The sequence below is a fragment of the Lonchura striata genome, chromosome 1 (genome assembly GCF_046129695.1).
Source record: "Lonchura striata isolate bLonStr1 chromosome 1, bLonStr1.mat, whole genome shotgun sequence".
NCBI lineage: Eukaryota > Metazoa > Chordata > Aves > Passeriformes > Estrildidae > Lonchura > Lonchura striata.
The window spans coordinates 29909957-30054135 of NC_134603.1; the positions used below are offsets into that span (position 1 = coordinate 29909957).

General features: G+C 37.9%; 3 protein-coding genes across 4 annotated transcripts; 1 reads left to right on the forward strand and 2 right to left on the reverse strand.

The window, feature by feature from the left end:
* Window positions 1-16960: 16960 nt before the first annotated feature.
* Window positions 16961-27376, forward strand: IL7 (interleukin 7). The gene is made up of 6 exons (XM_077781597.1): window positions 16961-17051; window positions 20689-20831; window positions 24138-24224; window positions 25002-25174; window positions 25855-25885; window positions 26394-27376. The coding sequence occupies exons 1-6, from the start codon at window positions 17042-17044 to the stop codon at window positions 26538-26540; spliced, it is 591 nt and encodes a 196-aa protein (XP_077637723.1). The 5' UTR covers window positions 16961-17041; the 3' UTR covers window positions 26541-27376.
* A 2594-nt stretch (window positions 27377-29970) lies between these two features.
* ZC2HC1A (zinc finger C2HC-type containing 1A) lies at window positions 29971-64557 on the reverse strand. Its single transcript, XM_021550534.2, has 9 exons — window positions 64373-64557; window positions 52998-53071; window positions 52150-52266; window positions 51806-51941; window positions 48636-48784; window positions 47668-47767; window positions 46890-46998; window positions 35984-36091; window positions 29971-35320 (listed from the first exon to the last, which is right to left on the reverse strand). Exons 1-9 carry the CDS (start codon window positions 64386-64388, stop codon window positions 35134-35136), a joined length of 996 nt encoding a protein of 331 aa, XP_021406209.1. The 5' UTR covers window positions 64389-64557; the 3' UTR covers window positions 29971-35133.
* A 26228-nt stretch (window positions 64558-90785) lies between these two features.
* PKIA (cAMP-dependent protein kinase inhibitor alpha) lies at window positions 90786-134479 on the reverse strand. 2 transcript variants are annotated; one of them, XM_021550569.2, is made up of 3 exons: window positions 134233-134479; window positions 98218-98395; window positions 90786-93333 (listed from the first exon to the last, which is right to left on the reverse strand). In XM_021550569.2, the coding sequence occupies exons 2-3, from the start codon at window positions 98366-98368 to the stop codon at window positions 93254-93256; spliced, it is 231 nt and encodes a 76-aa protein (XP_021406244.1). In that variant the 5' UTR covers window positions 98369-98395; window positions 134233-134479; the 3' UTR covers window positions 90786-93253. The 2 variants fall into 2 exon arrangements, with proteins under 2 accessions (XP_021406244.1, XP_021406245.1); XM_021550570.3 differs by lacking the exon at window positions 134233-134479 and adding an exon at window positions 109875-110167.
* Window positions 134480-144179: the final 9700 nt, after the last annotated feature.

The window sequence follows — 144179 nt, forward strand, 5'->3', positions numbered from 1 at the left end:
ACACAAAACACACCCTTCCAAAATATATTTTCTACTTCTTTGACAGTGTTCTTAGTGAGACGTTTGTTTGAAATCTTAATTCTAGGTCACTCACACAGCTATTTATATCTTATCTTGGCCCTATTTCCCTTACTGTACAAGCCTGTCATAAATAACAGTATCAAAAGCCCTAATAATGCCAAGGCAGATTAAATTTACACTTCCTCTCTGTTCAAATGACATTGTCCTAACAAAGAAAGAAATAGTATTGGCTCAACACAACTTGCTGATTATAATTAATCTCATTTTGATCTTTCAAGTACTTATATGTATTTAGAATCCTTATTCCAGATTTTATCTGGAAATTGGTGATAGTTGACTGGTCTACAATCACCCACCTATCCCTACTTTTTCTCTTTCCCTTCTTCCTCTTCCCTACCACATCTGTTTTCTCAGCACTTTTCCTGTCTTTCAAGTCTTCAGAGAGGGCATGCAGCTCTAATTTTCAAACTATTTCAAACAATTTTAATTTAAGGTTGGCTGACACAACGTCCTGCCTCTTAATTGCTACTCTAAATTCCCTTATTTGAGAAGGGCTACTACTGAGTCGCTCTCAGTAGTAAAAGTTACAGACATGACTCCCTACAAAGATTATTTATAAAAATTTACACTTCACATAAAGAAAAAAAAAAAAGAAAAAAGAAAAAAGAATAGGAATGTGTTAATATGTTCAAGTAACCAGTAAAAATTCTGTTAATTTTTTACATCAGGATGCATTAGATAACCTATTTAAAGAAAGGAAAAAAAATAGAAGAAGACTGGAAACAAAGAGTGAAAATTATAAATATAGTATAGTATTATGTTTACACTAATAAGCATAATAATTTATTTAATGGCATATTTTTGTTTTCTCTCCTCATTTCTGAATCAATGTCTTTGAATAGTCAAATATTTCTAATCACTACATTCCCAAAAGAAGAACACAAAGTAGCCTGAGAAAGGAGAGTATTGGTGGAAATGGAAGACAAGAAAACAATATCTCATAACAGATGTCTGATTTTTGGCCTCTTAGCTATTCTTCCTTCATGTTTGCTGATTCATCTCTTGACTCTCTCTTTCCTGGAAGTCTCAACTACTTAGTCACACCCTTCACTTATGTATCCTTTGAAAAAAACCCATAATTTTTACCTAGTGCTGACAGTTTGTCATCTTTCTCCCAAGAATTCATACTGAGGGATGCTATTCTTGAGGTGTATCCAACAATGAAAGAATTTGCTTTTGGTTTTCACTTAATTAGCTAAATTACAGCTCAGGGTCAGAAGGACATAGACCCATTTTCCCCCAGAGCAAGCATCCCTACCTGGAACCCTGTTTTACGAAACTGGTGCAAAACACTTCTAGTTCCTTGTAACAGCAGTGTTCGACCTCCTCTCAGGACTAGGCCTCCTGGAGTAATTTTGTTGTTCCCAGTTTCTTGTTCTTTCTGCAGAAAAGGATTCAGAAATGAAGGGCTAGCCTACAGAAATTCTTGGGTTATACTGTCACCAATTTTCAAGCCTGAAAAGTTATTTTTAAAGTCCATATCATTCAGATGTGAATTTACCCAAAGTCACAACATTAAAGATAAATTAAATTGTTATTATATCATCAAATCCTCAATAATTAGGCTAGGGAAATATCTATTAAAATACATCTCATGTATTAGACCACCACAATGCCATCTCATACAACTGAAGAAGATGAAACCTAACAAACACACAAAACACCCTGAAAATCCTGAGAGTAGAGTGGATATGCAAAGGAGCAAATAAAACCATATAAAAGTAGTGGTTTGTTTATTCACTTTTTTTTTTTTTTTAATTGAGAGAGAAGGCCTGGGTGGTTATAATTTCATTACAGGGAGCATTAGCCATGTTTAATAATAGAATGGAAGTTCTCAAGTGCTTTTATAATATGGTTGTATCACAGTGAATATACAAAACTCCCTACCTCCATTTGCAGCCACACATTGTGTCTACTCTGCAGAACTGGATGAGATACCATCCTGTAAGCACAAAGTGTCCGGAGCAGTGCCTGCTCAACATGATCAGCCAGCTGTCTGAAGGCCACCAACAAATGTTCTGCAGATCAGAAATTCCAAAACTCTTCAAGAAACAAATATTTAGAGCATCCATGTCTACAAAAATGTTTTCTTGATACATTTTTCAAACCCAGAGAATAATGTTCAGAGACATAAAGGCAGTGAAATGTTGCCAGAAAACACCATTCCAACATCTGTGCTTCTTTTAAACTGCAAAACTCAGACATGATGACTCATACAAAATCACACATGATCATAAATGCAATATAATTTGTCATGGCAATAAAAATCATAATTTTTCAGGGTAATACAAATCTGAGGATAAAAATATAAGTGTCACACTATAGTGTCACTTACTTTTGACCTTTGCTATTTAGAAAAGGGCAAGCAATTTTTGGTTCTGCTGTGTTAGGAAAAGCCATCATGAAGAATGAAGGGCTGTGTTAGGACATTTCAGACACAACCCTAAGCCCTGCTCTTGCACAGAGTGATGGTAGTTCTGCGCCAGACACTGAAAAAAACCAACAAAATAAACAGGAAGTGAACCTAGCTTTGCCTATCAGGTTGGCTGTGAACTGCAAGGATTCATAATTCCCTCTCTCATATTGATTATCTGATTTACAACAAAGCCCAGGTTCATATTAAAACCACTCCTCCTGTCGAGGCATTGAGTGTCTTTTGCCCAACTAGGAGGAGCTGTGTATCTTCATGTGAGTCAGCTTGTTGTTCATATCAACCAATGAAACCAGCATTATGAGATAACAAGATACAAATCCTTTGGCAGCAATGCTTAAAAGATAGCATTAGGCTGAGAGCAGGAGGCTGCAGTGATGATGCAGTGTTAGCTGGCTCTAAATAAATTCTCTTCAGTAAAGTACTGACAGCAATTAAACATTTCCAAAACTGATTTAAGTTGATTCTACTTCTAAGGTTTGGAAGCCTTGGTTTTAACAATCTTATTTATTCTCTTGAGCCTTTAAAATTTTTTCCTCTTGACCACAAAAATCTTTTCTTTTTTGCACAAAAAAGGGTTGAAATGAGAGTTGTCTAATTCCTATATAATCCTTTCACTAGAAAGGAATAAGATCTAATGGAAAAAAAAGAGATTATAAATGTTTTAAAGTCTGCAACTACATACAAAGTGTTACCAGTACTATGACAATGTGTTTTGCACGCTGATAATTGGTTAAAAATCAACTATATAATAACTTGGAATATATTACACATAAAAGTATTCTATCAAATGAGAAAGTAAAATCTCTGCTTTTTCAAAAACACTGCTTTTGCAATATTCAGACAGTAAGCATTGGTTATGGTTTAACTATGAAAAAAGCTCTACAGGTCTATGTCCAGCAGCTGCCTTGTGTGCAACCACTGCATTATAGTGTGACTTAGTGCTACAATGAAGTAAATTATTTAATAAGTGAATCGCTGAAGTTTATAAAAGAAGAATTTATTTCTTTCACTGTCAGCAGTTTACACCCTCACATATCAAATCATTATGCCACCCTTTCTCAGAGTAGTAGCTGGTATAGATTTATAGTCCAAAACATTTAGATTAATTAGGAAGACAATAGGAATTCCAGAAACCAATCCACTTCTGCACAGGTTTGTTTTTTTGGGTTTTTTTTAATGTTTTCCAACTCTGTCTTACCAAGAATAAAGAGTATGGATCCAGAAAGAGACATCTGTACAAAGATGGCACATTAGGAAAGTTTGGTGCTTTTGGAAGGAATTACTAGAAGTTAAACTACTATGAAAAGTCACCTAATCCATTTTTGAAGCACATACAATTTAAGATAAATACATACAATAGGGTGTATGTATTAGTGTACCAGAGTGTTATAAACTCAAATTAACCAGCAGCTATAGGAATGCTTACTAAAACTTCTAGAAGTACACAACATATCTGACCTTATTAAACTGGTATCTATTGACAGTTTAATTTACTGTCTCTTGGGAGTTTTATTGACGTGGCCTAGGCCAGAGATGAGCAACAGGGAAAGCTTCATACCCACTTCAGTTTTGTACTGCGGTACAAATTTGATGTGTAAACCATCAGCCATTTAAGTTTCCAAATTGGCAAGGCTACAGATCCAGTTATCAGAGCACAGTACTTGGCATAACCCTTCAAATGTGTTTTGTAGCTAACAAAAAGGTAAACATGTCTATGCAGAATTAAACTTTGCAGGGTACCTAGACTGCCAAGTTTCAGCTGCATGTGTTGGCCCAAATGTGTCATGCTAAACAAGGATTGCAGAGCATGTCTCTCCCAACCTCTGAGCTGTGCTCCAGTCACCTAAATCAGGAGGCAGAAAACAGGAACTCAAAATGACTGCTGGGCCTTTGTGGTTTTGGAGATGAGACTGAATATATATTCTCATTTTTTGCAAGTTGCTGAATTTAGGCAACTTTCTTTGTATAAGACCTACTCAGAATTCTCCAATATGATTTCAGATAAGATTAAAAAAATGGCATTTTTATTCAATAAATCTTCCTTATTCTGAGCTCAGTTGTTTTTTGTTCTACAAATGCATCTGAAATAATAAAGCATCTTGAAGTGTACAATTATTCACTTTAATGAAAAAATATTGGGTGCTTAATGACCATGAGTTTTACTCATTGCCTAAGTGGCAGAATCCAGAAGTTTTTGAATTTCTGAACTGTTTGACTTGAAGTTCCACCAGAGATAATAAACATGTAACAGAAATAATTCTTCTGGTTTCTAACTAGCTTTCCATATACCATATGGAAGTATATTAGTATCCCATAATTATCTTCTAATTTGTGAAAATATAGAGCACTATTGGTACCTAATGGGTCATTTTCTTCAGAGCAAGAGGCAAATGACCTATTAGATAAAAGACAATTTTATCTGTATGATTCTTTTTCCATGTCAGGGAAGCAATCAGGAGGACACTTAGCAGTGGCAGTTCTGAGTGTGTCGCCACCATGTTAATTTTAATGATGGTACTGACTGACTGCAGCACTTGGATGAAGCAGTAAACTGCATAATAATCACTGTGGCTAATGCCACTGGATTCAGTTAGCAATACACCTACCAGTTGATCAATTTATAAATCAAAAATACATCTTTCAGCCTTGGCCCTTCTACTGATATTACATTTTTTGCATATCTTATTGAGAAACATGTATGTCTGAAATCAATCTGTATTCATGGGCAAATCTATTGATGGGCAATCTATATTCAATGGCAAAAAAGCGGATTGTCTCATAAGTGGCACAGAAAGGGAAAAGCAAACAAAATCTTCATTGGTTATTGAAAAGGAAGATAGGGATTCAAATGACTTGTTGATAAAGGACAAAACAAATAATAAATTGCATAAGAAACAGCATGCAAATTTTTCCACTATATGCAACACCTTTTATTTTGGTCCTAACTCTCTTGAACAATGAAACACTTACCATAAAGCTTTTGCCACTTATTTCCATGCTGCTCCAAAGCAGGTTCTTCTTTCCTACCCTACTGTAAGCACCCTGAAACAGCAAGGGAAGGCCATCCTTTAACACTGGCACACAGGCAGACTCAGCCAGCACTGACAGATACCTGCAAAAGCCAGAACAAATATTTGCTACCGCTGACAGATCATTTCAAGTTTTAACTGGAACATTAAAAATATTTTGTGTGAGCTATGCCAATTTTCTCCCTCTTGTAGGCAGCTAGAGTGAACAAGTTCCATCCTAGCAATTATTTTTGTTCACAGCTTCTCCTTCTTTTGGAAGTCAACCAGCCTGTTTTTACTTAAATTTTCTTAAAATAATCTATCAATAGTATTAGCAGACAGGGAATAGACATTTTTATTCAGCTTAAAGGTAAAGGGACATAAGAAGAAAGCAGAAACCAAGAAGATCTTGGATCAGCAATTTTACATATAACTAATGCTAAAAATAGCAGGGGGAAGGGGGTGTGGGGGGTGTTGCAGCTTTAATACTCTGTTCTAGTCCAATTCCTCCCCTCAAAGTAGCCTTGGAAAAAAAAAAAGATGTTCAACCTTTTTTGGTGAAGATACTGATAAAGGATGACACTTGAGATATCCTGATAATAATAGAAGATAAAGACATAGGACTTAGAGAAACATGCTTTATTCACTTTATTGCACTTGTGCAAATTTTTTAAACTCCTAATTCTTCAGAATTTATTACAGAGATATTGAAAACTAAAACCTATATGTCAATCTCAATTGTCACTTCTAAAAGTATTTTCAAATTGTAAGAAATGGACAGTTTGATTTTTAAAAGCACAAGCACTGCAGAGAGCACCAACAGGCAGATCTCTCCTCGGAAGTGAGGCAACATATTAGCAACTTAATTCTCCTGGGGCTAAAGCATCCTGCATTCTTGATTGCACCTTAAGCTTTTTCAGACTGTTTAGCTTACAGCCTTGCTCCAGAAATCACTGCGAGGCATGGAAACCTGTGCAGCAGCAACTGCGCCTTCATTCACGCTGCCAAACCCTTTCAGCCTGCCCTGTTTCGGGCACATTTCTCACCTGACTCACTGGTTTTTTAGCTGCTGGCTGTCTGATTGCCACACGGCACGTGGCAGTGTTTCACATGTGGCACAGTCACAGCCTGTCCCACACCCAGAGCAACATGCAGAGAGCTGCCTGGCTGAGAGATGAAAGCCAGTTCCAGACTACCCACTTCTTCCCCTTCTCCTCCCATTTATTTGGCGCCCCAAATGTTCAGACAGAAACAGCCAATTGTGGAGATGTAATTTAACAAGGAAAAACCTAGGTGGGAGCTGTTTGTGGCTGCACACTTATTCATGGCTTTGTCATTTTATTCTTAAACAACTTCTTTCTTTGTTTTCCTTGAGTGCAGTGATGCCAACGCACTGTAAGAGGTCAGCTGCTGAGCAGTGCCTCAGTCCCTGACAGGCACACATGGCCCAGGCCAGCAGAGCTTCATCCCTTACCCCTGAGGCAGTCAGCACATGAAAGTCATGAACCAACCAACTCCATCCCACCCAGGCATCAGCCCATCTCCTGCCGTGATAACCAGACTCACATCTGTGTTTCAGGCTACCTCTGGAGGAGTTTATCACCAGACTGATTTCATTCTGGCAGGCAGTGAGTGAGGAGTGAGGAGAACTGCTAAGGGAAAGAAACAGGCAAGCCCTTAAGCTTCTCCAAAGAGGATCTCCAATATTTTAATATTTAGTGTTGCACCAGAAAACTCATGTACACTTTACCTTCTTGCTATTCTTTTAAACATTATTTTAAAATAAATATGAATCTGCCTTATTTATAATCTTCAATTCATGTCTTGGGTGAGGCAAGCTAACCAAAAAGTATTCTCACAAAGTGTTTTTGGAACAAAAAGCAAAATGCTCCAGCCTTCTGCCTCCTTGTGCCCACAAATTGTGCAGGAGATCTGGGAAGGGGGGCATTGTCACACCCCAGATCCCTGTGAACATCATCATTCCCATGGAGTCAGTTCCCTTTCAGCCCTGGCACATTAGGCCAGCCATCCCTGGTCCACACCCTGGGCACAGGAATCAAAAGGGAGGGAAGGAATCCCTGAGCATTTGATAACTTTCTTACCAGCTGCCCTGGCACTGCCTTGCCTTTGGATAATCCTCCTGGTTCTACCTCAGCCACTAACCCAAGTTGTGCTCCAGGGCTTAGTAGTGGTAACTCCAGTCTCAATAATCCTGAGCTCTTCTTAAATTTCTAGACCTCGCATCTCTTTAAAATACTTCTAGAAAAGGGCAAAGAATAGACTTAATTGTCACCAGAAAGATCTGGGAGGCAGGTATCCCACTAAATCAAGACATCCAAGGGAGAGAAGCTGGCATCCCACTGAATTTTCTATAGATGTGCCTTGTGGAAAATGTCTTGATCACTTTCTGAAGGTTATGTTGGAAACACCTCCCTAGACAAGGAGCAGAAGGATGTCCTCTGGTTCCCTCTCCCTAATGGGGCTGTCCTGTCTTGTCCTGATCACAGCAATTTCTGGTCAATGCCTGGGTAGATCTCCATCTGGGATATAGACAAGTTTGAAAGGTCACTATAGGATGTAAGTTTTCTTGACAGGCTCGTAGGTAATTTGCCAAGACAAAAGTTATTGACAATGGAGGGCTTCTTTACAGGTCAATGACCAAAAAGATTTTTTGTCAGAGTCAGGGAGACACAGTCTTCCAGGAGCTTAAGCTTCTGGTTAACTTTTAACCTGGTTAAAAGTTATTCTAGAATCCTTCCTCAGGTGGCTTCTAGATGACCAGGAGACACTTGTGACTTGATTCGTTACAGCCTTGTGCCACACATTGACTCCAAACAGTGTGAATAGGAAAGATAGACTAGGAAGAGACTGATAATCTTTGAAGGAGATAAATGGAAAAACTGGTAATCCCTAGCATTTCCCGTGCACTAAGCAACTCTTGGTAAGCTGTATACACGCTAATAGCCACATGCCAAAGTGCACTGAGAACCCAGCCCAAGAGAAGTCAGTCCTTGGGATATGGAGCCTTACTGGGGGTGATGAGAGTGGTGCCCATGCACCATTATGTCCTCATGTTGTTCTTCATGCAATCCAGCACCAAAGGAACATACTTCCAGTCCAAACTCTTGTATAATGTTGTCTTCACAGTTTCATATGTTCCACTGTATAAACTAAAACACTTATTGTGAGACAAACTTGGCTTTTAAACAATTTTGTAACCCATTTGGATAGCACTGGTTTGTTTCTGCTATTTTACTCAGCTATGGTGAGGCAGCTGAACAGGGCTTCAAGGTCGTTGGCTGCTGGGGGACCAACAGAGTTCATGCAATACTTTGGGTTGGGAAGGCACCTTAAATAGCCTCTTTTATCAACCTCCCTGCTGTGGGCAGAGACACCTTCCACTAGAGGAAGTTGGTCAATGCCTCAGATGACCTCACCTTGCTATCTCCATACTGAGACCCTGTGTGCAATTTCTTGTGGGTCCATTCTCTATTTAGCATCTCCAAGTTTTATACAAGATGCCAAGGTTTATACAGCGATAAAGATTTATTTTATTCCTTTACAAGAGTCAGAAAATTTGGTACTTTATTTGCATCTGCCTCCTAGACTCACATAGAAACTCTTTTCCTAAAAAGACAAACCAAGGAAGTTTGCATTCTTCTACCTGCCAAACAGTAACAGTGAGCTCTGATTCCCACTGAGGAGAGGCTTACATGCCAGGGAAATGGAGGGGATAGCAATTTGAGCTTGTGTCCCAGGATCTGCAGCTAGTGGAAGCAGTCCTTACATCTCCTGAACCCTTCAGTCCAAACCCATGGAAACAAAAGTGCTAGTATATTCACCAATTAGCACTGGGGAGGACTCTTGTCCAGGTTCACAAGCTATGTTACGACCACCACTGGGTAAAGTATTTGCATTCAAAAAAATCCCTTATAATCAGAGCATGACACAAGAATATTAAGTTGGGGCAGGATAAGTGCAAGAAGAATGTCCCATGGCTTTGAGACTGGTATTTTTCCCAGGAGTGCCCCAAGTGAGACTGCATTTGCTGTACCAGAAGTCCCTTAAGGGATCACAACACAAATGTGCAAACACTGTGGCACAGGGATCTCTTGCAGGGTGTTCTTCAGAAGCAGCTCAAGGCAGTGTGTATGATGCAACAATATCTGCAAGGCTCTGCCTCTGTGGAAGATATGACAATTCCACCACAAACACTCCTGATCTAGGGGCTCAGGTCACCAATGGTGGACTAGCATTTCCAAAGAGATCCATAACTCCTTGCTGAAACCCCCATTCACCTCCTTAGATGTCCCAGTCACACAGTCTTACATAAACACATCTTCAGCTGCCTTGCTCACATCCTCGCTCATAGCCCTTTCCTAATCTTAGCCATACACAGACAAAAGGCACTAAATTGTATCATCTGGGTCAGGAAAGATAACAGATAACACTGGGTGTGACACACAGAGAAAAGGCCACAGCTTCTCAGTGCCCCTATAAAAATACATCAAATAAAACATGTGGCAAAATGTGAAATAACTTGTGAATTACTGACCAGTTATTTTTCATTCCAAAACTGTATGGCCCAGAATTCTAACAAATAAACCAGGGCTAAGAACTGAGATGTAGTATATTTCTTTAATACTTGTAGTATATTTCTTCTTCTATATAGTATATACTTGTAGCATTTGTCTTTAATACTTGTGGAGAGGAAGGGGTTAAGAACTGCAGAGTCAGGAAGCCTTTACTATTAATATAACAACCTTTATTAGCTGCATCTCCTATTACTGTTGTTTCTTGATAATTGCATGCCTTTTTAATACCTTGAAAGAGACCCAAATCTTCAATGCAAGGTGGGACATTCGAGAATATGTTTCTGAAATCACAACAGCCTGTTAAAGACTGATTGATTAGACAGTAGTACTTGTGGATGCAAGGCATGGAGGGTCTCAGCTTTCATGTTTAGCTTGAGTCTTCGTCATCATTCTGAAAAATGTCATTGTTGAATATTTTGGGAACAATTTGGGAATGTAATTTAAAAGAATAAAAAACTATATACTACAGGCATTCACTCCTTTCTTCCCTTTTGTTTCATAGCTCACATTTCATCCATTTTCTGTAGGTTAGAATAATTTCAGGTCATTTTTTTAGTAGTGGTGTTATCTCTGCTGAGGGAAACAACAAAAGCCAAGGCAATAAAAGGCCCAAATATCTCAGAACAAGCACACGCATACCCATTCACTGTTTCAAATTCAGCCCTTTAAAATGGATACATAAAACAAAAAACACAGTACCTGCACTGTGTTACTGTCTTACGAAATACTGTGGCTAGGTCTTCATAAGCATACATTGTTAAAAAAAGAAATTCAAGTCTCAGCGTGCGCTGACTGTTTGGATTTGCCAGGTGATGCTTATTGGGCAAACCGCAGTTATAGATCATATTTTAATTGTAGTTTTTCTCTTTCTTAACAACCCCCCTCCCTTCCCCCCCCCACTCTAACCACACACAGATCACACAGACGAGGAAGAAAGGTACATTTGTAATAGTTTCCACTACTATTACAACATAATTTGTAATCTTCAAAGATAGAGATGTATTTGGAATTATTTCAGGGCAACTCCAGACAGTAGCAAAAGAAATGTAAGAAGTAATTAAAATCTTCAAAGGGGAAATTTCAAAGTTCAAGTTTCAAATCTGCAAATTAATATTTTGCTTACAAATAAGCAATTAAGCTAGGTATGTTAAATTTGGGAAAAACAGGCACAGGTTGCAGGATTAGGCTCACAAAATCCACACTTACAATAAGAGTTCTCTATTTAAAAACATTACATTTTATTCAAAGCATTTGTATAGATTTTTTTAATATATTAAATTAGTTTTAAGAATAGGGTTCCTCTTCAGGCTAGTTTGCCATCATGCAATAAGTGCAGCTTCTTGATAGTAAAGATACATCTCATAAGGTTTTTTAATTGGCTGGATTTAAAGAAAGTAAAAGTTGAGCAAGTAAAACCATACCATGGCTGGAAAGGATTGATTAGCAAAATAAAAAAGTCCTGAAGTCCACAGAATTCATCATGCTTAAGTAAGTTTTCACACTGTGAGAAAGGAGTCAGCTTTATGTTTTGTATGAAGGACACAGAACATCTTTTACTAAAATAAACATTTTATCAGAAAAGGGACTTTACAAGAAAAACCAAAGAAAAACTAACAATGCCCCCCCACATACCTGTTTCAGGTGGAGAAAAATTGTCTTTTATTTAATTTAAGAACTGACCTAAATTCTTCATCAGAACTGTAATCGAACACAGACATTTATTAATCCATTAAACCTTTAGTGCCTGTATTACGTTTCCAAGATTTAAGACCGTGAGAGACGGTCTGAAGATTCCTGCACTTGCCTCAGGGCCGTCGCAGGGGCCCTGCAGACCCTGAGCTGCAGGCTCTGCAGGGAGCTGTGGCCTGGCTGAGGTGGAGCCGACACTTGCCAAGTGACTGTGAGCAGGTCACTGCGCTTCTGCAGACGCTGCATTCCAACAGGCTGTGACAGGCGGTGGCTTGTCCCTGTCCCTGCGTGCCCGCACCTGCCTCACAGAGCAACGGGCTCTACACAGTGGCCCATCACTCTTGCCCACCTTCTGGCCAGATGCCATCGCTTTGGCTAAGGACTGTATAAACTGCATCCTTTGGGAAGACTTCGGTGCACTCCCACGGGTGATGAGAAATCTACGTGGCTGGACCATCGAGGATCACATCTCGGACGGTGGTAGCTATATTCGCTTTTCCCTCCTTTCTCTCTATTCTTTATTTCCTTTTTCTGTCCCCTCTATCGCATTTGCTGTTGGCACCTCTCCTCCCTAAAAAGGTACTTGTCAATGTAGGAAAAGTAAAAGAATATGCATTGTCAGAAACCAACACCCAACCCCTTCTTCTGTGCCTCACTAAAGCAGGAACAGGATGTTCATACTTTTTGGATGTGGGAGAAATGACTATTTCAGCCTCATCTGCGGCTATGAAACAAACAAGAATGAGCCCAAAACCTCGGGTGGTGAGGAGCTGACGCCAGCCGATGGTGTGACCCGGGGCACAGCCCCAGCTGGCATTTGGGCACACCCCAGGCACCAGCAGACACCGTGCTGGGGGAGCTGGGGCAGAGCCTGGCTCAGGCACCGGGCCCTGGGGCAGTGGCCCAGCGGGCAGGAGTGAGGAGCCTGACTGCCACCATCTCCTCACACTGCTAGTGCTGCTCCTGGGACACCTCCCCTTCCTAGGGGTGGTTGTTCCAAAATATGCTTATTTGCCATATTGCTCTTGATACATTTTTATTGGCATTTTCCTGCACAGCAACACAGGAAGAGAAAGTAATTACCACTTCTATTCTGCAGCTTGATAACAAAATATTCCTGTGAGCTTCCCACATGTCCACAAATCTTATCCTAATGGTTTTCCAGAAATGTATTTTTTCTTTAATTCTCACCAAAGAAAAGAGATTCATACACTACATTTGAATGAATGTAATATATAATACCACACTAAAACCTGTTTATCAGTCAGTTCATGTGTTTGTTTCAATGCTCACCTCAGTGACAGGACAAGTGATTTGTATACAAAAAGTAGCAACAATAATTAATAAAAATGGTGTTCTAGTGCAATGGTAATAATTAGGTCCCTTGGTCTTGCCTAAATACAGCAGAAGATTAGAATTTTCCAGACTTAAGTATCAATGAGAGCTTTGGGTGCACAACAAACATAACTCTGAATCTCAGCTAATTAGGGATTCTCTTATGGGTTCAAATTTATTTAGTGGAAGGAGTAGGGGCAAATATGTCTCTTTTTCTCCCCTCCACATACCACCCCCCCCCCCCCCCCCCAAAAATAATTGCAAAAAATTTAACTATCAGACATATTTATTCTTAAAAATAAGAGCATAACAATGGTCACACTTTCCTGAGTTCCACCAGCTTGTGACAATTGGAGCATATACTCTTTATTCCAAAATGACATAAAAAATATTTATCACTTTTTAACTAGTTATTCAATAATAAAATAATTCACTAATGGTACTGTAAATTTGCAAGCAGCCTAAAGTCAAATCTACAGTCATGATCGAAAGAGCTTCTCAAGCTGACGAGCAACATCTGGAGAAAGACAGCAACAATCCCAGAAGTACTTAGTCTTTGGAGAACTGATTTGTACCAAGAAATCATGTGCTTTGCAATCATGTAGCTCTCATGTAGCAATATTAGTATTCTGGTGGAGGTTAATATGTAATGCCTTCATTTCTAAGAATAAATTTGACCATGTCAGGAGACTGTTGGATCTCTAAATTTAAACTTGCTTAGAGAAACTGTCCTCGGGAAATGCATTGAACATGACATATGTTCATACACGAACAGCTAAAATTACTGGTGCCTTTCAGTTGTTAGATACACAATTTACAGTACCTTCTTTTATGGTTTAAAAAGTTATTTCCGAAAATACTGCTAAGGAGAAAACAACACACATATGCAGTAATGCCCTGCATTGGATGGCATCTTTCCAGAGACTGCTTATTTGGAATCTTACTTAGTCAAATTATCTACATAACAAAAGTAATATTTCTCCTATTAAAACAGTCAACTCTGTAAATTCTCAAGGAATGAAAGTGAAGTGGGATACCTAATTGCTCGGAAATTCTACAGAAATATTTTAATTTTATTCTACCACCAAAGGTTTTACCCACAGCCCCAGACAAGCTGCAGCTTAATTCCACTCCAGGGGAGAAGCCTCTATTACAGCTCAGCATCAACTGTGTTATGCAAAACAGGTAAACTGATACCAGTCATTTAAACAAGGTAGGACTCAGCTAGGATAAACTTTTATACGTTCAGGACCCTTTTCATGATTTCTTGATTAAAACGTGTCGTTAAGCCAATATTCACATAATCGATCTTAAAATCCTCCTTTTAATTTTTCAACTGATTGGTGTTTTTTTTTCCTTAAAAAAAAATACAGAATTCTTCAGAACACTTGAATTTGATCTTTTGGCAGGTAATCTTTTCAGAAAATAGAAACCCAAATATTGCTAAATCAGTAAAAGAAACACTTTGAAAACAAAATGCATATAGTGATTAAAGATATTTTTAAAAACACATAAAAATTACAGACAAAGTTTGAATATTTAACATGCAAATACATCAAATAACATCTTTATCACAAGTTTATGCCATGGTCCAGTGTTAGGTCATATAAGAGGGATTGTCTGGGATCTAAACACATGACATGGGGCAAAGTAACAGATCACATCATCTATTTGTCACTTTGACTGAATAAAAAGTTTCCCATACATTTACCAGACTTCATCTTAAAAAAAAAAAAAAATAAATCCTACTGAAGAAAGGAGCAAAACTCCTGTAAAAGATTCCAGCATCACCTTTCCGTCATGTTTCCATAAATGCATTAAGCTGCTATACTGACTTCTTCTATCAATTACATTATTTAAAGAAAAAAATTAAATCGAAGCAATAATCAGTTTTCTTGATGTTTCAGCCAGAAAACTAACATAAATAAAGAAGGTAAATAAGTTTCTCCTTTATATTTTGCACCATGACACTCTGCATAAACTATCTCATTTTGTGAACACACATGTACTATTGTAAGAAATTGGAAGATCCACTTGCCTAGAAGGAAAGTTGATTTTGGTGACAGTTTTGCATGACTGAAGCTTCACAGTGCAGCTTTTGCAAAACATTTAATTATTGAAAGTGCAAGTCTCTAAGTGCCAGATCATAGAACAGATAGTCACAAATATGCTTGTATTACAACAGGTACTAATCTCCTCCCAAAAGCACATGCCGGCAAATTGAAAAGCACAGAGTTGTTTTCAGACAATATTTGACAGAAGAGAAAAAAGAAAACAGTAAATGAAAACAAGCAAAAAAGTGACAACCTAAGACACTATAAGAACTAGACAATTTAGTCATGAAAGAGGCAAAATCCTTGTTCAAATTCAACAACTGAGTAATAAATCACATCCAACCTGGCCCTCATTTAAGGAGTACAGGTGGTCCTTGTGTGGAACTGTGTTGATACTGATCCCTGTTCTTTGCCCAAATCACAGTCATGGGTAATCATTTGTACAATCAAGCAGCTCAAAGCTGAAGGGGTGGAAAATTTCCTCTCTCTTGAATCTTGACAGAATACTTCTGAAGAAGAATTAACTAAATTATTTTTCTGAGAAAAAGAAATGAGAAATGTATAGCCAATCTAAAGCAGAGTCTAATTCACGGACAATAAAGAGGACTAAGGACCTCCTCACACAGGAAGGAAGCAGCACAATTTCATTTCAAGAGAATGGGAGGAAACTATCCTGAACATTCCACATATTTGCCTCTTAATATTCACACCTCAATATCTATTGCCCCTTAAAAAAAATCACTCTTGTGAGAAGAAAGAGAGGTTACAGAATCAGCTCTCTCTGCCCATGCAGAGCAGGAAGAGTGATGTAGAACTCAAAATTCAGGAAGTTTCGGTGCAGGAGATGTGGAGGGGACCCTACTAAGACATTTCATACCCTGTTTTATTCCAAGCCTTTTGAACTGCACATGAAAATGTTTGCATTTTGAATTTACCAAGAAAAATACACCTTTCTACAGGCTTGTCTTTTAGAATTTGGGTGTCTTCCAGGCTGAAACACCTTCCTGAGCCATCCACCATTCTTTTTTAATCCTTTCAAATTCCACAAAATCATTTGGTGGGGGAAAGAGAGCAAGGAGGTGGTGGGGGGAAAGGGTGTAGACAATGAACTCCGCAGAAACCATCCACCTTTTGCTTCTGAGCCCATGCCAACCGCCTGGGATAACCCTTGACCGGAGACAGAGCCTTCTTGGCAGTCCCGCCTTCCGCAACCCATCCAAGGGCAGCTGAGGGAGCGAAAGGGCAGCGCATAAGCGTTCAAGCTAAACAGCTCTCCTCTGAAAAAGCGACTCCACAACACGCAGTGACTTTTTTTTTTTTTTTTTTCTTTTAAAGGATATCCTCCCCGCGGATGAGCGGCTCTTTCCACGCGTAGTGCCAAGACCCATCCTTCCCTCCCTGGCCGCACAGACGGCACTGGGCGTGTAGCCGGGGCTCTATGTAATCCCCGCCGGCACAGCCCGGCCCCGCCACTGCCGCTCCCGAGGCGCTCCCGACCCCGCCGCGGCGGAGCGGGGATGCCGCCGGTCCCGGGGGCCGCGCAGCCGCCCGCGCCCGCCGCCGGCCCGCGGGCAGCACCGCCGCGGCGGAGCAGAAAGTGAAAGTACCGCGGCCGGCGGAGCCCCATGGGAAAGGCAAAGCCCGGCCGGCCCGCCGCCGCTTCGGACCGCGCCGCGGCCCCCCCGGGCGGGCGGGCGCCGGGGGGCTGCTGAGCCCGGCCCGGCCCCCGGCCCCTCTCGGCCCCTGCGCGGCGCTCCGCGGGCTGCGGGCGTCATGGCCGAGGCGGCGCCACCACCATGACCGCGGACCCGTCGGCGCAGCTCCCCGACAGCCTCCGCACGGACCATGTTCCATGGTAAGGAGCGCGCCCCGCACCGCACCGCTCCGCGGAACGGAAGGCGCCCGCCTCACCTGCCCCCGGCTCCGCCGCGCTGCTCCGCACCCGCGGCCGCGCTGGCTCCTCACCTGCTCCGCTGTCTCCCAGCCGTCGGCCCCGCCGTCCCGCCTGCTCTGCCGGCGCGGTGCTTCCCGGTGCCTTTTAAATGCTTGGTGACGGCCAGGGAAATTCCCAGTTTTGCTTTTCTTTTTTCTCTTTTTCCCGTAGAATGAAAGTAAAAGAGTCCGGTTCCCATCACGCCTGCTGCCGGGAAGGGCAGCTCGGGCAGGGCAGCGGGACAGCGCGGGGCGGGGGAGCTGCGGGAGGCATTGCTCCGCGCCGGTCCGCGCTGCTCCCACCGCCCGTGGCGCCTAGCTTCCCGTGGGTACCTGCCTCCCGTGGGCACCTGCCTCCCGTGGGCACCTGCCTTCCGTGGGCACCTGCCTCCCGTGGGCACCTGCCTCCCGTGGGTGTCTGCCTCCCGTGGGCACCTGCCTTCCCGTGGGTACCTCCCTTCCGTGGGCACCTGCCTTCCGTGGGCACCTGCCTTCCCGTGGGTGTCTGCCTCCCGTGGGTGTCTGCCTCCCGTGGGCACCTGCCTCCCGTGGGCACCTGCCTCCCGTGGGTGTCTGCCTCCCGTGGGCACCTGCCTCCCGTGGGCACCTGCCTCCCGTGGGTGTCTGCCTCCCGTGGGTGTCTGCCTCCCGTGGGCACCTGCCTCCCGTGGGCACCTGCCTCCCGTGGGTATCTGCCTCCCGTGGGTATCTGCTTCCCGTGGGTCCCCCCTGCTGCCCCGTACCCGGAGCAGGTGCGGTGCAGCGGCGGGGGTGCCTCGCCCCCGGGCGGGAGCGCTCGCCCGCCCGCCCCTCCGCACGGGTCCAGCGGGACGGAGGGAAAAGAATGGCAGCGACCCGTTCCCCGCTGGAATTGCGGGATGCGGAGAGGGGAAGGGGGCAAAGGAACCGGCCCGCCGAGATTGGAGTGGGTTGTGCGGCACCCACTCCAATTTTGGTTGTGCTGCAAGGATCCCGCTGGGTGCCGCCGAGGACATACTGTATGCACAGGAGAATATCTTAATGTTAAAAAGCCAAGAGGTATGGGTTGGTGGGGGTTTTTTGGGTGGTTGTTTTTTTTTTGTTTTGTTTTGTTTTTGTTTTTTTTTTTTTTTAATATGGTGAAATACTGGAATACTAGCTCTTCCTGACTTTTCTAGGAGAATCTTTGGGGCTTTCCGGATATGACTTAGGAGTTTCTGGGAGTTTACTGGAAAGATGAGTTATTACCAGAAATGCTCTTTTTCTTTTGAATTGCTGGCCATAGGAAGTGCCCCAAACTCCCATTCTTTCAAAGTTACCTAACTTAAAGAAAATTCCTTTCAATTTTCAGTCTACATCTCCTCAAACTTTTTACGACACTTGTCTAATATTTTTTCCAGAGAACTCGTTTAGGAATATCTGAAAAAAATTGATAACCTTCCTTCAGTGGCTCAAGGGACTTCATGAGTGTGTATCACATGACCTACTTTTAATCTGTAATTTCCTCATTTAAAAAAGACTGGCAATCTGTACAATATCTTATCTCTACTTGTAGCTAGACAAGCCAAGTTTAAAGTGATGGAGACAGATTGTTTTAATGTATAGGATTGCTATTTTCCTCCCTTCAAGTATTTGTGAAGCAGCATATCCAAGTTGTTGGTATTACCCTATTTGTGAACAAGCATTGCAGTTCATCTTTGGCACTGGAATCAAGAGCTGCAATGGGAGATTGGAAAAATGTTGCCCTATAATTGCGTTCTTGAATGTTTTTTGTAAGTGTCTTTCAAAATACTAAATCTTTGTCCTTCAAACTGATAAATTATTCTACAGAGATATAGTTAGCATAGAGATTTACATAAATAAAGCTCTGTGGATGTCAGGTGTGTCCACTTGGAGCTTGAAAATCATAATAGAGTCACCTTACAGAGTTTTTAAATTTACTACATGTAGGATCCATTTAGATTCACTTAGCTCATCAGGCTAGATTTCTCGAGACATTAATAGACCTCAATTGATCAGTATATGAAAAGGCCAGAAAATCTGGTTTTCAACCCATGAAATTTCCAATTAGAGTTTGTCAGGCAGCTTTCTCCATAATTCTGTGATTTAGCTTGTACAGGTAAAATTTTTCCAGTCCTGTTTCCAGGACAGAGGTGTACATAACCACATGTTCACATGCAATCTATCAGAAAGAGAATGCTTCCCTAGTCAGGAAAAGCATGCATTCTTCTTTGAGGATTCAGTCTGCTGTGTGTGGTGGGAGTTGGCTGTGATGGGCTGTAAGGGACTGTGCTTCTTTTAATGGCAGTGAGCATGTGGTGTGCCTTAGTTCTTGCATTGCAGAAGAAAGTGGGTCAAGTTATGGTCAAATTATGGTCCAATTATGGTCAAGTTTTATTGCAGTTTTCTTAGTTGTTCAAAATTCCTCTCTGAGGCTGTGATTTACTAGTGATGCCCAAGAGGTGCCCATCTCTTGGGTGCTGGACTGGCTGTACCCAACACCTCATCCTTGCCAGAGAGGAAGGAAAGTAGCAGCTGGGGCCAGGGCATCCCCTCTTCCTTTCCTGGCTGCTATCCCTCAGCTGCTCCATATGCAGTTGTTCTTACTCAGTGATGAAGATGGGCAGAAACACTACGTACTCCTCCAGGAACTTGCTGTGATCTTTGCTAGTCCTCCATCATAAATTTATACCTTTGTTTTTGTGGGATTTTTTTTTCCCAAAATCTTCAATTTAAGCATTATCTTAGCCAGACTAGCAATATGCCAGAGTCCAATTATTCCTAATCACATATTATCATGTGTTTGGACTCCTTCATTCCCAGTACCACGTGAGTCACCTGCAGGCTCCTGTCACTCTCTTCAGGCTCTTTTGATGTTTTGGTGTTTTCTCTCTTCCCATCCTCACAGAACTCATGTTTTCCTGGATGTCATGACAAAAGACCAGGGGTCAGAGCAAAGGAAGGCAGTCCACTAAAGGGATAAACAAAGTGATGGGCAGTGAAGTTTGCTCACAAATATTGCAAAAACCTTGTGGAGAAGGTTGTGTTGCATCTCATGTTACGGCCAGTGGCATGGATTTGTACATTTGGTCAGCCTGAAAATATGTTTAAACACACTTCTGTTGTAGAGGTGTGTTCAGGGGTATTTGTAGAAGTTATCAAAGGAAAAATGGGCAGCTGGGATGAGATTCAGCTGCAGGTTAAAACACTTGAATGTCTAAATATATATGATTAAAACACTCCTCTACATGTGTCTGATGTGGTTATGGTCCAATAAAACTCAATGCTTGCAGTGAACCCTGAGGATGAATTCAGCCCAAGCACTCACCAAGTAGCTGGTCAGCTCAAGAGTTGTAGGCTCTTATCCACACTGGCCAAATCATCTTGGGGTATGAGTGAGTTTAGACACCTAAAGAGTGTCATAATCTGGAGGTGAATCCTTCCCTCTAGCAAGGCACAAGTCATTTAGCTGTATGAAGATCCCTTTTAAACTATTTTAACAGATTACAGAATGTATTTGTTAATACAGCACACAATCTGTGACGTTAACTAACATGTACCTAACTGTTCTTGCAATCCAGCCTTTTTCAGATCTACCTTACCAGTTCTGCCACTGCTCCTTGTTCTGTCTCCAGTGAAAGCATCTAGCTGTGCAATGGGAAATAAAACAACTGAAATCCGTGTGAAGTATGAAAATATACTAAGTCACGACATCAATGAGCTGGTAGGTAGCAGCTCTTGGGCTTCCAAAACATGTTGATTATTTTTAGATGCTAACAATTAATAATAAAAGCTCTAATGTTAAAACATGATAAAAGACCTATTTAAAGTCACATATTATGCTGGAATTGTGGTTTTATTTGAGGAGGTGCAACAATTCACACTCTTTACAATTTCTGAAATCCGTGGATAGTGCCTATTTGCATGTACAAATACTGTGATACAGTTTTTTGTGCCTGTGCATTATGTTGTTAGACACATGTACTATTTGGCCATACATCATATATTTGATTAGAAAGTACTTTTTTCTAAACTGTTTCTACTTCTGTTTGTATGCTTTCATCAAGAGAAGAAAGCATCACACCTGTAATTTGTTCTACTAATTAGAGTTCTTGACTGAAGTTTTATGTTGTCCATTGAGTACAAATACACAGAGGCACAACATTCATATGACAATAAAAGTTTGTATCTTAATAGGTTTCTTTGTACCTATTAATATATCCTATTTAGCCAACAAAAATTATCTTTTCTAGATGGCAGCAGAGAAGAATTTAATATTCTCATGTGTAAATCTCCTCCTTTATGTCTTTATCAGCCACATTTATTCTAGGTTTGCAAAGTAGTTTCTTAACAGTTTACCAATCCATGCCCAAAATTTACCTTCCAGTTCTTCCTCATGAATTATTAGCAATTAAATTCATCTGTCAAGAATACTTCCATGGGGAAACACTTAAAACAGTTGTATTAGTAGAGGCATTCCCACAAAAAAATGTGATTTTCCTGACAGATTGTCACTAAATGAGAATTCACCATACTGTTGCAGTCTTAAATCAAGATCTATTTGCATGAAATACAAATAATACACAGCCTTTTTCCACGGGAAAAATCAGGAGTCATTTGATTTCTTGACACTTGTGAAACTATCACCATCCTTCAAAACATTATGGCAGTGGTCTCCAACCCAAGACACATCAACCCTCATCTGGAAGCAAAATACCTTTATGGTCAGGGAATGATCTTTTAACATTTTGATCATGTTATGTTGGTTGAGATTCTGAAGAGAGAAAGGTATTTCTCTGCAGATAAATGACTTTATCCTGAATGAGGCATCAAATCTGGGGAGAATATTAATGGCCATATTAGAATACATACGTACTCCCTTTAGTTTGCTGTCTCATTTCTGACAAAGACAAGTATTCCCTAGAGAACAAAAACAAACTCTCTTGGTGAGCAGTTAGAAGACAGCTGACCCACAGGAGAAAATGATACAAAGGAATAACACCCTCTGGGAAGCAGATCCTGCTGCCTTCTGCTGGTGGAGATCCATGAGTTACCTCCCAGCCCTGCTCAGGATGCAGGGTCAGGGAGGCTGGGGGACTGGCCCGGCCTGGGTAGGGCAATGCCTTGCCACTGTCCTGTTGTAGGATGGAGCTTGATGTAGTCAGTGCCCCATGGTGCCATCAAGGATTGGAATGGAGCAATGCCATTATTCCAGATAGATTTTAAAAGTTTTTTTTCTTTTTTAGTTACAATAAATATTATTGCAATATTTTAAGACATGGGGGTTTTATAAAAGACTGTATGAAAACTAAAAGAGTTATCAAAATAAATACATAAATAAAACCTTCATGAATTAATGTTTGTGAAAACTAATGGGAATATACTGAGCTCTGAAGCTTCTACTTCCTAGAAGACATGCACAAGCAACTACTGTACAAGTTTCTTCATTTTTTCTGTCTTGTCTTTTCCTCATTTAAGAGAAATTTGTCTTCTATTTATAATCAGTGTACTGTCACAATAAGTTAACAGCAAATATTATGTGTGCTGTGTGATAGCAACCACCCAGTAGGCACTTTCCTGCAACTGCAGAGCCAAAGTCAATAGCTTTCAGCTCCTCAGCCAGATGTTTGGAGCAGCTAGGGGTTTGCTGCGCAGCAGGATAGTGAGTCATATACTAGGTCTCTGCAAGGTAAATAAATTTTCACTAATGCTTTTTCTGAGGTCATGATTTCCCTTAGGTTGGTTTAGATACAGCCAATAAACTGCCTTCAGATGTTGTTACTGACCATTATACTAAAGGTGATCTGAGCAAACTAGAGAGGATGGGAATATTTCGTGGCAGTTTACAAATGAAGTGACAGATACATCATTTTTAGGGTGATTATATAAATATATATATATATATATATATATATATATATATATATATATACACACATATATAATTATAAATTTTGGTGCTGTGTGACTGCACCAATATCTGTTGTGGTGCAAGAAAAGATGTGCATTTGCATTAGCTTCCTGATGTTGGTGGTTTGTGTTTTTTAATTTGGTTTTGTTGTTTTGTGCTTGTTTTTCCTTTGTCAGTGCATATTTGACAGACTAAACTCTTGGTTTTGAAAACACTTTCTGGAAAAAGTTCTGTTTATCTTGGGTGAACTTCTGAAATACAGGCAATTTCTGCAGAAAACCTTTAGGAATTAACTGTCTGATGTGTTCATACACACGGCTAATTGCAGAGAGCTAAAACAATACTTTCATGAGCTGACTTTTTTAAAGCCCTTTGGCTTAACTGGAATGTCTGGATACAGGCTGAAGAACACAGAACTTCTGTTGATTTGGCTTCCATTGTCATCTTGATGACAAGTGTGAAAGTGGAAGAAAAAACTACAAGAGAGGATAAAGTATTGATAAAATATAATCAGGCAAAAGACCATGTGATGTTGCTTAGACCATCTTCTGTTATTACATATGCAAAGTGAGTGTTACCATCTGTTTAGAGCTGAGACATTTATTTATTGTGACAAACATTGACAAACATTGTATTCAATGTATTCAATGCTACAATTCAGATGTAAGATTTAAACATTGCTTTATGTCTCAGAATTTCCAAAGAACAAAGCAATTCGATAGAATACGAAGATTTAAATTGAACAGATTTGTGTCCATTTCTGGGCTCCCCAGTATGAGAGAAATATGGAGCTACTGAAAAGAGTCCAGCAAAGGGCCTCTAAGATGCTGAAGGGACTGGAGCATCTCTTTGATGAGGAAAGGCTGGGAGAGCTGGGGCTGTTCAGCCTGGAGAAGGCTCAAAGGGATTTCATCAATGTGTAGAAATACCTCAAGTGAGTGGGCAAAGAGTGCAGAGCCAGGCTTTTATCAACAGTGCCCAGTGATGGGACCAGGGGCAGTGGGCACACAGCAACACACAGGAGGTTCCTTCTGAACATCAGGAAAGAGCTTTTTACTGTGAGGGTGACTGAGCACTGACACAGTACTGCCATGTCTAAACATCTATGATATTTTACAGGTAAATATGTCTGCAGAGAATCGTGACAGGTGCTGCACGAATAAAAGACGTGAAAATATCAAAGTGTTTTTCTGCAATGATACTGAGGTAAAATTTAACTTTTCAGAATGTAGAGAATGCAAAGCCAAATGAATTCTCTGTACAGTCCAGGATAAAATAGCATGATAGGGTAGTATTTTGTTTTAAAAGTAAAATCACAGTATTTAGGATGGTTTGTTTTTTGAATCTGGAATTATATGATGTGTGAGTAAATTGATATTTTAAACATTTAAATATTAAGCAATTCCATGTCCACAAAATGTGTGGTTTGTTTCCCTCCTATGAAGCTTCTTCATTTTTCATTTTTTAAACAAAACAGAAACTTTTATTTTTGCCAATGGAAGTAAACATTACAATTTCCCAATCTCTTTTTTTTAATTTTAATATATAAAGTTGTATTAGCTAAGCTTTTTACTTCAGACCTGGAAGCTTTAAAATAGTAGTTTGGGCAGATCTCAAATGCCAGAAAGTACAATTGTCAGCTGTTGCCACAGATTTTATCATGACTTGATAAAAGGACTGGTAGCATAAATCATTAAATAATTTGTTTTCCTAACTGCATCGATTGATTTGATTACAGCTGTTATTTCTCCCTAACATACTTATGCTACTATTACTACTAAAAATGGTTGCTTTTAATATCTCAAAAAGATGGCAAGTCAGTCAGATTAGTTATGTGTTTTATTGAAAAAGATTTGCACTATGAAAGCAAGAGAAACCAATAGTAATTAAAGGAGGGTTTGTAGTTTTTAAAATATAAACTAACATTACAAATAATTAATGGTGCACAAACTTTTCAGGACATTTTCCTTGCTCTCTTGACAGGAAATAGAATCACTACAGAGCATGGCGTGCAACATGCTCAGATTCTTTAATAAGCAGAAAATCAGCAAAGCCTTTAGACAGAAAGCAGCATTCGTCTCATGTGGGACATTACAAGTTCTACAGTGTAAATGTGAAAGACCAAAAAAAGAAAAGGTGAGTTGTACTCAACTTTAGTGTGTAAGTTTAAATATTTGCCTTATTTTCTAGAGCTCTTCAACACAGATTATCACATCTGCCTCTAAATGATACAAATATCTTGCACATGACATATGTTCTATGCCAGAGGAAGTTTCCTCTGTATAGCATTTGTCTTGTAATAGACATTAAGCCCAGTGCAAAGACTAAGAAAATCATCTGGAAGTCTATGGTGAAGATACCTGCTCTGGTTCAGTAGTGAATTGAATTTCACTTAATTAATTCTCCAGTGAGAAACAAGTATCAGGCTTGTGCAAAGAAGGCATTTAAACTTCTCTGGAGTATAGTCAGAGTCGTAACTCTCACTAACCCTAAGAGTAATGTTTAATTTGGTTTGTCTCCATAATTAGGGTGAGATTCTCTCTGGTGTTTATTTTAACCACAATCTCTCAAATTCAACAAGAACAATTAGGTATGATAATATTTGTTTTTTTAGTATTTGGCAGAATCTTCTTTTTGAGGCGCCACTTAAATGCAGCACAGTGATCTACTGACTACTGTAGCAAAAGAAGAGTGTTCTTTTAAGTGTGGCTCAGCATTACCTATTGAACACAAAAATATTAACCAATGTCAAAAAGTCTCCACATAGGCACCAAAAATAAAATGCTTAAAAAGATGGATTGAAGACTTCATTATCTCTTTATTTTTCTCCTTGAAGTGGAGAGACAGTCTGGGATGAGATCTTTAAAGTAAGTTAGTGTCTATATTTTGCTTTGTCACCTCTGGTGAATCCAACATTTACCTTACTTTAAAGGTATCCCAGTGAAGACACAGAAGTCAGTGTCACCCTTGCAACTCCTGCCTAGCCTTATGGATTCCTGCTTTTATTTAAAGCCCAATTAAATTAATTTAGCAAAAAATTATGAGCAGTCATTGAAAATGAACAAGAACCACAGGAGCTTTGTCTGGCTGAGATCTTGAACACTAGGGCACAGCACCAGCCCCTGGAACTGGTCTGTCTTGTTCCACTAGTCTTAACACATATGGTCAAAGTTTGGCTCACAAATTAATTGGCTTTATTTTCTCAGTCCTTCAGACAATGGATGATAAATTTTAATCTGTGATGGAGAAAGGACATGTTCTTAGTTGGACACACTGGTTTCAGGTGTCCTTATTTGCTCTGAGTTAAAGCCACATTCTCACAGTCCCATGGGCAGGGTCTCTTTTCAGATAACAATACAATCTGTTCTGTTTCAGGTTTGCCCACATGTATTTAGAATAGAAGATACAGAGACAAGTGAACAGTCCAAAAAGAAATGTAACCAAGAAGTTTGTGAACTGAAAGAAAATATATCTAGCCTTCGATCCTGCTGGAATAAATTTGAAAAATTAATTTCCAGGTGATTCCAGGTGAATCCTGCTCTTTTCTTTCAAAGTGGCATTACTTGGTATCTTTGCATTTTACATGCATTCTTCAAGTAACCTTGCTCGCTTATATGAACACTTTATGCCAGAATTCTGATGGAAGGCTACTGTAACTGTACCTTGTTCCTGGAGATGACAGAAGCAGAAATGGCTGAACCAAGCTGCTGAAGTCCAAGAAGTGGAACTAGAAGACCAGCATGTGAAACAAAGAACTCTGCAAATGTCTGTGTCCAACCTTTGTGCTCTGGAAACTACTCTGAATTTTATGATTTTTCAAGTAACTTTATAATATTGTTATATGAAAGCATCCACTTGCATGTCTACTGGAATTTCTAAAAAACATCTTGGAATCTGCAGGTGAAGCAAAAGAGTATGAAAAAGTAGCTGGTTTCTTTATGTCTATGCAAAACACACCAAGGACTAAAAGTAACAATTTACCAAAGCAGCAGCTTATTTTGGATATGTTCTCCTGACACAGAAGTGTTTTTGGTGTAGGTCTGATGGATCTGCTAACTGATTTGGGTTTGGAAAAACAGGGAAAAACTTAGCTTTTTGAAAAACTTAGGAAGGGTACTGATTTTTGAGAGATGCAGCATGCTTCTGCTGGCTGAAGCACAGGCAAGACTGAATCCTGTGGAAGAAGAAAAAGGTGCCTGAATGTAAGTTGTTCAGTTGACTGGAAAATATCAGATGCCCTGGATTCCCACAGGAAACAGCACTACACTCATTCATTTGATCAACTCAGAGTTAGCTGCAGGAGGAGCTAGAATTCCTTAGCTTCAGATTGTGATTTCTCATATGCAATTTTTTATGTAACATGTTTTAAGATGTTAGGCAAACATGACTTAAAATATGTGAATATTGTCAGAGAATAATATATTGGCATTTAACTAATAAAGTGCTCATATTTTATTTTGAATAAATATAAGTATTTTTATAGTTATTACTCTTTTGCAGTTTCTTACTTTGATATAACTCCTTTGGTAATAAAATATTTGTCTTCTATGAAATTGGGCTGTTCACTGTTTGACTACTGTGACTCCTTTTTTAGTTTGAAATTTTTTCAGAGATAATCAGTCATTCAAACCCCAGCTGGGGAATTCCTGTCTTAAAATACCCATTTCTTAGCTGCTTGTAACCTGCCCAATTTAGGTAAACATTTCCATACCAGCCATCTGCCTTGGACTAAATACTTCAGGAAAGCTTTAGTTAAGTCAGCCAGTTGTTTCCTGATTCAAAGTAAACTAACAAATTGTTTTATCTGTGTGAATTTTTCTGTAAAACTACTCTGTAAAAATCTTGGTATTCAGAACAAACACCTGAAAAAGCAGCAGGATGTGCTTCAAAGCGCTGTTTGCTCAGTTGATAGTAAACAGCACTAATTTTATGTATTTGACTGGAATAAGATTGCTGTACTGATTCTAAGAGGGAAGAGGTGAAGAGCAAAGCATGTCATGCTTTCCTGAAATACACACTCTCCAATCCCCTGTGCATTTATGGCGATGATGAGGCAGGAGTGGTAACTTTGTAAACTGTGACTGAGACTTCCACATATTCTCTTTAGCTCTTCATGTAGGAGATTACAGCTTTAACTCTAAAAACTTCAAAAAACTGAAACCAACCCCAACCCATAAATTCTTCATGGAACAGGGAAAGGAAACATTTCCCAGTATCATACTGCAGATGAAGAGAATGTAACCACAATTGTAAGGACTTCACTGGAATTTCTTTTTTCTGAAAGATGACCCAGGAGACTGCAAATTCAGTTGGTCTCCGAGACTGAAGAACAGTTGTTTTGATATTCTTTGGAATTTCAAGAACAGTTAAAAGCCAACACTTATTTCCTAATAACCACTTGGCAAACAAAGGGCAGTGTGAATTAAAGCAAAAATACACAGATGTAGTTATTAGCTACTACAAAATCGAAAGGTCAGTCAGTTTAAGTTACTTAAGCAACAGTCCACAACTTAAGTCCTGAGAGAAATGAAGCAATTCCAGGACTACCCTGGGCGAAAGACCAAGGGTAGATCCAGAGCAGAAATTTAAATGAAGTGATTATGAAATTGTGATTTCTTCTGATTACTTCTTTTAATAAATAACCTGCCTATCTGATTCTTGTTGCCAAATTTCCTGAGTCACTGCTTACATGCAAGCACTAACTGCTAAATGCAGTGACATGTGCTCTTTGATTTGTTTCTTCCATTTGAGAACTTCCTCAGGTTTCCTGAACTTACAAATGTGGCACTCAAGTGCTTTTCAGGAATTGGCAAAGGGATGAAAACTGTGCATGGTATTATCACCATCATGCCTACCTCCCTGTCACTTTCACTTTTGCATTTATTTATTTATCTGGCCACAGAAAAGAAATACTATGAGTAGGTCAAAACCATGATTTAGAAGTACATGGAATTTATGGGAAGGTGTCAAGGATAAAAAAATAGGTATTTAAAATAAAAGGATTTTCACAATGTTGTTGCAAAAGGCTCAGGTTTGAGACCATCTAAAAAACCTGAAGGTGCACAAGTCCCTGGACCTGATGCAATACATCTGCAGATTGTGAGGGAACTGGCAGAGGAAGTGTCTCATGATAGTTGAGAAGTCATGGCAGTCCAGTCCCTGTCCTTCAACTTGCCCAGGGTGCACTCGAGCTGACTGTGTCATTGATGAAGATACTAAAACAACACCAAAACAAGAGTCACAAAACAGGAGTCCTGATGGGCAGCACTTGATACCAGCCTCCACCTGGACATAGATACACTGTCCACAACATTCCAGCTGCATCCATCCAGTCAATTCCATTTCCACTCAACAGTCTATCTCTGAAATCTATATCTCTCCAAGTAAACTAAAGAGTTCAGTAGAAGGAAGTTTTCCCTATAAAAAGAAATTAAAAGATTTATTGATCTCTATTAATCTATATTTAGCAAAAAAAAAAAATCAGCAATCCAAACCCTCATTATAATTTCTGCTCACTTAAATGAACTTCTGAAGAAAAACATAGACAACTTTTTTTTCTTCGTAATTTCATCAACAAAACAGTCCTCTAATGTCATGAAGGATAACAAACCCAGATCAAGCTTAAGTTTACTATCCTTTACAGTTTTATTATTAAGAAAAAAAAAATACTACAGATGCCACAGTGATGGGCTCTACATAAACTAAATTCTCAGTTATAGTTGGGGAAATAGAGGAGATACAGGGTTAACTTTATATAAGCAGATCACACTGATTTAACTATCTGCTATGTTTTTCAAGGTGACTTAGGAATTCAAGTATCATCTCACACAACTTAAAAACCCTATTCTTTGTGTACCTGAGATCAGATATCACAATATTAATAAGACTGAAATTATATTACCTACCTGTATGCTATGTTATAGAAGATAATTTTACACTTGACTACAAAAAATTGCACATCACAAGAAGTTTTATTGGCATATTTGCTTTGTTAACAAGTGGCAAATTAGCATTAGGTGGTGATTTACATTTATTAATTAAAACTGAATTGACACTTTAAAATAAACATAAGAAATAAGAGGCAAACAAACAAAGGAATTCTGGCCAAAGAAACCCTCACTGGATGGTCACAAACAAATATTCCATGTACTGAGGGGCAAGACAAACATAATAAATGCAATGCTGAAAAAATTAACCACCTCCAACACATGAATGAACACACCATTTAAAAACACAGAACATTAATAAATCAACTTACAAAGAGAAACATATTAAGTGTCATATGAAGGATGAACACCAAGAGTTAGAGCAATCACATAAAGTAGATTTTGTAACAGTTGTACTGTACTCAGCACTTCACATATCCCACCCAAATTCATGGTTCTGCCAGAAAGCCAAACTGAAATATAAAACTATGGTAAACCATGCACTTCTGTTTAGAACATGGGTTCAATATTCAGCTGTATTAAACTGAGTATTTGATTTGCTGACCCAAATGTTCCAATTGGGAAAATATAATTTCCCTATCGATTACTTTTGTAAAGAATGAACACTTATTACGAGAAGCTGTTTTCTGGCAAGATGAAGTAGAATGGGGCTAAATAGGATCCTCCAGAAATGTATATTATTCTGGACTGACATAACACCAAAAAAACTCACCCAAAACAAACCAAAAAATGAACTAGTATGCAAGAGTAATTAATGTCTTATACTGTGACTACTGGAACAAAAATATCAACCAAGTGACTACTGAACTCAGCTAATGAAGTCTTTTACCTAACACTTCTTCAAACAACACAATTAGGTCACTCAAATCTTACTTAGCAAGATGGGAAAAAACCAACCAAACCAACCAGCAACAAAACAATCAGAAGTTGGAATAAGCTGTACTTGAAAGGCAATCAAACTATTTTCACCAGATTCACTAGAACAAATTTTACCAAAGATGAAAATTCTACCTTCTCATACAACCCATATAACTATTCATAGCTTAGTCAAACTGGATAGAAAAAAAAAAGTTTAAAAAGTGCTCTTACTAAGCACAATTTTTTCAGCCAAAATTGAAAACACTCATTACAGGTTTGTTCTTTGCAGATATACAAAGCCTATGTGATGGAAATTAGCAGTTCTTGTGACCTTTGTAATACATAGACAATACCATTCAATTTCATATGCAGACTATTTACATAGTCTACATCAGTGTGCACCTATCTTGTTTATTTAAAGTACTGCAGTCATATCTCCTTCCACTGACTCAGTTAAGCAAACATCTCAAAAACGCTCTCCCTGCATTTCAGGCCCCAGCTCTCCGCTGCGATGGTGAATTAGAAGCTAGTCCCTTGCAGATGACAGAGCACTTCCATGATGCATAAAGACTGGGTCAGGTGTTACAATACAATCTGGAGTTCCCATCCTGTGGAGGCACAGGATGTGTGGCTGCACTGGAGCAGCTGCTGCCCCAGCACTGCGGGAGAGGCTCAGCGCCAGAGCACGTGGAAAGCTCCCCCTGCCTGATGCCCTTCCAGCCAGGGAACTCTCAGGTGGAGCTTTTTCCCTCCTTCCAGGGAGTTTAAGGTCTCTTCGAGTCTCTTTGGCAAATCTGAAAAATTCTACCTAGATGCTCATTTCATAGTTACAACCTGAAATGGGGGTGAAGCATCTCCCTGTGCCCACCTCCTTGCAGTGGTGTGTAAGACTAATTATTCATATAAACACATATTTTAATTGCTGTATATTTGGAGATTCCACTTCTGAAACTACCTAGAGTGTGGACACCATGCATAAATATAAACCTGTGTAAGGTACATTATATAGAGATTAAGCTTTATGCTATGCTGTTTTTACTATTGAAGCTAGCATTTTCATAACTCCATTGCACTTCTATCAGCATAGTTCCAATGATCTTGCACTACTTCCTGGCACAGAGAGGTCCTTTGTATAAGAGAAAATCACAAAAGTAGAATGGGAATGCAAACTCCCTCAGGCCAAACATCAAAACCAGCCTCTTCCTGTTTCTTTAAATGGAATTTTGCCGTTGACTTTTCAGCGTTGCCCCCCCACTCCTCACTTCTTTAATGAATGGAAGAACCTTAGTAAGAACATTAGGAAGATAAAATGGCTGACAGTAAATCTGTCATAGGGTTAGACATTGGTATAGGAATCATCACAACGATTGCATCACTAAAGTTCAGTATAAACAGACAGTGCATAGTTAATGTTTTTTCCTCACATGAAATCCAAGGCATAAGGGTGCAGAGAAGACTAGGGCAAGAGGGTTTGGATGTAAATGACCAATAAATTAACTCTGCAAACTTCTTGACACATGTAATACACTAAAGATTGAAAATTCAGTCCAACTCTCTCAAAGTTTTTTTTTCTTTAAATATAACAAATTTGTTTGCCACATTCAGTTCTTTGAGGGCATTATGAAAACCAATCCATTGTTTTGTACAGTCAACCACTGAGATGGAATTGCAGTGATCTGTGTCGATACCTTCAGTAATTCTGGCTAGGGTCTGTAACATCACAGCATTCAGAAACAAAACCAGTTGACAAACACAAAACATACTGGGCCTCGTAAGTCTTACCATACAGCACCAAACTACACAGTCAAAAAGAATTTAATTGTCTGCTTATATTTACTGTGGATTACAACACATACATATTATCCAGTGTTACTATAAATAGTCAATTACGTTTCATAGACCTTCTTTATAGGGCCAAATTAAAAGATCAGTTTTAAAAACCTTTTTTATTACATTCAGGTTAATTCCCTATCTAACCCTCATGAAAAATCACGTTTAAGAGAATCAAATTATGTGCTACTCAAGTAATTTACTAAATGCTGCATTGAAAGCAAAGAATCTCACAAACATCTCACAAAGCAGAAAATACATTAACTGTATGAGTATTGATTTGAAATCAATATGTTTTTTCCTACAGTTACAATAATCCTGGAAAATCTGAAAGGTATTGAGTACCATACTAAACATTCCCTTTGTAGAAAGCATTTTTAATAAATGGAAAAAATGCATTTTCCAGCAGAAACAACTGCAAATTTATTAGGTAGGAGTAGATTCACTATCTAATCAAATCTGTTCTGGACTGGTATCTTTGCTGTTGGACTCTCAGCTCACAAAACATGTCTACAGATCTCCACGGCCTAAGTCCAGGGAAAGTTTTCCAAAGCAGGCTATGGAAAGAATGCACAATTCCAGTTTTTCTAAATACAGACATGAATGTGTCATAATATGGATCCTAGAATCTAAACTCCTAGAAAATAAACTGGCTAGGATTTATCAGCTCTAAGTATCATTACCAGTCATCCGTTCTATAATACTCAATAGCCAGTTTACACCAATTGTGAAAAGACTACACTGAATGAAGGATAAATTCACTGAACTAATTTTAAAACATCAATAGCCTGTGGCCTGCAACATAACTATATCAAGTCTCTGAAATCACTCACCCTTAGACTGGTATCTGCTTGGAAGATGGTTTTCTTCAATCATGCTTTCTTCTAAATTGGCCCCATTGATAATCACAATTTTTGAGATTGTAAGCAGCAAACATAATAGTACCATGGAACACTACATTATATTTTAGTTGTAAAGAAATTAAATGAATTGAGACTAATGCTGTTTGTGAGCTGAAAGTACCAGTTTCTGACAAAAAATTATTTACTGTGGGAAAGGCACAGTTAAGTTATTTCAGATCGTTCTGTCACACATAATGAAGATGGTGCAAGGACTTCAAAGCAAAAATTCACAAAATAAATTACAATATTAAGATACAAGTTAAGTGATTTGGCTTGTGAATGGTTTTATTAGTAAATGTGTAATTTACTAATTTACTGTGTAATTAGTAAAAAACCCAACAACTTTGAGTCTCTCCCTTCTTCCCAATGGATTAATGTGAAGTCAATTACTAACTTGAAAAAACTTCTGTTTTTAACATCAGAAATACACAAAACTGAAAAAAAAAAAATTTGGGTATTGACACATATAGCAGTGAAGCAGTTACTCCCCTATGCATTCATATATGAAAGCTGTGCTATATTCACAGGAATAAGAATAAAAAATACTCGCTACTTATATCAAGATCTACTGCTCTACTAGCATTCGTTTTTATAGAACTATTTTTTTTTTTTGGTATTGGATACATCAAGAAGGCTGTTTTCAAAATAAGAGTTCAACATTTAGGTAGGATAAGCATAGACTTCAACTTTGCTTGAGGAAATGAGTGAAAAGAAAAAAATGAGCAGGACCTTTGGAAACAGGACAAAGCACAACACCTTTACATATGCTAGTCATGGTGGAACACAGGAGGAGCAAGACAATATTTTGAAACAAAAGGAACTTAAAATTAATAATAATAAAATTAATACCATATTTTTGCTTATAAATACATAAAATATTAACATGTTTTTACTGAAAAACAGAACATGGAAAGCCACAAAAAGAAAATCTTGCCTTTCTTATTAGATACAAAGAGAATTCTCAGGTAGTCTTTCCACTTTGATTCTTTAAAAAATCCTAGAAAGCAACTGGAAAGTCCAATTAGCATATTACGGTTAAAGAGTTTAAAGATCTAAGCTTTTTACACTTTTGTCTAGGAATTTATAAGGCATTCCTCATGTTGTTTTCACTTAGAATGAAACATCTAAGTTACTGCCATAGATGAAAGAAATGTCTCCATAGAGAAACTTCTGAAGCCCAAGTTGTTCATGGCTAGTTCCCTATAGGTAAGTATTACCCTACATAAGAGATTTTAAAAATCCTTTGCTTCGTAGGATTTGCAAAGAAAAATAACATTGAACCTTTCTGCTACCTAGGTTACTTAATACATTTTAACCTTAATTTTAAATATTTTCAATAAAGAGTAAAGAGAATTTCCTTGAATGGCACAGTTTTAGGTAGCTGCTATTTTTATATACAGTATACATCATTGTTTATAAATAACTATGTAACTGGAAGATTGCACTCAGAAAATTACAAAGTGATGTTTTGACTTTTGCAGCATGAAGTCTAACTGGATAGAGCACTCAAGCTTTCCATGCAACAGTACATAGCAGATGATCCAGTTTCTTGTTTTCTTTCTGCTTTAAAGAATGTGTTCACACAACCATTCTTCGAATTCCACACTCACAGCAGAACTTTGCCCATTCTACTGGATACTTTGTTCCACATTCATGGCAGAACTTGGATAACTGTACAGGTGAAATTCCTTCACTGCTTTTTGCACTTCCTCCATTCACTGAGGATGAGCAGTCTCCATTGTCATATCCAGTTTTCCCATTAGACCTGAAAATTCCCAGATGAAGAACATCCTCTGTAAGTCAGTTCAGTATAACTTAATGTAAAATTAAGTCTAATTCATACAATGAATATAGTTATTGTTACTGTCATTTTCATTCCTTCACTTCCCATTTACAGTGGCATATTTTATAAACAACACTACCAAGGCTCCCATACATATCTCCAGATACCCACCTTCCCTGCAAGAAAACAAAAAACATCGGAGTTTGAAGAGCAGGATCAAATATTTCACTGACTGCTTACATTAACTGGAGTGTTTGAAAAGTTAAAAACTAGCTTGTCAAAAAAGAAGGCTAAACTAGCAATACAATTTTCATCCTACCCTTTAAAAGGACAAGTCAATTTATGTGCTTAGCATGCAGATTTAATTAGGTTTCTACTGAAAGAATATTTGGTTATCTTTTTCCGCTCCCAAGCAGTTTTTGACATTTCCAACAGGATCTTCTGTGCACATCTGAGACAGCTGATGACAAAAGTGTGCTGTCAGATGATAAACATGCAAAATATATTGAGCACCTTATACAAGCCAAATAATATTGATTATATATTAAATGCAGAGAACAACACATTCCCCAACTTCTCTTGTAGTAAGCAATCCCCTTTAATAAAGGCTGTATTAATGACAAAATCCACAAAGTTAAAAGCTACCTTAAGGAAATGTCTGAATTGCTAGTTTTTCTTCTGTTTGTCAAAGCACCCGTGCTCATGGTTCTTGCCACACTAGGAGGGGTTGATGTCCGGGTTTTTGTTGCACCTCTAAAACAGAAGAAATATCTGATGATTTAAACACACAGAGAGAAATAAATACAAGAATATGCATTTTCAAATATATATGTAGATATACACATACATATAAAAGTGCATCAATCTACACATTAGTTACCTGTATGAAAAATAACTCATTTCCTACCAACAGCAGACAGGAGCTTTAGCATGAACTTGCATGGTTTGAACTGTTATGACTTGAATCTTACAATGACAAGTTAATATTAAATAGCCAGTCCTTTCCTCTTTATGTGTCTCACTTCCTAACAGGTAAGTCCTGCATTACTGATTGCTTAGTCCATTCTAATGTCTACCTTGACAAATTATATGACACTTTTTAGGACTGGTAGGTCTTTTAGGAAAATAGAGAGCAGATGACTGCAGGTTTTAATAGTTTAAGATACGTAGAAAGGATACCATATTTAGTTTAAGATCTGTAGAAAGGATACCATATTTTCAATACTTTGTGACCAATATGAAGTGTGAACAAGAATTTAGATAATGCTGTAAATACTTTTTCTTCAAAGCACAATTATATTTACAAATATAAATTGAAGAAAGAAAGTGCATCCAGGTGGGCATTACAGACTCAATTTTTTCTAAACTGTCACTGTGTTCCTGAAGTTGGGGTCAATAGTGTGTGATGACACAGATATGGAAACTGCTCCCCTCAGGACTCATGAGTATTATGAGAAGTCAGTATACAATGATTAGCACATCCCAAACATTAAGAACATCTTGCTGCTGGCTTTGATGAGTAGAGAAACATCAGAATACCCTGAAAAAAATCTGAGGAGACCTAAGACAATAAATTGGAAGAGGTCATTAGGGATCAAGGACAGAAGTTTTCATCATTGCTCAAAAAAATTACCATAACTGGGATTTCTTCTTCTTTAGCAGATTTTCAGACTATAATATCTTGTGCATGACCAAGTTTTTCTGTTCACATTCTTGAACACACATGAACAAACATTCATATGTGGTTTTCAAACCACATATAAGGAAATGCCTTCAACTCCAGTAACTTCAAATGCAACACTGACACAACTGAGGAACATGTAATAACTCCTGAATTATAGACATGCTGCATATAAAACATTTCTCCCTTCATGTCATGCACATGGAATAAAGATGGCTTTTCAGCTCCTTCTATTACTTCAACCAGTGGAGAAGTGATAAAATAATTAGCACAAAGGTGGAAATCAACAACTAAATGCAAGATTATTTTAACTGAAATTATATCTAATTAAAGCATTCAAGTTTAACAAGAATGGCTTCTAGTTGCAACAGGTAGAGTGGAATGATCAAAGATTATGGATCACTCTGCAGAACACTAACCTTCTCCATTAGTTTTCCTTTCTGCCCCCTTATTTTTCAAGGAGATTCTAAAGATGGATTTAATTGAAAAAAAAAATACTGTGCAGACTGAAAAGCACTACATCAGTTATATCAGAACTAAAACTTATTAGAAGTTATGTCAGCCTTTCAGAAGTCACAGAATTCTAGAAGTTACAGAATTTAACATCTACAGATGCTAAATACTCATTTTGTGCTATTTTCCCCATCTCATTATACAATGAAGAGAGCCCTTTGCTTATAATTTAGTAAAACTCATTTGAGCTCTATAGTAGAAAGAACATAACTGTTACTTTATCTGTTATAGAAGACAGAAAAGCATATAAACAAAAAATCAGCTGCACACAGAGAAACATTATGGGATCATCATGGATCAGGGACGATCAGACAATGAAGCTAAGAACAGAATTGTCTCAATTCCTGTTTAGATAGCTCCAAGTAATTAAAAAACAAAAATTCAAAATTATTACTGACTAAGTTTTCTCTGCATTTTCACCTTGGGACCAACATACTACTTTTTCAAAACTACCAGCATTAATTTCTTAAATTGAAGTCTCTTCAGAGTGTACTTTAAATCAGTTTTAAACATCATGTTAGGAGTCCTGGATGTTTGAAATAAACTGATGTGAAGTCCACCATTCTTCCCAGTATTTCAATTGTATCATACACCCTTATCTCATTAAGTACTCTGAAAATTCATGTGCTGCTTTTGTACTAGGCACATACTAAAGAAATTTCAGAGAAATTGGTGTCTTAATAAAGCATTCAGGCCATTGACTGAGCTGGGGAGGGGAGGAAATCTAAATACTGAAAAGCCACATTCAAAGTGCACAGTCCACCCTGTATAAAGGAGGCAAAGTCTCACAAACAGAAGAAACATGACTCATTAAAGGTTGAACAGGACATCTTCAGTCCAAGATGTTTAAAAACAGCTTTCTGCACATTTCCCCAGTCTTTTTCCACAACTAGCTTTCTACAATATAGAAGAAACCTCAAATATGTTTTCAGACCAGAAACCTTCCCTTCCAACTCTTCTGTGATCTCTAACATTTTTGATGAGTAAATGAAGACAAGGAATAGGCTGCCACTGTCTGCAACTTTATTCAGCCTAAATCTAGATACACAATTAGCATCAGGTTTCATGTATGTTTGGTGACAAATCTTGAAATTGCATCCTTAAGTAGTAATCTGATCTCTAGAGATAGATGCCTTCCAAAAACGTCAGATATTTTTGGTTATTTCAACTTGTCCCACCACAGCTTGTTTTTTTCTGATCCGCCCCATCTCTGCCTTCTCTATATACTTTCCACTTTTGTTGTTTTTCCTGTTTGGTTGTATTTTGTGTTTCATTTTTGAAAAGCTATATAAGTCCCTGCTCTACATTGTATCACAGGAAATGTGAATAGAGCCTGACAGCAGATGAGGCTGTGTACCAACACCAGCTGGAACTCTTAAAATCTAGACATACTCTAAAGACATTTATTATCTACTCTCTACTTTAAAAGAAGTAAGATTAAAATTACTTCCCTTCCTAAAGTAGCTCATGTTGTACATCTAGTAGAATTACCACTGCTAGCAAAATAAAAATCAAAGTAATTTGATTTTTTTTTTTTAAAGCTTGTCTTTTTCAATGCATGCATGATTTGGCTGAATTATATCATAAAACACTGATATATAAATCTTGCTTCTTAGACAGAGGGTTTTCAGATATCCTTGACAGCTGTCACTGTTACCCACAACAGCTCATAGTTCCGAGCAAAGTAATAAATATCTTTCTGCTGACTAATGGTATGCGTCCCAAAGTCCAGAAACTTTTGCCATAAACTGCAACAATCCATGCTGCTATGCTGAATTTAAAAATGGTTGGGAACTATTCACACTTGCTGAATGCTGTTGGCATGCAATATACTGAATAACCTACAGCAAGTAAGGCACATTTAATTCTTGAACTCAGCATATATTTGACTAAGAACAACAGTGATCGTATAAAGAGCAGAAGTGCCCATAACTTTTAAAGAATTTTTCTCAAGAAGAAAAATCAAATTACTGCTCTCTGGATAGGCCTATGTTAAGCAACTCACCAAGTTGCTTAAATTTTTGAGTTGAAGTAACTTAACAAGCTAAATTTTCAACATCTTAGTAAGATATTACAAAATGAAAAACTGAGCCAATTTCTGATGATTCACAGGATAACCGAACATGCAAAGGATCAAATAAAAATGAAGAAATTCTGTTTGTCTAAAAAGAGTTTGTGTTCCTTTAATTGCTTTTGGTTCTTCAAAAGCAAAGTCAAATATTCTGTCCCTATCTCAAAGATACCACAGATTTGGTTGCAGCATTAAGAGATTCCGACACATTTCTACTATGTAAAGCAATATATTCCATGTGTGTACCACATAATTCATTAGTTATTTCTCTTTTATAATGTGAAAAAGCAGCCTATTTTAATTTGACATCTTCCAAAATATAACAAAGGCTTAACTACAATCTAGTATCTATTTCCTCTTTAAAAAATTAGAATAATTGGAATAACTTTCCTTCCAAACTTAGATCTTATAAAGACTTCTGAATATCCAGAAATCTTTATATGAGGTCAGTTAGACTGACCAAAGACTTTACCTTTCAATACAAAGTCTGCCTTCCTCATTTTTGGACCATCACAGCTACCTTACAGATGTAGGAGTTAGAGAAATATTTGACCTTAAGATAATAAAATTACAATTTTACGTTGTAAAAAACCTGTACATTTATCAGGCTTAAATGCTTACTTCAGCTTTGCATCATGCAAATCAGTTTTATCTTGGATTTAGAAAGACACCAGTTCATTACTTTTAATCTGTAATCAAGATGCAAATTCGTTACTTTTAATCTGTAATCAAGAACTGACAGAAGAAATCAAATCTGAGGAAAACCTTTATCTTCCCTGTCCTATGAAGCTGTTTTACTCAGTCTGATACTAATTATATAATCTACTCTTCTCCCACAGCACTGATATGGAAGGCATACTGGGCAGCTGATATTTGTCAAGGACACACTTTTCAGCTTAGGAGAAACAGTTTTGCAAAATAGATAAACCACACTGATTTGTAATAGTTACTTCTTTACAGCCAACAGCTCATCTGGCCTTTTGATGGTACTGTCTGTTTTTGTATCAGTGTCACAAAACCTTTCACATCTCTTCCAGTTCGCAGTGGTGGACCTAACTTGTCCATCTTACTATTAAAATATATAAAGGGGTGCTCATAAGGACAGTGACATTTGTTATTCAAGTTATGCAAAAAAAAAAAAAAAATACACACAATTCAATACTTATATTACCAAAGAAATCCCATTGACTTAAAAATAAAAAAAAGTACAAATCAGACTTTAATTATCCAGCAAACAAAAGGGTTTCTTCTTGCTTTGATGAGGAGTGGATTTCCATAGACATTGGATTAGGTTTCCAGTATGTTTTTTAAAATTCTTTTTCAAACAAAACACTAATGTCAGTTATCCTCAAACTCTGCACAATATATTCACATTTGGTCTCTTTTAAGAATAGCCTTCATACAACACATCTAGAAAAGGGGGCTCATAATTAAGAGTCATAATAAATTCAAACATTAGAAATGTTTAACAGGTATATATGTGCAACTCTGGAATTAGAAAGATGAAAAAAATTTCCTTTTTCTTTTTTTTTTAATTTGTGAAAGCAGAACAGAGGACAGCCTGAAAGAAACCCAGCTTTGTTTTAACAACAAAAACCCTGTTCAAAATAGATAGTACTATATACACAGCCAATACTTTAAAAGTTTTTTTTTAGTATTATGGATAACATTTCCAAACCAAAAAGATAAATGAAAAATCAAATTTTAAAAACATTTTTAAAAAGACAAGCAACAAAATATTAAAAAAAAAAATCCCACACATCATCATAAGGAAAAATGTAGCTTTTCAGAAATCACAACTTAGATTAGAAAATCAGATCTTCAAGTTATGTTCTGCATTTTTATCATCTTATAATCATAAAGTAAAACCTACAAATGGCCTCCCAAACAGATGTTCTAGCTCAAACTAATTAACTCCTTTTTGACCCAATATATACTCTTTACATACTCCCAAGAAACGGAGAAGCAAGACTGAGGTCTTTGACACTGTAAGACACATACTCCAACCTAACAGGATTTTCTTAGCTATTTTTCAATTTCAACAAATTATCAGCATAATCTATGAACTCCAGGCACAAACCAAGTAGAACACCAAAGAAATATCCTAGAAGCTGTCGTAATACTGTCCAAACAAAGCACTACAGTATTCTTTCATAACTTAACAAAAAAACCAAAGCTGACAGCCCTTCCATGTTCTGATGAAAAAAAAACATGATCCCAAGAATCTTTTGAAATTCAACAATCTTTAAGACAACTGCTTACATATCTTGATTTCACAAAGCCCTGTAAGTTACAGTCTTCATAAAAGGAACAAACTGCTTTAAAAAGATAATGTTTTAAAGGTTACAAATGCTTTATGGCAAAAATATAAGTGGAATTTAAAATTTACTGTTATTGATTTGATATACTGTTCATATTGCATTTCAGCTGTAAGACAGCAGTGGATGTGTCACTAGCAGACATGATTCCCAGAAGGGAAACATTAACATTAAAGTGTATGTTTTATCCTCAAAATAAAGCATAAATTAAAAATTACTTTCTAAGAGTTCATTTGCAATATTAAAAAATATAATTTCCAAATCCCATTAAAAAAAACAAAACAAACATAACTGCTCACAAATGAAACATGTACAGACAATCTGTATACTCAAAAGATCCCTTTCTGGCCACAAACACTGGTGTCAGGTTCTGATGGGCAAAACAGTTTGCATGTGGGTGTGGAGTTCACCTGTTTGCTTACCCTTAGATTAGGAAGAATCTACCCAATTTTTTTTTCTGCTGAACATCTAATTACTGACAGCTTACTACAACTGCCATACACCTCAAGAAATATAAGACACCTCTAGCCCATATACTGTATTAAAATACATGTCAAACTTGGGTTTATAACATGATATCAAATTATAAGTCTAATGACAGATAACTTATATAGAATTAATTTTCCTTTTCTCAGTTCTTCAATATCAGAAAGATAAAAAACCTGTTTTCACCCAAATGAATGAATATTTTTTTACTGACTACAACAGTCACATGCTACTCCTCACTTGCTTCTGTATGACCCAGAAATTATGCCCTTATGAAACACTTTCATTCATACTGGAAGGACTGTCTGTGTCTTTAATCTGTCCAGGCAGAAAAAGAAAACTCACAGCAGAACTCAGCAGACACATCCTGATCTACACGTAGAAAGTAAGCCTCGCTGGCACTAACACAGCTTATGTTGATGATACTGTGCTGTGTTTTCTCAGTAGCCCTTTACTTGGGGAGCAGAACAGGAGAATTAAAATTTTAATAAAAGACATTGCACAATAAAAGTAACTTGCGATAATTGAGGCCATAAAATGGGGTTCCACTTCTGCGCGCACAAAGCCAAAGTGCGCGCTGCTGCGGACGAGTTTGACCGGCGATGGTTTCCGAGCTCCTCCTGTACGGACTGCCCCGGCGCGGCCCGGCCCGCGCTGCGCCAGCGCCACCTGCCGGGCGCGGGCGGCACTGCGCGCCAGCACAGCGCCCCCTCCCGTCCCTGCGCGCACCGCGACCCCGGCTCCACGGAAGGAAGGCAGCGGTGTCCCAGCACTTGGAACGCAGATTTCATCCTTGATACTGTACAATAATACTGTAATTCTACTAATAAGTCCTTCTTCTACTACGTCTCTGGAAAATCCAGAATTAGAACAATCTAGGCAAAGATGGAAGGTCACACACTGAAGTAATACCTAAAAAAACCACCGAAGTTACAGCTTCCCTTAGTGCAAACTGCAGCAACTTGTTTCTTACAGCAAAACCTGGAATTTAACCTAGTAAAAATAATTTTTCCAGGCTCTTTGATATTTGTCGAGAAGAAAAGAAAACGTGATTGCTTAACATTCAATTTAAAAGATTGCCTTTAAAATACCCCCACACAACCCTGCTCACCAAATTGTTTCACTAACAATTCAGAAGAGCATAACATCTTATCTTCCAGTACAAGCTCTGCCTAACTTCATTGTGACAGAATCCCAGATCTCACACTAAGGCTTCATTCTACTGGTTAAATCATAAATGTAGTAAAAAAAAGTAAATCTTGTTTAATCCTACTGAGCAGTAATGTTCATAAGTTCTTCTGTTTTAGAAAGTAATTCTAGTTGCATATATCTATACCCTAAATGATAAGATGTTTAATGCTTAAAATCTGTTACTGCAGTATTAATTATTTTCACTCTCATGTAGGACATTGACTGTTAGTGTCTCAGTCCCTGCTTTGGTATAATTTTGTAGGTATTTCAACAGAACCCAATATATTTCCCCCTCATGCCCCAATACTAAGGCAGAAGTTGAGATGATTAAGGCCAAAATTGTCACCAGTGACCAATCTGACAAACCTAACTTTTCTATGATATAACTGGCTCCTGCACCTCTTTGCTTCAATAGAACTTCTGACAAATTTGTCCCCAGAAGTGAATACAATGAAGCTAAAAAAATAAATGCCAGGTCACAGATACTATGAAGAATGAGACACATGTAACAGACACCTGTGAAGATCAGTTAGTATGAGCAGCAAATACCATAAGGGCAAATTGGAAAACAGAAGACAAGATTTTTAGAGCAATAAGGACTGCAGGCAGAAACACACTCATCACACCCATACTCTTAAAATCTGGAAATTGTGTAGGCAATTGAGGTTACAAGCCAAGCTAACATCTACTGTCTTTCAGCAGGGACCATTATTTGAGTGCTGTGCCAGCCAGAAGCCATCTATTTGTGCTTAGCAGAATGCATGAACAGAGAGCACCTGGGCAAACATCTACCCAGCTGCTATTTGGTTTCATCATGTCACAGTTCTTTCTCCAAGCAACAGAGGAGAAAATGGGAGACTACTGAAAACAAAGTCCAGTAAGCAACTGTGGGAAATTGCCAGACTTATTATGTCAAGATACAGAGATGCTGTGAGTTTGTGGAGAATTCATGAGGCTGTTTGAGGAAAAAATGTGAGCTAAGCCACTTGCTTATCTTGCAGTAGGCTGGAGCAAGGCTTAACAACTGAATGATGCCTGGGGTGAGGCAGAGGTCTCACAGCTCAATGGTGTCTCAGTGAAGCAGAGGAGTGCACCCAGACCTCAGTATCAGCCTCACTCCCCCTTATCCATGCACAACTAGCCTCTGTTACAAATCTGGTCCTTTGGGACGGTAATGTGAGGTGGTAACATGCTGACAGGAGTAATGTCAGGTAGCCTTCACTGCTCCCTCACCTGGGTGGAGGATGATACTGAATTATTAGTGATCTATGCTGCCTTTGTTACAACCAATTCAGCCAAAGGCATCCAAAGATAATTAATATATTGAAAAATGCACCTAACAAAATGAAAATGAGAAAAAACCTGCTTCGCCACCAACTAGGACCACAGCAAGTGGTAACCAATTTTATTTGGCAATAGTCATACCCCCACTTTTCAAAAAAATCTAAAATTGGTATTTGAAATCCTTCATTTTCAGAGTATGAGAACATGACCTTACTTCATAGACAACAGCCTTGCTCCTATCTCCCCTCCCCAAAGCAGGGATGACTTTCTGGTAAGATTTGTGCCTCTGGCTGCATCAAGAGTATAGCTGGAAACAGTTATACAACATTTTGTAGATCTACTGCATTTATCACCAGCAATCTAATGAGTCAATGATCTGCTGCTTCAGTAAACCACATTTGTGAATATAGAATTGTAAAAGTTCTTATTGAACATAACCAGCCATAGTGCCTAACTGGTTATAATCAGAAATTAAGCCAAGCTGCACTCAGCCCCTCTGATCTCTGAGGAATAGCTGGAACACAAGGGTGTTTATCTTCTACCAAATTTCATATGCTTATTGCAACAACAACTGACTGGTAAAGTTACATAGAACTTCGTTGTTAATAAGTGAAGACCAAAATTGCTGCAGCCTCACTGACAAATAGAGACTTCAATTAGGAACTTTCAATGGGAAAAAACCTTTCCCAGACAGCTAGGTTACACTACTGGACTCAGAAATATGCCTTCAATTATCTCAGCTGACTTTTTCCTGTGCTTTGCAGACCTGCTTGTTTGCCACTCATCAGTAGGTGTTAATTGAACTTCTAAAACTGAAGAAGTAAAGAAAGTTAGTGAATAAGGGGCTGGGATTTTCTGACAGTCACAGACAGCGTAGATGCCTACAAAGGGTAGTGAATCTGACCAAAGACTGATGAGACTCCAGGAAAGGGGGGGAAATAATAAAACAAAAAAGACATCTGTCAACCTCATGGACTCTGCATGTGACCTGTGTCTGAAACAGTTATCATGAGTAGACAGCAAGGAAGGACAAAACTGAATCCTGATGCTACAGGACATTAGAAGGGAAGCATGACAGAGATGTAATTCATATTCATGCATAAACTGTAAAATTTAAGAGTGATAAACTAAAAAACTCTAGTTCTGTGTAATTGCTGTCCAACCACATGAGTTTTCAGATTGTTTTTCTTCCTCATGAACTTAAGCCATTGGCTTTTTTTCACATTATACAGTCTTCATCAATTGGATACTCATTTTTATAGAAATAAATCTTTTTCAATCACCAATGATATAACTGTAATCACTTCCTTTTATGTTTTGTGTTCTCAGTGCTCCTTGGTCCTCCTCAAACTTCTGTAGAATTGCACTATTTTTCTTCAATCTCCTCCACAGATTTCTCTATGAGATTCTGTGAAATGTCTTCCCCTCCAGCAAAGCATGAGTCACAGCCTTGTCCACACCAGCACTTACACTGAACTCTAACAGTCTTCATGTAGCACTCCTTGCTGTTGTAAGTGCACTTTCATCTTATTTGTGCTCATTCATTTGTTGCCTCTTAGGGAAGGGAAGAGAGAAAGCCTCCATCCTTTTGCACTAAAAGAGAAGATCCTGTCACAATTGCCTTGTAGTCTAACGCAGAAGCATCTTTCTTCTATTTCCACACAGTGTAGGAAATTATGCCTAATGCTTTCTGCTTTTTTAAGACCCTTCTTTTATCCAAAAAAGATTCAATACTCTAATCACTTCTACCTATTCTGTAATTTTTAATATATTTTATTTTTATCTCTTGATCTCCTTTGTTGTTAAATCAAATTGATAAAACCTTTGCCTTCTCCAATGTTCTTTAAACATTAGCTATATTTATAGATAAAGGATGAATGTGAAACACTGTACTTCTGAAGCTCATAGGAAAAAATAAAAAGCGAGTGAAACAAACCAGAGACTTCTAGAACAAGAACAACAAAAATATGAAATAAAGCACAAATGACAACATAAGATGCAACTTACCCTGCTTGTGTGTTCACCGCTCCAAGTGAGTTTTTATGAGCTGGTGATAAAGTCTGAATTTTGCTCCCACTGGATCCAGACGAAGACAGTGCTTTATTTGAAGAGACACCTTGCAGTTGAAAAGCAAGCATTAAAATACAAGAAAATTTAAGATTTTGCTGCTGAAATGATACAACTTATTAAAAACATTTTAATTGCAGAATTCAAAACAAGAGTTTTAGAAACACAGAGATATGAGTCAGTATCAAGATAACACAAAAAGAAAATGTCTCAAAAATATATAATTGAGACATAGGATTTTATTCTAAGAAAACCTACTGTATCTCAATTACTTTTCTCAGAAAAAGAGGAAAAGTCAAAGGTATGTACAAACAGAACATATTTGATATTTGATGACATCTGAAACCCAAATTAGACGGCTGTTTGCATAATTCCTATTTACATGCCTTGACTATGTATTTTCACCAATTTATGATCACATTCAGCAGACAAATTAGTTACAGAACTAAGCATGAGAGATCAGTATTTGATCAATCATGCATTACTACACTGAATGATTTTTCATATTCAATTCAGAAAAAAATAAATTTGACCTGATATATATAAACCAGAATCCTAAGTGCTCAAGAGTCTTTTTAGATAGACAGCAGTGTCCCTTCCAAATTTATTTTAAGTGAGATTTTACAAATCACTATATCAAATCAACAATTTTTCCTGCACAGTTTGAGAACTATTATTTAGAAAGGACATGGAGCAATTCATAACATTCATTTCATACCTACAACAGTTTTGCTAACACCACTTGGCTGTGGTAAGCGTGATGATGGTGATGGTGTTGATCCTACAGAAGGCATCTTCTTAACTGGAGCAGGTTTGTACTGTAACAAAATACAACCTAGAAATTTAAGCAATTAAATCAAACTATCTATATAACACAACAGGTATTTTCAGGTACTGTGGGAGAACAGATGATGATTTCCTACTAGGTAATCTGTTTCTGGTATGGGAACATGCAAATAGTTTCTGATAGTCTGTTTTCTAATACTTAGAGATTATACTAGCAGGAAACATTCTCTAACTCAGTGGCTTTGTTGTTCAACTGTAAGTCGTTCTGCATTTTTTTTATTTTCTACAGCTTTTATTAACTTTCTCCATAGCTGGAATTAAGCTAAACATAAGATTAAAAGTATCATCTCATTACCAATTAATTTAAAAGAGAATACTCACAGGTAGAATTACTTTTGTCTTTCAAATCCAAACCTTACTTTCATCCATGTGGTCTGGAACAGTCCCTGCACTGATTCAAAATACTGTGTAATACACCTGAATCCCTCTAAAGCCTCTAATTAGCCACAACACTGCTGTCAGTTGTTCTGTAGTCAGGTGCCTTTGTTTGCCCCTTAAGCAAGTCTTCAATTGGATTTAGAAACTAACACAACAGAAACTCAACTTCCTTTACAAAAAATGCATCTCTATTTCCTCCTGCTATCTTTACCTGTCATTTGCACATTTCTCAATTACATTTATGACTGGTTTTCATTTTGCAACTGCTGCCATCTGACTTACAGATCTCTGCAGTTTAAGAAAGCAAAAGCCCCATCCATGCTTAGTGTCTAATTTCAGTGAGTAAAAATAATAAAATAACAGAATAAAATAGTTAATTATTTTTAAAAGCAACACACTATTTAACAAGCTTGATTTGATGTTGAATGCAAGTTACAAGTTAAGAAAAGTGTTACAGCTCACCTGTGTTCGAGTAGGAAGCTTCCCTTTGGTATCAGCTGCCAATTTCCCTTTATTGGTAATACGTGCAGCTTGCTCCTTACAGAAATTGATGTGCCTGTCAGCTGCATTTTCATTAAATCTCCTCTGACAGTATGGACACTGAATATAATCTTAAAAACATAAAAAATTAACATTAATAATCTTTTTAAAAATGGGAGTGTTTTCAAGTCTTTTACAGACCAGCTTCTCCTCCAGGGGAAATTATGGCTTTTTGAATCTGAAAATGAAATACAGATTGCTAGCTAAAAGCATATTCTCATTTGATGGATAAGAGTAGCTGAGGATTAGAAATAACCTAAGCAAAATCAGAAATACTTTAAGAGATGCTATTCTGCAGAGAAGGTAGCCAAAGAGGTACAAGGACATGGTAAAGAGCTCAGCTGGAAGGACGTAGAGAAGCAGCTACACAAACAAAATAATTTTTTTTTTTTAAATCACAAACAGTTCAGTTTGTTCAAAATATGGGAATACATTAAAACCTCTCACACACAAGCAGCAAAAGACAGCAAATATGTTTTCTCTGACAAATTTTGAAGAACTGAGAAATACTAACTGCAATACTGGAAGTGATCATTATAAAAAAATAATAAACTTAACAAATAAAGAGAATGAGAAGAAAATCAGCCAAAATTAGGAGCTATCTCTAGAGACCTACAGAAGAAAGTAACATGTTACTTTTGTAAGATTAATTTAGTTACATTGCAAACAGTATTACATACAGGAAATATTACTCTCATTGGGGAAAAAACAGAAAGGGCTACATAAATGCTTAAAATATTAAAAGATACATCATCTGTATGCTGAAAATACATACCTTAAAATACAGTGCCATTGGAAGATGATACGTTTGGACTACAATTTCAAACAACTGGATATTTCAGTGTCCAGAGATATTAATGCTGTATGCTCTAGATTAGAGCATTCAAAATCATGTAAGCATCAACTTAAAAAAAGCTTGACATCATCAAAGCAGGTTAAATTAGTGTGTTTCTAGGTCATTTCACAAATGTATTGAAGAAAATGAGATGAAATTCAACAGTCACTGCTACCAAAATTACAATTAAATATTATAAAATCTAAAATAAATTTTGGATTACATGTTACTAGTCTAAATGCAGTAGATCTGGCTTAAATACTTGTCCCTTTAAATATTTATAAACATTTTTGAGTAAGTTAAATTATGTAATGACCACCAAACCATGAACTGTGACCCAAGAAGTGTGAGCTAAGGACAGAGGAAGAACACAGAGAAGTGACAGCATGGGAATCTCATGGGGTGATAACATTCTTTATTTATTTATTTTACATAGGGCCTACTACTCTCAGAACACTCGAACATAAACTACACCTTAAGAGACAAAAAATCAGAAATAGAACTGTAATAGTTATGCAGTCAAACCAAAATTATTCCAAAGAAACTAAAAAAAAAAAAAAAAAAAAAAAAAAAGGCAGCTGTGAAACCGCCCAGATAATATGCCATTTCTGGCTAGTGCAGAGCTCAGTTCCCACAGAAAAGTTTCAAAGCCCACAAATGCATCAGACTAGAGAGGATAAAAGTATACTCTTAAGAATCAGCAACTGTATCTTCATCCTTTTGTAAAACACACAGTGCCAGTCAGATACTTGGCTATCTGAAAGTACTGCTCATAATGTCTAGAAGAACCCCTAGGATTCAATGTAAACTCTATAAAACAAGAATTAATCAAAATAAGAGGGCAGTACACATACACAGTCAAGTTCAGAGTGACTTGAGGTCCTTCTTAACCTGAGGCTATTCTGCACTTCCTCAGAAAAAGTGGAAGAGGAGATAAAGGAAGCAGCAATATTGGTTATTTGCCAGCTCAGAGCAGTTAAATAGAAAATATGAATATGAGACTCTTCCCATTAAAAGGAAAAATACTCTCTGCTTGTTAGAAACAAGCATGCCCAAGACAGAGCTGAGTAGGAGAGGATGGATACACTCATGGTATGCTCACAGTCTTCTTACTCTCCTACATACCAAGTGGAAAAGGAGCATCAGTAGCTACTCCTCCTGTATTTGTAAGAAGAATATGCACTGATCATTTTGTGCATGGTCTCTTTATTCCTGGTTTCCTCTTCCTAAATCTTACCCACTGCGATAAGATGAAGCCAGGGGACTAAAACCAACTACAACTAGATATAGATACGCTATATAGATTATTAATGAGCCTTTCTATGATCAAGCCTTGTGATTTTTATCCACAGCATTTGCTATTGGCTTTAAGATGGTTTTACGTTTTAAAATTAGCTTTTATAATATGGCTTTTCAAGATCATGAATACAGAATGCTGAATAATACAGCCTCTTAGAGTGAATGCATCATTACAATCCTGATACTGGGACTAACAACACATCTCCTGCAAAGAAACAGCATAGGGAACACTTCACATCCTCACCTGAGCACAGACAGGCAGAAGCAAACACATGTTTTTAACCAGTCTTTCTGAAAATAGCCATTCAGCCAATCAAATGGTTTAGCTCTTAGGACAAGAGGAAGAAATATATTCTTCAAGCTATTATCATATCCCATAAGTTAAATGAAAAGTGTATTTCCTTTTCATTCACATCAGACTGCTTGAACACTTTACCCAGTCTCAGTTCGAAGATACTCAAGGACTGTCCTGCCCTTGCTAATACGAACTCCACACATGTCAGATACCCAAAACACATGAGGCATTAAGGCATACACTGCATACATGAAACCAAATGTGAATTCAGCAAGAAATGGGAGAGATTACATTTGAAGAACAGAAAAGTGCATTCCCACAACACAAATATGTTGTGGGTGTCAGCTAATCAAAAAGGCAGGCAGCTACTGTTGTGAGCATAGTATTGAAACAATTTGTCTAGCCTATGGTTTATAGGACAGTAGCAAGCTGCAAATTTGCCCCAGCTATCTTTCCACACATTAAGAACAAAGTAATGGGCTTTGAAATCTACACAGGATGTGAGCCAGCCAGACCCAAAGTTGCAATCCAGCATCTGCAGTGGGATAGTAAGTCATCTTCAAGGACTTGTGAACGGTGTATTCCAACAAATTCCTTTTCAATTCAAATTTCTTCACATTAACTTAAAGAAAACTATCTAAGGAAATTGACTGTTTTACATACCAGGGTCATATGATGGTGGAGGTGGTGGAGGGAGTTTTCCACCGTCTTTAAGATTAAGTCCTTTGGCTGCTCGTATAGTTGCTATAAATTCCTCATGCTTTCGTCTCCAGTTAGAAGGTTTTTTGGGTGGTTCTGGCTAAGAGGCAAAAAAAGAAAGCTCTGTATATTTGAAGTTTTTACTTGAAGCTAAGTATGCACCTTATTTAATATGTAACATCATAGTTAAGATTTCTTCCAAATCTTAGTTGATCTAATTAACACAAGCTGCCAACAGAAACAAACCTAATTAAAATGCATATACAGTATGCCTAAAATGCTCATATTCAGAGTGAATTATAACATACCCGTGGCTTAAGAGGTTTTACTGTGGGAATGTCAGTTCCTTCTGCTCTCTGTCGGCTTGAATCGAATGTCTTCCTTTTCTTGGCAGAAGTTTTTTGGCAAATGGGTCCATGCTTTTTCTGTAAGCAGAAGCAAAATAAAAGGAGAAATACAGAACTTAGTTTTGAAAACAGAACTCACTAACACATTATTTCCCCTCTTTCTCGATAAAAAAATTAGCACAAACCCCCCAATTCTGATGAATAAGCTCAGACTGCTTTCACTCAAACACTTATGCCAGCTGCTACCTTTAAAAGAGAACTACAGGAATTCACGGATGTATCTACAGAGTCACAAAAACACAGATGATAATGGAGAAAAAAGTAGAAGGCATCTACATTTGCTCCTTGCATGTAAAAAAACTGAGGATAGGTAGGCAGCTTTTACTCTGAGGGGCAAAACAAATCATAGGTGTCTGAAATTCATATTTACATTTAAGGACAGACCGATTTCTATTAACAACAGAGAAGAGAATTTTGGAAATGGCAAACAAAACACTTCATTTACTAGCTGAGACTTAAAACTGCAGAAGACAAGGATTGATTCTGTAACCCTAGAAAAGATGCTTGTAGAGGCTTGTATTTCAGAAAATGATGGGAACTTAAAATTAAACTCCTTCTAAGGAACTTCAAACTTGAGACAACCGGAATCAGTAATTACTGGGGGGGGGCAGGGGGGGAGAGGGGAAATAAAACCAAAACCCCTACCAAAACAAAGCACCTAGATCTATTTTATTTAGCTATAGTGAGCACTGCTTAACTTTCGTATCAACTTATCAAATCTAAAAGCCAACATGGCTCACACCACTTACCAGTGCTGCTGGAAAGAAAGTTCTTCCACAAATCTTACATGGCAACAGATCTCCAGTTTGCACTGTAACCTCACCTTAAAAAAACCAACATACTTATTTAAGAAAATTTGATTAAATTAATGACAAAACATTATTTCAAAAATGCTAACCTCATATACGCATAGACATAATAACAGGTGGTACTGTAAAAATATACATCCTTTGACTTGTGCAGAGGCTATGCAGATGAGAAAGGCAAAAGATATACCAAATCCTCAGGTACTTTTGGAATCTGTCAGGCCCAGCAACATGGCACCAAGCAATTCTGTTCATTTATAATATATAACTCCACTCCCTTAAAAAGATGCATATCAATATGGAAATAAAAAATCTCTTTTAAGTCCCAATGAGAGCTCAAATACACACCAAGAATAAAACTATTTAGTGGGTATTTTCTGTGTCTTTGGAAAACATCAGATTTAATATCAAATAAAGAAAATACATGTTCGATCATTTATTTTGCTCTACTAAGTTAAACTATTCCACTTTCTCTTGTAAAGAAAACATCTTGATGCTATTTTTGCTGTATATTTTATTGAAATTTTTTACTGATGGGTTATAGAATTATTTCTGATGTCCTAATCAAGCATTGGTAACAAAAATGTAAATAGCATATTTGACATACAGCAGATCCACAGAATCAAGACAAATGACCAGCAAGTCAAAGTATCAAGGCCTATGCAAGCAAATATATTTATATAGCATGCATTATGCAACAGAGTCTTGGCAGAGACAAAAACCTGCAAGGTTCTCAATAAAAGGCATCTATTATATCTAGTACTATATCAGAGGAATACAGGGATATTTTCATATACATATACATCAAGAAAGAAGCAGTAAATTTGGATTACGTTTGAGATGTACTAGTAGCTTTCTCTGTACTCAGTATGACTATTGCAGACAATACAACTGCCTCTATTTACATCATATTAAAATAAAAACCACTTTGAATTGACTTGTATTTTAGATGAAGCAGCATCTTAAACTAACAAAGATATCAATATAGCAATGTTCAATAATTTTATCAGCTTTTGTTCTCAGCTTCCCAGCGGAACATCTTTTCCATCTAAGCATACACACTTGCTGACTAAGTGTATGACCAGTCCTAAAAAAATGAATAATTTAATTAAATATTTCACAGCAAACAAACAGATTCAAGCAGCCACAGTTCCCACTGGAAACCTTTTTTGCCCAAATGCAAAGATTAAAGCTGAGTGAAATCTGTATTACCAATAAGCAATTATTGTCTATTTCTGATCTTTTCAACTACTTAAAGCAAGTTCACCCCCAGTAACTAACTGCATTGCAATGTATTAGTTGTATGAATATATTATGGAGCACAATGCATTTTAAGAATTATAACTCACATGCAAAGTGCAGCTTAAAACATTTAGTTCATACTTTCAATTAATTTATATACCTTTTCCATGTAGATATGAATACGCTTCTCCTTACCACAGCAGGACTGCACTGACAGTAACCAAGTTTTACAAATGGAAAAGTCATAATCAAGTTTCCTTATGTGCTATCTAAATATCTGTGCATTTAGATGCACACAAGTATAGCAAGTAGGAAAAATGCAAATGAATCTTGATTCATGTAGATGAATTTTGGTTATCTTCTATTCTTGCATTTGAATTATACTTGAATAAAGATTTACTAGGAACATGTTGTTTAACTGTATTTTTTCAAACTTTTTAAATAAAATCATGTCCAAATTCTTTTCTATAGATCTGTTTTCTTAAATCTACAAGCCTGAGCACATGCATGCTGGTACAAAGCTTAGATGGCTGGGAACTTGCCCCACCACTGATCTGAAGAGTAAGCAGCAATGGTTTTAACCTTTTCTCAATTAGTCCACTCAAAAATACAAAATATGCACAGATTTATTTAATTACTTCCTTCTTCAGAGTCCCTAGCACTCTTAATAATATAACTTATATCACTGCAAACTCACTTCTGCTTAAGAGATCAACTTCTTTTTATGACATCATTCTGATACAATCCTCAGCTTTGCAGAAACAAGTGAGAGAGGCATTTCCAAAAAGTATCAAGTAACACTGTTCATGTCTTCAATGAATTAGTTGAAATAAATCAGAATTAGTGATCTTGACATAAGGTATACAGTATATCATTAAGAATTTGGCTGAGAAGAGAATTCTTTCAAATACCTTTCTTAGTATAAGAAACTACATGTCCCACAGTTTTCTTCTGTGTTCTAGAATTTGGGCTGGTGTTTAAATTCCACATGAAAAGAAGCGGACTCAAGCTGTATTTACATATGACATACCAAAGCACAAGGAATGCCAATTACCACTTAAAGCAGCTGCAGTTACAGACCTGGATTTCCTTACAGCATTCCCACCCTCCCCTGTTGCTGGTAGGTAATCACATCTGCCTAGAGCTATTTCTACTGCCAACACCTCCTGTGTAACACGAATTACTGACCCAAAGCACATAAGGAAGTTATTTTTAAAAAATGGAAGTTCCTAAAGTTTTGTTGAAAATGGGAAGCCAAGAGTCCTTTATAAAGGGGCACACTCGCCCCTTTAGCTTCTTAATTTCTTTGTGATTTTCCTCGCTTTTAAAATAAAAAAAAACAACCCAAAACCAAACAAACCAAAACCACAAAACCCTAACATTTCTTTCTAGGAGTCCCTTACAGAAAAAATAACTTAAAAGTAAGACATGGGAATAAAACTGTGGAAGTTGCAACTGAGTTAATTTTGGCTTTGTTTTGTATATTTTTTAAAAAGACATTAATGTGTGATATCTACTTTTTTCCTGAAAAAAGTTAACCAAGGTGGTTTTTAATCTGGGATGGACTGCAGGTCAAAGAATAAAAAAGAGGAACACTCAAATCAAGAAACAGGAGGATATGCTTAAGAAATTGATCTGAGAAAAGAAATTGGTAGTAAGATAGTGTCATAGCAATTTTCTTCAGTCTGTAAAATTAGCAGTAATGCAGAACTTTTAAAAATAATTTTGGTTATACAGCAGCTACACTTCTTTACCTTTTTACCAACTTTAACACTGCTAATCACCAGCAGTTTAGATGTCTGTATTAAACATGAATGGATATGGTTAACTTGGAGAAGGACTGAAATAATTCTTACTGCTTATCTAATCAAAACATATCCAGAGAAAATATGAATATGATCAAAATTGTTATGTGAACACCACAGAATATTGAGATAAACTCAGAAGATACTGAGCTTTACATGGTATTCTACCACTTCCCTGAGACCAGGTCTCAGACAAAAACACAGTGTACAACCTATCATGATTCTGGGTATCTGACTTAACCAGACTGGAAGCTTATTAGCAGGATTACAATAATTTTATAGTTCATGTTTGTAAACTGCCCCTGTCAGGGCTCCTCCTCCTCCAGCTGTACTTCCAAATCTCTGGGTTTTTACCTACACAAGTTACTGCACACATCCCTTCTGAGTATGGTTACAGTCTAGTTGCCTATTCTTTCTGATCTGGAAGAGTTTAGCTGTAAAGTCTGCATGGATCACTAAGTCTGACAGTACAGCTATACAGTCTCCAGATGTATCATGGCTCTTTCAGTATTGTAGATAAGTTTAGACTTTCTTGAAACCTAGATTTCAAGAGAACAACTTCTTTCTTTCTCTTCTCTCATATTCAAATAGCACAATTGATTTACAGCAGAAAGGGCCAGCTATCAGTTCTATTTATCTTTCTCAGTACAATGTGTGGACCCATCAATACATACAAGTTTGACAGTCACAGCCATAGCTGTCACAGCCACTTGTTCTTGCTGTCATGTTTACAGATAAAGCAGTTGTGTAAATAGACTTCACATCTGGGAGCAGAAGCCTCCAGTGTTGCTGAATAACTGAAGTTTTGTTACACTTTTCTCTTTTGGAGACATCTATATACCCAAGTATATGTGTGCACTTAGATACAAATTGCAGAAACAAGACTGCATTTTGTTAACAGTATTTCGTCAGGTTGCAAAATCTGACTGCCCTTCAAAACCTTTTATTTATCGACAGCAGTGACAGTACTAAACTATTTAGGCCACAGAACTATGATAATCAGAATCACTAAATCTCTCTGAATTCAAACATGCAGAAACAGCCTGGTACAATTCCCTGCCTTGGGACTAGGTGCCTATTTGAAGCCAGCAAGTAATCTGCAAGTGTTGAAAGTCATCACTTGAAGAATACTTGCCAAATTCTTCTACAAAATTGCATTTATTGCTTTTAGCATAACTCCATTCTCATCTCCAAAAGCAAGGTATTTGTCACTTAAGAGTTCCATGTATTTATGGTACAATAAAAAAATGCTGTTCATTCCCCACTTTAGTTAGAATCTGTATCATCAAGCCACAGCATCTGGTTCTTTGAGGACTGCCCAGTCTCTAACATATGTCCAATAATCAATAACGACTGGGTTATATTTTTTTAAGCACCACACTAACTAACCATAGCCTAACCAATGGCAAATACTAGAAACAAGAGCCACCTAAAAATTATACCAATATAGTGATGTAGGTAGGGAACTTCACAGATTCACAAATGGTTTGGGTTGGAAGGGGACCTTGAAGATCATCTAGTTCCAACCTCCCTCCTGTGGGTAGGAACACCTTCAACTAGACCAGGTCTTGCACAGAGCCTTGAACGTTCCTTTAAATTAGAGCATTAATTTTTTCTATTTAGAGCATTCATTTTTAAAAGCAAGTTTGAAGAGAATTAAATAACATAATGAAAATATGAATGTACCAAAGTAGGAAAAAAGCATTCTAACAAAGATTGAAGTTTTGCAAATTTGCATTATTTTTCCAAAAGGAATTTTGAAATGAAAATGCAAGTAAGGCAAATACACTGACTGTAATTTTCAACAACAGGCAGTACTTGCCATACTTCAGTCAAGTCTGCTTGATAAATGATATTGTGCATGTTTTACCCCACCTTCTCACCTGTGCTATTCTGCAGTTTGCAGGAAAGAGACAAAGGATGAGAAAATCATAGTAAGCCCTGCCTCTTAGTATTCAACCATTCATGTACTTTGACATGTTTAAGCAGCTAAGTTTTGACAATTGCCTAACAAATAGCAAATCTATTTACTTTTATCTATCTATTCCAAATTTTATAGGAAAGCCTCATGAATTCTCCTGTACTCCTGTATTGACAATCTTGTATAAACCTGTAATTTCTGTTTCCAAAAGATAACATTTTAGCACTGTAGCATCCATTCCTTCAAACTGAAAAGACTTTCATAGTACCTCTGCACATTTTTGTATCAGCTTTTCATTCTGACAATGAAAATGCATTCTATTTCAAAAACCCTGTTAATTGCACTGAACATGAATGAGTCTGATGATGGTGAATTTTGTTTGCATTTCTTGAAAATAACATATCAAGGTGAGACCCATTGCCTCAAAGTGACAGTCTGGAGAAGAATTCTGTACAGGTTTTTTTGGTGACTGAGAAATGAATTCCATGCAGTCAAGAATGATTGTAACAGCAGCACACACAACTCACATCATGGTGTCCTCCCTTTTACTATAACTGTCCGTTCTTCTTTGCTTCCTTCCTTGTATGAAGTGTAACTTTTAATGTGAAAACATGCCAGTCACATTACACATCCTTAAAAATAACCAGCTCTCCCTGTGGCCATTTCTCATGGGACTCTTGCAAGCAGATCCCTAAAGTCACAGACTGCATTCCCGAACTCTTGGCAAAGATCTATTTACCCAGCTCCCTCCTTTCAGGATCCTGAATTTAACTATCCCACACTCACTGGAGGAAAGGCTGCCCCTGACCTTTACATCTCACACTTCTGTACATATGAAGTGCTGCAGGACTGCCTCCCCTTGCCAGCTCCTTGATCATCTGGGTCAGGAGTTTGTTATCAATGCACTCCCTTTACTGCTTTGTCCCTCCAGCAGATTAAAGTATCTTCAAAAGTTAAAGTCTCTCATGAGGAGCAAGGCCTGTGAATACATTGACCCTTCCAGTTATGAGGGAGACCTCATATTTTTCCTGATCAAGTGGCTTTTAGCAGACAGCCACAACAGCTGTTCCCACACTGGTCTGCCTAACCCTGATTCATACTCCCCCAGGTGGTTCTACAGCAAAGCTCCACTGCATTCTCACTGCTCTCCCACATAAAGGGCAACTTCCCCCCTTGCTGTCCAGCTGGTTCTTCCTGAAAAGCCTGTACTCCTCCACCACAGCAGTCCTGTGAGCTGTCCTACCACCTACACATGATCATCCCAACTAGATCCTAGCCCTGCAACAGAGAGCAGACCTCCAATGCCTCCCATTTGTTCCCATACTGAGTGTTAATGGGCCAGCATTCTGTAGAGTCACTCAGCCATGCCGGTCATCCAGAAAAATCTATGAAACCTTCCCCTGCAAAGCCTACAGAAATGCAACTAAAACAAAGGTAAACAAGCAGCACTATTTGACAGATCTGAATTCCAGATACATCATCTGGCTTTCTATTAACAAGCTTTAAGATCAACTAGAAGCACTAGAAAGCATGTGATCTGCAAAACCTATGCAAATGTTACACAGTTCTGCTTTGGCTTCATAAACACGCTGCTCTCCTGTATTAGGCTACAGGCACTGTGATCACTGTGAGGGCAGTCAGGCAGAGACTTGCCTTCTCACACCAGCCTTAAACCAAGACTGTTTTGCCATAGTGATCCCCAAAGCAAATCTGGGCTTATGCACTCTACGGACAGAGCAATCCCTACCTAAGTCTGCATATCAGAATCTTAATTGGAAAAAATGATGTATTAAAAAAACTGATAATAAACTTAATTTATAATATATTGATTCCTAGTTTGCCCCTGCTTCAGGATTTCTTTAGAAAGTAAGTCCACTCCTCAGCTGCTCCAGTCAAGTGCTTACCATACTCCTGAAAACGGGTTTCACTGAAATGCAACATCTGCTTTTGATAACAACCACACTGTTGTTGTGTGCAGGTAAAACATGTTCATCTTTCCACTGTATTCAACCAAATGAAGTCAATTATTAGATCAATATAGCTTCTTTAATTTAAGCTAAAAATGCAAGAAATCTAAAAAAAAACTATAGAAAAGGGCATAAAATGAATTGCTTATAAGATACCAAAGAAACTAACTGAAACATTCAAATTCTTGTCTACACACATTCCTGTCTACTTCCTCTCCTTTACAGGTGAAACATATTCTGGTAGTGCACTCCTCCAAATCGTATCAGCCAAATCTAGCTTTTGGGATTTTTCCTTAAGTAAAATAACCATTAATTAATAAAAAAGAAACATGATTGCTTTAAAAAGAGTATTTACATTGACTAGTTATAGAGTGCTAAATGTCAAATTCAGATCACTTAACAGAGGTTCAAGTATGCTCAGTGAAGCATCATTTAAGTGCAAAGACACATTTATTTTTGTTTTTAATGGCTACCAGAGAAAAATAACTTATTAAAAATTATTTACATTAATATTAGTTTTGCATTTGAATCTTTACTAGTTTCCAAGTTGCTGATTTAAGAACAGTGTACAATAAAACAAATTCTTTCTTCTGTTGGACAAAAGATACACCTATTAAAAAAATGAAAGCTGAAGTCTGAAGTCAAATGGAGCTAAAGAAAAAGGCCACCAAAGTAAGGAAGCTGCTGCATGGATCCATTGAGGCAGGACAAAGATCAACTCTAAAAGGAAAAGAACACTCACATTAATATCATTTTTGTTTTAAAATCCAATAATTTTCTACACTATTAAGGAAAAAATAAGATTGGGCATTCTGCAATTCTGACAAAGCAAGAATGACACTTGCTCTCAAGAGTCACATTACTAACATAAAACCCCAAAGGAGAGGTCTTGCATCCTCCACTGTTGAGGTGGAGCAGGACATCTCAGACATGACACACGCCAGGGAAGGCTCCAGGGACAACTGCTGTCACAGCGCAGACCTCAGCTCTCAGCAGAAGATGCTGTACAGAGAGACTCGAGGACACACCCAGACTGCTCAGAGAGCAGCAAGGGAAAGCTCTGGGTTTGACACCGCAGGCTATTTCCTGAGCCAGCAGCCAGCCAGCCCCTTCCAACCACAACCAGCCTTCCCTGGCTGCTCCAGCGTGGGGCCGGGCAAGCACTGCCATTAGCTGCCACAGAGAGGTGGACTTCTGCCCTCGGCCACAGCGGCCCCTCTGCCCCTTAGGCTGGGATGGGCTGTGAACAAGTGTGGGAAGCGGCACTTAGTTGGCTCAAGCAGCTGTTCCTGATCGCCTTCCTCCCAGAAAAAACAACAGACTGGAGAGAAGCCGATCAAACACCACCATTGGACTGGACTGCTCAGGAAGTCAGGAATTCAGTGCTTGGTTCCATCTCGCTCAAGCAAAACAGAGCAACAAACACGCCAGTGTGACAGCATTTTTCTTCACATCCAGCAGTGAAAGCAACAAGAACATGTTAATCCATTAAAAACGGTCCTGAGATTCAGCACATGGTGAACTACTCACGAATGTATTTTTAAGCTCACCTTAGAGATCACTACACTGTCAGACAGAGACAGTCAGTAAATTAAATGAAAATTTTAAAAAACCAGCCAAACAGCATGCAAGCTACAAAGTAAAAAATGTTGAGCTAGCAACTTTAGACTTAGTATCAGATTTACTACCTCTAATGACAAGCATGCACTCATTACTTTTACAAACCTTAAAGGTACAAATTTGACTCAATCTAGTAATACAATAATACTGATAAAAATAACCTAATAGAGCAACAGCCTCAAAGGGGCAACAAAAGTAAATTTTACAAGAAAATTTTAAGTGACATAGAAACCTACTTTGCCATTTCACAGAACATTTAAACTTGCACATAGTGAGAAAATGCAACTGTGACACTGAAAATATTAATTAGCTTTTTAAATGTCATTAATGCAGTTCCACATGCCAAGCATTACACATTCATCTCTCCATGTTTTGGAAAGGATCATTATAAACTGGGTAGAGCTCTTTCTTATTAATAGTGTGCTTATGTAAACTGAAGCAAACCAGATCTTTCATGTATAATGCTGATCCTCAGCAAAGCAAAAGCACCAGCTTCTGAGGCTGGAAAGTCCTGGATAAGCATCTTGAGCCTGAGGAGGTCTTCCACCATCACAGACACACCAAGAGGCTGCTGTTGACAGAAAGTCCTGCCCTTCCCCATAACCATGATCCTCACACATACAGCTGCCAAGAACCTACTGCACCAGTCAGCTCTGGGAAATTATATTACTAAGCACTAATATAATGAGGCAGCAGGCTGAGCCAGATTTCAGAAGCTGTCCATACTTCTATGTCAGATGGGTATGACTGTGCAATTGCACATCCAAACATAAATTTAATCAAAGATGGCAACCAGCAACACTCTTCTGAGTTGCCAATGAAGCAATAATATGAATAAAAGCATGATACCAAATAATTTTTTATTATTATTATTATTATTGGCTTTGCCTACATTTTTTTCTGTCCTAGGGTGACCTTTCTACAAAAACTTAATCTGAGCCTAAGCTAATATTCATGAACAGAGACAGCCTAAACTGAAAAACTGTAAATAAAAGCAAATGCACTTGCTTCAAATGTTTTGAAGCAGAAAAGTATTTTATATTGTGGTGGCTTTTAAAAAATAAAAACATGACCCATAAAAATGCAGAAAATTGTTCTTCAGTTTCAAAAACTTCTGCATTCAAGGACGGTGGATAATAGTGTGACATAATGAGTGTTCACAAGGCAAGGACAGCTGGAGTTTTAGACATAACTTATTTCCTGTGCTATTCTGAAATTAATCTCAAGCATGCAGAATAATAACTTCACATAATGGAAAAAATGCTTTGACAAGCTCTAGCTTTTGAAAGTACTTTCAAGAAAAGGTTCAGTAAAACATGAGATTTCACCTGTGATCTAGCAGTTCCCTCCATTCCCAATACCTTCTGAAATACAAACAAGATATAAATAATTTCCAACAAAGTCAGGAACTGGACAAGTTTAATGAAAACATCACAAGTTTTTTCAAAATTCTGCTGTTATCTGTAGATACTTTTCTCCTACCCCCTGTAATTAAAGTGCTAGAGCTTACATAAGACAAGCAAGTATAAAGTGCCTTGGTAAATTAGCATACAGCCAAATCAATTGATAGATGTGCTGCAGATGATCTACAGTCTCTAATGCAGTCGAATTCACAGTCAAAATTAAGGGAAACTCTCCCCTTTTGGAGAGGTAACATACCATTGTCCTGAGAGCTGGAATGCCTGATAAGGTATTATTTGATAAACACTGGACACCATGTTTCAAATTTCAAAGGCATTAACAGTCAGCAAAGAATGCCAAGTGAATCAAAGAAAGCTCTTGGGATTTTAATGCCAAGTTATGTTCAAATTTAGAGTCTTGATGAAGTCATTAGGCTGAGGAACAGGATCTGATTACTGTAAAATCTACTAAAGACAGAACATAGGTATTCTGTGAAAATTACTTTAGTTCTCCAACTGTTCTAAAAGGGATAAAGAACAAAGGCTAGTTTGTGCTTACTCCTATTTAAGTTACCTCTAGAGAAGTAGAGCATGGAAGAATTAATGACTGTGTTGTATAGTTTTTCAAAGCAGGTATTTTTTAAAGTAGTATGGTTAAAGCAGCTTGCAAAATGCAGTAATGACAGGCCTACAAAAATGCTCAGATTGCAAGCTATAATTTCATTAATTCCAAGTTGATATCTATGCTATGACGGATAACATCACTGATAAAGATGATGTTATAATTTCAGAGAGTAAGAACGTTTCCATTAATTCAACCCGCAAAGGATAAAGTTGAAAATACCCTGTCAGCAAATTCATACCTAGTTTTCTTCACCGCACTGAACATTTCCCTAGCAAGATAAGCGGATCTTAACACCCACCTTGGCCATCTGTTAGCAAAAAAGAAGAAGGGCTCCTGGCAGAGATGCCCGCACACTGCGCCGCACCCAGCCCGCAGGGCCCGGCAGCGGGCTCGGAGCGCGGCCGCCGCAGGGAGGGGCCGGCGGGGCGGGCGCGGGAGCGGAGCAGCGCCCGAGACAAAGCGCGGGGAGCGCGGGGAGCGCGGGGAGCGCGGGGAGCGCGGGGAGCGCGGGGAGCGCGGGGAGCGCGGGGAGCGCGGCCCCGCCGCCGCCGCCTTTGTCCGCAGCCCCCACCCCAGCCCCGCAGCGCCGCCGGCCGCGGGGGCTCCGCGAATGGGCAAGGCGGTGCCCGGGCCCCGTTGCCACCGCCCCGCCGCCCGAACACGCCTCAGCCGCAACACAAATGACCCGCCTGGCCCCGGGCGCCCGCCGGCCGCCTCGGCCCCGCCGCTGCCGCTCACCTTCCAGCCCCTCCATGGCGCGCCCCGACCGCCGGCTCGGGCTGGGCTCGGCTTCCGAGCTGGGCTCGGCTTCCGAGCGCCGCTGCTGTGGCAACGCCGCCACCGCCCGGCCCGCCAACAACCGCCGCTCCCATTGGTCGGGCGGGCTCTGCCCCGGCACCGCCGCCCCGCCCGCCCGGAGCGGGCGCACGCCGCGCTCCGCCGGACCCGGGCCGTGCCCCAGCCCGGAGCGGGCGCACACCGCGCTCCGCCGGGCCGGGCCGTGCCCCAGCCCGGAGCGGGCGCACACCGCGCTCCGCCGGGCCGGGCCGTGCCCCCGCCCGGAGCGGGCGCACACCGCGCTCCGCCGGGCCGGGCCGTGCCCCCGCCCGCCCGGAGCGGGCGCACGCCGCGCTCCGCCGGGCCGGGCCGTGCCCCCGCCCGCCCGGAGCGGGCGCACGCCGCGCTCCGCCGGGCCGGGCCGTGCCCCCGCCCGGAGCGGAGCGCGGTGCCGGGCCCCGGCCGTGCCCCCGCCCTTAGGCTGCGCCTGGGTTCCCAAGGGAGCAGGGCTCCGGGTCTGGGCATCTCCCTGCAAAAACCTGGCGTATTCTGACTCAGGTGCGATCTGACGGGTCCTGAAGCCCATACGTTTAGGTTGTGCTGAGATCAGGGATCTCCTTCAAAGAGAAGCGCCTTTACGTGAAATACAGGATCACAGAATCGTTAGGGTTGGAAGGAACCCCTGGGGATCATCCAGTCCAAACCCCTGCCGAAGCAGGATCACCTAAAGAAGGTGATACAGGAACGAGTCCAGGTGGTTTTTAAGATCTCCTGAGAGGGAGACTCCACGACCCTCCTTGAATATGAAGACCAAAGCGAAGCACATAAGGAGAAATGATCGTGCAGCCGACAAAGCGTCCAGCGCTTCTGGATGGATATGGGCAGCAACTCGGATGGTGCCGGGGACCCTCCACCCTCAGCACCCAGTAGCTGAACCCAGTGTTGATGTGTGGCCTTATTGGGTATCCCTTTGCTGATGAGAAAGCTAGGATGACTACAGGAAGTACACAAAAAAAAAAAAAAAACTTTTCAGGTTCAAGTCCTGAAAATAAAATAATTGCAGACAATGCAACACCCCACCCCTTGCCCCCCCCCCCCCCCCCCCCCGTTATTTTCTTAACTGAAAGAGTTGCTAATAAAAGATTAGTATCTTGATGGAATCTCCTGCCACAGGATAACATTTGAGTATGGATGTTTTTAGAAAATACTGCTATTAAATTGCTGTTGGCTACTGAATATAAAAAATGCTTGATACATACAGAAATTCTTCTGATCCTTTCAGAAGAGGTCTCCACATTTTTAGCAACCAAAGCATTTCAATATTTCTTTCTTCAAGGTATTATTTTATAATTACTTCTTAAGATCTTTTATTTGTCTTTCTTGTGGCAATATGCCATGAACAACTAATAAAGTTTTTCTAAAGTACAATAAATCTTACAGAAATAATAGCTGTCTTTACAGGCACATGCAAATAATTTGTCTTCTTATGCTAGACAAGTTGGTTGATACAGATTCACTTGTCCATAGAATTACAGTTACTGTCCTTATCACAGCACATCTGTGAATGCAAAACAAAGAAACAAATACATAAAAACGACATTAAATTAGAGATTATGGTCATGTTGTCATCTCTGCATCCCCATGACACAGAACAAATAGACCCAGATGCTGCATACCAAACAGCCAGCATATAAATCATGACTAATATATGATTAACATCATCATTTGAGACCAAAAGCTTGCGTATATATGATAATTCCTGCTGCAATTTTTTCTAGTTAATTTAGTAAAAGTACATTTCAGATTTGCCTTTGGTCTCTAGAGTTTATGCTTATAAAATTACAGGCCATGCCAGAAGTAACTAGATTGCCACCAAGTTGCAAAGTTCTAAACTTTGCAAATGATCCTTTAAATCTCTGACACGGAACTTAAATAAGCCTATACCTAGCAAACATTTAATGATAAACTTACCATTAGGACAGTTTACCAGAAGTGCACTTCCTTTCATAACATTCCTATGTGTGGATTGCAATTCAAAACTAGAGGAGAAAATGTTCTCAGTTTAGTGAAGGGCTTCCTATTAGAGGTGCATTTTGTTTGGTTTTGTTTATTGTTTCTCTTTGAAATGTTGGGTTATTTTTGTTAAAAACAGGGACATTTATATAACAGGGGTGTAATTACTACTTCACCTACCTTTAAAGTATCTACAGTGTGGTGTTCACATCTGAGGTGTCAACTTCTCCAACACAGTCTATAGATTTGCCTCTGTCCTTGATATGGTCTATGGGCATCTTGAGCCTGAGGAGGTCTTCCACCAGAGGCTGCTGTTGACCAATGCTGCTTGGCCAAATGTATCATCTGTTCCAAGCTAAGAGACAAGTGAATCATCAGTACCTGCCTCAGAGTAGGATTCTGCTGCAAAACTAAAAGGTTCTTTTGGCTCTTGTGGCTGGTGTCTGCACAGGGTGTTGTACAACTATAACTGTGGACAGCACACTTTAAAGGACTCCTGGTGCTGAAAAAGAGCTGTCTTTTAACTGTGGTGTCTGTGTGGGGAACAGGGGACGAGGCTTCTGTGGTCATAGCCACTGTGCTACATGAATGCCTTCACAAATTTATCTTCATACTGAAAAAAACCCCAACTCCGTGTTTTCCTTCTGTAGACTTACTGTGCCAAACTCAAGTCTTTGATGCAATGACATTCCCTATAAAATTTAGGATTTTTTTTTTCCAAACAATATGCTAAATTTATTAATTGCTAGTTAGCATCATGTATACTTGTGCCAACATTTATTTTTGGCTTATGTATTTTATTTTTTATCTCTTTTATGCATTTATAGGGAATTAGCATCCGTTATGCTTCAGTATTTGGTTTGTTAACCTAAACAAAATAGAGATCTTCAGTACTGTCTTCAGAAGCTCTGCTTTCCATTTCTGTAGCCATCATGGTACCCTTTATTGGGACAATTCCATGTTAGCTCATATTTTATATGTGGTCAAAATCTTAAACTGTCCCAGAGAAGTAATCTTACTGCACCACTAAGACTTCTTTGCCTCTGCTGGGAATATTTCTATGAATACATCTTAGGTTACATTTGCTATGCTATGGTAAGCCTGTAGGCACCAGTATATATTTAGCGCCTCTTCCATATTGGTTGTTTTGTGGAGTCATCAGTGATGATAGAAATTTTTGCCTCTAAAAAGTAATGCAGCCTGAACACCTACTGTTCTGAGTGTTCAGAATCCTGAGTGTCTCTGAGAAGGATCAGGAAAATACAGCCCTAAATGCAAAAGCTATATCGTCCTTACTCAAACTTATTTCAAAGAATTGAAATACAAACACTAGCACAGCCATGCTTACCTGTGCCCAAACTCCAGAAAGAGCTCCAAAGAAGAGAGGTAAAAGTCAATCTGAGGTATACTCAGACATTAAGCAGGTGTGCAGAGAGGCCACCTAACATTGACACAGTTTCCAAAGAAACTCAGGTGTCCTGTTGGCCAATAAAGGGACAGTTTTTCATTTTTCGTTAGTAAAAAAAGGAGTCTGCCCACAGGGATAAGTTGCAAAAGATAAATGAAGAGTTTGTGATATACTAGAAAACCCATTTTCTCTATGGTTTGTGGGCAGAGATAAAAGTTACAGGTTAGCCTAGATTGTTGGTTGCATAAGTCAGAATTTTCATGGGCCTAAAGACATGGAATCGTGGTCTAAGTTTTGAAATTGTCCTGAAATTCAAAATTTAGGGAAGCAGTGGCACCAAATCTTTCTGCCAGAATCTGTCAAGATCTCTTGCAGAAGAACTGGAGGACTGTCCTCATAGGTCCCTGGCATACTACTGAGATATAAAGTTGTCTTTTTCTTGTTTGTGACTGGCAGATGTTTATGGCTGGCATAGCCTGACTAGCAACAATAAACTCGACTCACTTCCTATGTGTAAGCCCTGTTTGTCATGTAACCACTCTTGTGTGAGAGATACCTGGAAAGGTAAAGGATATATTTGGTAAAATGCAATGCAAAAAAGCTCTGACATTTAGAAATAATCACATGTCCAACAGTCACTCCAGATAAAGGGGGGGTTGTAGTAGGAAATGGGCTATGAATCTTATAAGCAGTTTAGATGGGCTAAGAGGAGCTGTGAAATAACTATGTCTTCCTGTATATATCAATATCAAAAAATCCCTACACTATACTATTCCAAATCTCTAGTCACTTTGGAAAAAGACTCCGGGAACCTCCAAAGTTTTGACAATACCTTGCCCTTTGTTTTTCCAAAGCAGTGCAAATCATTTCTTTGGGGCAGAAGTGTCAAAAAACTACTAAGTCCTGCAAAATGATCAGAATTTCATTAACATTTCAAATGCTCTTTTTCACCATTTGAATCCCTGTCACAATGACTAAAATCTTTATAAAAAATCAAAACCTTTCCACTATCTTTCATGTTAATAATGAACACTGGATAAAGAAGGATCTCCCAAAGTGGTATTTTAATTAATACACTTTGCACTGTAACTAGCTTTGGGGAATTCAGATATGCTTGCACAGGGGGACTTTAAAATTTAAATATTCCTAATAAGCTTTTTCTTACAGTTAATGTTAATTGAGGACTACAGACAAGAATGATTACCCTCCTACTAAAATAATTCCTCAGTTGAATTCCTGTAAGAATGCCTTTTGTTCTTTTGTGGATTACAGTCACAATTTATATTCAGGAATGGAGTATTGTGATTTTGATACTAATCTTTTTATCTACCCTCTTTTTTTTTTTTTTTTTTTTTTTTCCAGCACAGTTGTATAGTTTTTTTTACTGTGGTTGTCCCAGATTAGACAGAACGAGACCAGAAACCACAATACAACTTGGTAAGCAGTACTGGAGTAAACAGTTTTTGCTCTCTCAGAACATGAATTGCTCAATTTATAAAGCTGAGTCTAAACTGAAAAAATGAGAGTAAATGAGTTATAATAATGCCCAAACAACAAAGAAAATATGAGTTTAAATTCTAGTTTGCCAGCTGTTGGGTAGATTTTCTCAAACTGAGTAGCCAGTAATAGAAGGAGACCAGGGACTGTGACTTTATGTAGTATCTCTGCTGTTTTCTTATTTCCATATATTGGCTTTTGCAACCTGTGTAACTGTCTTTATATGTTGGGATATAATTTTTTACAGTTCTACTAGCAGGCTAATTCTTAAAAAATAAGAGGGAAATTCAGAATACAGAATGTGTAAGCCAAACAAATTGACTTTTGGTAAATCCCCTGGACTGTGTTTATTTTCTAGCACAATCCCATGCTTCAGCTTGCTGGTTTAGGACACAATCTGTTTTATAAGGCACAGCACAAACCAAAAGTGAGAGATTACTGAGAAACAAAACAATGATGCAAAGCTGATTTTGCAAAGCCAGAGAGTTCCACCAAGCACTTTATGTGTTTGTCTTTCCTAAATGCTCACTTAGAAGATGGACTTTGCTAGGTAGACATGTGAAACTTGGGTGAATCTTAGTATTGTGTGAACAAATTGACCACCCAGCTGGTGAAACATTCTGCTTTTTGGGAACCCACTAAATGCCTTGCATGGTAAATAAAATTAAATTTATACATGTGTACCATGATTCTCTTGATGAGATGAGGTGATTTCACCCTTCAATGCATTTTTTTTATTAATAAATTAAAATGGCATTATAAATTACTCTATATTTATATTGTAATTTGGTAGTGTATTTCTTCACTACACAGAGGAACAGGTCATATTAGATCATGGTAAGTCTAGAAATTCTGGCTGAGCTTAGATTTTGTTTTATAACAAAATATTCTGAAGGGATAGATGGAAAATTTTCCTTTTTTATTTATCAACTAAGATACTCAGCTTCTTTCTCAGAATGTAATTTTGTGATCCATCTATTCTTCAACAAAAACCTGACCAGATTATGCAGTGCACGTCATCCCTTATCATGTTCTGAGATACGACTAAATGTGCATGTTTGCAGTTCTTTAAGAATACATAGCCATGGATATGCCAGTAGAAGTCCTTCTTAAATCATTTTTATGTAATAGTGTTGCAAAAAAAGAAAACACTAAAGTTTAATCTAGTTTTAGATGAACATTTAGTTTTGTCTAATCCAAGTATCATTAAATTAGATGTACTTTTCCTTAAGTTAAACGAAGAGCCCAGTCAGCAAATTCTCCAGGCCTGTTCTAGTTGTAGCTGATCTCTGTGTGATTGTCTCTTTTTAGTTTTCCTTTCAAAGCCACAGCCCCACTCCCTCTGTTTCTTTTGCCTTTCTTGTTCTCTTACCAGTAACATTTGTGCATGGCCAAGGTGAGCATTCCCTCTGTCTCATAATGATTTGTGATTTTGTTTCCCCCAGATGCTAGATATCTGCATGCCCTGTGTTGTTTTTTAGTATTAAGATATGTCAGTGATTACATCTACTGAGAGTGTGCGATGAAAACTGATGCTCCAGCCTCTCTAACACCCAGCTCAACAGGGTATCACAATCATTTTCTTTTTAAGTATAGATCAATACACTAGAAGTTTTCAGCAGACTGAAAGTAATAGTGGCAAATGTGGTGGCCCTCAGTCTGAGATACTCTGAGATGGCTTTCTCTGTGTAAGTCTGCTTTGCTATGTAGTTAGATGCTTGGATGAAAAAAAATAATTTCACCATATGATACAACTCCACTGATCTTTCCAGCTTCATGTGAGTACTATGGAAGAATCTGACACATTTGGCACATAGAAGATTCTAAAACATTACTTGTGGTGATGAATGGTTGCTCATGAGTGACTTTAATAATTACTGTAGATTTTAATATAAAGAAAAAATGCTACATTTTATTTTATAATTTACCATCTGGCAGAAAGTCTTCCATGTCTTTATAAATTCACCAAATATACACAGGCTTGAGCAAGAAACACAGAAATATTAGTCCATACTTTCACTTTGGGGAATGGGCCCATCAAACTGAATCATAGTGGAATATGTCAGCAGCTGGGCTCTGGCATAGTTCTATTTTTAATCACAGAAATCAGAAATAGAGGGGACATATGCTAGGTCAGAATAATTTTCACAATATATTTTTAAATATTTCATACCATTTGCTCAAACTGTAAAATTTAGAGATGCAAATAAAATCTTTGATTATTTGATTCACTGGATAGTATTTGATTAGACATAGCTTTTCCTTGTTTCTCTTCTTTGGCTTACTGTGAAATTTCATATTGATTTAAAAGATTTACATGCATTGATCTGAGAAATGGAGTCAAGGTTTCTGTTTTTATTCAAAAGCATGAGACACACTGAATTCAGAGCCTGATTAAGCTAATATTTGCTCTAATATACTGAGTGTTAAAAAACCCTATTTGGATATAGAACCTGTTACTTATGAAAATAATATCCAGAAACTATGGAAGTTTTTTGATCTCAAGCCATTACTGACACTGGCAGAATAAGACATGGAAAGAGGAAATGAAAGCATGAAAAACCACAAACAGAATGAAGAGCTGAAATTGTCCCCTCTGCCTCTCACTCACAATCATCTTCCTTTTGCTTGAGGAGAGGTAAATATTTACAAAATAAAAACTTAAGTATGTGATTTTGGCTTTCATTTAATAATGGGCACAAAAGAGATTTTGAGAATCAGTGTACTTCACATTGATTCTAATTTTAAGATGCGATTTTTGTTTGGTTTATTTTCCTAATGCCACTTCCATGATATTTGTGAGGATTTTGTTGATTTTAAGTGGGATTCAATTTTATTTTCTCAACAGATTATATATAAAATAAGATAAAATGGGCTGGGCAAAATTCCTCCAATAAGTATTTTTTTATTTTATGTCTCTGTACATGAATATTTCTTCTTAGTCTTTAGCACATTAACATGTTTTAAGGGTTCAGTAGATTTTTGTGTCTATCTGGGAAGGCCATTTAGATAATAAATTTATCAGGTGGTTCCAAGTATTGTCAATGAAAATGCAAAGGTGTCAGTCAGAGATCAAACATAGGCAGTAATGAGAGAAGAATAGTGTTTTGCTGGCAGGCACTGCTGGTTATCTCTTTCCTTATTGATTCCTCCCTTTGATTTTTCTTTAAATACTTTTGGAGAACTAATTCTATAAAAAGTCTAATTAAAAGTGAAGGGAAAAACCAGGAACTGAAACTGACCTTCAAGCCAAACTTTGTATTTTCACATTTGCTTTTTGTGTGCATCTAACTCCAACTAAGCCTGCAAAAAATGGCTGTACTTGTTGACAGCTGGCTGAACATGAGCCAGCAGTGTGCCCTGGTGGCCAAGAAAGCCAGCAGCATCCTGGCCTGTGTCAGGAATGGTGTGGCCAGCAGGAGCAGGGAGGTCACCCTTCTCCTGTACTTGGAGCTGGTGAGGCCACACCTTGAGTGCTGTGTCCAGCTCTGGGTCCCTCAGTCTGGGAAGGATTTTGAGAGACTTGAGTATGTCTTGAGGCTTGAGAGGAGGGCAACAAGACTGGTGAGAGGTTTGGAACACAAACCCTGTGAGGAATGACTGAGGGGCCTGGGGGTGTTTAACCTGGAGAAAAAGAGACTCAGAGGTGACTTTATCACTCTCTACAACTGCCTGAAAGGTGATTGTGGGGGTTGGTCTCTTTCTTCAGGGAGCAACTGACAGAACTAGAGGACATAGTCTAAAGCTGCACCAAGAGAAGCATAGGTTGGATATTAGGAAGAAGTTTTTTACAGGAAGGGTGATAAAAGTTCTGGAATGGTCTGTCAGGGGAGGTGGTGGAGTCACCATCCCTGGATGTGTTTAAAAGAAGATTGGATGTGGCACTCAGTGCCATGGTTTAGTTGAGGTGTCAGGGCATGGGTTGGACTCAATGATCTTTAAGGTCCCTTCCAACCTTGTCATTCTTTGAAAAATCTTTTACAGCTTCGGGATACTGCTTACACTTCCTGAAAACTTTGCAATATAGCATCCTCTTACCTACATATCTACCTCGCTCTGATTCTAGGGACTACTTAATTCAAAATCTACCAGTGTGAAATTCTTGCTTTTTGTGGACTTAATTAATTAACGATAGAATGGAAAGAGCTGGCTTAGCAATGCTGTGCAACTGGCAGTTCAGGGAGAAACCCCGCTGAATTCTATTACTCCTCTGAATACTTTAAAATCAGTTTCTTGTGTTACTTTCTTGGCTTCATTTTCTCTCAGTGTTTCAGATTAGACTATTTCCTAAGTACTCTCTCCAGGTATTCAAACATCTATTTCCAGAATTTGGCTCTCAAGAATTGCTCCTGCAACCTTAAGTTCTTCACTTCCTTCTAATTGTGTCTGTCCCTCACTGATTTCTGAGGCCAGTTCCTCATTTGCACTTCTGATTTGGCTTGGATGACTATGTCTATATTATCCCTTGTATGCATTTTATGCACCATAAACAAAATTTGGGACAGCAGAGTCTGTAGCAACTACTTGTACCTACCTTTTCCTGAAACCAAACATATGCATACAAATGTGATTTGACCTTGTGAAAGAAGATTCTTGGGCATCTCAAAGTACCTCAAGTTCTCTCACCTGTCCAGTGCCCTACATAAAATCACCATATGCAGTTGGGATAGATGGAGACTGTTCATCCATGTCTTGAGGGGCTATTTACACTTCAGATAAATGTGTGACTAAGTGGGTTTCAAAGTGTCTGCAGTACAAGCAGACAAATGTGGAGATTTGCTTAGAGTGTGGTGGCTGAGTCACTGTAAAGCAAGCCCCATTTATGTCTTACAAGTCAGCACTTTGCATACCTGCTGAATATAGCCTTTAGCCCATATTTACAAATAGACATGCCCTCCCTGCTGACCAGTCCTACAGGATACGTTACCTCAAGTCTTGGTGTCTTTGCCCTTACGGCAGAGGGGGAATGATGTTCTGGGCTGCACTGACAAAGCATTGCCAGCAGGTGAAGGGAGGAGACTTCTGCTCTGCTCAGCACTGGTACTCAGTATTGGTGAGTACCACTCTGCATTGGAGTACTGCATCCCATTCTGGATACCCCAGTGCAACAGAAATATGGGCATACTGGGCCTTCCAGTGGAGGGCCAGCGGGATGCTGAAGGGACTGGAGCATCTCTTTGATGAGGAAAGGCTGAGAGAGCTGGTGCTGTTTAGCCTGGAGAAGAGAAGGCTCAGAGGGATTTCATCAATGTGTAGAAATACCTCAAGTGAGTGGGCAAAGAGTGCAGAGCCAGGCTCTTATCAACTGTGCCCAGTGATGGGACCAGGGGCAGTGGGCACACAGCAACACACAGGAGGTTCCTTCTGAATATCAGGAAAGAGCTTTTTACTGTGAGGGTGACTGAGCACTAACACAGGTTACCCAGGGAGGTTGTGGAGTTTCTGTTCTTAGAAATATTCAAAATTCACCTGAACATGGGCATGGGCAGCCTGCTGTATGTGGCCCTGCTTGAACAAGGGGGGTTGGAGAAAAAGACCTCCAGAGGTCCCTTCCCTCCTCAACCATCCTGTGATTCTATAATTAATTTCAAACACAAAAGTCCAGTGTAGTTCCTGGCAGAACCTGAACATCCTGTACTATTTCTATCTCAGAACTACAGTGTTATATGAATGAGCAGATATCTCTTAGGTCACTGTTGCCTTACATTCAGAACTCAAACTTTTTGGATATTGGACCTTGTATTTGAATTGTCATTTTAGCTCTTTTCAGTTCTGTACTTCCCTCAAAGTCCTCCACAGAAATCTCAAATTTCCATCAGCTGATGTGTTTAATCATCCATTATCTTAATCAGTCATCTTTTGTGTATGTTATCCTATAGTTGTAAGCATGCCAGTTCAGTTAATATGCTTGATGCATAAACATCTGGTTTGCTAACATAGCGATTATTATTTTTGCCATAAACAGAAACAAAAATTAGAAGCAAATGCTGCCACTGACATTCTTTGAGGTAATTGGGTTTTTCTTTGCCAATAGCTTATAATTACTATATAGCTATTTTTGTATATAACACATTTCATAGTTCTAGTAGAAGGCATGAAGTCACTCTTTCATATCTATGGAGACATGGATCAGCATGCAGTATTCTACTTGATACAGTCATTTACAGGAGCACTGCATTGTTCCTGTTTGCATTGTGAATTCAGAAATCTGTATTTGCTATAAAAATAACATATGCACATGCTTTAAGGCAAATTTCCCCCTTTTTTTTGCATAGAATTTTTTTCTTTCCTAGTACCATTTCAAGGCTTTTGTTTGCACCTTTAAAACTCCTGCCATTCCTAGTTTGAGGGAATACCATTCTGACAAAAAGCATTACTTATTTATGAAATATTCCCATTACTGCTATGGATCATTAAACCAGCATGAAAACACCAAAGAAGCTGAATGTGAGTGCTGCAGTGGTAGAGATGATTTATGTCCTTATGCTTCTTTTAGTAATTCTTTGTGAAGTGATATTGACAGACACAAGGTTTTCTGTGTGCAGTATGATTCTAGGCCTTGGCAAGGAAATTATTTTAGCTTAATTTTCAGATAGACAAGATTTTCTTTCTTTTTTTTTATGGATGCAAAAATTCTTCCTTTCCCAGTAGTCACTTTTAGCTACAGTTATTTCAAATGATCGGTGGAAAACTTTTGTGTGAGTGGAAGGGCATCCTTAAAAGTATGAAAAAAATTCTTGGTCCAGTTAGCTGCATGCTAAATAAGCAAGACTGAAAAGTACTATCCAACCAAAACTAGGTGAAAACCAGGTAACTCGAAATGCATTTTCATTGTTGTTGAATATTGGAATAATAAAACAACCTTATTGTGCCTTTTTCTTACAGCAACTCCATAATTCCAGAAATATTAATAATAAAAAGGTATAAATTCTTCTCTATGCTTGAGAATAGATGTGAAATATCATTTTTATGTGTTTTGATAATGCTGCCTATGATTATTCATCTATCTGCTGTGGGGTAGAAAAACAGACTGTGAAATCTTATTTTTTCAGGTTCTGCCTTTCATTTTGCAAGATGTGAATTTTTTCCCCCTTATTAATACCTAGAAAAATTGTTCTTAAAAGGCTTGACCTGGGTGCTTGACTTTTTGTCTAAAGAAGGCTACACTCACATAATTGGTGTAATGTTATCAGCAGATACTAAAGGTCTGTTTTATCCTTTTGTGGGTTCAGTACGTGCTTCCAAAGCCATCAGCCTGAGATCTCACCTCACATTTCTTACAGTTTCTTATGTTACTTGGGATTCTTTTCGTTCCTATGCAAACCTTTCCTTAATTTCAAAGAGGATTTTGCTTGAAGGAGTTGTGCAGAAATGCTCCTGTTCATTATTTGAGGTGAATTCCTGAAGTTGTAAAGGTTCAGTGCAGTTAGGAAAGTTGTAAGCAGGAGTAGAGAGTGAAACAATTATGTGGACAATGCCATTACAAAAATTATGTTGATATTTGTCTCCTGAAATCCAGGCAGGCCCTTAAAGAATACTTCTTTTTCTTCTCACAGCAAAGCTATTCCATCCCAGAGTGTTTTAGTAAGGCATGAAGGGACTGCTCCATAGTCTTCTTTTCTACATTGCTTAATTAACCAGCAAGTTTGTCAGTAAGAGTTATCATTCTCTATTCAAATCTTACTAACAGGTTATGAAAAGCCAAAGGTCACCAATTACAACAATCAAAACTGCAGTAATCTATTGTAGGTTTTTCATTAGTGAGTTCTTCCATGTTTGTTAACTTGATCAAGAACTGTGAGGGGAAGAGAGCTGTCTGCAGTAGCCTCTTCTATACAAGACTTTATGAAAAGTATTAAACAGTAAAACTTGTGCTGCCAAAGTGACTGTGTAGTCCTTTGGTATCTGAGCCTCTGCCCAGAGAGGATGTTCTGCCTGACTGGCTGTGCTACCTTTCTACTCAGGTCCTCAGAAGTTTAAGTTATCATTGTTTTGGTATAGAGCACTGGCTTACAGGACAAGCTTTGTAGGTGTTCTTTCCTTAGTGCAATACAGTCAAGCAAAATTCTTGAGAAACTTGACAAGAAATGTTTTTTGTAAAGAGGAAGAAGAAGAGACTGTCATGATCTTACAGGCATTCATCTGCTATGTGATTACAAATGGCTTTCTGAAACTCTTAAAAGGATCTCACTCCATAACTCAGGCTTGGAAGACTTAGAAGATGAAATGGGACAAGGTGAAGTGTCAAAGAAGGAAGGTTAACTTACAATTATTCAGGAAAACAAAGTTCTGACTTGTCTGTGTAATTCCTGGAAGATGCTCCAGTCTGGGATGTCTGACTTGCTGTTGGAGTGGTCTAGTCCCAGCTGGAAGAGAAAGGTAATATTTTCTGTGACCAGCAGGACTGAAGACAAAGCCCAAGACTTCTGGAACCAGAGTTTCTAATTACACACTTCAAAAAGAAGAATGAACCTTGGAAAGTCAGAGGAAGGGTTCTCACAGAAGCAGCAAATAAGACCTGCCATTGCAAAGAAATCTAACTCTTCTTCTCTTTTCTTAAAAATGCTGCTGTAAACCAGAAACTTGAATCAGAAGCATGATGTTTATCAGGTTTCCAGAATGTCTGTGCACAGTCTGTGTATATCTGTTGTATTCTCTGCTTTATCAAAGTTTTAATTTTCAAATGTCCTCTGCCATCTCTCCTAAAGCATTCAAATAATGAAGTATTCCTCCAATAGATCTTACATGTATTTACTGTAATGAAGTGTAACTTCATGATGTTGACGAGGATACCTTCCTCTTTGCATATTTTGAATGAACAAAAAATGTGGAACAGTTACCAGACATCATATCTTAGAAAAGATCTGGTCTATAGGGTCTAGCCAGCATGGGATGAACCCTCCTAGAATACAGCATTGAACAGCTAAATTGTAAGACTCAGGTTTGTGTCCTTGGGTCCTTGGTCCTATAGGGAAGTAAAATTTCTGTGTGTACCAGCTCACTGTTTGCACTCAATCTAATGGTTTCTCTTAGAAGGCAATCATATCTGCTGTCCTATAAAGTCTGAAATTTGGACAATGAGAAAGTCAAGTGTACTGATGAAATCATGTGATCTCAGAAAATATCATTAATAAGTTAAAGCTTCATGTTTCTGGTAAGAAGGATTTAGCATAAGAGACCTTCCTCTTTACCTTTCCCAGTAAAAAAAAGGTGATGATGATGTAGAATGGTATAATTACTCAGGTTCATGATTATGTTAGGGTAGGGTGGTCCTAAGGATAAAACTTGAAGGCATGTAGAAGATGTCTGTTGCTAATGCATACCATTATATTAAATTAGTTGTCATGTATTAAATATAAAAGTGATCTTATTTTTTACTATTATATGGATTTCACCACTGTTCTATTTAGGTGACTATTTTGTGAGAAAATTTTGCATAATCAATCTATGATAAAAGAAAAATGAGATCAGTATTATATAATAAAATAATAGCAACAACAAAAATAATAATAATAGTAATCCCCACCACATGACTCCTTAAAGTCTCAAAGCTGAATGTCGAATAAATATGAGGGGAATGAAAATAATCAAGATTTTGTTTGAAGAATGGGGATTTTGTTTGTATTTCAAATGTATTGTTTGCTCTTCTGAACTTTCAGAACAATATGCTGTTCTCAAATACAGCCATACAGCTGTAAACAGTAACAGTATTTGTAGACATATGTTCAAACAAAGAAGTGAGCTGTGAAATATCTTCACTGGATTCTGATTTTCTAGAATACAGACATTTTGCATTAAAACGAGCTCTAGTACGCTGATGGACACCTCCCCCTCCCCTCCACTGATGGACCTGTAGTAGCAATTTTCAGCAAATGCCCTAAGAATAAATGCATCTGTGCACAGATTTAGATCCTGAAAAAATATGAATCTGTTTTACAGCATGGATTTGATGCAGAAATTACAGGGTACAGTTGACTCCTGCCCTAAAAGCAATAAATAAATTTAATATTCACTTCAATACCATTACCCTAAATTTACATCACAGGAGCTGAATTTGCCTCAGCAGTCTCATTTTAGAGAGATGGAGTCAAGGGAAATTGCCCACTTTTAATTTTCTTTTTTCAGCTGACCACTTAATTTCAGTATCTCACTTCATCAATTTCTCCAGTCATACTTATGATATAGTTTTCTGTCACGTATTTACCTATTTATATGCACATCAGATAAACCTTTCTGTTAAACATGACTGTAAAAGGTACATTTTTCCTATTAGTCTTTAATGTATTTTCTTACATTTCTTACTGAAGAATAGGTCTTTGTTTTTAAAAGTGTTGTCACAATATTTGTTTGGAAAACTAAAAAAGCAACTGTAAGGTCAGAAAAGGACTAACTTCAAGGATTTTGTAGATTTTATTTTCTTCTATTCCCAGATGTCATTCTTCCAGATGCGTATTTCTCTTGGTAAAGGATGTTTTGGGGTTTGTTATGAACTATTAGCATCATACATGAAAAAGGCAGGTTGTATTATTAAGTTAAAGACCATAGGATGGAGAAGCAGTGAGTAACTGACAGCTTCAAAATCAGCTGTTTGTCACTAACCTCTCCCAGAATTAGTCTGGGTTATTTGGAAGGAAATTGCTTTTGAATGCCAATGCTTAGTTGAATAATTATAGTTTAAGGATGTTTTATTATTCTTCTTGTTGGACAGAAAATGTTGTTTATATCTAAATTTCAGATCAGTTGTGACTTCTGATCACTCCTGTGAGAAGAGTTAATAAATCTTGGACTGTGTTCATGAGGAGGATGCAACTCTTGCAATTCCTTATCCTTTGACAATGCCTAGACTGACCCTGGGTTATGGCATAGAAATGGGATCTGCAGAAATCATGTGCCTGTACATAAGCCTGTAAAGAATACCACAAGGTGATGTCTAAGACCTGCTTGTCAAGGATGTAAATGCTTCCTTTTGTGCTTGGGATGCCTTTCTCTTCTTTGGCTTGACTGCTCTTATTAAGTATGCAAATTCCTTTGAGTAGCTCCCTTTGAAGATGAGATTATCAATCCTAGTCTTTTTCCTTAAAGAAAATACTCAGTATAGTTTTGGACCCATTGTAAGGTAATCTAGTGGTTATGGCATTCACCCGGGAGAAGGTAAGTAAGGACTTAAATTTATTTTTACACAGTGGGGAAATTCTTTTGAAGAAAGTCTTTCTTGTAAAGAATACTTTCTTGTCTAGAAGGTATATGGTGGAGATTCAAAGCCTCAGACAAAGCATGGGAATTATGCTAAAGCTTTGATGCCATGGATCAAAGATACATATTTCAAACTGTTGTGGAAACAGGCACTGTTTCTTCATCCTTTATTAAAGTGGTGTGCTAAGAATGACTGTTAGATTGAGACACAGTATACTGTCGTGATCATCTGGCCTTTGTTATTTTCCATGTATGCTTGAGGTACCTTCTTTTAAAAGAAAATACTCCAAAATTCCTGTGACTTTCAGCAGGAAAGAGGAAGAGATCTCACCTTTAGCTACAAAGGGATATGGCATCTGGACCTTGAACTATGTTTAGGACCCTTATTTAAGGTTTTGAGTTTTGACTTTAAAAGATCATTAGTAAAAGTGATGAATAGCTATCCAAAAGAGTAGGAACTTGACTTCCTGGAAGAATAAATGGTTTAGGGAGCAGTTCTGAGTCTTAGCAGTTCTGTACTCAGTGGCTGTCATATTCAGAGTTACTAAATGAGCTTAATCAAAAACAATCCTTGTGCAGAATGCTTCCCTCCAACGTTTATTTCAGTTTTCTGGCAAGGACAAGTGAACATATTGTCTTATGGCTAAAATATGGTAATTGAAAGAGAGGGCTAACCTTTCCTGTGTGTGAAGTTTCAAGGTTATATGCGGCACCTTCGCTTCATGTACAACACATTTGTACTTCCTTGTGATGCAGCCTGGCAGACTGGTTTATAGAAATCACAAATTTTAAAGCCCATGCTGTCAAACTGCACCCTGAAAGCTTTTAAGATAAAATTGCTTCCTTGTCCAGTAATGTGTCTTCAAAAAGCTTAGTGTATTATCTTTACTGGAATATAAAAAATAACAAGGACATTTGAACAAAGAAAAAAAAAAAAATCATCCTACCTGGACTGGTTAGGTATTATAATATTCAAGAAAAAAATGTTCTGCTTTTCCTGTTGATGAAACTGAAAAAAATAATAACTGAATTGCCATGTCATTATGGTTGGTGAGTTAAGCAATTTGTCTGCTTGGGAAATTGTAGTTGGATTATAGATTACAGAGATATGTAATATATACCTATAATATCCCTATATATCTATATGCTTATATCGGTATACATATGGCTACTATATCTCTATAATCCATGTGATTAGATGGAGATATAGATATAAGTAAAGATATGTAGGTCTAAAAATAGATACAGATATTTTATTGATGCACAGCATGGTGCTCTGAACTCATTCACATGTTAAGTGGGCAAAAAAACCTATTGCTCCTGGCTGAGTGGTGAAACAGACTCATTTTCTTAGCCAGTATGCCCCCACATTATGAAAAAAAGTCTCATCAGTATCCTTCTGAAACCCTTCCTAAATGTTCCTGGTGCTGTAGGCAAAAAAGCAGAGTCACCTCAAAGTTGTTATCTACAGAGTGAACATGCTTCTCTGGAACTGCATATTTCCTACGTAAAAATGTTTTTATATTTTATATTTTACTTAAGCCAAATGGGCTAATATTTAAAGCATTGAAAGTAGATGTCCCAGGCTTAAACAAGCAATGTCTTCAGAAAGTGGACAGGGAAATATTAGTAAATGGTAGAGAAATAGTAAAAAAAGAAATAAATTTATTAATATTAATTAAACATATATAGGTAAAAAAGTATTAGATTATATTTAATTGCATTGAATTCTATTAAATATATTTGGTCTCAGATATTACCACTAGTTTCATTTCTTTGTTAGTTCTGCTACATTCACTTTGCAGCACTACTCAAATGTTCATATAAGATAATAGAAAAGAACGCAATATAGATGGAAATACCTTCCAAGTTGACATATATCTTCTACCTTCTTCTACAGGTGAGTGCAAAGAAATAAGACAATATAAGTGTCATTGTGTCCCTTTAAAATAAAATCACTGGCACAACTCAATCCACAGTGTTTTCATAAAGGAAGAAGTTTTCAAGATTTCACATCCAATAGCAGTGAAGGTGCTCTAGGATGAGCCTGCTTGAACAGGGAAGCTGGACCACATGATCCACTGTGGTCCCTTCCAACCTAACCCATTCTGTGACTCTGTGAAAAGTGGAGACTTGCAGCTGTTACCACTGGAGACACTTAATTGTCAGCTCAGTCATGTATTTTATGTGCCGTGCAGTTGCTGAAGTGAACAAACTCCAGATGCCTGTTGCTAGGGTTATTGATGCCCTTTAGAACCTTGCACAGCTGGTCTATTTAGTGTCTTTTGAAGTACTGCTTTGATTCAAGTTGGGTTTTTTCAGGTTGGTAGATCATCATACGTTGAGCAGTTGATCATTGTGTTTATGAACTGCAGTCTTGTTGTGAATCATCTTGTAACTAAATCTGCAACCAGTTAATGTGGTTCATAAAACATAATGATGACTATAGTGAAACTGCTTCATGTTTGAAAATACCTGTTCCACTTGTGAGATAAGCCTTTGCTATCTCATTTCATGAGAAAGGAAAAAAATTAATAGAAAGTGAAGGTGAAGAGACAAGTTTGAGTCCTGATTCTTCATTGCATAGGTATAAATAGAAATATTTGTGCTGAAATATTTTCCCACTGAAGGGAATTGTCCATGTAACTAAACAGGAAGTCCCACCAAACACTTTTTATAGGGTGCAATTCAAAGAACCTAAACTAGATTGTGCTCCTTAATCATCTCCTGGAGAAGCTTCTCTCTCTCTCGACTCTCTCTCAGCCCAAACCAGTATAATTGGTTAGATGAGGGATAGGAATTTCTGGGTTCAAACTGGGGCATTTATTTGGTGAAACTTCAGGGCAAGAAATATCCCATTAATTCTCCCTGCGAATAAAACTTGAACACTAAAAATTTATCAGCTGAATCTGCTTCTGGTAGTCAGAGTGTACCTCCATATAAGTTTTATACTTCTCCCAGTCTGTGATCTTTAATGAAGACAGTTTTAATGAGATTTCTCTCTAACCTGTATAAATCAGATCCACATTTTTTTTAAAGTGTTTTTGCAGAAAGTGCTGAGCACTGTCTAGTAATGACTGTATATGTACTGTGCCATAAAACTCAAAGCAGTTACTTGTTTTTTTCCTAGCTTGAAATAAACAGCTCAGTTCTTTACATTCACTATTATTGAGAAAATATTCAGGAAGCCGGAATATTTACTGAATAGTTTTATATGTCCTAAAGAAATAAAAACAGCAGAGAAAAAATCACTTTTAATACAGCAGGTGAAAGTAGTAATCTCTAAATATTTTGTGACCTCACAACACATCAACAGCAGTCATTGAAGTATTTTAGAGAAATAGAATAACACTTCAGAAAGCAGCCCCTAAATATCTAATAGAAGACAGTAAAGAAGGACCATAAAGAGGCTGTGAGGTCTTGGGAAGATGTTCACTGGCCTTGCATGTAGCTGACATGAAAGCAGGTCTCCTGCAGGTCAAACAGCAATAAAAATATTATGTTGATAGTTCCACAGAACTACTGTAATTAGATCTAGGGTTTGCTAAACCACCATGGTAGAATAAATAAGGTACTTTGTCTTTTGAGAATAGTGTGTTCAGGACAGCACAGTACAAGGTGCTGATATTTACAATAATGTCAGATATTTTATGGCCAAAATTTGGTAGAAGAATGCTATTTAGTAAAGGATGTGGATTTTTCTATAATATTTCATATGTGAACTTGTTTTTCTTTGACAAAGAGTCACAGAATCCCTGAAAAAGCTGAGTTGGAAGGCACCCTGAAGGATCACAAAATCTCCTTGTCCTATATAGCACCTTCAAAACACACACCATGTGCCCAGGGGTATGGCATCTGTCTAATTCTCCAGTCCTTGAATACTTACACAAACATACATATACATATATGAAAAGTAAACAGCTTTCATCAGACAGATCTACCATTTTCAGCTCTGAAAAACCAGGAAGTTTTAGGGAAGAATGTGTTCCCAGACAAAACCAACAGAATTCACAACTGTTATGATTCACAAGTAGGTGGCTATGTACATCCAGGTTGCTTTCATTTCCTTGGGAGAAAGCTGTGCATGTAGTAGAACCGTGTTTGCAATACTGAAAGAGCAATTTCTGGTTTTAGAGTGATACAAGTACAACACTTCTGCTACGTATTGAAGAAATTCATTACTATAACGGTGACAAGGTGCTGGAACTGGTTGCCCAAAGTAGTTGTGGATGCTCCCTTCCTGGGAGTATTGGGGATGGGGCTCTGAGCAACCTGGTCTAGTGGAAAGTGTCCATGCCCATGGCAGGGGCAGTTGGATGATTTTTAAGGTTCCTTCTAGTTCAAACCATTGTATGATTCTGTTTGGAAGTACCGTTGCAAAACAACTTACCATCCCTGTCATAATTTGTATTACAATATTCTATGGACTCTGTGAAAGCATACTTAGGCTACTTTAAAGAGAATGAAATTTCTGTGGCTTTCTCTTACTCAGAACTGTTTCCTAATAGTAAATGATTGGTCACAAGACTTGTTGGAGAAGAAACATATTCCAGATAGTGAAGAGAAAAAAAATTGTTGATATTAAATTGAACCCACTGCATCACTAAGTCACCTTTCAGACATTAGGAAAGAAGGTAAAAAACAGGTTTACTCACCAGAGGTGTCTTCTATTTTCCCCTTCTCTTTGAAACATCTTGGGTTACTTATGGTAACAGCAACCAAATTCCTTCATTATTTTTTCATATCATTATTTTTTTCATATCTTTTTAAAACCTAGTTGTTTGACCCAGATCATGGGAATAGCACAAGGAAAAAGAGGTCTATCATAAACACTCTGTAATATTTTGGAATTTCTCTTTTTCTGAATTTGCCTTGATGACATTTTTTAGTGTTTTGTTCTTAGGTTGTTTTTGGTTTTTTTTTGGGGGGGGGGGAATTCCACTAAGCACAAGCTTTCCATAAATTTCGGCTGACTACTCTTTGGTTTGGCTATGATAACTATTTAAGTTTATAAACTATTCAATATACTCAGATTGTTAATTTCCTGTTGATAAATGTCACCAGGAATGTACAGTATTTTGTGCTTGCAGACTGGTGAACACAGGCTGGGATTCTTTTGGCTGTCCTCAGATCTATCAGAGTTGCATGAAGGTCGACCAATAATGAATTTCTGATTTCAGTTCATCTACTGAAGCCTACTTTAAAGGCCTATTTTAAAACTCCTGGTTAATTTCCAGTAGTTATTGAAATCTTATTTATGGGGTACGGGTGCAGTGCCTGGGGAAGTTCTGAAAAATAATGTGTTTTAAGAGATTAAGTACAAAAGATAAGGCCATATGATAATTTCAACCACGTAAAAGATATATTTACAATAATCTGCTCTCATGATTGTCAAAGACTTTTCTCAACACCTTAATCACCCTAGATCTATTGTGCCTGTTTGGACTTTTGTTTCTATAGGCTGGTTTGAGTTGTTCTATTTAAAAATACACCCCAGTGCCACCAGGAGGTGTCCGTGTACCATTTTTTTATTACTTTCTGGAGTGCTTGCCTTTTTTTATTTCTGGGGGGAGAGCTCCATAATAATGCCGTAAGAGTAGCAGTTTCTGTAGAATCATTAATATTATTTATTATACACTGTTGTTGTTTGCACTTCCAAACAAGTAAGGATGTTGTGTTTGTGTCTAGAGAGTTCTTAATTCTTGCCACAGATGAGAGAATTACGGATGAAAAAGACCTGTTGAGTCATCCATCTTCTTCCCTTCTGGCATGCCCTGTTCTCTGAAATATACTGTATAATGTATTGAGTGAGGATATCAGTCTGTTGCTAGGGAAATGATGACTGTAATCAGATGTTACATAGTCTACATTTTGACTGCATTGCAGGATCAAAAATGAAGCTGTGGAAACAAAGATTTTTACTGAAACACTTAAATTGTGCCCTATTTGCACTTGAGTGTATACTTCAAAAAGCTAAATATCTCAAAGTATTTTTATGTTGCCTATTCCCATTTGGTCTGTGATGTTTAATTGGAAAGTATATAGTGTAGTTTTATTGCAAATACAGGCATAGAATATATATAGATCCATAGAAAATTACAAATAACTACAAGAAATTCTATTACTCTTCAGCCTAAAGGAGAGCCATTTTTATTACTACGTGGATATTCAGAAGTATACATCAAAGTGAATAGTAAATCTATTTTCATCTGAACATCAGTTTGGGAGAAAAAATTGATAAAATATGCCTGGTGATAGAAGGTATGGTTCAGTTTTACTCCACAGGGTGTCTTGAAAATCCAGTTCCAACCAACCTAAAAGACAGTGTGCTGCAACAGTCAGAAGCATTATCTGTAGATGCTGTTTCTGAGGGAGGGTCATGTGCAGGAATGACACTTTTTTCATGGCTGTACAGTCAGATAGAATTTTTCTACTTGTTATTGCATCTTCCAACCAATTTATTTTGAGGAAGTGCACACAATCCTTGTTGAGAAGAAATAGTTAGCATGAAAACAATTTCCAAATACAATGGTGTGTTGTATGGGTTATGGCAAAACTTAAAATGTTAAAAGCTTCTTAGGTTTGCCAGATCTAATTTACTAGCCACATTTCTGTGAGCATATGGTTTTCAGGCTACCTGTGTAACAGCCCAAGCTTCAAGCCCCACTCCCTTCCCAAATTTGGGCATAGTGTTGGTATTTTATATTCATCTCTAACTATAATTTTCCACCAAAAACCTAGCATAGTCTCTTCCAGGACCAGTTATTGGATTCCCACAAGTGATGGCAGTTCCATGACATTTTAAAGTAGATCCTGACCCCAAGGATTCATCTATGTTCTGTTATATTGATAGAGAGAAATATTAAAGCAGCAGATACATATCATTACAGTACCTGTGTTCCTGAATCAATAGCCAGCTGCTCACTGAACTGGAAAGAATGTGGGTAACAGAAGACATTTTACTGTTGACTGAAGTAGTGGGAAACAGTGAAATTTCACTAAGGCTTAATGGTAAGCTTCCCATATCAAAGACATGGCTAATACACATTGGCTAGATACTTGCCATTTAAGAACCCTAATAATAACTGAATTCTTCTAAGAAAAATGCAGTTTTGCTGATAAATTTCTTTGCATAATCATGTGTTGTCCTTTTTTTTATTGAAAAGAAGAACCTTCAAATAAAAATATATGAGTAATGAAATGGATCTGTTAGCATGCTGTGGGGTTAAAAATATAATGTTTTCTTTGCTGCCTTGGAATCCTGATTCTGGGTGCATACTTAAAAAGTGTTTTGTGTATCTGTTTGCAAAAACCATGTTTGATGAACACCATGAGACATAATTTACATGCCAATGCAACAAAACAAATGTAGACTAGATCAATTCACATTCAGAGCTGCTCAAGATTTGACCTCTCCACAAAGATCTCCCATACCTCTTCTAGGTGAAATGTCACTATTTCCTATAAATTACTGCCAAGCTACCTTTTTTTAAAATTTCTTCTCTTATCCTTTTGTATGCAAAAACATGGTTAATTTTTTCAGGTTCAAAAGTTTGTTGTTTTTTTTTTTTTCCCCACAAAACTAGATCTAAGCATTAACTGATTAACCACTGATAAAACAGGTCTATTATTTAGCAAATACAAAATACTTATCATCTGTCTTTCCTACCGAAGATGGTGTGGATTTTTTAATAAATGTTTCTGTCTCAGAAGTTTTGGGAGCACTTAAGATCGTCTGCCTCAGTTTGAACTTTTGTAAAGCTACCTGCTATCACACTACACTTATGGATCAGCACCAGAGACTTTCCTAACAGCAAATAGAATTGAAAGTGTATACTGATGGGCAATTTGCTAAAAGCTTACCTTATGAACTCATAAGCAAGTCATCACTAGCACTGGTCTTTTTATAAACATTTGGTTTCAGGGTACTGAAGCATGTGTTGCCTGAAAATACCAAGAGATCATTTATGCAAACATGTCATGTGTTGATAAGTCTGTCCTGTCCTCCATTCTAAAACATCAGCAGCTCCTAATGTAAAAATCAATGTAAAAGGATAGAACATGAAGTTCTACTGCTTTCAGAAGATGGGGATGCTTTTTTTAAGCATGAGTGTACTATATTTTTGTTTAGCTTTACTCTCTGCTTAAAAACTTGTTTGTATCTTGTTAACTCACTGTTAAACAGTAAGCTAACACGCATCCACATTGATAATTTCTGTCCCTACTCTCTTGCAGGAAAAACTATGTTCAGCCTGAAGATGTAGAGAACAGTAAGAATGTTCCTGCCATTACCCTTATTTCTGTAATTTTCTTATATGTTAAGTGTTTCTGCTTTTTAAGAGCATTCTGTATTCTATGTTAGAGAACAAGAGATATCTTTGATTCATTAGAACTTGGTCTCAAAGGTATGTGCCACAGATTTATGGATGTTTCTGTTATAGTGTAATGTTGAGAACCTGAAGTTGGTTCTGAAATCAAAATATCACCTAAAGTTGAACAATTTGTCTTTTTTTAGCTATTATCAGCACATCCTAACTGTTCATCATATGAGGGAGGAAGCTATTTTGTGCACTGGGCCCACCTGCCTTACTATTAAGAAAAGATATCCTCCTTATATTGCTGGCCTATCTTCTTGAATTCATACTTCCTTCCTGGCTCTGTTGCTTCTCTTGTGAAAAGAACTTTGAAACAGGTCCCACTCTGTGCATTGACCAAAAGGATTAAGTGAAACAGTCTTTCTTCTACAAGACTTTAGTCAGCCAATATACAGTAATACAGCACTCCATATATTTTTAGAGTATTATTGTACATCGGGGAACCACAGGAAAATAAACCAGCCAGAAAGAGATGCAGAGCAAAACAAAGTAACAAGTCAGCAAAAACACAGCATTCAACATAGGAACACTACTGAGATAAGGCAAACTGTTAAAGGTGAGGTTACTACACTGTGCTCAGTCTCAACAGCAGCTCTCAGTCTTTCCTCTGAATAAAACTCAGTGATGTTTCTGAAACATAAAATACAAACATTAGGAACATCCAAAATTCTCCAATTTAGCTGAGAAAGGCATTCATACTGAAGAAACTCCATCTTAACCCCTTTAGTAGTTGCTCCTTCAGGGAACCAGATAATTATCCATTTGCCCTCCTATGAGAATAAACCTTTTCCCATTTCAAAATTTTGGGAAAAAAATGCAAGAGAAATTACACAGATGAGGACCAAGTATACTGACATTTTTTCACATTCAGCAATTGTGTAATCAAATGTCATGGTGAACTTTTGGCTCTAAAATGATTGTTTGATGAAGTAACAAATGTGTGTGCTTGCTGCTGTCTTTTAACACATGTTTTTTGAAGAACGTAGCCAACATCAATGGAAGTAAGCTGAAGAAAGAAATGCCAGTATCTGTCCAATTATAGTAAAAGTTCTGTTTGTTTCAAGTGGACAGGGAACCTGAACCCTACAAGTTCAATGAATATAATCATAGACTTCATTATGGAAACAAGAACATGAATACAGAGACTTTTTAAGAGATGGTCCTTCAGAGTGACCAAAGCACTGAAAACATCTGTCTAAAGAGACGGTAAAAAAACCTCCAAAAATGAAACAACAAACCCACCACCATCCCACCAAAGCCAAACCTTAAGGATAAGGAGTATTCTATTATGCTGATATTCCAGACCTGGCTTTGTTGTGTCTATATAGCTTTTTGGGAAGATCTTTCTAAGATAAGCATGGATTAAACAGATATTTAACTATAATGAACACAGTAAAATAGAAAGAAGATACTGGAAGAGAAGCCAGAGTATCAGGTGAACTGAAAAAGAAAACTAACAAAAGCAAAAATAACTCAGTCAAAGTCTGGTTCTGCCATCAGTGTCCCGGTTATATGATGCAATTACACAGAAGTAAAGGTGTGAATATATTTAAAGTAGTTCTTCTGTAATTGCTTTGGTAACAATAATACACAAGATACTGTGCTGTGACTTGGCACAGACTAACCACATGTTTACATTAAGTGAGGCCAGCTTATAGATGACACAGAAATATCCAAAATTAGGACAGCAAGCACAGTTCAAGTGATAAATCAAACACTTATACACTTCTGGGGGAAGAGGAACATAAATAGCCTTTTACTCCACTAAAATTAACAGTGCTATTTTCCATCACAAAGAAATGGGTTTCAAAAACCAGCAAAAAGCCTCCATAATTTGTTGAAAAACATGAAAAAAAAAGAGGAGAAACAGAAAAAAACAGGTACAAAATAGAGAGGAAAGGCTGAAATTAATTTTATTTAACAACACAAAATAAGAAGGAAAGTATACTGAAATAAAGAAAAGCAGTGAAGGAAAATAAGGAAAACCATCACTTTAACATACTGCAAATACTTATTTCACTATTGCCTTTTTCTGCAACATTTTACTGATGATGTTTCATGGCTCATCAATAAAGTAACACTATAAAAAAAACTCTACAATCCTATTTCCTTCTGGCATTTGTGCTAGATTGACAGTAACTAGTCCATGACAAAGGGCAGCCAGTTCAGCTTGAACATTTAATGCAAGAGCAAAAGGGGGAGAAATAATTTTAAAAAAGGTCAATAATAATGTGTTAAGTTTGAAAGGAACACCAAGTGAAACAAATTAATAAGAATTGTTTAAGGATAACATTATTTCCAAAGCAAATAGACTACTTCTCTTACCAAGAAGATAGGGCATTTGACAGCAAATAAGACAGCAAGGCATTCAGCTTCCAAACACTAGAAGGTGAGAGTTATTATTACACACATGAGCCACAAGCATACGGCTGGCTTGTTTTTTATTAACACTAATAAATGATCTCATAATACTGATCAGAAGTGGGTTTTTTTCCTCCATATATCTCACAAAAAATTTTCAGGTGACAAGTACTATGATACATATGGTAGAAACAAACAGCTGTGGCCACAAAGATGTTTTGTTAACTGATGATTAATATATTCAGGAAGCAATCACACTATTCATTATTAAAAGTTTACAAACATTAAAAAGTGCATAACATTTGAAACCAACAACACAAAAATATATATAATATATATACTATATATAAAGTGACATCACCTCCTATTAATAAAAGAAAACAAATCTTCTGACCTTGTGATTGGTGCTTGTGTGATTGCCATGGTTTACTATCAGTCACTCTCTTCACTCACCTTAGTCACACAGAGGTGTGGCTGCCCCATTTTGCAGCATTCAGCCTCATGTATGGCCTTGTGTATTGGAGCAGGACAAGGGGGAAAAACAAATCAATTAGCAATAGCTACTGCAGAACAGGTAATTAAGTCATAGATATTTTAAGTGATGTCCTGGATGGACAAGCTATCCTGGTATTTTGATGAAGGTCCAGTTTGGACTGTCATTTTGGAATAGATGAAGTGGGAAAAAATCTTAGTCATTGGGTGCTAGATGCCAAGTCTCTCACCTCCCTTTCCAACTCCAAGCCACAAGGCTACTGTAGAAGATTCTAGCACTTGGCTGTTCTGGTGCATCAGTAGCAGGCTAGTGGCCGTGCAAACTCAACAGCCTGGTCAACTGAGGCAAAGGCAAGGAATAGTAAAAATCCAACCCCCTGCTGGATCCAGCCCAGGAGCCACCTATTGGACTATACTGCATTCTAAAACTCATTTCAGAATACATAATTGGCAATAACCTATGCCAGTTATTCTCCCATGCGTAAACAAGGCCTATCTGTTACAATGTGAATCAGGAAAACCTCTAGCACCATGGAATTCATTTGAATTTTAACCCATATAAGGTTATAAATGTATCCTTAAAACTACTGTAACAATAAAATACTCGGCATAACATTTTAAAAAAATATCTCAGAGAAAGATTAAGAAATTGGGACCAAAATTAGAAAAATGGGGAAGAATAACATAAAAGATCCAATCTGAGTCTCTGATATGCAACTAACTACAGGCGAGTGGCAGAACTGTACCAAGGACACAACACACGCTCAAGTATTCACATTAACAAATCGTTTTGAAGGCTCATCTAGTAACAAATTAGAGTGTTGCTTGTTGCTGAGTCATTTAGGTTTAGGTATAATCAATTTAGCGGTTGACGTTTAGATCTATCATATGCACATCACCACCTTATGCAAAAAACCAGCCCTTTCAAAACGTGTGGTAGAAAAATTCACAGTAACAGAAATATTCTTCATAAGCAGTTGAGAAGGGGCAGTGTGGAGCATCTAAGTCGTACAATACAAAAACCATTGTAAATAACAGAGCTGTAAAACAGATGCAAAGTTCTAAAAACAGTGCTTTCTTTACAGTTCTTATAATGGGCAAACACTTTGGCCAGAGAATTTTAAACTCTGAGGATCACACAAGACTTTGCTTAAGATACACAATTAGATCCTCTGATGCTTCAAAGGCCATTTGCTACAAGATTTACCTGTTCTACTTTCTAAAAGTGTTCCCATTGAGTAGTCATTATGAAGGGATCCATCTGATGACACTATCCCAAAAAATCAATACACGTTCAACCATTGCTAATGACAGAGGTAGAGAAAATTCTGTCTTCTGTCACAGCTTGTACCCAGATTTCTAGCATTGTGTTGAGTGCGTTCCAGCAGTGAAGACACATGCACTTTCTTTTCTACCAGCTTGCTCATAGAAACAAATTTGTTCCAGCACACTCTTGTAGCCTGAAAACATCCAGCAGCTGCTCCACTCGGTCAAAGTTGGATGTCAGCTTTCTTGCTTTGCTGCCTCCCCTTGGGCCTCCCCGGTTTGCTCACTTGGATTTTGTTGTGCATCTCCTTCTCCTTCTATAAGATAGGAAAAAAAGGATGAGTAATCCACCCTAAAATAAAGAGAACCCTGATTGTTCATCCATCAGTTTAAAAAACAAAGTAAAAAGAAATTGAAACTGAAAAAACTCTTTACTAAGATAGCTATACTTTGTTTTAGAAAGTGTCTCTTGAGATGGAAATTCCTAGCTGCAATCACAAGTATCACCTTAAATAAATACCAAAGGTATTTAAACATTAATGAATTTAAAAACAGTAGAATATTTTTGAAAATGTCTTCGCTATGATGCTATAACAGTATAGGAGAAAAATACACCATTGCGCCAATCTGAACAGAAGCTGCTACAAAGAGATACAACTTCAATAAAAACAATAGTTTGTTAAAGCTGCTTTAGTTCTGTGTATCCATTTAGAGCATCATGTCCACAGTGTCCAGTCCAGCTGTCTCACTGCAAACCACAGAACCACCTGAGGAACAGATCACATCCTACAGAGGCACAGTGAGCAGGCAACTCACAGACTGTCTAAAGAAGGCTAAGAAAAGCATTGCCAAATGCTTTTACTATTTATATGCAAAGTATTGTATTTTACATAGCAATTAAAGACCTCACAGGTTCAAGCAACAGGAAGGTGAGTGCAAGCGAGACACAAGTCCCTGAACATTGGACTGATCAGCTATAGATACATAACAACAAATAATGTTAAGACATACATTGTCTCTTGTATGTTGCAAGGATTCTGAGTAATTTGTACTGAAATGTAATTTTTACTTGATAAGTTAAGGGAAGAAAATTCCATGCCTAGGCTGTAAGGAGGTTTAGATAGATGCAGCAGTGCCTGTTAATTTTAATCGATAGATCTTTAGAATGAAGGCAGGGTTCTCAATGCAGATATTTATTGTTTCCTCATTTCAGATGACATGGTGCATCTGCAGATTTATTTCTTTTTATAGAAGTAAGCATCATAAACGCCTTCTCTTTTCTGTGTAGAAGAAAGGGCACATTGGTAGGGAAAAAAGTTCTTTGCCTTGCAAAGAACATTGCAAACAGCTTAGACATGACAGATGTGTTTTGTGTATGCACTGAGTAGGCAGGAGAATGCCTCAAAGGATACTGTGAATTATCACATTCAACCTGATGAAAAGTTTCATGAAAAGTCAATTACCTATTAAACAGTGAGGTTTGTTCTGTTCGTTATGGGTTGAGTAGTAAACACACAATTGTTTTGCAAGGCACTTTCTCAGAAAACTCTTCTTCACTTTCACTTCTCAAATTAGAAAGGATTTCATCAGGATGGATCTACATGTGATTATCTACTATTGGACAGAAATCTCTTTTGCCCCAGTTGTCCATACACTTTCTCCAAACCTTCTACATTTTTTCTGATACTGCAGAAGATGCAATGAGTGTAATTTCAGGGGTTTATTTCTTTTTTGCCTTCTCTGCCCTCCATTTATTCTGACTACTACTATATGGGCAAGCCAAACTTTCCTGGTGGAAATCTTATTAACAAAAAGAACAGGAAAAAAAATCCCAAAACTGAAAAGCAAAAACACTCTTGCAAGATATTTGTGTTTAAAAGAAAAATCACTCCTAGACAAAAAGCCTAAACATTTCACTACGTTAGTGTTAAACACAGAGCACAAAGATTCAGGGAAAGAGCACTATGGTTCTAATATACCACTTTCTGAAAGATTCTTCTCAACTTGCTGAAAAAAATCACTAATCTAAATCCATTTAGTCTATGAAACACTATCTTCCTACCAGCTTTTTCTTTCTACTGGCAGAGCTCTCCTACTAAATGCTTTAAAATATACTTACAGAGATAAAGTTGCTTTTATTCTGAGAATGCCAAACTGCTACAAGATTTTCGATGTAGTTCTGAGAACCCCAAAACTGCTAAGCACATTGCTGTTCTTCCTTTAAAACCTGATGGTTAGAGACTCTCAAGAGCAAAACTGTACTTTTTACACAGCATTTTGAAACCATCAGGTAGTGTTAGAAACAAAACTAAATAATACAATACTCTAAGCCACAATACAGTTTTGTGAGTAGGTCAGCTGGCTAGTTACCAGCGCTGATAATGTACAGCTTTTAACTCAGTTTTCTTCCTGTAACATTACTGACTCTACAGTGTCTATCACTATTTCCCCTGCTTACACCCAAAACATTTCTACATGGACTAAAATCAATTACTTTCACTCAATAATTTCTAAAGTCAGTTATTCATTCCAGTTATGTAGGTCTTTAACACTCTATTACCCCCATTATTTGTACAAGCTTGGACCACTACAACTCTTACAAGGAAATGTCCTTTTCTGTATTCTATAGCACCTAGAAAAGCACCAGTTTGGTTTAGAGATTAGATCTGCAGAGACTTGTCCTCATTCACCATTGTACTTTTACCTCACTACTTCATTTAGCTACAACCTGCAAGATCAAGCTTCTTGGATTGCACTGGTCACCCTGAGAGTGTTGAGCAGAACTACCTGCTGATTTCCCTGCTAAAAATCTTTCTTTTGCTTCTCTCTTATGATTTCTCTTCCAGTTTTTTATCTATCACATGTACATAATGTTGCTTTTACTTAATTTATATAAAACGTCTTGACACAGTCCTTGGAACCTGTATTTTGGTGTTTAGTAAAAATATCCACTCCACAGATAATAACGGGTTGTTATCTTGCTATGGACAAAGAAAACTGGGACAGTTGTTTTGAAGGGAGAGTATCATACAATAATTATGCTTATTATACATAATTATGCAGTAAACTCTTGATTATCTGTCATTGGCTCATTGATGAGGGGATTAACCAACTCTCACTTCAGGTATCAGCTACTGAGTAACAGAAAAATACATTGTCTTTGAACAAGTCTCTAGTGCTGTTAAAAACTCTTCTGTTTTTTTACAGGAAACGTATCTTCAGGCTTTTCAAAGTGAATGTACTAAATATGCTTGGGTAGTTCAATTTACATATGTTTTATAACCACCTTTTCTTTTTCCTTTAACATCTGCATTTACCTACTCTGCCATTACTCCATGCAGTTGAAAGCAAACACACTTGCAGTTTTCCAAGAAAATGCAGCTGTAATATGAATAAAAGGAAATAATCAAAACTTGATGTCTATATTTATATAATTAACTTGTCCTCAGCATAAATTGTTTGACATGCACCTTGAAAGAAATAAGATATAGCCCCCAAATGTGTTTTCTTCTTAATCCTGTCAGAGGTGATGCACATATGCATCCTACAACCATTAATATATTCTGAACTGGGATTTTACATGCAAAATATTTTTCAGCCTCTCTTGATTTGGAATGACATGACATGATAATACACTAATCCTCACATGAATGCTAGGTAAGACAATACCTTTTCCAGTATTTTTTGTCTAGAGGCTTTTACTTGGCCCCTAGTTGTACTAATCAAATAGAATTTACAATTATTTTCATTTTATCTAATGGAAACTGAATAATCCTCTGAAGAAGTATGCAGACATTTCTCTGTTTCTACTAAATAAGGTAATTTTATGAACAGCTCTGTATGTTTTTCTGCATTGTTTAAGTTACCTGGGCTTCAAAAAGGATCACCAAGAAGAACTAAAGAAACTCCTGAAACACAATTCTGGTTTATAAGAACTCCACAGTTTAACTTAAAAATAGGGATTGTTTTTATCTTCTAAATGGACAAGATCAAAGACTATTTTGATAAGTGTAAATCTGAGACTGAACGTTGGCATTATGTAATTCAAATTGTATCTAATTTTTATTTTTCCAACATTTTACACCTGTCTCCACTAAAATAAAACAACATAGCTACAAACATACTTATAAAGCATTTGTTAAAAATATAAATAAAATAAAGGCCCTGCCCAGATAGAATTGCATGCATATAGAAGAATCTCTAGGTCATAAACTGGCAAAGGAATGACTTAGGATGTACTTTAGTCCAGAAGCCAAAAGAAGAAGCCCTCCTTCAAAACAGCACTACAACCACTCAACACCATGCTGCCCACATGTGCCTGTCCTGTGAAGAGACAGCATCTCAGAACTCCTGTCTTCATCTCTGAGAAAAGTATGTACATTAACAGGGCAGCTGCTTATCAAGAGTTTCATCTTTGCTGCATTTATTTTCTTCTGCAACTATTAAAATAAGTAAAACCATGCCTTCCCTAACATCTGAAAAGGGTTTTCTAATATCTGTAAGATCTGTTCATTAGCTGCTACTCATCTAACATAAATATAAATACCCAGTCATATTACTATTTTTATTTCATGTAAGGTCCACTCTCCCTACCTCCTCTTAACTGAATATGCAGAAATATTTAAAAATGTTGGCAATATTAAAGATTTAGGATTTCATCACTGCTTATCACCTTAAAAGAAAGACAAGTACCATCAGAAAAGAGAAAGAGGCAATTTACTCAGAAACAAAGTTCCAGGTAAAAAAGCAATAATGAATTCCTATTGATCTGTCCTTTGGCAGCTGAAAAAAAAAATTAATTTCACAACAACCTTTCAGCAGATACAAGGCTTCTCCTACAGGCTTCAAATCAGAGAGATCCATTAAAGAGTATTACGCAGACTTGGGTTTTAATAAAGACTTCCTTATTTTCTTCCTTATACTCTAATTTTCATAAAATTTTTGCCTGATTTGGAGCCTGCCTAGGCACTCACTGAATGACAACTTTTGAGTAAAGCTCAGGGATGTGTTGTACTTGCAAATAACCACCCTTTCCATTTATGAAATCTGTGATTCTTATTGCAAGCAACCAATGTTGATTAGAAAAAAAAAATTCTTCTGCTGAGAAACAAGGGAATAATGTGGGCACATAAACCATGCTTTGTGTACTAGTTTTCATTTTAGTTTTAAATAAATATAATAAAATCCCAAAACATACTCACCTGTTTTATTTATATCAAGCTCTGATAACTTTAAGGCTAGTTCACTAGAGTTCCCACCCGGAGAGGACACAAGGATGTCATGTAATGCATTTCTTCTGCCTGTTCTTCCTGAAGCAATAAAGTCTGCATATGTAGATTCCACATCAGTCATTGCTAACAAATATCCACATAGCAGTACCTGGATGGGAGGAAAAAAAGAAAAACAAAAACCACCACTTAGACCACCAGAAAAGCAAATGATTTCATGGTTAGGAATAGAACTAGAAGTACCCATTAAAGAGTAGATTAATGCATCTTCTTTTAATGGTTAGCCAGCCTCAAAATTTAGAGAAATTAGAGAAGAAACAGAGTGGAAAGTAAAAACATTGTGTGTATTTTAGGCCATCTGTATTCAACAGTATTTTAACCAACTTCATTTTCCATGCTTCATAAAGTGATAGTGAGTACTTTATAAAAGCAATGACCTCAGCAACATAATTTCTTTACAGAGTTGTCTCTGCTTTTAATATTAGCTGAGATGTAGGAGGTAGGCAGGGGGTGGAACAAAGTTCTTTTCTACAAAAAGCAGAGTGTAACGAGTAAAAAAGTACAAATTGATAATGCTTTTGTGTGCAGAAGCTTGTGCTCATACACAAGACACAGTTATGTTTTGTATATTTTCTTTCCTGTTAGTATGAGTTTTGGCATGATATACAGACCTCTTCAGGCTCAACTAATGTATTTTGGTGTGGCAGTTTCCCTCATGCAAATGCATTACCAAAATACGCCTAAAATGAGTGGAGATGTGCTACCAGAGCAAGCAGAATAGCTAAACTAGAATGCAGAGGTTTGAAAGCAGTGCTCTGTGAGCTGGGTATAAACTCAGAACTTCTTTTCATTAGAAATTATTTTTCCTGTCATTATGGAATAATGTGATGATGTGCATTAATGCAAGATCTGACAAAGATACAGTTAATAGAATATGCTACTTCAATCTTGGTAAGAGAAAGAATTGCCTCTCTGCTGCAATATATGCTACAGATCTAAGCTAGTAGAATTCTATTTCCTTATAAAATGTCAAAGACTATGGGGAGGAGCACTTTCTTTCACTGATCACATTGCTTTTACTGTAGTTTCATGCGTATGTGTCTAAGGTTTCCTGCAAGATGCTAGGCAACCATGCTTTCCTCATGTTTTATGTTTCCATGTCATAGGGGAATCAGAGAAGCTATTTGCAAGAGGAATACTTTAAAGAAAAAAAACAAAAAACCTCTACAGAACTACTAAACCAAAGCAGCTCCCCCAGTTGTATGCTTCCTTCATTACTAAGTGGAATTTCTCTGGTTTTGCACACTGCAGACAGAGGACATGGCTATACAGGCAGCAACTCACAGATGCCTACAGTGAGAAGCTTTAGCTGTTATTACCAAAATAGCCAAAATTTCACATTCGCATAGAATGGACAAATCTTTTTAATCAGTTCCTATTGCAGTGGCTGGATGTTGAATCAGCTTCGGAAGTCATCACGAACATTAACAGCAGCAAAAGGTTCAGCTTTTTCTCTTCAAATAAACCCCCTGATTTTTTATAAACACTTTTTATTTTAAAAATAGATACAAAAAAAAGATCAAAAACAATCCTTCTCTACCCTCACCTCTGAATAACTTTACAAACCCTATTCACTCCTCATCTTCATTCCATTCCTCACCTCCCCAAATTCAGTCAGCTGTATGAGGGTGTACATATGTGTGTGAGAAGCCAAGAAAAGGATTCTATACCATATTTTATTTAGTCTAAATATAACTACATCAAGTATCATTGCAAGACTGACGGACTTGAAAAGAACTTCACTGCTATCAAGCTTTGGTGTCCCATGCCAAACACTAAATGGCTGACAGTCTAATTTTACTCTTAAGATCAACCACTATAATACAGGAAACTGCTTTAAAAAATCAAACCAACAAAGAAACAAAAACTCTAACAAACCAACAACCAAAAAATAAAAATCAACCTACAAAACATAGCAACACTACCTAGGGAGGGAAAAGGGGTCAACACTGACTGAAAGCCTGCCTGACACACAAAATAGCACAGTGCCTCTGTTTAATAACAAAAGCTTTTAAGAGAACGAGACCACATGCATTTCTTCCTCTGAACTGCTTTCTTATTGAAACACTGCAAGAATACTGAAGCAAGTGAGAAGTCTACCATTAGTTCTTTGCCCGAGGTGCAGACACTGCAATGCCAAATATATCAACCATGTAGTAATGCAGCATGTAACTTGCAAAGGCGAGGCAAAACAATGAGGACAGTTTTTATAAGAAAACAGCACAAGTTTTCAGACTTACCTGACCCACTCACTGAATAGCATTCACCAAATCAGAGACTAAAAGATTTTAAGCAGAATTCACTTATATTTGTGCATGCTTTCTGTTGCAAATGACTTGTAGAAAAGGAAGTGCAAACCATGAAAGCAATCAACAGTATCACAGGCTTAGATTTCATATTAGTGTAGGACCAGTCCAAAGTCACCGTAGCTATCACCACCCCTATGAAGACATCAATTTATTTTTTAGCATAGAAAAAACTACCAAATAGTTGTTTTCTTTTTTTCTTTGAAAGGTGCATATGAGTGCATCGGGCCCAGAATAACTAGAGAAGACTATGACTGAGGTGGAACAAGCTGCAGAGCTGTAAGACTTGCAAAATAATCCAGGTTGTACACCATGAGAAATTCCCTGGATGTACAAACTGCACTCCACAGGATATGCTTCTGTAAGATTATACTGCTCTGGAAACATTCCATAAAAATGGAGAACACCAGGGGAAATCTCAAGCTTATTTAGTTTCAGCTACAAAACAAGCTATAAATCCATGGAAAATATGCTTGTAGAGAATTTGTTTTTAAATGTTCATTTTCTGTATGCTCAATTTGGGATTACTAATAACATTCTGATCAAAAATAATGTTATCAAACGTACATTTATGACACTTCCAAATTTTCCTGTCTGTGTCTCCTCCTAAATAACAAATACCATTCTGTTTTGTATTGGCATTATCTTGAGACATTACTGCATAAATATGGAACTCCACTGACATCACCCAAGAGCTCCCCTTCCAATGAATGGCTCAGTGCCCAGCAGTTTGTACTTATTCACTGAACCAGTCGTTAAAGAATTAACATTCACTTCAAAAAAATCTTTTTTTCCCCCTTCAGTCTCTGTGGAAGGAGTGGATTTGCTAATAACTCTGTGAAATATAATTTGAATTTCCTAAATAATTGCGTTAACAGGTACTCCTGCATTAAAGATTGTGGCAGTCCTGCCAGTTCTACAAATTTGAATTTTTCAAAAAGTTGCAAAACCAGTACTCTGCTATGTGAAATTAAAGGAAACGAGGGTTGCAAAACTCACTGTTTCTGCCAACTGAACCAACAAACTGAAGAAAGAGGCTCTGAGAAAGTAAGGATTAATGAAACCTGCTGTTGGAAGACTGGATTCCTTGGTAACTGATAAGATACTATCCTATCAGAAATCCCCCCCAGCTGTGCTTTACCTTTCCTCCCATGTAGAGTCACTATGTCTGATAATTTAAGGTTAGAGTTTGCATCACAGCTCAGGGGATTTTCATACAGCATCTTTTATTTTTTCAGATTCTTAATTTCATAAACATCTAGAAATGTGGGTCTCTCAGTTTTTTTTCCTTCTTTTTTCCTTCCCAACTCCTTCCTCACAAAAAGTTGTGCTCAAAATTATTTACTTAAGAAATTACAGAGGATGAGAATGGTAAAATTGTTACCTTGGATTTTAGACAGTCTATCAAGACATGCCTGTATTGTTAATGAATATTTCGTACTGAACATAAGGGGTAGAGTAAGTATCCAAGGAATACAGAAGGAGAAAAGAAGGATGCCAAGGATAGGTTCAACAAGGCCAAGTGCTGGGTCCTTAGTTTGCATCAGAACAGCTCCATGCAATGCTACAGGCTGGAGGAAAAGTGGCTGGAAAGCTGCTCAGTGGAAAAGCACCAGGAGATGCTGGTCAATATCTGTTGAACATGATCCAGAGAGTGCCCAGGTGGCCAAGAAGGCCAATGGCATCCTCACCTGTATCAGCAATATTGTGGCCAGCAGGACCAGGGCAGTACCTGGCACTGGTGGAGCTGCACCTGAATCCTGTGTTCAGTTCTGGGCCCCTCACATCAAGGCACTGAGGTGCTGGAGAGTGTCCAGAGAAGGGCAGTGGGGCTGGGGCAGAGTCTGGAGCACAAGTCCTACGAGGAGTGGCTGAGGGAGCTGATGCTGTTTAGCCTGGAGAAAAGGAGGCTCAGGGGTTAGGGTTTAGGGATAGGGTTATCGCTCTAAACTGCCTAAAAGGAGAATGTAGCCAGGCAGAGGTTGGTCTCTTCTCCCAAGGAACAAGTGACAGGATGAGAGGAAATGGTCTCAACTTGCACCAGGGACAGTTTAGATAGGATATTGGGAATCGTTTTTTCACTGAAAGGGTGGTCAGGCATTGGAACAGGCTGTCAGGGAAGTGGTCAATCACCATCCCTGGAAATGTTTGAAAGATGTGCAATGTGTCACTTAGGGCCATGTTATAGTGATGTTTGGTTATGGTTTGGATTTGATGTTCCAACTTTAATGATTCTATGATGAGAACACTATAATTTAAAAGGTACAGAAAGAATCAGTATTTGTGTTTTCAGAAATTTACCAGAATACTCCTTTAACTCCACAATCTAATTTATGTTAAATTTTCCTTTCCACGCTATATATAGCAAATGTTATCCCACAAGTCTCTGAAGGAAACTTTCAAATCTCTGCAGTTGCAAAAATAATCCTAAAAATTTACTGATGAGTTCACAAATGTAATCCAAATTTGACTGTGTTCCATAATCATTCAGTGAAACCCAGTATTACACAGTGACACTGCTCTCAAGGGTTTGGGAGGAAAAGTACATTAATTATGTGGTGTACCAGCATGAATTAAAAATCAGTGTCTTTACTGCTTATGGACTAGAGGTGCCTAGGGTTGTTGAACTTAAATAAATCTATTTAAGGGACTAAAAGAAGCCCAAGGGAATCTGAAGTACCTGTGCTAATTGATATTTATTATTATTTCAAAAGGAAGACAGAACAAGAGCGGGCACTTGACATACATACAGCTTGTCTATGAATTTGGCACATACTGTGGGCAAGCACCAGAGAGCTGCCATTTGCTTGGCAAACCTGCAGTGTAAGGCTAAGAGGTAAAATCCTTCAATGAATGCTCCCGCTCTTTCTCCATCTATGCTTAAGGGCAGCATCAAAAAAAAAGATTTTCAAGTAAAAATCTCATAGGCTTTGGCTGCTAAATGTTGTATCACGATCAGCACATTATTTAAATGTGATTATCTATATTCAGCTTTCTGGGGAACAAAAAGGAACAAAAAAAAAAAGGAGAATTTGTCATTTAATAGCATGTCTGATTTAGAGAAGGTGCATAATTATGCTTTTAAAATAAATTTTGGTTCCAAATCTAGCCTAAGAGACAGGGCTACAGGGCTCTTTCCAGTGAGGATACAGATCAATTCCACAGCAATCTGTACCTAGATTTCTACCTTATGCATTGTCTACTAAGCTGAAAGCAAAATCAGAGGAACAATTTAACAAAAGCATTTTTCTTCCACAGAGATTGTATTTATTGTGTTATACAACAATGTGCTTTTGCACAGACACAGATGAACAGGAAAATAGCATTAAATCTTGAAAGCCAATTAAGAAAAATATTAATAACAATGCAAGATACTAAGCTGGGCAGTATTTTAATCTGCATTTTGAAAATCCAATTAATGTAGTTTGTGTCTGTCTGATGTTTCTGAAGTGACCAGCTCCTTGAAATAGTAATGCAGAACACATCATTTCCATTTGACAATTAGCATACTTTTAGGGTGTACATTCTATACATAGCAATCCTAGTACTACTAAGATCTCAATAGAAATTAACAGGCAATTCAACTGGTTAAATAAAACAGAACAAAGAAAATCATCACCTGAATTTTTTTTCATAAAAAAAATAAGCTTGTTTAAACCTGAATAAAAAAAGCACTAAGAAATTAGATATCCTTCAGCTCACAACCTACACAGGGAGATCATTCACAAAGACAGTTAATAGGTTTTCCTTCTACGTTAACCAAGTTGAAGTCTTCCTAAAGAGATCTACAGAACTAAAAGCCAAATAGTTACAATTCTTACCATGTCCTTGCTTAGGCAAATTTCATTATGCCCATGACCATAAGAATTTGGTCTTTCATTCACCACTTAATCTGAGTTCACAAATCTAGCTTTAACTTCCACTGTTCCATAAAACTGGGCAGAGAATAGCAGTAACAAATAAATAAATAAAAAAAAAACTTACAAAAAACACAATGAAGAAATACTACAGAGACCTTGGTTCTTTGGAAGAATACAGTGCAGATATCATTGATGGTTTGTGGAGTTATTTTAACATTACAATAAATGTTTTGATATTTTGAAATTAACACCCTATGGAAGAAACTAATCACAACATTTAAATATCTACATATGAACACTATGTTAAGGAGCAGAGAGGGTGACCTAGAATCTACCATCACTGTTCACTGCCTAACCTAAGGAATACAAATAGAAGGCAACATGTGTTTGTGAGAAAAAGCATCTACTGCTGTGTGACTTTTTACTTGCAGTTTGTGAGTGAACCTCTTGGTTTGTGAAAGGAAGGAGCAAGTTAAAGCACTACTTTTCAGGATGTTCTGATACCCTCTATGAACAACTAAATCCATTACAAGCACCTTATAATCACCGAGATGGATAAAGGCCTCAAGTCAGGTGAGAACATTTTAGCTCCTCATGTGACACACACCTGGCAGCCCTGCTGAGCATTCACACATCTATCTTAGCTGAAAGGAGGTCCATGTTTTAAGGGTCTAGGAGGATGAGGCCAGGTATGCAGCACCTTAGAATGCTGTGATGCTCTGAACCAAGGAACACAGGCAGAACAGTACACTGAATAAATACAGTGTTTTCTCAAAAGGACTGGTTTCAGTCTTTGCAGAAAGCCTGTCTACTGGGGCCTTTATACGGCAATTCAGAAGCACTTCTTAAAGAACAGTGAGATAAAATATGCTCATGAAAACTACAACACAAAAATCACCCCTCAACAACAACAACAGGCTCTTCCTCAACCAGTCTGTTGAGAATTCATAACTGATTGGCAGCTTGGAAACACTCTGTGCAGAAAAGACAAGAATTGCTGTAGAAATGTGAAGTTGATGTCTGCTTAGGATCAGGATGTTTAGCAGAGGGATGGGGATTAGGGGGGAGGGAAATTTGCGTGGGCTTTGCTCATGAAGCTCCTAACCTTGCCCTTAATTCAGGATTCATGCTGTAATCAAGTTTGTTCAGATACTTCTGTCAGTAGTGCCAGCATTCACAGCCTGTGATTTAAGGTATTGATCAAGGCAGGTCCTATTAGGTGAGACTCCGTTCCTTACAGAACTTGATATAAGCACTGTAGTGGCTATTTTTGTCTCCTTTAGTCACTGCTACATACAACAGACTGTATATGGCTTCACGGGGGAGAAAAACTCCAAAATATTGAACAGTCGTGATCAGTAGCCTGCAAATATTTTGGGCCAGACTGCTGTAAGCCATTGTCTTTCTTACAGACAACTTTCTACTGAAAAAACTAAAAATACAGGTTTATCAAACTTTTAACTGAAGCTCTGATAGCAAGATGGTTCTGTGAATTACCCACAGACAGGTATGATGAGCCTTTCAATGAAAGGTACATAGGCAGTGATGTGGAAGCCACTCAAGTAAAGGGTTTTCTATGAAACAGATTTCCAACTTTTGGCAGAAGTTTAATGTTGTGGAAGGGGCTAAGAATGAGAACTTTAGACCATGAGAACTACATTTGTTTAGTCTTGAGGAAATAAGGTTTTAGGGGACACCTTATCACCATCTGTCAGTATGTAAAGGGTAGCTAAAAATAAAATGGAGACTCCCTTTTTACAAGTCACATGGAAAAAATGAGGGGTATTGAGCACAAGTTACTACTGAAGAGACTCCAGTTGGACACAAGAGGAATATTATTCACAGTCAGAACCCTTATCCATTGGAATAATTTCTCCAGTGCAGTGGTGGATTCCCTAGTATTGGACACCTATAAGATTCAGCTGAATAGGGTGCTGGGCCATCTTGTCTAGAGATGCTTTTGCCAAGAGAGGTTGGACTAGAAGATCCTTGAAGTCCCTTCTAACCTGGTATCATATGATTCTATGAATCCTAACTCTAGATGCTCTAAAAGGATTTTTGTCCATTGAATTTTCTAATTCAGCATCCATAAAATGCTTATTCATAAGATCTATTTCCCTCACTGTCTCTTTTTTTGTTGTTTTTTTTTTTTTTTTACTTTGCAGTTACGCATTTTGTTAGGTATGATTTTACTAGTACTATGGCTTTTGAGGTCAAAACAATAGCCCCCTCCCCCCCAAAAAAAACCAAAAGAAACAAAAAACAAACAACACAAAACCCAAACAAACAAAAGAAAATGCCTTCATTCTCATAAAAAAAAACCAACCTCCCCAACCAAACTAAAAATGATACCAACAAAAAAATCCAACAAACAATAAATGGCATAAAGGCTCTATGCAGTGCATTGTGGTCTTTTCCATTTAAATGGGAACCAGCTGCGTTTTCCAAAAAATAGCTCCATAGCACAAGGCATCCTCCATTTCTTTATAAAAGCTCAAATACTCAGCTGAACTATAGATTTGAATGGCTAAACATTCCTAAGTAATTCACTACAGTTGTTGCAATTCCTAACAGCAAAGCATGAAACTAACATGAAGATTCATGCTCTTTTGTTACAAGCCAAGAAATGTAGCCCATCTTTTCTGTATTAACTTATGCCCAATCTGGTGAAATACTTTGTTATGCACAATACAGCTTTGTTATGCAAAGGGTAAGAGCTTGCTCTTTATTGTTTTAAAATATCAGTAGAGGTAATGGCTAGCAAGAAGATATTAACTAGCATTGCCAGGACTTATCTATGCATATGCTGGGCTAGGGGAATATGATGGCACTTTAAACCACAATATGGATGTGAAAACACAATATAGATGTGAAGAATCAGATTTCAGGTGGGGTGGTAGCATCCAGAAAGGGTAGTCTGTCTTCAGAACAGGGCCAGAAATGAAGAAAAAGGCATATGGAGATGAGGAGGAAGCAGCAATCGCCTTATATAATTCAAGAGTTCAGTTAGAGAAACCAGATTATAACCAAAAAAGAAGACTGTTGTGGACCCTTCCAGCTGCACTACCAAAAAGCTCCCAGTGGGATAACTTGACTCAAGGACTTGACACAGGGCCACTGATTTGAATGCAGGGCTTGGCTCCCCCATTGCAGTGGGTCACTCCCATTCCCAATTTAGCTGAAGTTTGAGTTTTGTTATGTTCAGCATTCTGTCAATTTGACTGATATGTTTACAACATCTACAACAGCTGTTTGCAGGTAACAAAGCCTTTGGAAGGGAAAGCATACAGTTAGAACAGCAAGAAGAAAATGTCTAGATAACAGAGTCATGACAGCATTTATAACTTAGCATTTCTAACAGGAGGGTGCTCCAGCATTTTAATAAGGTTTCTTCCACACCTATTTGCTATGCTTCTTCAATGTTTCAGTATAATGTGCAGTCTGCCTACCAAATATTCAAGATATCTAAATGCTCTACAGTTAAGTTGTCTTTAAAGTCTTCCTTATTATTAAAACAAACAGCTGTCCCCCCTCCAAGACACTTTCACTCAAATCTTTAGGGTAATGTAAGCTACTAAACAGAAGTAGCATTTGTTGTATTACATATCTTCTCAGCAATTTCTAGTGAAATAGCTCAACTGTTTGCATGTGATTACCTTTAAAATCATGCAGTCATGACTCATCAAGAAAATATGTGTTGCAACATCCAGAACAGAAAAGCTTGGGCAGTGGCAAACACTGTACTTAAAGGAAAGGATTTGCCTTTTTTTGATAGCAAGATCAACCACAACCATGTATTTCTAAATACTAAATATTGGTTCCTATATTTTCTTTTAATAAAATTAATTACCCCTCACAAAAAATAAAACTGCTATAGGATAATTTGCTTCTGTGAACATCTCACATTTCATGTGCAAGCCTGGAGTTTCCAATAATACAACTAATGACATCACATTTTTCAGTATTTGCAAAGATAAATACCACTGGGCTAGCCTGAAGACCTGTGAACATGAGACATCTAAAATATATTTTCAATTCCAGGCACAGGAAAAAAAAAAGCAATTTATAAAATAATGATTGATGAATTGTGGCACAAAGACATTCACATTCCTGGTTTATCAGGTCATCTTTTTGATTTGTTAATAACCAATTGCCTTTTCCTTTCTTTTTTTTTTGTCCTGTGGGTGGCATTTAAAACCTACTTTACATTTGAATTAATTTTCTCAGGCATCAAGACGTTCTGCCTTTTAATTACTATCTAGAAGCTGCAAAAAAAAAAAAAAAAAAGTGAACAATTTGGCTAACAGCATTTCAGTTTTTTTAACTTAAAAGCAGTTCAATTTATTATACCTCAATAAATAGATTCACATTTTATATTGTATATAATTTCACTTTGGTTTCTCCTGTTCTCAGCCTTACATTTTTCAAGGTTTCCATCATTTTTGCATTCTGTTCCCATGTGTACACTGACTACTTTAGAGACTAAGGACTGCCTGGCTCTGTTGCTATGCAACCACATAGCCTACTTAGGGCTTCCTGAAATAATTGTCTCAAATGTGCTTTTTTTAGACTTGTTTCCAGCAGGAATACTTTACAGATTCTTTATAATGGACCACTGATATTACCACAATGTTAGATAGTGGTCACCTGGGAAGTATTGGTAGCTACTTAAGATTTAAAAAAAAAGAATGTTACTTCTTGCAAAATTCTGGACATACCTGCTGCATTTTCTCATGGAGGTAAATATCACAAATATTTCTATATTTTTTTCCATATGATATTCCTGTGTATGAGAGCCACACATTTATCAGAGGAAAAAATTAATTGTTCTTTGTTTCACTATTTCATTCAAGGGAAAAGTCCTTTATTTACAATATGCCACCCACCACTCAGAAAAATTAACCCTCTTTATATAAAGTCTATTAAAAATTTAATAATATCAACAGAATGAACACATATGCAAATATTCTTTATTGTAATTCTTTATCAAATAAGTTGATGTTAGAATTCTTTTACGAAAAGGTTCCAAATTTTTAAATCACACTATGGATGCCACAAACTGGACCTGTATTTGCTTTTTGAGGTATCTTCAAGCAGCCCCTGAGAAACTGTCCCATGAAACCTTCAATTTTTCTAGCCTAAAACAGAATTTTTCTTTTTACAACATTCTAGTGCTCCTGCTTCAGGAGTGGAAAAATATGTTCTGTTTTTTTACAGCTGGTGTAATTGGGAATCTTAAGTTAATTTATCTCTGTAAAAATACATAGAACAAAAAAAATACAAGTCTCTTAAAAAAAAAATGATTAATTCCAGAGAGCCAAACATCTTAGAATACACCAGGCTGAGGGATCAAAGCACAGAGGTCTAACAGCACAGAATATTTTAATGAAAGGAAATATTTTACCTCTTATTCTTTTTTCTCTCTTGTTCACCTTAGCATGTTCAGCAGCAGTTGCATCTACAGAGAGCAGCGTGTCAGTCCAGAATTGTGATAAAGAGAAAGATGTTTGTCAGGGTCAGAGAAAATAAGAGCAAGGTTTAAATTAAGGTCCCTGCAGAGGCAAGTCCACCTGCAGTCTTTTAAAGGAAGCGGGGGAAGAGAGCAGCAATTTCAAAGTGTTTGCAAGATCCTAAGTCTTAAAGATGACTTTTTCTTAAACAGAGTGGACGGTGCTAGGCTTCTCAAAACCAAATGCAGGAGGTGGCGTAAAGGGGTAATTTTCCATATTCATATGCATAACCACATACATGCATAATAGCCAAGCTATCCAAGAATATGAGTCAGCAAGGTTTAGTGAGTGGGACTCTCCCAGACTTCAAGTCTCTATTCTTTAAATCCACGTAAGTAGTACAGCTCAGATTCAAATCTGTAACAATACTGTTTTAAAGCAAAGATATCAAGACCTGAAGAGCAGCAACACTTGGAAGGATCTCCTTTGTGGCAAATAACCAATTTGAAACTTAAAAAATGACCCAGAATCAGGTGGAAGGGAAGACAACATTAATAAACTACTCTGTAATGGTGAATTATGTGCAGTTTGTATTTTATACTTTGTATTTTATAGTATTTATGGGCATTTCAATGACAGGCCAAATAATTTCTAACCTAGCCAAAAGAAATCCCTTATATTTACCACAAAATGCTTGAAGATAGGAACCTTAACAACCTTTTTGCATGTCCATGTTTAAAAAAGAATTTAATTAAACAAAGAGGAAAAAAAGTGAAACAAACTACAAGTCTCTTGTTAAATAATCCTTTGTCACCTAGGATCATTTTGTTCACTTTGTATTGAAACCTATGCGCTATAGAGTACTTTTCTGGTAAGTTTCCATGTGCTAGAACTAGAAAGTAACTAAAAAAAAAAATGTCTTGCATAGATTAATATTTAATTAGCAATTGAGCTGCATTACACAATCTGTCCATGATACTCAAAGATGCATTTCTTGATGCAAACCCAGGTACCCTGACAAACACAATACCCAGCCACAGTCAAGGAACATACAAGTTCTGCAAAACACAGCTACTTAAAATCACTGTTATAGCTTTGAACCTGATAGTCAAATATTTCTCTTTGCCCCAGTTTCAAGTGAAATTAAAGCTCAAATACTTATATTTGTTTAACGTCCCAATTCTTCATCTACACAAAGAAAATGCCAATTAGGGCAATTTACAAGCCATTGATGGGAGCATATAAACAAGTAGAATTTTCTGGACTCACAAAGCTCACTGATTTCAGCCAACCCTAACAAATTGCTCAATAACTTTAAAAGATGGCCTATTAAAAACCACATACAGTAGACATTTTATATTCATGCCAAGAAAAGTTATCCAACAAACACTTATTTCCTGTGGCTCAAGTTCTTAATTCTACCTTGCAATTCTCCCTTTTATAGAAGCTGCTGGCCACTAAAAAATGTTAGAAAAGCCTAAGAAGGATCTGAACATGCAATTCCTGCCATATGCATTAACTCAATAAAATAAAATAAAGAGCAAGCCATAGTTTCTTGTTATGAACATAAACACACAGGTATAAGCAGAAACAGGAGAACTTACAGAAACCCTTCCTGAGAGGAATTAATGTTGTCAGACTACACAAATCCATCTGTATCTGAACAGCTTACTTGGGCTTCAGGGCTATACAAATTGCAGATTTCCTCCTTTCTACTACCTGCTTGTGGATAATGAAAGGAAGTACCAGCTGTCTGCTTACAGTAAGAATGCGTATGTGGGCAGAATACTTCTTAAGACTTCCAATTCTTAAATCCTGGCACAGGGAAGAACCTTTCAAGAGCAAGAAGCACCCACAGATGTGAATTCCTGGATACCATATTCCCCATAAAAGGCAAGCTGCAGGTATAAACCCAGAGGAAGAATGTAAAAATAGAAAATAAGTTTCTCAATATCTGAGGCCATCTCATAGTCATTAAGGAAGTGTCTTATTTGAGTAAAACCTAAACTTTAGCAATGAAGAGAATAAAATAATTAAGTAATTGGGAGACAGTAAAAAGACATATGGGCAGAGCACAGTAAAAAGGTGCAAGAAAACAAATCCAAATGGACTCTCAAATTGAGAGGGAAGAAAATCAACTTGAAGTGTCTCCTGACAGAGATGGGACTTATTTGATTTTTATTTATTTAATAGTTGTCATTCCTCCTGGCAAAAATCTTGGGATGCTGACAGCGATCTGTAAGCCTCTATCCCATCCCAAGTACAACTCTCCACCTTTATACCTAGAAAAATATGAAGGACCATAACACCTGAGAAAACTGGTAGAAACCAGTAATGTTCCTATGCAACAGTTTGAGTGTTCAGGGTTAGAGAACTTTGAATATGATTTTATCTACCCATAAATATATGTATGTACACCTGCTAAGATGGATATCATTAAATATTCATTCCATCTGTATAACTACTTTTATCTAGACATATTTAGTAGTAGAGTCTGTAAGCTTAGTAGATTTCCCATAAGCTGTAAGAGAACTGCCTTACATCCCAAACCTTTGTCTATTTGCTTGTGAAATAATTAGCTTTAAAGAACCACTTGTGGGTTGACCTTGGCTGATGTTCACCCTGCTCTCTCACTCCACCTCAACAGGGATACAAGGGAGACAATGGTAAGATGAAAGAGTAAAGAACCAGTGGGTTGAGATGAAAACAGGGAGCTATTGTAGTAATTATGAGCACTAGCAAAACAGACTCGAACTTGGGGAAAACTAACTTACTGCCAATTAAAACAGGTTTGGGTAGTGAGAAACAAAGACAAAGTTAAACAAACACCCTCCCTCCACACCAGCCCCCTACCCTCCCTCACGCCCACTCTGCCAAGGCTCAGCTTTACTTGTCTAGTTTCTTACTCCTCTAGCCCTTCCCCAGCACCCAGCAGCAGCCCAGGGGATGGGGAACAGAATGTGCAATCACATCACTCCCTAACAGCTGATGGCCCTGCTGCTCCTTCCTCCTCATCCTTTTCCTCTGCTCCAGCATGGTTCTTCCCATGGGCTGTTCCCACAGGCTCCAGTGTGGGCTGGAGCTCTTTCAGGAAACACCAAGGGAGCTCTGGTGTGGCACACAGGCAGACGCCTGGGAATCTGTTAGAAAAGAATGTAAATAAGAGGTTTTATCTCCTTATTGTTCACATTGTTTACAGTTAAGTTCTATCACTGTGCATCAAGCACTCTGCACCAACGGTGTGGGTGTGGTTGTTTTCACTTCAGGATCAATGGGTTTGGCCTGGATGAAGCTCTGTATAAAGAGCAATGCATTTTGAAATAAATCAGTTTTACTCTCCGCAGCCTTCTGAGCAGAGTCTCTTCATTCCCGTCCTGCCTCAACAGTGTCACTGCTACACTGTAATCTCCTCCAGTGGCCTGGAGAAACACATCCACTTCCTCCTTTTCCTTCAACCTTTGTGCTCCCTGTGCTGTGTCTCACTATCTTTGTTTCTCTTCTACCTGTGTGTTTAGGGTTTTTAAATTCCTTTGCTTAAATATGTTTTCCCAGAGACACCACTGTCCTGGCCGAGGGGCTCAGCTTCATCCTGTAGTAAATCCATGGAGCTGACTTGATCTGTGTCCAGCATGGCGCAGCCCGGGCCTTTCCTCACAGAGGCTGCCCCTAAGGCACCTCACCACAACACCTACCCAACAACAAAATTCCTCTCTGTCAGAAGACATTCAGTGGCTATAAATGATCCTAAGTACTTACTTTACTTTCCAGTGTCTTCCTTAAACTCCACTAACTCCTCTTTCACTTTCCTTCACTCAAGACTCAGAAATCACAACCATGTGTGGATCTCATCCTTGGTATCTCACAGCTGACAGGAGGCAGCCTCATTCCAAGCAAAGGCCATGTGGATCAGCATGTTAGCACCACCAGAGATAGGCAGTAAGGCACCGTTCTCTACTCACCAGCTTCTACCATCACAGACCAAGAAAATCTCAGTGCTCAAGATCGCTGTAGCTGTGACTTTTATAGCATCAGAATCAATGTGTTTTTCCCCAAAATTGTAGCCCTGTTTTACACGAGAGGACAAATAATTTTTCGGTTATTTTAAATATTATTAATTCAAGATTATCTTTGACATTTTTAAGTTTCTGTACCGAGAAAGGCAAAAAAGGAGTATGTAACAGCTTTTTAAACTTAATGGCTACTTTGAAGAAAGCATTCACTACAGAAACTAAATTACAAGTTTTTTTTCAAAATCACACCATATTATTCAATTGAACTAATGCCTCTCAGAAAGAGTCAGAAGTGACAGGAATGCAAATACACATGCAAGAGACAATATGTTTGTTTTTGGGTCTACTCTAAGCATTGATTAGCTTGTTCATAAAGTAAACATTCCAAAAGAGCAATAGGTGAAAAGACAACACTTGCCAATATGCCAAGTTTGTGTGAATAATTAGAGTATATAGAGACTCATATTCTCAGTTTCAGATGACCAACATGGGATACAAAGAACCTTATGCTTCAGAAATTAGTATGAACTAACTTTTGTAAAAGTATTTAGGGTTAAGTAGTGAAATAAACTATCAAATGCAAGGCCTTTTATCACTTCTGAAATTCTGACTTAATGTAACATTGAAATGCAGAAGACCAGCAATGAAATTTGAAGATAAAATGCAAATTTCAAGACCAAATGTTGAAGAAAAACCCCACTTAGATTTCAGCTCAGTCAGAAGTTCATCCAGGCTGCAAAAAAACATTTAGGGAAGAAATACATGGGGAGGGGGCAGGAGAGAGAAGGCAAAGATTTTTTTTTCTACTCCTATCCAATTAATGCCCACATTTTCTAACCTGCCCATTTACAACTGGATTAAAAGCTTCACTGAATACGTACTCCACAGGCATCCTTTAGGTCAAATTTTAACTTTTAGTGCAATACATTTGTAATTTGCTATCTCAACTACCAGGAATCATCTTTTCTACCTTCCTCTTTAACAAAATCTTCCATTGCTACTACATACCTTATACCTACAGCCTCTTCATAATCCAGTAGAAACACTGCCAGTATTTCCAAACAAATACCACTGATATTTGCACAACAGATAATATTCCATATTTGTTTTCATCAGACTCCAATGAATTCAGAGACAAAGCTAAAAATGGAAAGGCGATGTATCTTCAGTTCTGAAAAGCTTTTCAGCAGTCTGAATGAAATTACATTCTGATAAGACACAACTATATCATGCTCAGCCTCAAAGTCTTTTAAAACTTTCTGCACAAAATGCTTCTAACCTCCCTAAGTAATTTGCTTGTTAACCCTTTGTGGGGAGTACCTTTAAACAGGATTTTCAGAATCAAGCAATATTTTCTCCCATTTGTATTTTGCCACTTTGCTCAATCCCTTGTAAGGATTATTCAAACTCAAATGTTAGCACTCAAATATTAAAATCAATTAAATTAAAAAAACATTTATGTTGTGAATTATGAAATATAAAAATTTAAACATGCAAAGCACTGAAAGGGAAAAAAATATATCAAGAATCTGGAAGGCTAACTGCAATAGAAAACGATTTCCCTCAAGGTGACTTTTGGACGAAGACTTGCAAACTCAGGGCACTACATTCCTGTGCTGAATCCACATGTCTTGACATGTGTCTCCTCCTTTCCACAGAGCTATTTTTCATGATGCCATTACAGGATTAACATGTTTGGAACCAGACAGTAATGATCTACGTGTGACAAGATGTTTTTTGGGAATCACTACAAGTATTTTATCCAATTGACTTGCATGCCAAATGAAGCAAACTTATCTGCAAAGTCAAATTTGGTTATTGGCTGAAACTCCACATCTATCACACTACAGAACATGCTGATTTTTAGGTTCACTAAAGCTATTTTTCATATGTTCTCCTCTTGTTTGGCCTACTTCAGTATGCCAGTTAAGGGACTTCAAAAGTTAACAGGTTCAACAGAAAGTAATATAAAACTTAATCAAAATTTCCCCACAAAAAAGAAATACTGAAGGATTATTTTCCTTTTCTTAAAAAAGATACAACTGGACTGCTGAGAACATGTAAACATACACAGATTCTCTGAATCTTACAATCAAAACAGGGTATTATATGAAGACAAAAATAAATTGCTATGCCAGCCTCAATAAAAACAGTAGAACAGGAAAAGGCATTCACCATATTCGCTCTAAGAATATGAGCCGAAAGAAGGGGGGATGTTTTATTGTTAAAAATCAAACCAACCCTCTATAATTCCATGAAACACATATTATGGTTACACTGCCAACAAAGGCAAACTGGTTTAGTCTGAATATTAAGCAGGTAATCAAAGATTCCACTGAGCACTAATGTTACTGCATGAAGTTTTAATGAAGCAGCACAGTATCATGTCTTTTAGATGTTACAACAGCCAATAGCAACAATCAGGCCTTCTAAAGCAAAACCATATGAGACTCAGGTAATTTTTGCTCTGTTCATCTTCATATTACATTCTCTTTTTTTCATTCTTCCTACTAATCTTGGGACCTCTAAAACAACAGTAATAGAGGAGAGGAGGTCCAGAGTCAGAACCATGCCTGATACTAGGTAAGAAGGGTCTTAATAACAAATTATGATGAGATACATCTAGAAGAATAAGTACTTCAAGTCAGCTCACATGCTTAATTAAGAAAATTACTCTCATTATGCCATAATGAGGCTGAATATCTTTTTTCTTAAAACACACACAGCCAGAAACATCTGTATCACAAGGGTATTTCTGTTTGCTTTGAAGAAGACTGAAAAATACTGTGCTGATTGTGGTTAAAACCAAATAGATCAGGACACAATTTAGAAGATAAAATCCAATGATGGTTTTGTTATAAGAAACCAAAAATTACAAATAAGAAAAAACAAAGTATAAACTATAGGAGTGCAGCATGCATAAATAAAAAAAAAACCAACCTATTGCTCTACACAAAGTGTTTTATTTCATATTATACCACTAGCAATGTTACTACCAAATACTTTTTTTTTTCCTGAGAATAGGGGAAAAAAGTATTTTCTTTATACAGAATTAATATTTCTTACTAGCTTTTCTTAACAGATCTGTGCAGAAAGAATCCAGCAGTTGAATACACTTCAGGAGAAGAAGCTACAGGGTGTCCTAGAATAATGTTGACAATATTCACAATTAAAATATCAAACCAAAAACCAAAACACCAAAAAGAACACCAAATAGTTTTGAAATTTCATGTTCTTTAATGTATTTCGGTGGTTTCTTGTGTCATTCCCTCCCAGTACAATATGAACAATATACTGTTATTAATTTAAATTAATTTACTTTCCAGGGTTCTTTTATGTTTCACAGATTGCAGCATGTGATGGAGCTTTTCTTGAATATCTTCTATGTGGGTGGATTTTATAGAAGGATAAATTTAGTTTGCAAGGCCTGTTGTCACATATCTGTGTTTTTCTGCACCAGAGTAAGGTACATTAAACAATGACAAAGTCATTAATACCTAAATATGGAATTGCTTATTTTGTTCATATGCCATTGTCTTAGTAAGAACTTCATATGGAAAACAGAAGTCATCCCTTCACAAAAAACTGTGGTCATGTCTTGCAGGTTCAGGAGAAAAGCTGCTTGTCACTACTCTCTTCTACACACAGGAGTTTGAGACCCATTTGATCTCAGCACTTGAGCATTGCCCTGCTGCATTTGGACACTCTCAGGTGTAACTGAAGCTCTGCCTCTTGCAGGAGCCTTGATCAGCTTATTCCTGTCAAATAACCACTGCATGATGGAAAAGCTTGTCTTAAGCATAACAACAAATGCTAAGAAGACTTCCGGAATGGTTCATATATTTTACCCCAGAGACCACTAAAATCAATGCACTTAATCTAAGGAGCATGATCCAGAACTGGAGGTTTCCTGGTCTTCAGCACACAAATTATAAGACTACAGAGTTAAGCAACCTCATCTGCAAAAAGGCACAGGACCTGAAGGAAAACAATTGAACTTTTAACTGATACACCAGTTTCAACATACCTTTTATACTGATGGTTCTGTCCATGGGTTCCTTGAGACTGAGGACAGTCTGCATTCCAAGTTTTCTCCTTCTATAGAATGAAGATATTATGTGGAAGATGAGCAGTGAGATTCACTTCTTCCCCACCTCCACACAGGTTTCTGAGATAAACTTGAGCCCTGAGTCAGGATTGATAGGTCTGTATGGGCACACAAAGTAAACCACCACTCTTTGTGTCACAGGAAAACCTTGGAAGGGATATCTGGAGGCCATCAAGTCCAATAACCACTTGAGGTTAGGCAGGCTAACCTCAAACTTCAGTGTGGCTGCTCAGGGACTCAGAAGAATTTCAAGTATCTCCAAGGCTGGAGGTTCCCCAGGCATTATGCCAAGCTGTACCAGTGCTAAGCCATTTTCTAGGTGAAATATTTTCAAATCTTCCATGAAGCTGGAATTTCTTATTCCAACTTGTGGCCATTGCCACTTACCCTTTTGTTGCTGAACTCCAAGAAAAGTCTGTAACATCTCTGCAGTGCCTCCTTGGGTAGTGCTGTTACATCTTGTAGTGTCCTTTTCATGTTGGCCAAACCCAACTCCCACAGCCCCTGCTCGTACGTCGTGTGCTCCAGCCTCGTGCTTTCTAAAGCCTCTACTAAACTTGAGTAGGCATGTCAATGTTGCAGCAGCTGTCCAAATGACTGTGATGGCACACTGGTGACTCTTAGCAAGTTCAAGATCAGAGAGTCCTCGTTACCAGATCTTAGGTGACACAAATACAAAGGCATGCAAATACAAAGAGTCTGACCAGCAGTTCCAGATACTGGTTTTAAGTAAAGTAGGAAAGATTAGAGTCTTGAATTCAGTTTCCTAAAGACTTTATGCAACTTCCATATATTTTCTTGGCTCACGAGTCCAGTCTCATTAAAAGCACTAGAGAAGTGACGGGTAGATTGGTTAATCCATGATTAGTGAATTAAAAAAGTTATCACCATGTCGTAGGTGAAATACAGCCCTCAGCTTAGACACACAACTGTGTCTTAGCAAGATGATTCCCTCACATTAGTACAGCCTGCTCCAGACTTGCTTGTTCCTATCATACAATAAAAGTAACTAACTATTTTCTGTTTAATCACACAACTGCATGCATTTGTAAAATCAGATTTTAGCTTTCTGCTTACTGGAGCCCAGGTTTACACTGAAGTTGATACTCGTTTGAATCCTGGTACAATGCAACACCGTAACATTACAGGCCATTAATCTACAAAGGATTAAACTACAACAATAATCCACAAAGGATGAGAGCTCTAACTCTACACAAGAAACCTGTCCTCTCAGCTTGTGGTCTCATGCAAAGACTACCTGGGTTTCTGCTTAAGGCTTGAGACTCCAGGAGGCTGCCTGCATGAACCAGGCTCTGAAAGATGCAACTGTGAGGCAAGACAGCATGCTTTAAATTACTGTCTGTGTAATTAGGCTCAGTAAAGGCCACCTTCTCATGTGGAGAAAGACCTGTTAATTACTTTGCTGCCTCTCTTCTGCTGCCATTTCTTGTCCTGAAGGACCAGCTGCCCTTTTCGTCTTTCTCTGCCTTCTGCTCAGAATCTATTTCCCCTTTAGAAAAGAGAACCAATATCTACCTATCCCTCCCCTCCCACATAACAGTATTCAATTAGGAACATATCCCTTGATATTTTTAAGCCCCAAACTGTGCCATAGATTGAGTAACCATTAAAATTTATTAATTAAGGTTGCAAAAAGTAGAAGTATAATCTGATACAAAATTAATGCAAAGCGTTCTCAGGATACCACCCTTAATTAACTTTGCTGAAGAATTTTCACTGGCTGAATTCTCATCAGATTCTACCAATACAGTCAAAAATATATAATTTCTCAAGAGAAGATGAGTTTTTGCATACTTAACTCCTCAACTTGCAAGAATACAAATTCTCTGACCTTCAGCTTGATGATAGCTTCAAGGCTGTTGTGCATTTTTCTTTTAATACATATACTATTCTATCTATTAAAGTCTTACATATATACTATACCTACAAGCTCAGTAGCATAGTACAAGAGGCAGAACAATGATCTCCTTTATCAACTGGCCCACAAGCGAGCCTTTGGAACATACTGGGCAAGCAGGCACTGAAATAAGGTTGTCTTTTTAAAATAATTTTTGAAGTAGTAAAATTTAAAAAAAGTAGTAAGAAATTGTATCTGTTAACAGCTGGAAAAAAAATGACTTAATTATGCAGTTTTGTAGAGAGGCTTCCTCATTAGGATATTGCAATTATGAACTTTCAAAGCCTTTTTTTTAAAACTAGGAATTTGTGAAAGAAGCTCAGAAAAAAAGCAGTAGCTATATAGTATGAAACAATCACTCAGAGATACGGATTGAGCTGAGATGACCTTCATATTTGCTCTTAGAGAGAAAACAAGAAGAAAGGGGAGGAATACAAACACAGTGTGATCTGGAACTGCTAGAGGCTGAAAACAAAGGATTCTACAAAAGCAACTCTCATATGGTGTTCTGGACACAGCACTGCAAAATACGTATTTTCTAAATTGAGAGGGCTTGGGGACTTTTTCTTTGGTGTTTGGATATTTTTTAGTGTTTTGTTGGGTTTTTTTTTAAGATGCTTATCAGACATCTTGAAAGATCTTGTTCATTGTAATTGGTGAGCTTTTTCTTTGTATTTCTTCATCTTGTGTTTCATATGCCAATTTCAATAACTGATTTGAAAGACCCTGTCAACATGCTCTGACTGCAGCAGACACAAGAGGTTCTCTTCATGCTACTACATAACATGCATAAGACACAGCTGGCAGTCTTCCTGTTTTCACAGCAGTCAAGATTTCATTGTATCTCCTATAAGAGGAGTAGCAAAGATAATGGGACATTAAAATCACTCCCTTGATTTTTAGACAACATGCTGATGTCTGGAAGAATCTTTCCCTGTTGTAGATGGAAAAAGGAGCTGTAATGGAGAACAGCCTGTACCAAAGTTTAAAATGTAAAAAGACAAATAAAGTTCTTATTGTCCAGTACAAACCAAGTAGAAAGAACCAAGACACACAAAATAATGACAACAAACTAATGAGGTGCAAAACATTTAAATGAGGCAAACAAAGTGATGAGCCATATGGAAAGAAACAGAGATGTCCAGTTTCAGTGTTTCAATAGTTTGTCAGTTTTACAGCAAGAAAGGGACCATTTTAGTGGATTTAATATGTAAGTTTGCAATGAACAGATCACAGATGCATTACATGTAAACAGACAAAATTGCACTAGTCATGCAGGTTTTTTAGATGGTCTGGGAGAACTCTTAATCTACTTTGTAATGCCTTTGAATTAATCTAACAAACATACTCAGTGAGTCTTAGGGAGAGATATTTTTTAGATACTGTTGAGAAATTTGCTATACTTACATATTCTGAGTACTGACACTTTTAAACAAGTAAACTTAGTATGCATTTCTTTGGTTTCAGAGTTTTACTTCAAAAGAAAGATTTGTGTCAAGGTAAGTTACCAGTAGGAAAACAATTCTTTCTAACTGGTACAAAACAGAAGCTATATGACATCATGCATCTCTCCAGACATTCACAGCTCTGAATTCTGTTTCTACTCTCTGCTGTACGAAAAACTTCCCTCTTGCTTTTGTTTCTTGGTGGGCCAGGTGAGGGAGGGGGTAGTAGTCAGGGAAGAGACAGAAAGGTAAAGGAATACTCACAAATACTGCAAATCATTTCAGAGACAGAGCAAAAAAGGGAAAACCAGGCATTTGCCTTCAAATAGATAGTCACAGGTATTTTCTGAGTAGGCAAGACTCTTCACTCCATCTCTTAAGAATGTTTACACAGTGGACACAGAAAGAGCTGCTTACACCTCTGGGCCAGTACCAATCTAAACAGCGCTGCGAAGTACTTTTTGGGAAATTATCACACATATAGGATATAGGACAGGTCCAAAAAAAGCTGCAGTGGGTAATTCATAGGTATGAACTGAACATATCTGAATGCTGAACAGTGCTGAAACTACCACTGTATTTGCCTGGCATAGGGGAAATAACATCAACCACCATTTTCATTAAGTAACATAGGTTTAATAGTGTATTTCTTGTAACCTCCAAAATACACAAAGCCAGCATGTCAGGGTCTCTTTGACAGAATCTTTTTTCATTAACCATAAGTTATTTGTATTAATGATAATCCTGTCTTTCAATATACTTTACACTTACAGCTTTGCTTTTCCTACTGTTTTGCCTGGGATTTATTAGGTCAACAGACCGTGGTAACTAAGTCATTATATTCACCTTTTTTTTTTTTGTCAAAGATCTTAGATTAGCTTTCTTTTGACTTCTGTAATTTCCCTACTATTCAAAAAAAAAAAAAATAAGTGAAGAGTACATAAGCATGGAAGAAGGAATGGTGAACAGTTTAATTTAAATTTGAGTGACACTGTTGGGTTTTTTAAAACAAGTTTATCTAACAATGTGGGACAAATAAATTCCACTCTTTTTGGTAGCTTATATACACACAGTAAGAGAAAAAGGCTATAAAATTGGTCACAGATGCCATCTGAAGATGAGAAGAATACCATAAAAGTTCCATAGAAATAAGTGGGTGTCATAAAAGGCTTGTAGAAAAATCTCCCTTGAATACAAAAACTCTCTTGCCTATGTTTTCTCACAAGAAGCATGAGGAAGGAGTCAAAATTATTTCAGTTATTAGCTGAAGTATCTTTGAAAAAAGACCCTTTGAGTAGTGAAAACTACAAATAATAATTTGGTTAACTACTTTCTTTTTAAAATGGGTTACTTGAAGGAACACAATTTTACCTCCCTCAAAGCACCTGGCAGAAAGTTTGCATGTTAAGGTAAGTCTTGTAACTGTAAATATGTACTTTTTATTCAGCTTCAGATAGATGGGAAAGCATCAAGTACATCCTCTTCCAAGGAATTGTGGAAATAGAAAATACTTGCCAAAGCAGGTATTTTCAGCAGAAAACCAGGGCTAAACCACACTTTCTGATATATCCTTCTAGATCTGCTCCAGCAAATGAAAGGTTTGAAGTATTACACAGTGCAAATAGCAGACTGGCTCCTGTAATTTTAAAAAGTATAAGAAATTGCAAAGAAAAAAAGTCTGCCTGTAGATAAAGCAGCAAAATGTGACAGTCAGTAAGACCAAACAATAAAGTTGCATGTTTCACAATTACTTTGCAGATTTGTCATGATTAAATGCCAGGATGAGACCTAAGCATTCCAATTCTCTGCACCCTCATTCCAGTTTCCATGGAAAGGACATGCAAGTGTGCACAGTCCAAGTAAGTATGCTGTGGATTACCCAGCTGCACATGGTGAGGCACTCAGTTGGCACTTTTAAAGCTTATTCCAGTCTTTATTTATTCCTCTGGTTTTCAGAGACAAAAGAATTTTCAGAGGACCATAAAGGATCCTTCAGGAGTAACTCGTCATTGTCAGAGTTGTGTGCAGATTTCCCAAGTGTCATCAAGCAAATAACTACAAAAGGAAGAATTATGTTTTCATCAAGTTTGACACAAAGCTCTGTAAGCAATCAGTAAATACAGAAGAAGAAACACAAAAAGAAAGTAGCAGGTGTTCTGCTTTGGCTAGGTTTTGAACAATCCAAGCACTTGAAGGAATAAAACTTGAATTAAACCAGGGAGAGTTAGCCCTTTCAGTTAACAGACATGCCAGCATTCAGCAAGGCCTTGCATACAACCTTCTTTATTTATAGAACCACATGGATACTGACTTCAACACTGGCTCACTCTCAGATGTCGTTCATGCCACCTTAAATAACCAATAATTCTGATCAAATGTGTCTAAAACCAAGCTCAAGGGTTAGAGAGAAGAGACTCTTTTTTACAGTCAGCCGATTGCGAGCAGGTATGTAACAGCCACTTGAACAATTTTACTTTATCCCCAATAGCCTTCTTTATACTTGATCAGTTGTAAACTTAAGACCCTGATTCAATGCTTTCAGTAGCTGAAAGGATATGAAAAATCATCTTTTCTGATTCCCATTTTACATTAACTTCCCACAATTAATGCCCCTTTCTTTATCTTGCTTTTCATTTTCAAAGGCTGCTCGTGCATGGAATAAATCCTTATGCTTTGCTATTTAATCCTACTGAATCTTTTCATGCTTCTTTGAATACTTTTTCCTTTAGTGATATATCAGCTGGGTTAGATATAAACAGCCTCCAAGCCAAATAAAAGATTTTGACTTTCAGTGAGCTGGCTAGTTGGAAAGAATAGTAGAAACCTGTAAGAAAACCCAACACAAACCTTTGTTCCTCAGCTTGTAAGAGGACTTTATGCCCAAACTGTAAGATAGAAGTACCTAATACCCAAATACATATATATATACAGAAAAGAAAAACAGGAGAGGAAAAGTTCAGAGTGGAGATCATGGCTACCTTTACTTCAGGTTATTCAAATTTTGCTATTAATAATCTTTGTGAAAGGAACTACTCCTTTTTCACTCATACTGGGCTCACAGCTCACAGTTCCACAGAGATGGGACTTCATATGGAAGAAGAGAGAAAAAGTCAGCCACTGAACAAACAACTGACATGTCAACATTACTATGCGTATACAATTAAGTTTTTAGCTCTTATGCTTTTGACTTATCCAGAAGGACATGCGCTAGATCCACCCTCCCAGTCTTCTGGTGACATTTAGGAATTTTCCAACATTTCCACATCTTGTTCTTACTTAGAAAAGTATTTCTTACAACAATGGAGTCTTGAGACAAAACAAAAGTCTAGTATTTTGGCCATGGTTATCAGAATGGTAATTACACTATAAATTACCACTATATAGGGACAATCCAGAAACTTGTGCTAAATTATGACTTATCTTGGATTTTCACATCACTTACAAAAAAACCCACATGTAGAAAGTAAAACTACTGAAAGTATCTACTGTTACTGTTACGATGAAAACTATGATACTGCAAACTATCTTTTCTGAACAATTCTTTCAAATATGCTCAAAAATAGAGACAAGGTAGAAATTTTACTGAAATTACTACTCCATGAGCAGAGGAGGAATACTTCAGAAAGGGGGATGGGAAGGTGAAATTTCTTCAACAGAACAAGCAGCAGATACGATTACGTGTTCAAGAATAATGTCACAGAAACAACATTAGCCAAAAGACAGTTATCACAGGATGCATAGAAAGCTTCTACCATTTTCAGCAATTTGAAGAGAGAAAAGCCAGACAAATTAGCTAAAAATCTGGCCTGCTTCAACAGCAGCCACATCAAAGGAGAGACAGGTAAATTAAGAGGCTTCTAAAAGGAGAATTTATTTTCTAAACAACATTCAAATCACCTACTGGGAAATGGCATCTAACCCACAACAACTCCAAGAACAAGTTTTGCCTTGTTCGGAAGAACAAGTTGACATAAATCAAAAATGCACAAAAAGCCTTGACAACAGTTTAACCGTCACGAAACTGTCCTAGTCCTCAGCAGAATTCAGAGACATTGTTTATCTTAGAACAAAGAGTGCCACTCTGATCTTGCTGATAGCCATGCAATAAAAAAAAAAAACCTCAAAAAAACAACCAAACTCAGAAACTCCATACTTGCCACCAAAATTCATACAAGAATAGAATTATGAAATATGACACTGAAGAGCAGTCCTGAGAGTGTAATGAATCACTATCCAGCACAGACACAGGCAACTGCTTCTCTCAAGAGAAGCTGCATAAAAGAGCTCACTTGCCAGAACCATGCCTGGACACCAAAATGAAGTGCTCAGGTGCTGCCTTAGGCTCAAAAAAATACACAACGTTCAGATTACACAATCCGGAAAGCAGAGGAAATTTAGGATGTTTCTGGCACTTCTTTTTCTCCCATTGCAGTAGAAAATTAAAGCAACAAACCACCACAGGAAGATAGGCATTTGTTTGGACACTGACCTCAGAAGTTAAAGTATTCTTTCTATTCTGCCTTGTAGTTGTCTTAAGAAATCATATACAATTATTTAAGGCATGCAAACTGTTAGTCTCCAAATAAATGTTCAAGACAGTAGTTAAGAAATATGGTGCTACCAAGAGGGACAGAACTTTAAACTCAAAAATTTTACATTAATAATTCAGTAGAAAAATATACTTGCAAAATGAGTACCTGTTCCTGCCTTAGGCAATCTAAGAATACTAGAAGGTGATGGAGAAACAGAAATGCAAATTAAGAGTGGACTTGGAAGACCTAGAAAACTTACACAAAATATATTTGCATGGTGTGTTATCCCACTAGAAACACCACTTAACAAGCAGAGCAGCAGTCTGTAATGGATGAATGGTCTTTGAAAATTGCTTCTATGAGGCACAAAAGTGAAAGGGAAGATAATTTTCTGCCTGGAAGGAAACAGCACAGGTCAGCGTGCTGCAGCAGTCACCAGAAATCAGTACCTTTTTCTGGAGACTTGCATAAGCAACTCCTTGATCTGCAGCCTTATTGGCTATACAACTGTGAGAAAACAGCATTTAAATAACAGCAGTAACAGCTTTCATCCCTTATTTCCAAATATTGTCAATGAAAATGGAAGTGCTGAAAAGCATTTTGAGATCGTTCATGATGAAAAGGGTCACATAAATAATACATTTCTCCAGTATCTGAGAAAAAGAGGATAACAAAAATATGTTTCTCCTTGCTATTTGGTCTGTACAGCAATTCCCTAAGTATGCAGAGTGTACAGCTGAAAAGTATCTTCTAGAGTGACAATTAGCTAATGAATTATACCATTCAAAGCACTTTAAATTCCATCCTTAAATGCTAATGAAGTCATTCCCCATTATTAGCTAATATGAAAATCCTACTGTTACATGAACATGTAACAAATCCTAAAGTATCAGTGAGGAAGTGATATTACATGCTTAAATTTCTTATACAGTATCCGTGTTCCTCTGGCTATCATATTCAGGCTATCATATTCATCTTCTATAAATATCCATTCAAACATTATCTGTTGTGAGGATGCTTTGTGCACAAGTTGGGGATGACTGAAGGCTTTGCACCTGTTTTTCACCATGCAGCAGGGTTTTTTGCTTTTGTAAAACTGAAGAGAATATTGCCATTTCCCCAGTCAGGCCCAGTCAAGTAGTACCACATTAGGTATAGACAGAAAAATTAGACTTTAAAAGGACACGTAGCAGTGGTGGCATTATTTTTGCATATTGTCACTTAGAGTGAATGACACTAGCATCAATAAAATGCTTACTATCATATAATATTATAGCTGCCACTTAATAAATCAGCACCTGTACTCCCTGAGGCAAATAAACACATAGGAAAAGGTGAGAAAAAAAAAAAAAAAAAAAAAAAAGGTGTTCCATAAAGCCTAAAGCTATTCAGAATAATTTAAGAGAACTCCCTATTCATGCAAAATACTTTGCTTGGAAAAGGTTTTGGTGATTGTAAACATTATTAGCTTGTATATAAACAAGTATATGATAAAATAGGCTTATTTGACTGACAAAAAGCTGTACTTCCCTTAGGCTTTAAAGGCTTACTGTAATCATTTTGATAAGTTATGCCTCTTTCTCAAGTCATACAGCTTCTATATTTATGCAGACTCCATTCACATCTCTTATCACGCTTTGACTCCACGAGACCTTACAAATAACAGTTACTTAAAATGCAGCAGTCTATTTTTGGTTTTGTGTGGTTTGTTTTTGGAGTTTTTTTATATAAAGTGTTTCACATTATGCCTGCCTTTTAGAGTCTGAATTATTTTCACATGCTCCAATTCTTATATGCATTAACAAATCCTATTCACTTTTCTGTTTCCCATGCCTGAACTCAAGAACATTAGCCCAATCCAGTAAAGCTGCCATCATCCAACTATTTTAAAACAGGAGTAACACAAAAAAAAAGGAAGGGTTTATGACTGAGTTTCTCTGTAACACTACACACTACAGTTTGTTCTTTCCTACATTTAAAATGCATTTTTGATATCCAGCTATCAAGTTTTATGTCTCCTGCTAATGGCACCAGCACCTTATGTCATGCAAACATATTGTTGTATTGATCCTTCAATAAAAAGGAACCTCACAGGGACACAAGAGATCAGCCCAACTGAAGCACAATGAGTAACTGGAAAAAATATGCAGAGTGAAAAAAATGGGAAAGAAAAGGGACATAAATATGAAATTATTTCACTATTAAATAGAATTTCTAAATCCTGCACGTTCGAAATAAATTTTCAGGAAGTATAAAAGCAGTGTCAAAGAATAAATCAAATATGAAATAGAGTCCATGTGTACAGACAGAGTGCATACAGGAAGACAACTCTGTTTTTGAGGAAAAAGAATGTGACAGAAAATCTTGACTTGTGAGAAACTGAAAAGGAAGCAATTGTTTAACATTACGCACATCACGTCAATTAAAAAGGTGCCCAATTAAACCACTAGGCAACAAATTCTGAGGGAAAACAAAGACACTTTCTTCCTTACACTCCACATGCTCTGAATCATGCCAAAGGACACTGTGGAGCCTGTGAACCAACCAAACATATGCAGCAAGGACATGATGTCTCCTGCAATTAAACATAATAGTGCAAACACTGCTTTGTGCCCAGAGAACTCCTAATCAATGCAGAGCACCAAACACGGGGAGCCTGTATCAAAAGATGATTACTCCACCTAATTTAGTCATTACTTCCCTAAGCATAAGAGACTTATATTCTTAAAAGCTACATTGTAATATGCCACAGAGTTTTATTTTTTTTTATTGAAAAAAGAAGAGCTTTTTGCCCATCCTATACAAATGGAACTGGCATCTGACAGTCACCGTTTTAGTGTAAGCAATTATTTCTTTAATTTATTAGCAACACTAAACTAAAACAATCAATGCAATCTGTCATGTACCACAGGAAAGAAGTATTCACATTTCATGAAAAAAAACCACAAAAAAAACCTAGTTATGATGAGTTCTCATTAAACTTGATTGAAATATCTTTTGTTTCTCTTTTTTGTTATATATTTTTTTCAGTGTATAATGGTGTTGTCATGGAATTCACTAGCATCATACAGATATCACGAACTTTCTGTGCCTCAAGTGGGCACCTTGGGAAGCTTGAAAGAAGCTGAGTCTGTTCAGCCTGACTGCTCTTTCACATTTACACCTCAGCAAACTGACTCTTAACATCAAGAATTTTTCTTGGTCTACCTGAAGATAGATGATTTCAAAGAAGAAATAAATTTTTAACTCCCACTTTAATGGTGTTAGACAAAAAAAAAAAAAAAAAAAAAAAAAAAAAAAAAAAAAAAAATCCAAGAATCCAACACAAACGTAGAAACGTAGAGAGCTGCAGATGAGATTAGGCAGAACTCTATAAATTCTTTGAAATTCAAACTGAGAATCCAAATGACTCATGAGATTGAACAAAGAAAACAGGAATTGATGAAACATTTATGTACCTAAACTTAATTTACTGAGTTAGAGATTACTTTCTGATGGCAAAAGTCTTGGTCAAGGTCAAAGTTCTTCTTATTTATTTTTCCTTGCCTTGAAGGGTGAAAGTGCTGTTGAGCTTGGTCTCAAGGAATTCACTTCAGCTGAGTGCAAGACTTACAGGTGTATATATAATCTGCGTGCTCACGATTCTTGCAGCTCTTGGGGTTGACTAGTTATCCAAAAGGCAGCAGGCATTTCCACAGAACACCTTGTGAAGGATTCAGTGACAGCTCACTTGATGAGCATCACAATTTTGACTCTTCTGTGGAGTTTACCTCTCTCCTACCTACTAATGACTGACAAGTTAAATCAAGATGCTGAACAGGAATCAATTTAAGGCTGCTGCTGAAGTAATAATATCCTTTACCAATATGATCCACAGTATTTTAAGTGAGGTTCCACATGTACTATAAACAGCATCATGGAAGGACCATTAATAAGCATCTGTGCTATTTTAAAACAACAGGTGGTGAGATCGTTTCACCAAAGTTATGTGCTTACCATATGTGTAAATGGAAATACTGTAGGAGGTAGAAGGCAAATGAGTGAATAGTTAGCAAATATATATATATTATATAATATATATAATTATATGGATATATTAAGATCTATATGATCTCATTAAAGCTGCAGCACATTTCATGGGCTAGCTAACAGCTGCCAAAATAACTTCGATATACCTTTGAACCTTTTGAAATAGTCACTAGAACAAAAATGTGACAAAAAGAAGCAGTCAGAGTACGAGAAACCAAGACTTTCTGTTGGCATAGACCTAGTTGCCTCTAACATCTGATGAACCATTGGGACATGAGTGCAGAAAGGGATACAGAACTGTGCAGAGACCAGACAGTTGCCATAAAGGCAGGTTAAATTCCTCATGAGTCCTGTAAAGCCAAGGAACAGCAATGTAGCCAATTTCAAATTTCATTTTAATATAGGTTAGAAAACAAACCAAATTCTGCTAGAGAGAACTACGCCCCAGCTGACATGGAAATTCTTCTATTGTAGCTCCTCATAGTTCATGTTTTATACTTAGTTCAACCAGGAAAGAAGAGTAGAGATACCCTGGAATCACTTTACAGTCACAAAAATGTGACCAGCTCAGAAATGCAGTGTGCCTTCAGTATTTTAGGGAAAACAAAACCCACTATCAGATCTTATTGGATCTACCGTAAGAATTAAAGGAAAGATAAAATAAATTTTTTGATCTGGCATTTGGCTGGGACATTTGTACCAACTGTCCTATAAGAGTCCATTTTGTGTTACTCTCCTTTGCTATGATTCTATTTCGAGACTGGGATAAATCCTAGAAACATACAGTTCTTGTACAATCAGATCCTTTCTTTTATAATGTTGTCTCAATAAAGTAATTTTCTAAGAGTAGACAATATAGGTTCTCCCACAGATAGTCTCTCGACGCATCATGAAAGCAACACATATAAATAGATCCATGCTTCTGCTGCTGTTTACATGCAGTCCCCTTCAAGGGAGAGGCTTCAACCAGCTTTCTTTTCCAAGAAGCATACATGAACTCTGCATTTCTATCTCCATTTAATATTAAACTCAGGGGCTCATTATCCAGGTTGTGAAGCACACTTGACTGTAAAACTCAAAATAAGATTATCAATGCCTGTCTTGTTGCCACCACAAATAAACTATAAATGGATAAAACTCTTAGTTCTCTTTAATGATTGCTGCCTTTGCAGTTTACTGGGCACTCACATAAAGATCCTCTATTGGCAGTTAGTCCAACATGGAATCTATTTGCATAGTAGGAGAAAGTTTCAGTTTTTGCCTGGCATTTATTTTCAGAGATCACTGTTTTTCTCTCCCAGAAACACAAACTCTTGCACATGAAGGACATGTATTTGGAAAGTGTGAATATATTTCTTCTTCAAATTAAAAATGGTATCACTACTGTTGAAATACTCTTGTTTACACATGCTAAAGTTTTAAATTCATTGTGTAATACCTGTCCCCTTTTACCCTACTCAAATCTTTTAAAATTGAATTCTTAAATTGGAAAAAATAATCCAACTGAAAGCCTAGTAACAACATAAAATATTATTATTTCATAATAATAGAAAAAATATTGAACTGAAGTGTTTCATCTCAGCCCTTGGAAAGGACCAGAAGTAAAATCAAACCTCTGTAAGTTCAAGTGCATTCAAGGTCACTGGGTTTTCCAGTTTGTTCTACTAAGGAAGCAAGCCTTTTGCAAACATACCCCATCTGGTCCCCACTAATAAAACTGGGTAAATGAACCTGCCGGTTCAAAGGCTGACGGCAGCCTAGAAACCTCAAAGATAATTAAGCTCTTACATATCTGCAGAACAAACCCAGATGAAGTATTCCAAAATAGCAGAACCTCCAAGGAAAAGACAACTAAATCTCAGCTGCTACCCAGTCTGTCTGGCACCAACCAGCTGGCCAACTAGGCTGTTCTTCCAGTCAGCAGTGCTGTTGCCCCAGATCAACCACAATAAAGATGCTTTCCTTTGGCTGGCAGAAGTATGGAAGTTACAGTAACAGAAGGAGCAAGAAGAGTTCTGGGAAAGAAATCCGTAGGAAGTGGATTTACACCAGTTATACCATTGAACTAAACTCACATTGATAATTAGATATACTTTTTCTTCTATGGACACGTGCACATTGCACCACTTGCCTTTAGAGTACACAAGATAAAAACAAAAGCAATTCAAGCTTGAAGTGGGGTTCTTGGTCAACCACTGTTTCATCTCTGCTACAATAGTGTTTTAAAAAATATTAATTAAGAGTCTTGAAAAATTAAGTTTGCCAGGAAGCATGATGAGCTAAATATGCTGTGATAACATTGTGTCAACATTAGTGAGTAGCCATGCTACCCAGTGTTTGCAGCAACTGACTGGGGACCATCACTTGATTTCTTCACTCCAGTGAAGAAATTGTCTTTATGTAGGATGGATGGGCTAATATGTGAAGTATCTGAACTCACCTACGTGATTTCTTTTTCCAACCAAATGCAACTAGAGAAGCAATGAGCCACACATTGCAACTCTGAAACAGTCAGCCATGCTTAATTCTAGAAAGGAAAAACCTATAGAAATGCCCTAACCAATGCTTCAAAGTTTACACGAATAAAACAAATGTATGGTAGATAAAAGACACAGGTTTGACAAAACTTTTTTTTTCCCCTAGTTTGAAATACATACATTGCATGTGCCATGACATACTTAAAGCAAAAAGCCTGTACAGGATCACAGGTAATGACTGCACTTTGGAGAAAAGATTTGTCTCTTGGACTGATTTCTGACTCTGCAGTTCATCACTCGCTCTTTGTTTCGCCTTGTGAAGCCTCAATTGCTTTTTTATACACATTTTCTCTCTCTGTAGCTGTCATTTGCCTTCTGCGTACCCAGCAACAGTTCTGACTGCATTTAAATATCTGCCCAGAAATAATGACAACAAATAAAGCAACTCCTCCCTGTTACCTCCCTAAGGATTACTTGTGTCACTCTAGCACCATGACGAGAGGTTTCAACCACAACTGTGTGAGCCCCTGTGAACCCTTGGGTAACAGCATTCTTGAATATGAACATATAGGTAAATAGACATTTAATAAAATAACCAGCTTCCAGTATCCTGCTTTCTTTTTCATTAAGAACAGATTAATTTCCAATTCTTTACTTCCCAGACATAGTAATTTCTTCCATTTCCAAACCACACAGAGCCATTAACTGTTACGTATGCAGATAACATCTATTCTAATGAGCTGCCTCTCCATGCCAACCTCCTGTATTGGTATACCTGCTTTAAGGCAAGTTTTCTTTTTTAAAGCAATACAAAGTAAAAAAAATAAAATCAAACCAATCAACAAAAAACAAAACAAAAATAAAAAACAACCCAAAACAAAAACAAAGCAACCCAACAAAAACCACCAGTGTATCAGGCACAGAAATAGGTCAGACAAATTTCTTTCCCTTCTCAATTCCAAAACATCATTCGTTTGATGTTAAGACCTATATACGTACCATAATGTGCAGTGTTATCAGCTAAGCTACAACATACATACATTCCTGTTTTTTCCGCTTCTACAGGTGATATGATAAAACAGCAACTCACTAATTCTTCCATTAACAAACAAATGCATTTGAATTTTGCTGCTATTTTGGTTGTTGTGAACTAGGCTAGATTATAAAAATTAATAAAGAGAAAAAAAATCACACAAGTCTTGGAAGAAGACGACAGAATCCATTTTGGTGTAAGGGCCGGTTCCCCAAGTTCTACACTATTTGGTTTCCTGCGAAGCGACTTCCAAATCCAGGAATGTGTGTGAGATAACATCTTTTTTTGCTTCTGTTGCCCTGAAGCCCTTCTGCCCTAAGATGTCTTCCCCGTCACTTGAGGAACGCGCATCGGACTGGGGAGAGCGCGGGCAGCGTGGGCGCAGTCCCGCACCTGTCGCAGCCCTCCCGCTCTCGCCCCCGTCCTGTGCTACGCCACTGACAGGGTGCCGCGACACGGGCACGCAGAGCAGCCCGAGCGGGAGCTGGCACCGAGCCACCGCACATCCTGGCCATGCAAGATAAAACGCAACACTGTGGCGCTTCAGAGAGCGCAGCCTCGCCGCTTTTGGAGGGAACCGCGGCAGAAGGGAGCAGAGGGAAGCAGAAGGGAGCTGGGAGCCCCAGCACGGGTGCAGACGCTGCCCGGGCCGGGCAGCCGGCAGAGCCGGAGCGAGGGGCTCGCAGCGGCAGCGCCGCGCTCCTCCGGCCGGGCAGCGCCGCAGCGCTCGCCGCCCCCGCGCCCGGCAGCTCCCGCTCACCTTTCAGCGACCGGCTCAGCGCATCTTCTTCCCTCCCTCCTTCCGTCTCTCCCGCAGCGGCTGCTGGTGGCGGCCCGGAGCCCGCGGGCGCGGCGGGTGCCCGGCGCTGTTCCTCCCTCAGCCGGCGGCAGCTCCCGCTGTCACTTCACCCCCACATCCCGCCGCCGGCGGCGGCAGCTGCTGCTCCTAAATTCACGGCGCTCCGGCGGCATGAAGTCATCCTCCCCGCCCCCTCCGCGGGCCGCCGCACTCCGCTCCCGCCGCGGAGGGGGAGACGGCCCCGCCGCCCGGCTGCCCGAGCCCCGCGGGGCCCCGGCGCTCCGCCCGCCCCGGGGGAGCCGCCGCTCCCGCAAGAACGCCCGTGCCCGATCGCCCGGGAGCCTGCGAGGGGCGGCACCGCCTCCCGGGTGCGGTGGCGGTCCGGGGGACCCTCCCCAGGCACGGCGGCGGGATGGGCCGCTCCGCCCCGCGCCGGCCGTGCCCTCCCGGGACTGCGCGGCCGCGGGCAGCAGCGCGCTGCCGGTGGGGCTGCGCGCCCCGCTCCGGGGCCCGCGGGGCTGCGCGCCCCGCTCCGGGGCCCGCGGGGCTGCGCGCCCCGCTCCGGGGGCTGCGCGCCCCGCTCCGGGGCCCGCGGGGCTGCGCGCCCCGCTCCGGGGCCCGCGGGGCTGCGCGCCCCGCTCCGGGGCCCGCGGGGCTGCGCGCCCCGCTCCGGGGCCCGCGGGGCTGCGCGCCCCGCTCCGGGGCCCGCGGGGCTGCGCGCCCCGCTCCGGGGCCCGCGGGGCTGCGCGCCCCGCTCCGGGGCCCGCGGGGCTGCGCGCCCCGCTCCGGGGCCCGCGGGGCTGCGCGCCCCGCTCCGGGGCCCGGTGCCCGGCGCCGCCCGGGGAGCGCGGGAGGGCAGCTCCCGCCGCGCTGCAGGGCCGGAGCCAAGGGAGAGCGGCCCCGGGGAGAGCCGTGTGCCTGGGTCTCGAAGTTTGAAGGAAAATTTGCTGTATTCCCTCATGCTCATGGGTGGGCTCCCTGTTTCCACTCTCACCTCCCGGCCTCAGGACGCTCAAGGGCTCCTGAGCTTGTGCCCCTAAAAAAATGCAGCAATGCAGGACAGCTCCTCTGGCAGTGGTTCCTGCTCTGTGCCTGGAAGGGGAGAGCAGAGGACAGGCACTGTTGTGTGCTCAAGGTCACCTGGGCAAACTTCCCCCTTACCAAGCATGAACTGATATTTCTGAGACCCAGCAATATGCAGCATGTCTATTTTTGTTACTTACAGAGTGCTGTGCACATACTAAGTGACCGACAGTCTTGTAAAGAAGGCCGGATTCCTATCACAGTTTACAAACATGATCCATCCTATGTGTACGTCAAGCACAGCTATGTTGGTGCATAAATGACACCAAGCAGTCTAGTTTGAATTGATAAGGCATGTCACTGGTGCATGCCAAATCATTGTAGTTGAAAGCTCTTCACATGTTACGAGGAAGGCAGGGATGTGAGTGGTCAAGAGAAGCTGTGCTGGATGAGCTCCCAGGAAAAACACATATGGGAGTTTCCTAGGTGCTGTGCCCTCTCAGTTGACCTGGTGGTCAAATGGTGCCTCAGTAAGGTTTTTGAGTAGACTCGTGCTGGAAATGTTGACAATTGCCATTGTGGTAAGGAGCATGAAGAGCTGCTTCAGTGGCCTGGGTATAGGTAGGAAGATTGTATGCAGTGGTAAAGGAAAACAGCAAAGAAAAATCTCATTAGGGTAAAAGTTCGTAGTTTCTCAGATAAAACATAACTCTGAATCTAAGTTCCCTTTTGGAAATTCATTGTGTTTATTTTTATGGTGGTTATGGTACGGCTTTTCACCTGTGCAGTTCTACAGTTCCTCTATTTTGGGCTGCTCCTGTTTACTCCCTGCCTTGAACCTCTTCTGTTGATTGGCATTGCAGACCTGAATGTGCAGCACTGGCAGCATCTCAACATTTATTTAATGCTGAGATGTTAATGTATAATGTTATTTAATCTCAGTTGTCAGTGTGTTAGGTTAGGTGATTGAACACTCATCTCCACATGCACAGAGGAGTTCAGGGGCAGGTGGAGGAGCCAGGTCCTGCAAAGGGAGCCAGCCCCTCCCAGGAAAGCCTCAGATCCCATGGAGGTGGGGACACACCCAGCAGTTAACCACAAATTTCTGTGTGGGTGTTACTGCCTAGGGCTATGCGATGAGTTGAGGAATGGATAATGGAGCATTTTGGGATTAAGATTTATGAGGTGTTTAGGGCAAGTACCAAAGACGGGGAAAGGAAGTAATCAAGGTGATATGGGAATGAGCATGTGAGAGAAAATAGTGGGATGAGGAGGTAAATAGGGCTGGTCTGATGTAAACAAACTGCTGGTCAGCCTGCTTGTCTGGTTATGCCCTGCACCTGATGAGCACAGTCTTTCCTAGACTAGTCTCCTAGACTGGACTCTATTTCTAAACTTTACTGTGTGAGAGGTCTCTCTGTGCTATATGTGTGCCTCTGCATGGGTGTAAGTGCCAGCAGCAAGTCACACCTCAGGTTACAGGGACTCATGCCAGAGAGGAGGACAGGATTTCACCATTCATGCCATCTGTGTTTGATTGAATGTTTCTGTCTGTGTGGTTGGCCTTGTGCTTATTTATTTATACATACATACATATACATATATATACATATACATATATATATATATATATATATATATTTGTGTGTACATACTTTCTGTGTGTGTATGCCTATTAGGAATATGTGTTCAGGCTTGCTACTGACTAGGCCTAGGGAAATGTTGCTATGGCAGCCTCTCTTCTATTGGGCTATATGGTTCAGCAACTCATAACACAATTCACTAAATGATTAGCATACTAGGAAATCCTAGATCTGTCCAAAAGCAGGACTTATTAGTATTTAATTTTTATTATTGCTTTGGTAGCAGTAAATTCCAGAGTCAAGAGAAGCAAATGCTCTTGGCCCAAGAGTTTTAATTAATATTATTCAATATACACGACTGCAAAGACAAGTCAATGAGTGAGACACATAGGATTTTATTTTAGTAGAAAAAACATATAGATATTAATCATTTAGAAATGTTCAAAAAGCCTGTTTTAGTCGGAGGATATAATCTTTGATTTAGCAATCATGAGTTCAATCAGTTTAAAATGAATGTCAATATAAATTGATTGAAATCTAAGCATTTCAGCTTTAAAAAGTATGCTGTAGGGAAAATAAAAGGAAATAGATCCATTGAATATCTAAATATAGGGAAAGTCTGGAAATGTCTTTAAGTGAGAATATTGTATAAGGAAGACTGCTTATTTGCAAAGTGACTGACTTCAAGCAGGATTACTTAAGTAGTAGGAGCAGAAAGTTGTGTCTTAGAGGTTGGAAACAGCAAGGATGAGGTGAGATTTGCCAACATTCAAATTAAATTAGATTGTTAAAATAATTAATAAGCAGCAAAAGGTGCATCACTTGTAAAAATGTAAACAAATCCTGAAATTAAGAAGTTGAGTTCTTTTTTTTAGTGAGGAAGGGGTGAAAAATCAAGCCTCTCTTCCTCAAATTGAGTACTGGCTTTCCTGATAATTGCTGACTGGAGTAAAAGGTGAAGAAAAAGAAGAATAATGAAGGGGAATAAATGAATCTTTAGAAATGGATGTTGCTGTTTTCGCAGGGAGATTAAAATCAGGAGTGTTTTCAGAGGAGTAAATCTTCATCTAAATTTATGAAGTCAGAGGTGCTGCCCCATTCTTAGAGATTGTCAGGTAGTACCAGTATTAATGAAATAAAAAGAGACCTGGGAATTTACAGTTACATGGCCTAGTTGGTGATAGCATGCAACACCACAGCCAGTAGTACAAGAACATAAGAAGAGACAAGGACCACTGCACACAGGCTTCTTTAAAGTTTATATTCCTGAAACTAGAGCAAATTGGTTGTACTGAGTATAAAAAAGAACTCCAATCTCTCACCCACTTTTTTTTCTGCCTAAATAGCCTACTTGTTATGGACCTGCTTATGTGGCAATTATTTATGGTAAGTTATTTTCATGCTTTCCAAAATTCAGATTCAGATTCTTTGTGAGTCTCTGCAGTGCAAGCCCGTATGCTGCTTCCTGAAGAGCAATAGATTATATTGCAACTGTTATAAACAGTTATTTTAACTGTTATAACCATTTTATTTGTCAGTGTGTCATAAGCTTTTTTTTCCTTTTAATATTAAACTGAGGACCCTAATGTACACTTTAATAACAGGGTTTTTCTGGATATCCTCAGACTGCATTTAAATGAAAGCGAGACAATGAATAAACAGTTCTTATGAATTTTTGCCAATTTTTTAACAGATATGGGCAAAAATTTTACATAAATATTAAAAAAATGACTGAAAAAACCAATTGTCACATGTGAAGAGCAGTGCAGTTTAAGATACTGAGCATTATTTTATGGTTCCCATGGAGAATATAGTAGAGTATAGTAAAGTACAGTAATATTCCTACTGGATATCAAAACAATCTTACTCATGTTGAAATGCAATGTAGGAGTGCACCATAACAACCCTTAGTTACACCCCTTAATAATTAATATTTAGCTGATCCATCTATTTTAAATAATTTGAGATCCCACAAATAAAATTATACACTAAATAAAAATTGCTATAGGCTTTCTACTGAGAAAAGACAATATTTAAAAGTCTTGTTATTGGAAGTATGTATCTGCAGATATTTTTTTAAAAGCAAGTATATTAAGCTGTTTTTCCATGACCATTGTTTCACTTCCTTACTCTTCTTTTCTTTCTTTACTCTTTCTTTCCATTATGGCTTTATAAGCTGTTAAGCAAATTAGGTAAATGAACACATTTTGTTCAAGTGGTTGAGGTGTAATATATATATGCCAAAACCAGTGAATCAAAAGTACTATGATGAAGAATATTGCAAGATGAGCTACAATATCAGTGATACTCAAATAGACTTCTTTATAACTGAACTGCTATCAAGAAAACATTTTTAAAGTAGTGATATATTTCTCCAATATTTTCGAAACCATTTGTAAGGGAATAATTTTTAAAGTAAATTCTGGTTGATCATTTAACAACTAAAGAATATGAATTAAAAAGCATTCACTATATGATTTTCTAATCTTCAGCAATAGACATTTCAAGTAATATGATCTGTTTGTACATAGTTGAGAATAACCAAACTGAATGCACACAGTCTCTGCCAGTGTATCCTCCCTCCTCTTAATGCTCATTGCTTATTTTCTTAGTCTTAAATTTTCAAGGCAGGGACTGTCAAAGATTCAGCTTGTTCAACATTGTTAGGCATGAGTAAAATGCATTAATAATAATTTATGACACTTAACAAGACCGTGAACATTTGGCTTCACTGCACAGGACTCAGCTGAACCCTAAGTTACAGGTTACTTCAGCTGATAGTAATGGTAGTTGTGTGTGCACTGGGGCAGAGCCTGGCCCTTAACCTCCTTGACATCAGTAGGACAGATGTGTTCTCCTTTCTTTTCTCTTGGGGCTTCCAGCATTGTCTTATTACAAAGGAGTCTGAATTTCTTAATGCTCTAAATTGAAACCTGCTTGGGTTTTCTCATTTTCCACTTATATATTTTCTAAAGTTGGTAGGAATAGTAGTCACATCATAGCATTTTCTACTGCTTAAAAATACATTACTAGAATTGTAATCTAAAGCATCCCTCCAATTGGGAAAAATAAATTTTAACAATATAATGTTGTTATAATGCATATGCCATAAGGGGAGAAATTAAGACATTAAGCAATGTCAATTCTGGCATTAGCCACAATGTTTTCTGTTTCTTGAGTAGTCAGCTTCTGTTTTCTCACATTTTTCAAAGCAGGATGTGAAATCTGTTATTTTTTTAAAGGAAAAAAATACTGTCATGACAATCCTGATACCTACATAGGTCTTCACTATGTTTATGTAAGTGAATGTATATCTAATGACCTGCCACGGGCAAGTGGTATGGATTAGGTGATCTATAAAGGTCCATGCCAACCAAAAAAATTCTATGATTCTATGATATGAAAGTAAGGTGTAGAACTTTACCTTTTGCTTCCATTGCTGTTTGTCAACAGTACAAAACCAAAAATGGAAGAATTCTGACATTTTTTGTTCATACCCTCTTCTAACTCTGTCTTTGCATCTTGCTGGATCTTCAACCTAATTTCCATCTGCAGGTTTCTTGTATCAGCCTATTTCTCTGATATTAATAAAAATTTTCAATTCTGTAAAGTTTTAATCCTGATTTCAGGTTTCTTCTCTTACACCTGTTTTAGTGAAGGAACCCTTTTAAGATGAGTTAGTGAGTCCAGGTGCTTCTTGTTATGTAAAAGTCTTTAAAAAGAGATTTGTCCAAAATACTGTCTTTTCTTCATTTACTATGATTTTTTTTGTCTTTAATTAAATAAAAAAAAAAAAAAAGAAAAGAAAATAAGAAAAATATTGCTACCAAAATTTGCAGTGCAACAAAAAGGAAGAGAGAAACAAGGACCATGAGAGCTGCCAAAACTCAGTGCCTTTGCAGATGCAGAAAATTTGACAGCAAAAATGTGTCACAATGTTTCTGTATATCTTTGATTATTCACTGCAAAACCAATAAAAATCAGCCAAGAAACATGAGAAGCCTGTCCATCTGACCAGAAAAAAGATGTATTTTCCTAATAGCAGTTCTAGAACAACTCATTTCGCAGTAATGTCTCATCACACATAAACTTTTCCTAAAGCAGTTTCTAAAACTTAATGCCTGTTTTCATTCTGTGTATTAGGTTTGCTTCCCATTTTCCTTTCTCTATCCCTTTCTGTTAAATATTCTTGGCCAAAAAAAAAATCAGTTTAGAATTAAATATAAAACCCAACCATTTTGGATGGTAACTAATCTTAGTTTGCTAAATAAGAGAAGCTTGTGGGTTGCTTGTAGTTTTTCAAATGTTGGTGAGTAGGTGGCATTTAAACATATCCAGGTCTCCTGGTTTTCAAGGCATTCATAGATCTCAGTTGATTCTTTAGGTACCATCTTTTGAAACTTTTGTTAGGTCCCTCCTCCTGTCTTTTCTTGTACAAGTGTAATTCTTCCTGACTTTAGTGCAGTCAGGACAAAATTAGATATTTGGAGTTCAAGTTGATTGACAGACATCATTAGAAATATATTTTATCAGTTAAGTCAGCTGCCTGTTTTCTGAGAAATCTTCTCTCAGTTTTACAGATGTATATATTTTGTGATTTTTTTTCTTCCCTATAGACTAAAAAGAAGAAAATTGATTAATAATTGCTGTGCCAAAAGCTGTTTGATGGTTTTGCTAGGGCAGTCAGGGTGTTGGGTCTTTCTTCTTAAAAAAATTATTTCCCAAGCCAAGTACTCTAGTGGTTTTGTATCAGTGCTAGTGAATATTCTTTTGCAAAACATAATTGTATAAAAACTAATTGACTTGTAATTTTTTTTGGTTTAATTTTGTTATTTCATTTCTGAGTGTATGTTAGAGAATTCTCTAACTGCTACTTGTGCCTGCCCACTCACAAGCTTGATGCCTATATAGGAATCCCACTTTCAAATCACTTTTCTGCTATGATGGTGGATTTCTTAGAGTCTGTTTATGTTTCTAGAGCAAATTGTGTCAGACATGAAAGAGAACAGTAGTATTTTGGAGACTATTTCCTCAACAATGGGTTAGTGGGACATTGTTTTTTGTTATGAGGGGGAAAAATAGATGCTGGAAAAGTAGACCATTTCAGCAAGAGCTGTATGGAAGGCTCAAATGTCACAAAATTCTTCTGCAAGGACATTTTTTTTCCAGTCAATAAAGAAAGGATTACCAAGGAACACTTTGTAAGAGATGCAGCAGGTATTTTAATGAGCTTAGATATTATTATTTTGATAAACAAGGGAATAAAATGGTTCTATCTGTAGAACGTTGACATTTTATAATGTGTGGAATTTCATTGTACTTGTAGAGCTATGATCACTCAGACAGATAAAATTATATGAAATGAGCCTTAGATGCACAGACAGTATCTTCCAGAGGTAATATCAAGTTGCATGACAGTGGAGCAGGAGAGCATGCTCTGCCTGAGAAGTGCTGTAGGAACTTAATCTTTTATCTCAAGGCAATGAAAGATTAATTAAGTGGATAAATAGCTGACTAGCACAGACTTGTAACTTTCAATTTGTAGGCCAAATATCTTTTTTTTCACTAATCTGGCCTCTGATGCTGATGCTCAAAGTTACAGTTTTATTCACTTCAGTTTTATGAGCAACAACAATTTTTATCATCCTTTGCATATGAAACTACAGATGTAGGAATGCAGAGAAATACATGCTGCAATCAAAGTTATGGGATAGAAAGTTCATTGTTGTAACAGTGTTATGATTTTGTAGGGCATGTAGCAAAGCCAAAAAAAAAGGATATTATGGTAATTCATAAGAACATAAGTGAGATTTCTGTTTGCATAGCAAAATAGTAAAAAGAAATCTTAGGCACATTTTGAACTTGAAATGTTTTGAAGACAGACCATGGCTGAAATAAAATCTGAAAGGACAACAGAAGAAGAGTAAGGACAGAACTGTGAGAAGGCAAAGATAGGAACTAAGAAAACTACATTGAAGGCCACCCTAAGAGAAGTGGAAAGAAACCAAGGAAGCCGTTTCACACAAATGAAGAAAGGACAAGATTCTATTATAAACAGATTAAAAATCAGAAATAGGAAGTACTTCTAGTTCTGAGATTTTGATAGAATGCTGGTAGGAAAGAACAGAAGCCTGATTTTTCTTGCTTTTCCCCTCCTTCCTCCCATAAAAATTCCCCTCCTTTGATTCTTTAATACAGCTATTGTATAATCAATAATACTGTTCATTTTTTTTTTTTTTTTAGTTTACTCTAGAATATGAGTGGATATATTGCTCAATATTGCAGAAATTTTCAGCTAAAAGTTGATCTTAGGGATATAGACTCTCCATTTTTACAGTTATTTTATTTCAAATGTCTCTAAGAGACTTTGGATTATGATCTTCCATTTAATTACTGTAAAAAAAATCTAAGTGAAAACTACATCCAAAATGTAACATACCTTTATATTATGGGCTTAGCAATACTTATGAACTGTCAAAGATAATTATCAGACAGTGAGACATTAAAAAAAATCCTTTTACAAACAGCCACAGCAACATTTCTGTGCCTTAAGTGTCTGATACTGGTTATCTGTGAATGTTCTGCACAGATAATGTCCTTTTGTTAATTTTGCAGCTATGAGAATCTTCATTAAGGTAGCTGATTAATTGTATTTTTTATCTTAAATGAGATAAAAGTAAAAGACTTGTCTATCAACTTATTTATTCATAGATTTGTCATTATTGTTGCAACTTCATTGAGAAGGAACTGTGCTGGGCAAACTCTGAGATACTGTCTAAAACTCTGAGTAGGCAATGGGACTAGCAGATCTATGGAAACAAAAGTAGAACTTTCATTCCCTGGTATGCAAAAAAGTTCTCAATGGAACTCTGGACCCCACAATATTTTAGATGGTGTACATACACATAATGATAAAAATGTCACCTAGATTCTGCCTTGCCTTGACTCTCAGCATTTAAATTTTCCTCAAGCCCAAGTTGGAGTGACTCTCCAAAAGAATACTTAATCTCTTTTACTGTCCTTAAAATTCCTTGTGTACATAAAATTAGGGTATGGATATGTTGAGGGTATGGATAGATTGAACATGGAAATCCTTGCCTTTTGCCTAAGCCCTGTGCAGTCTAGAGTTTGTGCCTGCTTGCTTAAGCCCTAGAGTAATCCTGCCTTGCAGCCTAGAGAGCAGTTAACTGGTGCTGACAGCACTGATGTCACTAAAAATTGTGGCATAGTACTCACCTCCTGCAGCTCTACAAAGTCATTAGTGTATAAATTATGTCTATAGGGGTGTATATCTCAGATATC

What these genes read in the sequence shown, in the direction of transcription:
- PKIA (XM_021550569.2), bottom strand. Translation starts at nt 98,368, where the DNA reads ATGACTGATGTGGAATCTACATATGCAGACTTTATTGCTTCAGGAAGA. An exon ending in GCTTGATATAAATAAAACAG is followed by an intron (nt 93,334 to 98,217) that starts GTGAGTATGTTT and finishes CCTATCTTATAG; the next exon opens with AAGGAGAAGGAGATGCACAA.
- IL7 (XM_077781597.1), top strand. An exon ending in GTCACGACATCAATGAGCTG is followed by an intron (nt 20,832 to 24,137) that starts GTAGGTAGCAGC and finishes GATATTTTACAG; the next exon opens with GTAAATATGTCTGCAGAGAA. An exon ending in GTGAGTTGTACTCAACTTTA is followed by an intron (nt 25,175 to 25,854) that starts GTGTGTAAGTTT and finishes TTCTCCTTGAAG; the next exon opens with TGGAGAGACAGTCTGGGATG.
- ZC2HC1A (XM_021550534.2), bottom strand. An exon ending in TCCACCATCATATGACCCTG is followed by an intron (nt 48,785 to 51,805) that starts GTATGTAAAACA and finishes TATGTTTTTAAG; the next exon opens with ATTATATTCAGTGTCCATAC. An exon ending in AGCTTCCTACTCGAACACAG is followed by an intron (nt 47,768 to 48,635) that starts GTGAGCTGTAAC and finishes ATTTTGTTACAG; the next exon opens with TACAAACCTGCTCCAGTTAA.